This window comes from Pelobates fuscus, chromosome 5, assembly GCF_036172605.1.
Source record: "Pelobates fuscus isolate aPelFus1 chromosome 5, aPelFus1.pri, whole genome shotgun sequence".
NCBI lineage: Eukaryota > Metazoa > Chordata > Amphibia > Anura > Pelobatidae > Pelobates > Pelobates fuscus.
This window is the reverse complement of record NC_086321.1, coordinates 73,969,048-74,093,237: the sequence shown is the minus strand read 5'-3', so window position 1 is coordinate 74,093,237 and position 124,190 is coordinate 73,969,048. Positions and strand designations below refer to the sequence as shown.

Sequence of the window (124,190 nt, the reverse complement as noted above, 5' to 3'; positions counted from 1 at the left end):
TCATTGATGGTAACATAATTTGAATGTCCAATAGTATGAATGGTTGGCGGAAGTGGCATCACTGGATAATTCCGCCCGCCACCTCCATCCTCCATTACTGACAGTAGATAGCAATTTTAAATAAATAATAAATGTATAAAAATAATAATGTATAAAAATACTAATAAAAGAATACTGGTAAAAAATAATAATGTGATTGATAAATTGGTGCAAAGAGAAATGGTCATAGTGACATTATAGCAAAAAAGCTATGTGTCAGTCCCAAGACTCCTCCCAACCTGCATATGTGTCTAATATGGGACTGACACATAGCTTTTTTGCTATAATGTCACTATGACCATTTCTCTTTGCACCAATTTATCAATCACATTATTATTTTTTACCAGTATTCTTTTATTAGTATTTTTATACATTATTATTTTTATACATTTATTATTTATTTAAAATTGCTATCTACTGTCAGTAATGGAGGATGGAGGTGGCGGGCGGAATTATCCAGTGATGCCACTTCCGCCAACCATTCATACTATTGGACATTCAAATTATGTTACCATCAATGAACATCATGTAATTAAACACTATTGGTGATTGACAATGCTGTCAGCAAATGAGAACCTTTCCACCACAGATGTTTTTTTCCCAGCACATAATGTAGGATGAAACCTGTTTGGATGATTGACTAATTACACACCATGTGACTCCAAGAGGAGGACCTACAAGGGATACTGCCTGGGATAAAGAGGTGTTTGCTGCCCAAAGAGCATAAATGATCCTTTTACGGAGCCAATATTACATAGGCTCCTGTCCATGTGAGTGGTTTCAGTCATTTATTACCATCAATTGTCTATTTTGGGAAACTGTCTGCACTATATTTCTTGTTTTCTTGTTCCCTTTTATATGTACATTCAAGTTTTTCAAGACTGTCACTGTACTAAAGAGGTGAGTGAATCCCTCTACTGTTCAAAGCGCTCCACTTGTTTGGTATAACATTTATACCTTATTTTTTGTGTATTTGTCTTTTATTGTGGGTAAGGGGTATTCCACTTTTAGTGTTGAGCAGCTTTTACTTTTCGGGCACTGTAAAGTAACACTCTCTATCTCTTTTTAGAGAGAGTTTTTTTATATTGATTATGTCTATACAAGGTTAAGCTATATTTTAAACATCAGCTATTTTAGCCTCAGTTTTGCCATTCAGATTTTAACTTACTACAATTCAGAGCTTAGTGAATAACTCTGCAAGTCATACTCACATTAGCGAGAGAACAACCTAACAATATAGATAGATCTTTGTAAGTAAATTCAGAATTGCCTCTCCCAAACAGATCTAAAGTATTGCCAAAAGCAAAGGAAATTTAGGAAGGGATTTATATGATATTTGACTATGTGAGATTCCATGCCTGTGTGGAAAATGTGTGTGTACCTGTGTCTGTGTGTGTGTACATGTGTGTTGGTTTGTGTGTGTGTACATGTGAGTGTGTGCACCTGTGTGTCTGTGATCCTGATTGTGCATGTGTGTGAGTGGCAATGTGTACATCCCAGCATTCCAACGACAACACTGCACACAAATAAACCTCTGCATTCCAACGACAACACTGCACACAAATATACCTCTGCATTCCAATGCCAACACTGCACACAAATATAACCCTGCATTCCAACGCCAACACTGCACACAAATACACCTATGCATTCCAACACAGTTATATATATATAGTTTTGATCATCAAAGGATTAGTATATTAAAAAATAGTTTTGAGGTGATAGCAGTCCACTGGGTTTCTGCTATATGATAGAACCATAAGCCATTGTGTACGGGATAGAATGGAACACTGTTGCAATAAAGAAGTTTTATTTTTGTGAATTATTTAAGTTATTCACTAACATGGCAACATTTCAGCTAAAACAATCAATAAGGAAACATTTTCCAATTTAGGTGTAGTTACACCTTTGGCTATTGTAGCCTTAAAGGGAATCTCCAGTGCCAGGAAAACAATCCGTTTTCCTGGCACTGGAGGGTCCGTCTCCCTCCCACCAATCCCCAGTTACTGAAGGGGTGAAAACCCCTTCAGTCACTTACCTGAGGCAGCGGCGATGTCCCTCGCCGCTGTCTCCTCCTCCGTGCAGCTCCTCCTCTACACTGCGTCTGCCGGTGGGCGAGACTGATCCCGCCCACCGGCCGAGGAGACCTAATGCGCATGCGCGGCAATGCCGCGCATGCGCATTAGCGCTCCCCATAGTAGAGCATTGAAAAATAATTTCAATGCTTTCCTATGGGGAAATGAGCGACGCTGGAGGTCCTCACACAGCGTGAGGACGTCCAGCGACGCTCTAGCACAGGTTTCCTGTGCTATGAAGGAGGAAGTGACCTCTAGTGGCTGTCTAGTAGAAAAAAACTGCAATAATTACACTTGCAGGGTTAGGAGTAGTGGGAGTTGGCACCCAGACCACTCCAATGGGCAGAAGTGGTCTGGGTGCCTGGAGTGTCCCTTTAAATATGCAATTCAGTTGTCAATTTACTACAATTATGCGTTTTGTGATTGTGAATAAATAAATTAACAATAAATTAATCATGCACTACTAAGCCTCTTAACATTTGAAATATTGTATTAACCCCTTAAGACCGGAGGGCGTACTATTACGTCCTTTTAAAAGCGGCTCTAAACGCCGCCGGACGTAATAGTACGCCCTCCGGTTTTTAGTAACTTACCCGGTCGCTGGCGGTCCCACGCCGGCGATCGCGGTTCGGGGGACTCCCAGGGAGCCCCCCGCGGCACGTCCGCCCTCCAGGAGCCCTCCCGGCCATGTGAGAGTGAGGTCCTTGCGAGGACCTCACAATCACATGGCCGGTATAGCTGCCTGCTGCATTGCCAGCAGGGGGACCAACTGTAATGACAGTTGGTCCCCCTGCTGGCTGAAAATCAAATAAAAATGTTTTAAAACAGTGTAAAAATAAATAAATTATATACTTAGATCATATATATATATTATATATATATGATCTAAGTATATATATACACATATACACACATACACATACACCGTCTAGGTGTATTTTAATATTAATATATATATAATTATATATATATATTAATATCAAATTACACGTAGACTGATACTGATTAAATATATATATAATTATTGTTATATATATATTTATAAATAATATAAAAAAAATTAATATGTAAATACGTAAAAAAATTAAATAAAAAAAATAATTAAAAATAAAATATTAAAAAATATATAGATGTGTTTTATTTCGTTCTAACTGTATTCTGATATTAATATATATATATTTATATCAAAATACACTTATAACGAAATAATATATATCTATATACATAAATATATACGTATATATCACTATATATATACCTATATATAAATAAAAATATTAAAAAAAAAATATATATATATATACGTATATATACACATATGTATATATATACATATATTAATTCTACACATATATTTATGTAATAATTTTACATAATTAGGTATCCTAATTAATTACAATTAGCGGGACCTGCCTGACCACCCATGCCGAAAGTATAGGGAATTTAATTTGCTAGCACTATATTTAACCCTATAACTTTCCAAGACACCATAAAACCTGTACATGGGGGGTACTGTTTTACTCGGGAGACTTCGCTGAACACAAATATTAGTGTTTCAAAACAGTAAAATGTATTACAACCATGATATCGCCAGTAAAAGTGACGGTTTTTGCATTTTTCACGCACAAACAGCACTTACAGGGACGATATTATTGCTGCAATACTTTTTACTGTTTTGAAACACAAATATTTGTGTTCAGCGAAGTCTCCTGAGTACAACAGTACCCCTCATGTACAGGTTTTATGGTGTTTTCAAAAATTACAGCGTCAAATATAAGGCTTGTGTTTAATTTTTTTCACATTAAAATTCGCCAGATTGCTTACGTTGCCTTTATGACCCTATGGTAGCCCAAGAATGAAAAATACCCCTATGATGGCATACCATTTGCAATAGTAGACAACCAAAGGTATTGCAAATGGGGTATGTCCAGTCTTTTTTAGTAGCCACTTAGTCCCAAACACTGGCCAAAATTGGCGTTTTTTGCATTTTTCACACACAAACAAATACAAACGCTAACTTTGGCCAGTGTTTGTGACCAAATGGCTACTAAAAAAGACTGGACATCGCTTATTTGCAATACCTTGGGTCGTCTACTATTGCAAATGGTATGCCATTATGGGTGTAAATGTATTTCCTGGGCTACTATACAGTCTCAAAGGCAACGTAACCAATCTGGCGAATTTCAATTTCAAATGTAACACGCTATATTTGACCCTGTAACTTCCCAAAACACCATAAAACCTGTACATAGGGGGTACTGTTTTACACGTGAGACTTTGCTGAATACAAATATGTGTATTTTATTGCAGTAAAAGCAAACAGTATTATGACATTGACAGTTAAAATGTCATGAAGAACAAAAAAAATCAAAAAAATCTTATTTTCTCCCATTTTTTTCATATTAAATTATGTTTCATAGCTAAATATTTGATATTAAATGAAAGCCCTGTTTCCCCTGAATAAAATGATATATAATAAGGGGGGGTGAATTTAATATGAAAGAGGTGAATTACGGTTGGACAGACATATAGCGCAAATGCCAGGTTTTGTTTACGTTTTGTTTCGTTCACAACTTGTACATTTGGCTGCGGTGTTAAGGGGTTAAAAAAAATTACCATACAAAACAGTGACATGACCTAAACTTTGTACAGTATAAGCAACAACAGAAGATCCCAGGTCCCTAGTACTGGAGTGGAGCTTGTACACAGGCTCTGGGTCTCTGCCCACACGTGACGTCACTGGGACGGATTCGCCATATTTGGAAAGGGCTGAGCCCAAAGGAAAGCTCCAACTGTGAGAATCAGACGTGTCTGTCAAAACATCAGTAACAGGGTTTATCCACTAAACAGCGACTTGTAATGAATATAAAACAAAAAAACAAAAACAAATTCTGGGCTTAAAATATCCAAGATTTGCCGATTGTATTCTTTCAAATCATCTATATATATATATATATATATGTTTGTGTGCTTGTTAATATTTAATGAATAAATCTCATTGAATAAAAAAAACAAAAAAAAAAAACACATTTAATTAATTTCACTTTATCATACCCTTAGAGCGCCGTGTGTAATTCCCAGGTGACATTTATCCTGGATTTAGCCCATGTTTTCACCCGCCCCATGTATTGATTAGTGAAAGCCACATCCAAACTGTGGGCAAACTGCCCACAAACAACATGGCCGCCGCATGCTCCTCCACTGCGTTATTACAATAACACCTCGGCTTTTTTTTCTGCGTGAATGGGGAGTAATAAACATTTTTTTCCCCATTAAAAAAAAACAAATCAGCGTCTCCCCTGCAATCACACAGTGTACCCCTACATCATACAGTCTATAGCTGGCCGCCCCCCCGTCAGGTTGCCCCGCCCACATCTCGCGGGATCGGCCGAGGTTTCCGGTGTTGTGAATGTCTCCCCACCGTGGAACATGGCGGCCAGCACCCGCGGCCGCTCCTTCCGGCACCTCAGGATACGAGGTAAGCCCGGCCCCGCGGTGTCTTTGTAGATATGGGCCTGGAGTGAGGAGGGCTGTCCAGGGCCGGCCCGGGGGTGCTGAAGGGGGATTCTGTAACATGGAGGAGGCAGACAGCCACCTGGTTTATATACACCGGGGCCGCAGCCATCCTCGGGGGAGGGAGAGAGACACAATGCTGCCGGCTGGGGGTCCCTGTCTGCTGTCAGATCGGGCGGGTCTGGTATCAAACTGAAGGCAGCCATTTCTGAGTGCTGGCACTCCATCTGTGTGTGCACTACCTCTCCTAGCATGCTCAGGCAGCCTTCTTCTAACACTCTACACCGGGTGCCTCTTGCTGAGCATTGTGGGGAATGTAGTCCACGTCAGCTGCAGTGCCAGAGCTATCCTGGCAGTGGATGCTGTGCCCTTGGTGACTGACGGCCACCCCCTCTCACTGATTGTTGTTTATGTCCATGTTGCAGAAGAAAGACAGTCAGTAATAATAGCTTGGAGTTAGGGAATGTGTTTACCTCTAATCTGCTACTACTGTGTGTGTGACACTGCTACACACATCACTCCCAGCCTGGAAGATACAGTGACAGAGATGGATCTATCTATATTATATTTATTTTTTTTCTTGGTTTTCATTATATAAAGGTGGTCTTGTCCATTGGTATGCTTATTAATGCTGAGTAGGACTGACCTTATTTGTCAGTCTGGTAATGCCTAATTTTTGTATGACTTTAAAAAATAAATTATATGTTTTTTTTTTTATCCCATTTTCACAGCAGTGCAAAATCTGTTGGCACTTTATAAATACTGTTATTGTGTGATCTGTTGGACACGCAGAGTGTAACCTTTCTCCTGTAAGTGCAGCCAACGGTGCATTGCAGCAAATGTTTTTTTTTTTAATCGTATCCTAGAGGTTGCCAAAAAAAAGTGAATAACAATACAAAAAAAGAGCCATTGAAAGTCTTTATAGAGATGTTAAGAATTCTTTTTTTTCCTTTACTGTAGATGGGTTTGTTATTTACTTATTTTTTGAGAAGTGGTTTATTGGCAACATGAAGAAGTACAAGTGTTAAGTGCCTAAATGCAATTGCCCACATCCTTTAATAAGGAGATACAGCTTTCAAAAACATGTTTGTGGTGGAAGTGTACAAAAGGTCTTCAGATACCATAGTGCCCCCTAGTGCTATTTAAGCTTACTAGTAATCACCTGGCTAAATACATAGCTGCATAGAGCAGGTTTCATATTGTGTTCAGAGACAAACAAGTAAAGGGCCCTTTATTTATTTTTTTCCATCTAATACTTGGGTATACATTTAATAATCTGTGTCTCGCTGTATCTAGAGTTGGAGACCAACAGTGTATGCATTCCAGGCCACAATAACAACTTTAACAATAACAACCTTTTTGGAGCTAGTCAAGGTTAACAGAAAATCATTGATCATCAATAGTCCCCTTTAGATTTTAGAGTACACTATGCTTATCATTCACTGTTTATTACTTCCATTCATTTAATTGTCCGTCATATGTGAAGAAAAAAAAATCCTATGCGATCCTGAGAGGGTTACAGCTATTGTTTACTTCTCTATTAAATATAACTTGTATTGCAAACTTTCAAATCCACTGAACATGTTGAAAGTAATGTTTTAGATTAGATAGTTGGTGTGCTCTGCAGAATGTTCTTTTTATGCCCCCTCAATATATATTTGTTTTCTAAAGGCACTAAGCACCTTAAAATCACTATGTTCTAGAGAACAGCTTGCTTGTAGGTTAGCATTGTTTTTATCTGATTTAGAAAGAAAACATGACTCATGCAGTATCCTTGTGCCATGCCTCTATTGTTAATTGTTGTCTTAGCGATCCCTGTTCCTCACACTAGTAATTAATAACTTCCCACTTTAACTCTCATGTTCGTGAAATAGTATGTGGTATTGGCCTGATGAGTGGGTTTTTTTTTTTTTTTTACATCAACAGTGAAAACCTAGTTTATGAATGATAAATTGAGCATTTAGTTTAACATCTCTGATCTGCCTGATTTTTTTTTTGCAGTGTTTAGCAGTGTTGTGCTCTGTTATTACCGGAAGTGCTTATGTAACCCCATCCCATTCTTGAAAGGACTACTCATAATACCTAATCTGTGCTTAAAATCCAGGATGCTAATTCATTGTAATTTAAGAAGATGACTACTACTGATTGATCTATATCTTTTTAAGTACTGTTTAAGCAATCATATGGTACTGGATTTTTCCTTTTTTTTATTTTATGTTATTTTTTTTTTTTTTTGCAATATGGAGCTACATTGGCCCACTAGAAATGGGCATGGTGCATGTTTAAATAATTACCTTACTGGCTAATGTTCTCAGAACAGATCATAATTTGAGATCTATTTTTTTTTTTTTTTTTTAACACCCAACTTTCATATTTTACAATTCTTTGTATTGAGAGCAGTGGTATGGACTAGAATTTTGTCATAATTGACTTGTCAACTGTCAAAGCTGGCGCAGAATTTAAGCATGTGTGGGATAGGCATAAGACTATCCTAACTATAAGATAAGGCCAGGGACTAATGAAAGTATTTAGAAAATTGGGCAGACTAGATGGGTCGAATGGTTCTTATCTACCGTCACATTCTATGTTTCTAGTGTACGACCACAGAACAAAAATATACAGCCTTAAATTTAAGGATTTAATTTTTTGTCCATCATAGGAAAGACAATGGTTTAATATTGTTCCTTTTAACCCCTTAAGGACCAAACTTCTGGAATAAAAAGGAATCATGACGTGTCACACGCGTCATGTGTCCTTAAGGGGTTAAACAAAGAGGGTCATCGGGAAGGGGTCTTACATAACACCCAGATAACCAATCTTGTTTTCAACTGGCTATATATCATGTTTGTTTGATACATTAAAAAGTGCCTGTTATCTTTGTTAAAATATGCTTTGTTTTGAAGAGCAAATTAATAATTTACCTGGATGTACCCCCATCATTCTACCCTGTCTCGTGTATTGGACTTTAGTTACATCCTTTTGCACTTTGTGCATGCACTGATGACATCATGCTCACTAGAGCAGGTTGTACATTCATATATAGATTTTAGCCAGCTGAGCAGTGGAACAAAAACAGCCTATTGTACATGCAGTAACACATTTTAGTCTTAACTGTTGGGTTTCCTCTCTGCTTGTCACACTCAGGATGTTTTTAATGCAGCTTTACAAAAGCTTGTCTTTTTCTCTCAGCAATTTAGTAGCACATTTCTAGTTTACCCTGGACCTTGAACACACAAAATGATTTCATTTGAAATATAGCAAAAACTAAATTCCCAAGTAGATGAGATTTTAGAAACATTCCCTTATTTTATATGCATAGGGAATATTGTTCTGACTGGGAGGTGGATGTGTGACCTGCAATTATGCATTTTTTCATTGGTGCTATATCTTTAAAATAGCTTCCTAAAGCTGCAGATCTCTTACCTGAAGCCTTTGTAAACCCTCCCTTTCTATTTTAGCCCAGACTTTCTGTGGCTGTCCAATCAGACTTCCCAATGCAGCTTAAAGGGACACTCCAGGCACCCAGACCACTTCTGCTCATTGGAGTGGTCTGGGTGCCAACTCCCACTACCCTTAACCCTGCAAGTGTAATTATTGCAGTTTTTCATAAACTGCAATATTTACATTGCAGGGTTAACTCCACCTCTAGTGGCTGTCTATTAGACAGCCACTAGAGGTCACTTCCTGGGTTCTAGCACAGGTTTCCTGTGCTAGAGCGTCGCTGGACGTCCTCACGCTGTGTGAGGACCTCCAGCGTCGCTCAAAACCCCATAAGAAAGCATTGAAATGATTTTTCAATGCTTTCCTATGGGGAGACGTAATGCGCATGCGCGGCATTTCCGCGCATGCGCATTAGGTCTCCTCGCCCGGTGAGCGAGATTAGTCTCGCCCACCGGCCGACGTAATCACTAGGAGGAGCGTCGCGGTGGCGGAGACAGCGGCGAGGGACATCGCCGCTGTCCCAGGTAAGTGACTGAAGGGGTTTTCACCACTTCAGTAACCGGGGATTGGTGGGTGGGAGGGAGAGGGACCCTCCAGTGCCAGAAAAACGGATCGTTTTTCTGGCACTGGAGTTTCCCTTTAATTAGAAGTATTTGCAAGGTAGGTGCTCAGGGCAATTACCTGCCTCTTGGGTTTAGCTCCACTGAGAAAACTGGTAAGTAAATTAGTCTGACCGACAACTCGGGGGTGTAACCATGTTGGTTTTTAAAAGTGCCTATTTCTATTGAAATTTTAACTTTTTCTAAAATGGAAAAAAAAAAGAGGACACAGTATTTACACAAACACACTTCAATGTTTTAGTGGTCTGGAGTGTCCCTTGTGCTAAAGTTCCAATAACATGATGTCCCTTCCAGACATTTGCGTATAAACATTCACATATTGTCTATGGCCAAAACTCCCACACCATCAATCTCACAGTAGAATACCATTTTTCTAGGATGGTACACCTCGAATAGATTGTGAGATACAGCTCCTCTGCTTTAGCAGGTAGAAGAAATGATCATTGGCACTCTAAAGATTTCTGTGGCTGGTGGAAGCAAAAAACACATTGCACACAACTGGGTATTTCCCTAAATCCTGGACTGCTAGGGGTGCCGTGAGGACTGGTTTGGGAACCATTGATTTAGAGTGGGTTATTTAACCCCTTAAGGACACATGACATGTGTGACATGTCATGATTCCCTTTTATTCCAGAACTTTGGTCCTTAAGGGGTTAAGGCAAAGGGCTTGTATCTCAGAACATTTTTATGGTTTAGTTGGAATATCATGTAAGCATATCCTGCTAGTTAAATGAACTAGACGTGTATTCTTGTTAAGGGAAGAACACTGTCCATCTGGTAACACACAGCATCATTGCATTCATTCTGATTTACGTGTTTGATGTAAAGGCTGGATGGTTAACATTTGGTAACCCACATGTTGAGGGCTAATCTCCCCATTATGCCCAGCAAGCTCTTCTCGTTGGCTGTGCCACGTGAGATGAGTAATCCAGCACAGCCAGTGTTGGCTTTAAGGTTTTATTTTAAATGGATTGAAGCAGATACACTTTCTGTATAAGAGGCACTGAGTACCTTGTAATTATTTTGAAACTGTCATTTTCACCTGTAGACTCAGGTGGGAGTTCTTTATGAGCTTTGATCGCAAACCAGTTTAATGCAAGCTGTGATTACAGCCTACTGCTGAACCTATAACTGGCAGAGCTGCTTGCCAAGAAAGTTTTTCAGACCATTGGTGACGTGATTTGTATATTGCCAAACAGCTCAGTGGCGGACGTGATCATTATTACTGGCACAATTCTGGTAAAAGTCAATCCACAACGTTTTCTGTGGAGCCTTCACAGGGATGAGTCATGGCAAGTTTGTTGCCTCTTGATTTGTGTGTGTGATGAGCTCAAACAAGTATGTGTCAAATAGTTCATTTGAAGGCATGTAGTTGTTTAAAATAGTGTACATTAAGCCCTGAGCTACTAGGGAGGATTAAAAAATACTCACATCTGCAGTCTTGCAGGGTCCATGGTGTGCTTACCAGGGCTCAATTTTCACTCGCTATTTGGCGAGTGGAAAGTTTGAGCTCTTTTGTACCTGATACATACTTTTTTACATGGACACAGAATCCGCTGGATTTTAAAGAAGTAATTTAATTTACCACTGTTTAAAAAAAAAAATAAGAAAAAAAAAATTCTGATTCATAGCACTACTTATCCAGGGATCTGTAATTGGACCCATTCTCTAAATTTTGTATTAGTGCTATTGCAGAGGGTCTTGATGGTAAGGTGTGTCTTTTTGCTGATGATACGAAGATATATAACAGGGTTGATGTTCCAGGAGGGATAATCCAATGGCAATGTTTTAGGTTAACTAGAAAAATTGTCAGAGTTGTGTCAGCTGCCATTTAATATGGATAAGTGCAAGATAATGCATCTTTAATGTAAAAACCCAAGGGCAGAGTATAGAATATTTTATAGTCCTAACCTCAACGTCTGAGGAAAGGGATTTAGGGGTAATTATTTCAAGTGACAAGGGTAAGCAGACAATGTGAGAGAGCAGCAGGAAGTGCTAGCAGAATGCTTGGTTGTATAGGGAGTGAGGTATTAGCAGTAGAAAGAGGGAAGTGCTCATGCCATTGTACAGAACACTGGTGAGACCTGGTGCCATAGTGCCCTCCCATGGTAAGTAGTAATACTGTTTAAGAACAGTTTGACAACTTACATGGGATCTGCCGGGATAGGTGCTGTGTGTGTGTGTGTGGGGTGCCTGTGTGTATGTGGGGCAGCTTGGGCATGTGGGGGGGGGGGGGGGGTGCTGGTTGCATGTGGGGCACTGAGGGGTACAGTGTGGGGGGTATGCAGGTTGCATGAGGGGTACAGTGTGTGGGGGGGTGCAGGTTGCATGAGGGGTACAGTGTGTTTGTGGGGGCAGGTTGTGTGAGGGGTACAGTGTGTGTGGCGGGGGCAATTGTGCGTGTGTGTATGGGGGGAGTTATTGTGTGGGGGTGGGAGGGCAAATTCATGAATATATATGTAAATTAAAAATAATTATTTTAATATCCCCCTCACTGCTTAACTGTGCCTGGGATGGGGGACATTTCCTGGAAGCGCTGGTGGTCCAAATGCTTAACCCCTTAAGGACCACACTTCTGGAATAAAAGGGAATCATGACATGTCACACATGTCATGTGTCCTTAAGGGGTTAAAGTGAACTCTAGCAGCTTCAGGAGCTGCTAGAGTTCACTCGCGCGAGATTCAGAGCATTGCCGTGGTAACCGCAGCAACACTCCAAGCTCGCAAGAGGAGAACCCGGCGGAGCTGCAGAGCTCCAATGGGTCCTCTCTCCCTCCCGTGCCGACTGCCAGCAATACACTGCTAGCGGGCTGGAGAGGGAGATCTCTGATCACCAATTATTTATTTTTTAATTTGGCATAGATTGGTAAAATGTTTGCATGGAAAGAGTCAAAATACCCCAAGTTTAAAGGGGTTAATCCAGCCTCTAGTGGCTGTCTCGTTGACAACTGCTAGAGGCGCTTCCATGCTTCTCACTGTGAAAATCACAGTGAGAAGACACTGCCGTCCATAGGAAAGCATTGAGAAATGCTGCGGATGACGTCGGAAGAGGGAGGAGAGTCCCCAGCGCTGAGGGAGCCCGGCGCTGGAGAAAGGTGAGTGTTTAACCCCTTGAGTCTGGTGGGAGGGGGACCCTGAGGGTGGGGGGACCTATTAACACTATAGTGCCAGGAAAACGTGTTTCTATAGTGGTCCTCTAATGGTGAGAATAACGGTATATATTATGTGTGGGTACAGTATATATTTTAACAATGGCAAATTCATCAGACTCTCCCCTAGTTTGGAGAACTCGTGCCTGCTCCACCATCACAGAGAATGGTGCACAGGGGGTGAAATCATTAAACCATACCACACCAATTTAGCAATGTTTTGCCTTGCAAAGTGGCTTGCATGTATTAAAAATAGACAAAAAAGGAGAACTAAACAGAATGTTTGTCCTGTCATGGATTACCATGAATGTTGAACACAAATTAAGCCTGATAACGCAAATTTGTAATATTTCATTCTTTATTTATTTTCTTCTTTATAGGTCGGAATGACAGCGGGGAGGAGAATGTCCCCATAGATCTCAGCAGAGGTAATGAATTAAAAGCTGACGTCTGGAGCACTGTGCCAGATCTGTTACCTTGTGTGCATTTGTCATAAAATATTTTTCACCATTTTGTTCATGTTTTGAAACTGACTGGACATGCAACAGTTCCAAAATCATTTAAAAGGATAGTCTTGGATGGTATTGCCTTCTTTTAGAAACATTGTATGGTACTCTGAAAAAGAGCAAATTGTTTCCATTCCTACTTTCATTTTCCTTTCCTTATTACCTACATCATTGCATGATATGCCATTCCTCTCACAGTAGAAAAGCAAGGAAGCAGAAATATGAAATTAGTGTAATAGTACTGTACACATCCCATCAGTATATGTGACTAGCTCCACAACTCCCATAGGGGATGGGAAAATAATGTGGCTGTGGTAATTATTTAGGAAAATAAAATCACAGAATGTATGAACAAATTTCTATTTTCTTGTTTAAACCATAGCAGCATTTCGTGGTTAAACTAGCTTTGTCCCCACCTCCACATAAAAAAAAAATGCAATAAAGATACATATTTATCAAATACTTCACTGCACCCAGACCACTTCAATGAGCTGACGTTGTCTAGGTGCCTATAGTGTCCCTTTAAGGGGGCACTTCACACACCGCAACCACTGCAGCTTTTTGTAGGTATTGTGTTGCTATGAATCTATGGGTGCAAGAAGAAATTCAATGCTCACACAGCTTGAGACAACATAGTGAGGAAATATAATATCCTTGCTCACACGGCACTGAAAGCCCTGGGCTAAAGGATGATACTGCCATGCAGCCTTGAGATTAGGACCCCTTTCCTTTATTGTGTCAGTGTAACCCTGTGCAGTACAGAACAAAATGTATTTTCAGTACATTGTTTGGTTTAAAAACCTAATCTGCCTTTGACATAATTGAAAGATCTATATCTATCTATAAAATGTTTTTTTTTTTTTTTTTTTTTTTTTAGTTTTTTTCCCCTTGTCTTTGGCTTAGACAGTTCTTCTTCTGTAAGCTCAGAAATGTTTCTGTGTACACCCCCGGTTTTCATTCCTGATAATATTCCTCTAGTCTACGTGTTTAGTTCACCCATGTGTAAAACTATGTGCACATATGGCTTTGTGTTGTTTCTGACCCACCCTTTAAAAGAAACACTATAGTGCCAGGAATACAAGCATGTTTTCCTAACATTTTATGGCTGGTGTGGCAGTTTAGGTCAATGGCCACCTTCTTTGTGGTGTGTAAAGGTGTGTTTAACTCACCTTTTCTCCCATGTGACAGTGGTCTCGACTCACCAGTCCCCTTCTGGTCCCATCTTGATAATCAGTCTTGTCAGATCAGATGATTTTGGCAAATTCAATGCTTACCCATGGGAATGCATTGGGAGGCTATTGCACATGCATGGCAGAACACTGCACTGCACTGCATCTCCTCATATTAATGCATTGAATGGGGAACAGTCAGCGCCTCCATGCAGACATCATACATAGATGATGAAAATTGAAGTAAGCAATAGTGACTGCTGTACGTAAATGACATTTGAAACATATACTGCAGTATTTGCTGTGCCATTTAGAGGTACAGTGTAACATGCTGACCCTTTATTTTTTATTTTTTTAGATGCAATGCATGATACTCCAGTATGTGTTTTAATCTGGACATGTGGTGCCAAGTGTTTTGTCCATATGATTTATTTACACTTTATACCTGTGTGACATTGAGTCATACTTACAGTTGGTTTATGCAATTATTCAACCCCATTGAAAATTAGCTTTATAGTCAACATTTATAGACTTTTAGCTGTTTGCAATGAACAAATCAAACAAAAGCAATTGAAATAACTCAAGACCAAAAATGCTTCATGTGGTTTCCCCATATTCAACTGAAAATGCAACTTATAATTCTCCAGTCTCAAAATTATTCAGTGCCCTGAATAAAATTCCTCACAACATCACAAATATGCAAACCAGGTGTTGTCTTAAGCACACCTGATGCAACTAGTAAGGGCTTCATTAGTTGCACCAGGTGTGCTTAAGCTGGAAAACTTGAAATATTTGAACTGGCCAGGAGTTTGTTGAGTGTCATATTTGACTGCATGTTAGAAATATGGCAGTCAAAAGAATGGTCCCCTTCACAAACAAGGAACAAGATTCAAAAAGGTACTGAATGTTTCTAGAGACACCTTTTGGAAGGATAGTTCGAAAGGTCATAGTTGAAGGAACAGTGGTTAGACTACCTGGATGAGATAGAAAAAGGAAGCTATCAATGGAGGAGCGCTTGCATTTAATTTGTGCTAAGATTCTTTAGGAATGCTAGGCATCTTATTTGCAGCAGATCATAACTGTAAATGGGTGCTCCAGTAAGTTCTTAAGATGCTTGCCATGAAGAGATTGAATAAGTTTGAGACTGGAGAAGCCAATATAAGTTGCATTTTCAGTTAAATTTGGGGAAACCACTTGAAGCATTCATTGTGTTGAGCTATTTCAATTGCTTTTGTTTGATGCAAACAGCTGAAAGTCTGTACATTTTGAGAAGTTTTATTTTTAATGGGGGTTGGATAATTTTGAAAACTGTATATTTAGTGGATAACTGTGTCTCTTTAACATATATCTGATTGAGAATATAGGCATTTCTTAATATTTAAAAAAAAAAAAGTTTTGATGACCCATTTAGATTCACATGATAGCAAAAAAATAACGTAATTACAGCTTTATAACACGAGCGCTCTAATAGCATTTCATATTACTCCTGCATAAAATAATGCTGAATATAAACATTTCTTTAGCAGATTGTGATTGTAGAATGCATCCTGTTTAGTGTTATGCATACTGAATCATCCAAGTGGAAAGTATTTATGGACTTCCTAGAAAGAAGCCCTGAGAATGTGGATGGCATCTTTTGAGTTTATCCAGTGCTTCTTGGGTGACAAAACATTAATCCTATGGCTAAGTAGTTAAACATTTTTCCTGTGAGTGGATAGAAATATATTTTTTATATGTATGCACTGAATGTCGTTCATTACCTATTTTAAGCGTCTCTAAACGCCGCCGGGCGTAATTGTACGCCCTCCGTTTTTTTTCTTACTTACCCGGTCGCCGGCGATCGCTGTTGGGGGGACACCCAGGGAGCCCCTCCGCGGCACATCCATCCTCCTGGGGGGCTTTCCGGCCATGTGAGAGTGAGATGCTTGCGAGGACCTCACAATCACATGGCCGGGTTAGCTGGCTCAAGCATTGCCAGCAGGGGGACTAACTGTAATGACAGTCCCCCTGCTGGCTGAAATCAAAAAAAAAAAAAAAAGTTAATCAGTGTAAAAAAAATTATATACTTGGATTATATATATATATATATATATATATATATATATATATATATATATATATATATACACTGTCTAGGTGTATTTTACTATTAATATATATAATTAATATATATATTAATATCAAATTACACGTAGACTGATACTGATTAAATATATATATAATTATTTTTATATTTATATATACTGTAAAAAAAATATGTAAATACGTAAAAAATAAAAGTAAAAAAATAATTAAAAATAAATAATAAAAAATATGTTGTTTCGTTCTAACTGTATTGTGATATTAATATATATTTATATCAAAATACACGTAGAACGAAATAATATATATATCTATATACATAAATATATATGTATATATCACTATATATATATACCTATATATAAATAAAAATATAAAAAAATATATTTATATATGTGTATGTATATGTGTATATATATATATATATATATATATATATGTGTGTGTGTGTATATATATATATGTATATATTCTACACATATATTTATGTAATATTTTTACATAATTAGGTATCCTAATTAATTACAATTAGTGGGACCTGCCTGACAACCCATGCCGAAAGTATAGGGAATTTAATTTGCCAGCACTATATTTAACCCTATAACTTTCCAAGACACCATAAAACCTGTACATGGGGGGTACTGTTTTACTCGGGAGACTTCGCTGAACACAAATATTAGTGTTTCAAAACAGTAAAATGTTACAATTTATATTTAGGCACTTGTGATCCAGTAAGAACATGCTGTGACAAATATTCACACATGAAATTGAAATTCACACATACACAATGTTTAATTTAAAAAAAAAAAAAAAATTGTATACATATTGTACAAATGTGGGCTCATTAAGCTCATGTCTGTCTAACACATTACAATTCCTAGTAACTTGTTTTCTTTTGGAGAGAAAATTAAGATACGCGTTTCTACATTTGTTAATTGTATACTTGCAATGTGTTTCATGCATTTCCCATTAAAATGGCCTCTCATTAAGCTGTAGTTGTTCTGGTGACTATAGTGTCCCTTTAAGGATTAAAATAGCTCCCTTCAGGCATTTTTTTCAGAGAAAAAGCAGTGTTTACATTGCCCCTAGGGACATCTCCAAGTTGCCACTCCTTATATGGCCACTGGAGGGACTTCCTGGCTCAGGGCTGCACAGTAAGCAGCCCTGCCGTTCAGCGTCCCCACGCTCTGCATGGGGATGCTGAATTTTCCTACCTTTCCCTCACATTTCCTTCATTTTCATGAATTTGCCCTGCCCACTTGCAGAGTTCTAATGTCCTTGGGTGCTGTTCCTAAAGGCTGTGACCGGCATGAATCTTGTCCTTGGTATTAATGACATTGCCAGGAAAATATACATTCTATTCACCTTTTCAAATAAAGAATATATGTTACCAATATGAGGTTATTTGCTACATCATATAATAAGTCTCTTAATGGACGCTCTAACCTCCCTCAATTCCACTAGAGATGTTGGAGTAGATTTCACTTTGTGTCTCTTTCGTTTTTCACAAGGCTCTTTTTAAGTCCTCTACTGCTTGGAATTTGAACTTCTTTTTGTGTGGCTATCCTGATCAAATGTCCATTAAGTACCGCTCTGTGGGCATACCAAACCGTGGAAGGGGAACCTCTGGAGTGGTATTGATACTGATGTATACCTGCAGTATCTTAGTTAACTCCTCAACCACTAGCCTATCTCCAGGAACTATTAAGGGAAAAAAACTATGTCAGCGTAACCATGAAATTTTATTAATGTCCATCTGTTGTACTAGCGGAACTGTTTTATGGGAGGTAAGCAATGTGTCAGGGGATAAGTCCTATGTGGGGCTGAATGAAAAGTATAGTCCGTTGCGTCTGGATGCTGTGCACTCCATATATCTACGAAGGGCACAGAGTCAATTATCTCTGTAGTAGCTTGTCCTGCCCTCATGCCTCATGAGATCTGCTGACCCCCTGGGCAAGACTCCTGTCAGCTGCTGAGCATGAAACCATGCTACAGTACCCTACAACTATCAGTAGACTCTTCTTAAGGGATTTTACCACCTCTAATTTACCACCTCTAAAAGTCCCTCCCAGAAGTACCTGTAAGCCGTGTTGGGAGCATTTGGTTAACCAGGTGAAGTTCTCTATTGCCCAACGTACCTGATGAGCATATGTACCTCCCATCCGTATCCAACTGAGAGCCTGTAACCTGTAATCTACATCTGCTGTGGAAGAGAATCTCTATTGCACTTGCGAAATGATCTGGAGGTGTAAGCCCTGTTAAAGTTGTGATCTTTAAATGTTATGTTCGTGGAATTGTCTTAGAGAGGCTACTCAATAAAGGCAATATCTGCCCTTGATCTCTTCCACTCACAGAACAAGTCCCATTTAAAAAAAAAAAAAAAAAAAAAATCTTTATTTTTGCCTCCGACGTGTGGTTTGCATAGCAAAAAAAAAACATAACTATATAGCTCATTACACACATATAGGAATTGTAGTTGTAAGAGGTACATAAGTCGTGCTGTGGGCTTTCATGTAGAAGCATAGTCGTGTCTCTGTCATTAGGAGGTAAACCGTAATACTAGAAGGCTCCTTAAGATGTGACTGTCGCTAGATAATGGGAAAAAAAACCAAAACAGGTCTCTGGAGGCTGTGGATGGTGCTTTTAACGACTTGGGTACCCGGAATACTCCGTCTATCTCTATTGTTCTGGCCTGTTGTGGTGTCAACAAGGCTTCCAGCAGGCGTCTGACAAGGTGTGGTAGCTCCACTTCAGGGACGGTGTCCAAGATCCCCTGATTTTGAGATTATTTCAGCGGTGTGTGTCTTCCTGGGCCGCAAAACGGCACTCATGCATTGTTTTGTTTGCTGTAGGTCGTGGACTGCAATTTGCATCGTGCCTGTGGTGGAAGCCGTTTCCAGAGCCCCAAACCAGCCCATCAGGCCCTGTATATCCTTGCGTATGGTAGCCATGAGGTTCCCTTGCATGTCCGCTAGGAGCTCCTTCAGTACTGCGGTTGTCACCGGAGCAGAGTCCGGATTCGGCCGTGGTGTCAGCGGTGTGACTGCCGGTGCGGATAAGTAGCCCTCATCCGCCTCATTGGACATAATCGGAGAAGTCCAAGCAGTCTCCCATGAGGGACGCCATGTTGCGCCCAAGAGCACGGTTTGCCTGCCGCCACATGTCCCCGATGTTTATCCGGCTTCAATTTTTTGTTTTTCTTCCCCATGAGGTCCAAACAAGCTTGGGGATACACTGCAGCCCAAAAGTACCGGTAGGAGAAGGCAGTATTATGTTGGTTCGGGCCTCGTTTTCAGGAGCTCAGAAATCATGCGACAGTTTGCTGTGGCAGTCAGGCTCAAGTGCCATTTTTTAAAGTGTACAGGTCTGTGGGATGCTGGATTTGTGCATTATGATTAGTGGAAACATTATTTTGTGTGTGTGGATATTTTATCAGAACTGTGAAAAGAGCGCTTATGTTTTGGTTTTTTTTTTTTCTGCACCTTACATTCACATCCTTGAGAGAGAAGGTCCATAATTGTCTGAGGGCATATGGCTCTATTTGAGTGGGCATTCACTGCCTAGAAGTACCCTTCTTCACATACTGCTCCACACCTTCTTTAACCATAGGGAAATATTTTGCTAGATACTTCCTAGCCCAAGATAATGATTAGTACCCTGTCTGTTGTCACTGCACTGTCACACAATCATATTCGTGGATCCCCGCTGAAGAATCATCACTTCAGGCCGGTTGGGTGGAAGCCTTTGGATCTCCTCTTGTGAACCATTTGCTCAGCAAGTGCGTAAACTCTCAAGTGAGCCCAGCAGAGGCACCTCTATAGTCAGTGTGGAATTTCCAGGGTTCACCAAAAGTTAGATGTCTCCTGACGACTGAAGAACTGTGGTCTTCCCACTCCTGAAGACTAGCGGCTTAAAGGGATGCCCATGCCCCCAGACAAACGGCACATTGTGGGCACATGGGGCGTTAACTACCGGCCTCCAGGTCTTGCACTTCTGTAGAGTGGAGGGAGACAGATTCTAGTAGATATGCCTTTTTATATTTGTTCACAGGCCTCCGGCAACTGTGAATGATCGCCTCTGCCGTATTGCAGTTGTGGAACCCGGCTATGACGTCCCGGGGCACTTGGCCTTTTGCTCCCCTGGTTCTCAGGGCTCTGTGCGCCTGTTCTATTCATTTTCTCCTCCGGGATGTCTGGTAGCAGTAGGTGGAACAACTCGAGGATCAGAGAACATGAGAGAGCCCTCTCCCTCACTCTGGGAGCCCCTGGATTAGAATTTTGTGTCTTCGAAACAGGTAGGACAGGTCATCCAACAGCATCTCCACAAGGTGCAGTCGGCTTTGTAGATCGTGGGAAGAATCCGCCATTTTGTTATGAACCTGCACATCCCTTTCTACGCAGATCTCCAATTCAGCTGTGTGGATTCTTAAAGCTCGTATTTCAACCTGAAGCCTTGGTGCTTTTTTTCCTATTTCCTTGGCAATGAATGCCTTGTCCAAACGCATTTTCTGTAGGATTCACGTTGTGTACGCACTGCATGGAGGAGTCAAACGCTGTATCCTTGTGTTTCTCTGCAGCATTGTGAGGCTACCATGTCTTTGAGTTTAGCTCCACTGAACTAAACAAGCAGCAAGTAATAGGACTGGTTGTTTGACAAAAACATTTAAAATGAAAAATGAACACACACAGTGCTTCAGTAAGTTGATATACTTTAGGGGTCCAGAGTGTCCCTTTAACCATATCAATAGATTAGCAATGACAAATGGCTTAAAAGGAGTGCTTTCCTCATACGGCTTAATCTGAACACTTAGTGGAGATTGGTTTAGTTAGTGTACCCTTGGAACCAAACAAACAAGAAGTCCTTTAAAATATCCATTTACTGCAGTGATCCAGGAAGTTGTTTATCCATGAAGTCACACGGTGACTGGAATAACTTAAGAACTCCGTCATGTATATCCTGCGAAACCACACTCGCATTCCCTTCTCATCACAAGATAGCTCTTAGCTCCATTTCACAGGCACTAATCCCCAGCATACAGCACACAGCACATTTAATTTACACTGTTTTCCTGGTAGATGTGGTTACACGGTGAATAGCTAGACCGCAGCTGACCGGGACATAGAACCACTAATGCACAGCTGATATGTCCTATCCAATAAAACATGACTCAGATCCTCAGGGTACAACAAATACAGTTCATCCCGGACACAGTTTACTAGTTTTATAAATCAAGAATGGAAACTTGACACAAAAGCATATGTTTTGTGAACAATAAAGTTAGTTTTTTTTGTTTCTTTATATTTTAATTACACAGACCATTTCAAAATCTGTAGACATACATTTATGTTGTAGATAGAAATCCAGTGAAATGAGTTTTAGGAATAAGTGGTGAGCTTTAAGAGACCTGACAATTGTCACATTCATTTGCATTTTTAAATATCAGACAAATTATTGGCCAAATTATTCCCACGTTCCTGTTTTGGTCATAAAAACAGCAAGATTTTTTAAACTGTACCTGTCATAACCACTTACTTTCCGTGTGCCTATCACTGCTGCCCCTTGCATGTATGGATTGGTATGTCCCTTAATAATTTGTTTGCAGACAGTAGCAGTAATCGACTGAGAGCAGTCATGTGATGCTCTCAGCCTATCACAGCATCCCATTGTTGCTGGAAATAACAAAGGGTTATCCTGTTGGGAAGTGGCGGGGATGCACGTGGATTTCTAGTTCACCGTATATCCACATTTTAACAGTGAATCGGGAGACAAGCCATCATAACTCTTCAAAGAGAGAGACTTAAAGGATTACTATAGTGTCAGGAAATACAACCCTTAGGTCCCCCCTCTGCTGACGCTGATGGGGTTAAAACACCTTCAGTTACTTTAATCCAGCGCCATCTCAATGCTTTCCTATGGACGTTCTGCACGCTGAATGCGATTTTCGCATCCAGTGTCGCAGAAGCGCCTCTAACGGCTGTCAGGAAGACAGCCACTAGAGGCTGGATTAACCTTGCAATGTAAACATAGCCGTTTCTCTGAAACGGCTATGTTTACATCTGAAGGGTTAAAACCTTTGGTACCTGGCACCCAGACCACTTCATTCAGCTGAAGTGGTCTGGGTGACTATGGTGACCCTTTAAATGTGTTTAAAAAAAAAAAAAAAAAAAAAATACAAAAAAAAATCCCGGGAATGTTATTGATGGGAATACTGACAATATGAAACCAACCGTGGATGCTATCTGGCGGCAATGCGTCAAACCGTTTGCCAGTGGATGCAGTTTAAACCTGGTGTAAGCTGGTGTAGTATGGTCCAATATCTTAGACAGCTAGGACCTTGCCTGATACTGTAAGGTTTGTGTGAAACTGTTCATGTCTGTTTATATGTGCTTCCGGGCACTCCTTCCACCATGACCTCTAGAGCAGGATTTCCCAATAAGTAGAGCCCCAGATGTTGTAACTACAACTCCCTTGATGCTTTGCATGTCTCTAAAATGCCTTTAGAATGATGGGAAGCTGTAGTTGTAAAACATCAGAGGATCTACATTTTGGGTACCCCTGCTCTAGAGCACTGTAGTGTTTAAGGTGCTTATATTTTTCCTTTAACAATTGACTTCTATAAAGGGACGTAGTAGTTACAGTACTTATAGTATACCTTAATTTGTTTTGGTTGTTAGACATAGTTGCGAAGTATAGTTATTTTGTTGCTGCCTGTGTTTGTCTTTCTATAAATGTATGGCCTAATATCCATAGGAACTGCATTAAGCTACCACAGTTGAGAAAAATCTCTTTAATAATCAAGGAAACTGCATTAAAAGATAGTCCTACCTGGTAGTAATTGCCTACCTAATAAGGTGCTCGCTGAATGTACTTGCCACTACCTGCTTATATTAACTTAAGATGGAATTACCACACAATTGGCTTTACAAAATACAAAAATTCTTCTTTAATGTCTGGGTTTACATTTTGTTTGGTTGTCGACTCATGCCTTTTTTTTTTTTTTGGTTAAATAGCTTTCTCATGATGTGCATTATTTTTAAACACAGAGGCTAGTTTGCAGGTGTCTTTTAAGATTTGCATTAACTGGTAACAAATTTCTAAGAATTGCTTTGTCACTCATGGTGATGTTTGACTTTGTTTTTCCGTACTGAGAGTTTCCAGATACACTGTTAAGCATTTTGTGGCTTATATAAAAGCCACTGTTGACTAAGTGTTGCATGGCAAAACACGATATTCTTTTAGTTAATGTTTAGTTTTTATTAAAGCTTTTCAGAGGCAAAAACAAGATGTTCTTTTACTCCTTAAGGACCAGTGGCAGTCTGCACCGTCATAACAATCTGCTCTTTAAGTTTTCTGTACCAGAATGGAAAGCCCCACTTAAATATGCTGTGTGGAGAAATCACATCTTGTACAGCACTGCGCAATATGTTGGTGCTTTATAAATAATTATCAAAGTAATCTCATTCTGATAGGTCTATAGGAACAAGACTGGGATTACACCAAAGTGTACCATTTTCTCCTTTAGGTGTTAAACAGATTTATGCAAATAATAATTTAGAGTGATATACGCACTTTAAAAGGTTGCTTCATGCAGCACGACAACTTCAGTGATTTGAAGTGGTTGTGGTGCGTGGGGTTTGTGTGTTCAGCCTTTCGTTAGGGAAAGTTGCACATGCATCGTTTAACTCCTTTGCTGTCAGAGGTGTAAATTCACCTGTGGCAGCACCATTGGGCTGTCATTAGAGAGCCCACAACTAGACATCTGGGCTGGCAAATGTCAATTCTGTGCAACTTTCATTACACAGAATGTGTCTGTCATTGGCTGATCCTCTCAGCCATTGAATGGTGACAAACGCAGCTTCCGACAAAAGCATTGCTATAAATGCCATTACGGGGTAACTGGCCTAGGGTACTCTTGGTGTCAGCTTCCAATATAGTTTAGGACAGTATATGATAAGTCTCTGTAAATTTAAAGCCATGCTAGAATTATGGGTATTCAACTTACAATAATCTCCTGGGAGCGCAGTTTGACTCACTGGTCTCTGTAGTAATAAGAAATGTAAAGATCAAACTGATCCTGGACTGCTTATCTGCAGTCATTCCAGTGGAATGTCTCTGCTGTTAGGTGGGTTATGTGTTTACCCAGAACACATTGATTGCATTCACATTAGTCATTGAATGCCCATTCCTCTCCAGGGCACAGTAGACCTAGAGGTATGTGTGTGTGTGTGTGTGTGTGTGTGTGTATATATATATATATATATATATGTATGTGTGTGTGTGTGTGTGTGTGTGTATATATATATATATATATATATATATATATATATATAATATATATGTGTGTGTGTAATTTTTTTTTTTTTTTTTTTTTTTTCCTTATGTAATATTTGGATGCTTTGGTGTTTTTAGAACCATTTGTTATTTTAGAAGTAAAATGTTTTTAATGCAGCCCTTTATGTAACCATAATAATTTGGAAGTTTTATCTAATCGGTACTCTGTGTAAAAAGGCACTGGGGCTACCCAGAGTTACAACACTTTTGACAGTTGAAATGACACTCATGTACAGCCAAATCTTTTGATATGCTTGTTTGAGCAGGGCCCTCATCTACCTATTGTCACTGTGTATGGGTAATTGTCTCAATTATTGTAAATCCCCCCCATCCCTCCTCTTTCATAATATTGTAAATCGCTGCGGCATTAGTTGACACTATATAAATATTAATAATAATATGCCATTATATACATTCTACTTGCATGACATCATACAAACATTTTAACTGATAATGCGAAAGTGAAACTCCTTCATTGCTACTTTGTAAGTTGAGCTGTCAACCTTTTCTGCCAAGGAGTTCCCTTAAAAATGCATATGGTGTTTGGTCCTTTAACTTACATATGCACTTATTTTTTTAAGGGAACTTTACAAGAACCTTTACCTCTTTCGCTGAAATTGTCCAGTTGTCCCCAAAGATCAGACTTCAGATTATCACAATTGCTCTTACCTCCAGGCTACTTCCTTTAAAGTGACTTAACGGACAAACCTGTGTGTACGCGTGGTCTGTTTATTCCTCAATACTTGTCCTAAAACCCAGAATTTTGTGGAGTTTTTGTATGCACAATGCACATTTAATATCCTGTTTGCATATGTTATTTGCCTTGTTTCAATAAAAGAAGTTTGAATGGAATCTTCCTCTTTCTTTCTGTCCTTTAAGTGCAATTTTTTTTTTTTTTTTTTTTAATGGTTTTGTGTTTGAGGCAAGGTGTCTGTTTCCAGTGGGAGAGTCACCTTGCTATATAACCAATAAGTCATGCATACATAGCTAATACAACAGTTGTAATGATTTTATATTGAACTGTTTTTCCTTGAATAGAAATGGTAAGCTTGGTGAAAGAAGGGGAGGGAGTGTGAATACTTCTTATGCATTTAAAGATGATGAGACTACTGTTCATACCATGAGTAACAGACATGCCTGCAAAGGGAAGGGCTTCACATCTTTATATCACACTTGAAGAGCTACAATATGACTTATAACTAAGGAATGCAAGTGCTGTTTTGGGGATAGTTTTATCTTTTTCTACAGATATATTATCCTTGTCAGCTCTAATTAGCATTGATGCAGCATACATTTTTTTTTCTGTGTGTATGTATAAATACATGTGAGTGTGTGTGTGTGTGTGTGTGTGTGTGTATATATGTATATATTTGGACGACGGATGCACCAAAGGCAGGATATATCTATATTCTATTCAGGGGTGAGTGCCTAAATTACTACTGTTTATTTATATATAGATATATATATATATATATCCTTGCACTCCTACTCACATTTTTTCTGACTTGGTGCTCGATTGCACTAAATATGTAGAACAAAAAAAAATCAGTATTCCCAGGTAGTTTACACACAACTCCTTTTCTTGAAAAAGTGTAAAAATGTCAACGTTTCAGTTCCATATAGGAACTTTCATCAGGACGCACGCACGCACGCCAAAATACAGTATTACAGTATGCAATGATACCTTTTTTATTGGACTAATATACTTCAGACAAGCTTTTGAGAGTTTTTCTCTCTTCCTCAGGTCTCACCCCAAACTAAATTTGTATTTTAAAATAACTCGCTGTTTAGTTGATATATACCAATATAATACATGCATATATTTTTAATGCATGTATTTATTGTACATGAATACATTTTCCATGCATGTATTCATCTGGGAGTAGATGTTAAAAGAGCTTGCAAATGCTGCAGTCACTTCTCAACGTAAGGGCCAATCAGAGGTTTCTCATTCAGAAGCCTCTGAATCTGTGAGCACATTTAATCTGAGATCTGTGAAACTACTGGTCTGGAGATCCGAGGCTGGTCTGAGGTCTGTAGGGGAGGAGGCAGGTGTGCTCACGTAGATCCTGCCTGTCACTTCCATTACCTCAGGGGGGTGATCCTTGGTCTATTTATTAAACTGCTTACTTTTAGAAATTAGCACTCTCTTATAAAATGTGGTAAATATAGGATATTCCCAAGTGCTTTATAGGTGTGGAGTTGTCCTTTAACCCCTTAAGGACACATGACATGTCATGATTCCCTTTTATTCCAGAAGTTTGGTCCTTAAGGGGTTAAAGCAGCTGTTAAAGGGACACTATAGTCACCTGAACAACTTAAGCTTAATGAAGCAGTTTTGGTGTATAGAACATGCCCCTGCAGCCTCAATGCTCAATCCTCTGCCATTTAGGAGTTAAATCCCTTTGTTTATGAACCCTAGTCACACCTCCCTGCATGTGACTTGCACAGCCTTCACTAAACACTTCCTGTAAAAAGAGCCCTCTTTAGGCTTTCTTTATTGCAAGATAAGATTTTCTTATCCCCTGCTATGTTAATAGCTTGCTAGACCATACAAGAGCCTCCTGTATGTGATTACAGTTCAATTTAGAGATTGAGATACAATTATTTAAGGTAAATTACATCTGTTTGAAAGTGAAACCAGTTTTTTTTTTTTCATGCAGGCTCTGTCAATCATAGCCAGGGGAGGTGTGGCTAGGGCTGCATAAACAGAAACAAAGTGATTTAACTCCTAAATGACAGTGAATTGAGCAGTGAAATTGCAGGGGAATGTTCTATGCACTAAAACTGCTTTATTTAGCTAAAGTAATTTAGGTGACTATAGTGTTCCTTTAACGTCCTGGGTCTTTGTATATTTGCAAAAACCCTTAATGGGGAAATCACCGCTTGGGGTGAAGTGGTGACTTACACTTGCCTAATGCTGTCCTTTGCAGGACTTCCCATCTTCGGTCTTCAGCTCCTGGGACTTAATCTGCTAGGAGCTGCATCAGTGGTGTACTGTCGCACATGTGCAAGAGTACAACATTGATGTCTTTGAAGGAACCTGTAGATATTGTCTCAGGCTGAGCAAGACTAATGCCTGATTGCAAAGCTTTCCTCGAGTGTTTCCATACCCCTGTCTAACATCACTCAATGGTCCAATCAAATTCTTCTTATAGAGAAGCATTTGTTTAGACCATTTTTTTTACAGGCTTAGCGCATGCACGTGTTCTGAGTCATGGAGGGATTGGAACATGGTTGAAGGAGCGGATGAAACAAAAACAGAGGAATATTGAGAAATGCAGGGAGGGTATAAATAAGGGTGGGTGAAGGGGAGATACAGACTTCCCCTTGCAAGCGTTTTCCTAATTGGGTGATGTAACTCCCCGGCATCGGAGGGGAAGGAAGGTCAGGGTGGATGGACTCTGGGCAGGACTAGGGTAGCATTGGGGGGGGGAGAGGCATCCGCATGCTATGCGTGTTAGTGTCAGACACCGATTTTGCCAATAACACCATTGCTTGGAAAACTCTTTAAGCATAGTTACCCACTTTTTTGCAATTGTTTGGATATACAGCTTAGTAGACAATTGTTTTTTGCTCTCTGTACACCATGTGAATAAAGTTTGTGTGAGTTCCTGTGACAGCTACTCTGAAGTAGCTGTCACCAGGGGTGTATTTACCACAAGGCATTTGCCTAGGGCGGCAAAAACCGCTGCCCCAAGTGCCCAGGTAAATGCCTTGTTTGTCTTGTGTACTGGGGGGCCCAAGAGCTGGCTGCCACCTTAGGGCCCCCCTAGGTGTTAAAGTACTAATATTGTAGCCGGGCGATGAGGGAGATATGCCCTTTTAGATTAAGAAAAATATTAATAATTGGTGAGTGTGTGTGTGTGTTTCAAATTTAGATGAGGGAGTGCCAAAATTTGTCGTGCCTAGGGCAGCACAAATCCAGAATACACCACTGGCTGTCACAGCTACTTGTTTGCAGCAACATCCCAAGAAATGCACTTAAAAATTGTCCATCCGGCAGGCCAGTCTTCTGAAAAACAATTCAAACTAAGCCTTAGAAATCCTGCAACAGTCCCAGGTGTGGGGATGCAGAACTGCACTACAGTTTCTGCATGGAGTTCGATTAGTTTATGAACAACTTCACTGATAATAGAATACATGTATCATGTGAGGCAGCCCTGTTTGACATTCTTCCATCTACTGCTCAAAAATATTCAAATTTTTTTGCAGCAGCCATAAAGTTAATTTCACGGACAAACTTCAGTCCTCTACGAACAAAGATACCGGCAGAAAAAATATTCCAGACTTGGTCTCCTGATATAGAATGATAAACATAATAGAACAAACCTAGAATTTTTTTTAAAATTTACCAACAGGTCTCTTCAACGTTTGCATGGAGTGAGGGAGTGGCTGCCCATCTCCTTGCCGTAATGCTTCTCACTTGTACACAGGAAAAGTCTGGCTCACCGCTTTGATGGGAGAGGGGCGGTGATTTTATTTTTGTTCTTTTTACTGAAATATTCTTTCAGATGTTTGTTAAACCTATACAAATCTGTACAATGTTAATGTTCATCCCTTGTAACATCTTGTTTGTGTTTGCTTTTCAACAAAAACATTTAAATCAAAAGGGGATAAAAATCCCTTGCGTGTTTTTTTTTTTTTGCTAAATGTGTTTTGTTTCTAGGCTAGATTGTAACGTTCTATATTTATTTTGTTTTCTCCAGAACCAAGTGACAACTTGAGAGAAATTCTTCAAAATGTGGCCAAACTTAATGGAGTCTCCAACATGAGAAAGCTGGGCCATTTGAACAATTTTATTAAGGTAATCCTATCTTAGTGTAAGTCTACATACACAGGTTTTCAAGGGCTATGACAAGTCTGGCAAAACACCAGTTGTAATTTTTTTTTTTTTTTTAAACTTAAACATTGCATTTTATTTGTGGTATAGATCTTGCGTCAATGAAATGTCTTGTGAAATGTAGCCGCAAGTGTTGTATAGTTATCAGCAAACACAATGCTAGTGATTACTTGCTTGACAAAAATTTAACCTTATGCGTTCTTTGACAGGCATAGGAATGTGAAAATCTATACAAGCAATTTTGAGCACTTTGTGATTTATTTGTGTATTACACTCCTATCTGCACTGTATTACATAACCATTGCAAAAAGAATTGTCAGAAACTGTTGATGATAAAGAAGACATCAGATGTACAGCCAAAGCATGCCCTTTTGTAGCATTTGGATAATGGGTCCTACAGATTGCTTCCCTTGCCGGATGTTTTGGTAATGCATGTTGTGATCAGGTTAACACAGCAATGTTTTCACTTCCTCCTTTGCTCTGTCAATTTCATCCAAATTCTGCATGCTCCATGTGGTGTTTCTTTCTTCTCTGCACAGCCTGATTCACAATCTCTTTTGTAAACTAGCAACAGCCAGGTTATAGCTGCTCTTAATTTATTGCGCTGTTCACTCATCCTATGTGAGTGAAATTGTTGGTGGAGATTGAACTACTTATTCCATAAAACTTGGTTGGATAGGACTTTTTGGTAAGATCTAACACTATAGACCTGAATTGGAGGCAGCTGCTAACTAAAGCATCTTCCTGGTCCTGGAAGACCACCGCCTCTCTCAGCTCTGAAGCTGCTATAACATTGATGGAAAATATCGGTTTTAATTCTTATAGTGGTTTTGTCTGATTTTTAATGCAGTAATTGAAAGGGTGAATTTTACTTCTTGACTTACCTTGTAAAAACCGATCTAGCTAAAACAAACAATTAATTTGTTAGATTTTGGCATCAACGTCTTACAGAATTATTCCGCCTTAATTCTTTTCTCAACCAGTATTGTTGCTTCACCCTATTCAGCTATCTGATGAAAGGACTCTTCAACCTGGCATATATTGTAAGCTCTTTTGAGCAGCATCAACCTGTTTCTGTAACATTTCAAATAATCATCTGTGCAACATAAAAAAGCCGTCTCAACCCAATAGGGTCTTTATCAAGGATCTTGAGGTGTGCCAAGCATATACGTAATATTTTTATATATATCGTATATGCTTGGCACATATATGTGTGTGTATATATATACAGTTGTAAGAAAAAGTATGTGAACCCTTTGGAATGATATGGGTTTCTGAACAAAAAAGAACAGCTAGTAGCCAGGGACAACCAGCGTAGGTGTGTGTCTGGGGAATCCTAAGAAGGGGGTAACCCTTACATACATTCTGGACTAGGAACAGAAAAGAGGGAGACCCTGGGGGAGAAGAGGACACATATCCTCCCTCCACAGGGTCAACCAAAGTAGGAAACCCCAACCTTATGGTAGTGCTAAAACTTTACTTTTAATAGTATTGAATAAAAAAGCAAATACAAACACAAAAAATATATAAATAAAATAAAAATGGAAAAAAGGGGGTGCAGACACTGTAACTTAGGGTGTAGATAGCAGATATATATAATTCAACCCACTAAAACCACCTAGTGATACAGAAACTATTGCGGCATAGAGCTCACTAAACCTGTTCTAAAGTATACCATGAAGATGGGCAGCCTAATAGGGCTAAAAACAGGACATGGAGGTGAAGAGAGATGTGGATATAGTGACCACATAGATCAAAAAACTTCATTCAGAACTTCTATACACAGAAGAAGGAGAGGCAATAGTAACACTGGGGATACTATTGAATAAAGTAGCAGGTAATAATGTTGCAATGTCTAAAGTGTAACAAAAAATGTAACACAAGTAGCAACCAACACTGCTGATGCAAAAAGCTAATAGAAGCTGGTAAGTGTAGCCAGCAGAATAACTTGGGCAGTAGTGCAAAAAAAACCCAATGCAGAGGACTCCTAAACCATAACGGAGAAAATTCTCCCCCCCCCCCCCCCCCCCCTTCTCCTTCCCTCCTTGTGCGTTCTCTCCTGTTAACACTCCGAATTGCTAGTATATTTCAAAACCCCTATATGTATAGTGGGGCTTTAATTTTGCCTATAAACTACTGGTTATCAAACATTGAGCTCTTAGATAACACAGTCTCCAAGGCGTTATATTTTGCCTCTAAATAACTTGCTAAGTATTCTTCAGTGATGTTACACTAGGGCTTAATACCCATTAGGTCTTAGTACTCGAGGGGTTAATATTGATCTGCATACCCTGTCAATCTCTAGTGACACGCACTCAAAGGGGGCGGAATTAGTTTGAACGCCGGTTTTGGCGCGAACAAGTCCTACACGCCCATTCAATCTTTCGTCAGCTTGATGCATATAAAAGAGCCGTGTAACGAAAGGACCACTGATTTGCCTCTGACGAAGGCGCATTTAGAAGCGCCGAAACGCGCGTCAGGCAGGATAGGGGCTGCAGCCTTCTGTATGATTTAGACAGCGGTTGTTTTACATAGAGCTAGCAATTCGGAGTGTTAACAGGAGAGAAGGCACAAGGAGGGGAGGAGAAGGGGAATTTTCTCTGTTATGGTTTTGGAGTCCTCTGCATTGGATTTTTTTTTTTTTTTGCACTACTGCACAAGTTATTCTGCTGGCTACACTTACCAGCTTCCATTAGCTTTTTGCATCAGCAGTGTTGGTTGCTACTTGTGTTACATTTTTACATTGCAACATTATTACCTGCTACTTTATTTAATAGTATCCCCAGTGTTAAGTTGCTCAACAGGGACTCACTGGTTCCCTTCCCTCTCCTTCCTCTACGTATAGAAGGTCTGTAGGAAGTTTTTTGATCTATGTGGTCACTATATCCACATCTCTCTTCACCTCCATGTCCTGTTTTTAGCCCTATTAGGCTGCCCATCTTCATGGTATACTTCAGAACAGGTTTAGTGAGCTCTATGCCGCAATAGTTTCTGTATCACTAGGTGGTTTTAGTGGGTTGAATTATATATATCTGCTATCTACACCCTAAGTTAGTGTCTGCACCCCCTTTTTTCCATTTTTATTTTATTTATATATTTTTTGTGTTTGTATTTGCTTTTTTATTCAATACTATTAAAAGTAAAGTTTTAGCACTACCATAAGGTTGGAGTTTCCTACTTTGGTTGACCCTGTGGAGGGAGGATATGGGTTTCTGCACAAATTGGTCATAAAATGTGATCTGATCATCATCTAAGTCACAATAATAGACAATCACAGTCTGCTTAAACCAATAACACACAAACAATGAAATGTTGCCATGTTTTTATTGAACACACCATGTAAACATTCACAGTGCAGGTGGAAAAAGTATGTATATAACATGGGCTGCATTCACGGTCTTTCCAAGTAAAGATTCTTTATTCCATCAAGATTATAAGAAGATCAACGTTTTTTATTTTACATTATTATAATTTTTTATTTTGTTTTATAACCCATACACTGCAATTTAAAAAACAAAACAAAGTTTACTTTTAACAGTTTATATTAAATGAGTGTCTAGCAGGCAGTCTAGCCAGCCTGTTTTTTTTTTTTTTTTTTTTTTTTTTTCTTTTCTGTGGGTTTCCTTGTAATAGCGCACCATCTTGCTAGTATAGATAATTTTTTTTTTTTTTTTTTTTTTTTTACTATGAATGGGACACACTATTGCTTCAGTTTCCAAGAAAGCCACCACCTCCCAGTGTAATTTAATTTGGTCTTCCTGTTTGTTTTATTAGTGGTAATGTGTTAAGATACTGGTCTACACTGAGATCATGTTTAGTCACTGAAAGGTTTCAATGCAACACAGTTCCACTTATCTCCTTATCTCCTTGCACTGAGGCATTTTGTCTACACCTGTTTAAATTGCCGATTAATAGTTAGTGAGGTAATAGGCTGACTCCTAAGCTATGTGAATATGTAATGTTTTAAGCAAGAATGCGAATTTGGGAGATAAGGGTTGCTGCTGAAAATTTATACTGTTGGTTGTTAAGTGTATTAACGGAGTTATCAATCTTTCAAATAGGGCATTTGCCTTCTATTGAATACTGGACACTGTAACAATTGTAGTAAGCATCTGAACAGTTTTAGTTTATATTGGTAACTGTAAGCATCTGAACAGTTTTTTAGTTTATATTGGTTTTGGTTTATAGATCACGTTTGTCAATGCTCAGTTCTCTTCCATTTAGGAGTTTATTAACCCTGTTTATTAACCCTTTAAGGACTCAACTTCTGGAATAAAAGGGAATCATGACAGAATATTTCCGTTATGTGTCCTTAAGGGGTTAATGTAGTGGTTCTGGGGCTTAGAGCCTGTCTATGCAGGCTGACATTAATAGACATTAACACAACCTTTTCTGAGAATTTATGCCTACGGCCACATCTAATAGCTGTCACACAGACAAGGTTTCCTGCTGAGGTCCTGCAATTTTTGTTGGAATAACTTTCAGTATCTTTATGCCTTAAAAATGTGAGATATACAAGTCTGCATTATCAATGAAAATGTTGTCCTGTCTGGGTGCTGGTAATTGGCTGAGCGTGTTAGAGTTGGGTTAGCACAGTGGTTTCAGCCTATCCGTGCTCTCCAACTTGTTCTGGTGCAAAGAACCTGTCCTTGCAGTCTAAGGAATGCAAATGCTGCTTTTTCTGAGAAACTGCAGTGCTTGCATTGCATTTAAAGGCTCTCTCCAGTGGCTGTTATTCTGACTTCCACTAGAGACGCTTCCTATAGCTCTGCACGAAGAGTCCAAATGTCTCCCATAGAGATGCATTGAGTCAACAGAATGGAGATGGCTGTGCGTGCACACTGACACTTCTCAGTCTAAATTCTGAAACTGTCAGGAAATGTCAGCTTCTATCTAAAGCAGGCTTCCCCAAACTCCGGCCCTCCAGATGTTGCTAAACCACAACTCCCATGATTCTCAGCCTATCTATTTCATTCATAGAATAATGTGAGTTGTAGTTCAGCAACATCTGGAGGGCCAGAGTTTGAGGAAGCCTGATCTAAAGGGTAAAAATAAATTGATGGAGAGTAATGATCTTTCAAGTCATTTTAGCATGGATGCCCCCAGAGAGGTAAGGGTTTGAGGTGATGTCAGTTGCTTTAACTCTCCTGTATACACAAACATTGCTGCTAAGGTTATGTACTTCTGGAAAACTATGAGCTGCAACAATGCGAGTTTCTGAGACTTATTCCATGTAACTGAACAATACGTTTTACCTAATATAACACATTCTTGACTTCAAAACGTTGCCCTCTTCTGATATATATATCTCATTATTTTTTTAATTCTTTATTTTTTTTCACGCATAAGAATACAAAGAATAATGCTGTGCCACAACAATCGTATTGATGAATATAAGAAAACAATTGGCATAATACAATGGCTATCTTTATGTTGCTTGGCACTTGGATGATGCTGCAAAAATTTATGGTATAATATACAGATCAGCAAATAAATTCTAGACGTGCTTACTAGATGATTCAACTATGCTGTTACACAGATTTGGTAATGCCACTGGGTACTAAAACAAAGTGTAAAGAGCAAGAAATTTCAAAGAGCAAGAGAAATATACTGTTAACAAACTGAAAATAAAGAGCTTTGAGGTGGTTAAAGAGAGCTTGAAGGAGTATGAGAGGATACAGCCAGACACCTTCAAACCACGCCGCATGTGGGCCACATTAGAGCAGTCACTTCGATGGTGGGTACAACCTCCCCACTTGCCCCACTCCCCCCTCCCATCAGACGCAGTAGACAGTGTTGCACTCCATGTGATTTCCACAAAGTTAGCTATAGTTGACAGTTTCTCTTACCGCCCTTAGCCCAGGCTGTTGTTGGACCCAGTGCCACATGTCCATTGACCTCACCTTTCCCACCAGCAGGATCATAGGCTTGCGTGGACCTTGAGTGATGGAGAGCTCCTCGGGTGCAGGGACGGTGGGGCGGATGTTTCTCCATGGTGGCCCTAAGTGCAAAAGGGTCCCAGCACCCAGGCTACTTCAATTAGCTGAAGTGGTCTGGGTGCCTACATTGTCCCTTTAATGAAAGATAATGAAATAGTGTTTTGCTCAAGTGTTTACAGAATCAAATTCTAGTTTCTCTGAGATGTTAGGTCAGTAGTTGTTTAACACCGATCGTTTAGCCTCTTCCGCAATTATTGTTGTATTCCAATTCAATAATTCTGATGAGAATGCTCTGTTCAGCTGCTGCTTACATCCCTTGGCACATGCCTTGCCTGGATCCTTTCCATGTAATGCTATATTTAATAACACAATCTTACTTGTTAATTTATGCTTTGAACATAAAGACCATTATTTTGGCATGGATTCTGGATAATACTTCTGCACTTGTATTTCTAATTTCTCTCCTAAAGAGTAGTAATGTTGTCGACTTAGAAGTAAACCTTCTCAAACCTGAAGTGGTTTATGCAATTGAACACTGTATAATCAAGTGATGCAAAATCATTGAATATTGGAGTATTCTTTCAATTCTCATTTATTGCATGAACAGTAATTTGGAAAGACACATTTCGGAGACTTAAGCAAATACAAAGCCTTTCTGACACAGATTGTGGTTGTGAATATTATTGGTGTTATTGGAGTTAAAGAGGGAATGAAATAAATAGCAAATCCTGCTAGATCCTTTTCCACAGTTTCCTTCAGATGTCAAAGGCTTACTGATTAACATTACTTAGGCAGGAAAATGTGATTGTGTGTGTGTACCCAGTGCAAAGTCGGTGGCGGGTAAGGTCAAAGATCCCAGTGACTTCTTTTCTGTTAGTCTCATTTACCCGCTGATTTCCTTTAATGACCAATGCTCTATTGCAGATACTAATATGCTGGCAGATTAAGAGTTAATATTCTCTTCATCGTTCAATAAATGATTCCTTTCTGAAAGTGACAAGTTTTGCGATAACTGATGCCCACACAAGACTTGTTCATATGCAGTGCCGCATGCGGTGAGAAGTTGTTAATGATTTACCCTTGCAGTAATATCCTGATCACATGATTTTGATCTTTTTCTTGGTATCAGATGTGACCAGACATTTATGTTTGCTAGCAAAAAGGAAAACGACACCTTGAACTAGATCTTGCAAAAAGAATAAAACATCTGCATCCCAATTTTGTGTGGAAAACAGCAGATTTTATTTTTTTATTTTTTTCTCAACTTGTTATTTCTAGATCAGAAGTTATTTCTAGTTCAAATTCCGTTCCAATGACCCACACACACCGGTTATCCTCTTTATAAATGTTAACAAGTTTGTTTCGGCAGTGGAACAATTGCTTCTGTTGATGTACTGTGCATATCATTCATACTTTTAGAAGGAAGTCGTCAAGTGCTTAGTCACAAGATTTTGGAAACACTTTTAGTGAAAGCGAAAATCTTATCATGAAAAATGTTTTCATAGATTTGAATGTGTGTGAGTGACATGATGCCTAGTGCTTTGAAAATTGTATGTGATATAACTATTTTCTAAGTGAACCTGTAGGCTGCATGTGTCAATGTTAAAAGGACTTTAAAATGATACTATAGTGTAAAGAATAGTTATATATTTTCTTAAAACTGCTATAAATAACTTTGAAGGGTTATGGGACCCAGGACAGTGCACCCAGAACTCTTCATTGAGCTGAAGTCGTCTGGGTGCATATAATGTCCTTTTAAGGACGCATGACGGAAAACTTCCACCTTGCTGGCCTTTTACTTCTGGAGCTGTGTCCTTAAGGGGTTTAATGGGTTAAATAATTTGTTTCTGTTTATGTAGTACTAGCCTCACCTCCCCTGGCTGGGACTCCCACAACCAGCATAAAAACATGGTTTCATTTTCAATCAGCTCTTACAGCACTTTTATCTCTGTTGATTGAACTTTAACCACACACATGCGGTTTTTGTAGACTATCAGCGGGCTATTAAAAGAGAAAGAGCTAAGAAAATATAAATTAAACACTATGCAATAAATTAAGCTAAACTATACAGACTGTTTTTCATGAAGTATGCAGGTAGGCTGTGTGAATTTCTTCCACAGAAGGTGTGTAGCTAGGGCTGGATAAACAGTGATTTAACTCCTAAATGGCAGAGAATAGAGTGGTGAGCATGATCTGTACACCACAACCACCTCATAAAGCTAAAGTTGTTTTGCCACTTAGTGTTGGTTATTAAATGTAATTGCTAACAAAATGTAGGTTTGTTGTGTGCACTTTGGTCTCTGTTGTGAGATATCTCCATACACTCCCACAAGACCTTACATGCAGTTTGAGAGAATGCAGCTGCCAAGACCTTGCTCTTTGGTTGAGAGCATCAGCTGATGCTTTTAGGTAATGAGTGCTGCCCTACAGTTGTGCTCAAAAGTTTGCATACCCTTGGAGAATTGGTAAATGATGTACCATTTTTAAAGAAGACATGAGTGAGCAGGCAAAACACATTTCTTTTAATTTATATAGGATTCATATTCAACTGTAGTTTATAAAAGAATGGCACAATCATAAAACATGGCAACAAAGAGGAAAAAAAATGACCCCTCTTCAAAGGTTTGCATACCCTTAGTTCTTAATATTGTGTATTGCCCCCCTTGAGCATCAATGACAGTGTCGTCTATGAGGCCCCTAATTCTTGCAGGAGGTATAGCTGCCCATTCATCTTGGCATTGTGCCTCCAGGTCATGCAAAGTCATCTTGCATGAACCATATGTTTGAAATCTCCCCAGAGTGGCTCGATTGTATTAATGTCAGAAGACTGTGATAAGTGGATGTATACAGAAATTGGGATACAGCTGGATACTAAAATACCTAAGGTGAACAGTACATAGTGATGTATAGGAACATGTGTGATGACTGCAACTACTGATTGCACTCACAGGATAGATCGAGAAGCGCCTTGAAGTCTAAATGGGCTGCAGTTTTCCACTCTCCTCCTTGGACTGGAATTGATCGCTCTGCTGGAGCAGGAACTTCACAGGACGGAGTCAATATACAATTAAAAGTTATCTTTTTATTTATACAATGAAAAGTCTTGTATAAGAAAATATTGTAAAATCAAATAAACATAGGTAAGGTATCTAATTGGTTTTGTCCATTCAAGATGGACATCCTCAGATAAAAATAATAATAAACAGCAATGGATTAAACAAAGCATGCATAATCCCAACCACCCCAGTCCCATTTTAAATAGTACCAGTTCTTAATATTGATTGGAGAATCATCTGTGCATAAATTGGATCTGCTACCAACCTGATCTGTTATTTAGGAGCAAACCTCTTCTCATAGGTCCTCGCCAGTCTTCTTTTCAGGTATTCACAGTCGCTGGTTTTAATTTTCCGCCGACTTTCCAGGTCTGTTATGTTTGCGTTCGACTTTGAAAAGTTCATGAACGCCGCTTGCGTCCTAGCTCAATGACACCATGCGTTCCAAATCAGCCGGAACTGCTAAAAAGCAGTCCAGCATTATGGAACATGAGGATCTTAGAATATTGAAACATAAAAACAGCACAATAGCTATTCATTATAAAGATATGTGTCTATTAGACATATTGAATATAATGAAATACACAATGGGAAATCAATTCCTCACTAGTAGAAGCCACGCCATAAGTATAAAATATATATAGAATGAAGTGATGCAAATATTTTATAAAAATGTTAATAAAAAAAAAAATATATATATATATATATATATATGACACCATGGTGTGCACAGCTGTGCTGCTGTTATGTTCTTGTCTGGACCACATAGTCACATACCTCTTCAAACCGTTATCCCGAACTGGTAAGAAACGAGGAGCCCCCACCACAACAAGAGAGCAAGCGCTTCCTGCACATTATGCAGCAACACTCTGAAATGATCCCAGCAGATGCTCTCCACTGTTCTCAATATCATCATATATTTGAAGACCGTCAGAATCAGTGGTCCATGAGCAGACCTCTCCTTGGTCTAATTCTGCTCAATGAGAGAAGTATTTCTCGGACTACCAGAGCAGCATTGTTAGTAGCCAGGCCCCCCCCCACCCCCGTCTGAGAAGCAACAAGCCATGCATCTATGCTTTGAGAATTTGATGGTGGAGGGCATTGAAAGGAACTTGCTCACAAAAAGAATCAAGACCGGTTCACACAGAATCTTTCTGCCTTCAGACGAGAAGTGAACGACTCTGCAGAGACTGCACTGAAAGGGTGAAACAGGTTCTGCAAGGATGTTTTTGTAATAAATAATTTCCTCTTTTACCGAGGGAAAGAAACAAACATTTTTCACTTTTGGAAGCAGTTAATGTGCACATTACCTAGGTAAAGTGAGGAAAACTCTTGATTCCGCACTTTAACTGAGCAAATCAGTTAATCTGCAGATTAACTGATTTCTCACTTTAACATATATAATGTATAAATATGTATATATGAAAAAATTGAAATATAAGCAAAAAAATACTAGATTTGAGATCCAATATATAATCAAGAAAACAAAACGTATAAATAATTAGAGAAAAAAAAAAGTATATGTATGTAAAAAGAAAGAAAATAACTTCCTATATGTATATACTGTGGTTGGATGGGATTTTTTTTATAAAGTCTTTTGACAGTCAAGGATCTTACAAACTTCTTTAGATCAATAAACAGAGTAATTATCTGCTTTCTGGGCTGGGGAAAATTTGAGTCCCCGTTCCCTTTCTAGTACTCGTATTTCTATATCTGTAAGAGGTATATGGGATAAGTTTGAATATACCTTTGTTTCGTTTGTTTAATTGTAGGATCTCTCTCCTGTGGGGATTTATCATATCTTCCTCGTCTCTCATTCTTTTCAGAGAAGACTGTTTGCAGAGGGGAAACAAATACAAATGCAGAAATTTGAAGCCATATTTAATTAATGGGGAAAAACCCAAACCCATCAAAGGGCTTGAGGAATATTTTAAAATAAAGGCTGTTAATGATACCAAAAAATGGTGGGAAATAGCCCTTCTTTTATATAGTTTTCTAGAAAGGCTAATACCTAGAGGCTTAAGAATTTAAATGGTTTGCTCCCAGTTATGCCAACATATACATGAGAAGGTGGGAAGACCTTTTTGTGTGATGCGGGCATAACTGGTCGGTGAGCCTGGTCCCATGGCGGATATATATTGATGACGTCATCATCACGTAGAATGGATCTCGTGAGTCATTTTATAGGTTTGTACAATACCTCAATCAAAATCCATTTAATTTAAAGCTTACACCAGACTTGGATAAATATACCATCAACTTTTTGGATTTAAGCCTGTTTTGTGAAGAGGACAGGGTGAAATCCAAATGTTATTTCAAAAAACAAAAAACAAAAAAAAACTGATTTGTAACAGTTACGTCCACAGGAAGAGTTGCCACCATAAACCATAGCTGAAAAGTATTGCAAGGAGTCAACTGTCTAGAGTAGGACGTTATTGTTCCAATATACAAGATTTTAAAATTTAGGCAGGACATGTGAGCTACAAATTTTTTTTTAAAAAAAGGTATAACACTATTGAAAAAGAGATTAGGAGAATGTTTCTGTTTCTCTGGGGGAAAAAACAAATGATCAAAGGTGTTGATTTTGTCTCTTTGATTTTACCATTTGACTAATGCCGCCAATACACAATTTGTAAAGCCTTTTTTGTGTGTTTATTTTTAGTGACTTAGTAGAATAAACAGTTTAACACCCTTCTCTTTGTTTCCTGTGCTGGTAGTTCTTTATGTTATACCACAAATGTTATGTGGGGGTATTATCTAAATACGGTATATATAATGTGTTTGGTTGTTTGCAATGATTTACAGGAAAAGTAGCACTAGTTCTTTTAAATATTTAAATAAAAAAACAAGAATATAATTCTTGTATGTGGTGTGTGTACATATGTTTCAAGGGAGAAGATTGTTAAATCTGGCAGCGTGCAGTGCGTGCTGACTGCAGGAGTAAATTTTGTACAAAATTGATATTTTGCAGTCCGGAACAGAGTTCTGGGTTGCCAAAGTCACATGTGCAGGGGTTTAAGTTGCCCCCTGCACACTTGTGCCAATATCTCTGAATAATCTATTTCTCTTTAAAACATAAGACTAAGTATGGATTAGGACTGTAGCTTTAGGAATACAGATATGTATACCTAACTCTACAGTTTTCTTTTAAGTGGCGATTACCATCTTGGATGGCAGCAATTATTTTTTCCCCCCCAAGGTAGTTATGCAATTCCTAAACGCACCCATAAAGCAGAGCTTAATAATCACAGAACTTGCAAAAGTAGCATTTGTTAGCTTTTAGTATTATATTTACTTTTGCCAAAGCCCAGTTAATAAATAGCCACTAAAAACTTGCAGTGTGACGCCAGGTTACGATCTTTGGTTCAATTTTTTTTTTTTTTTTGCAGATGCATGACTTGGACTTTATTTACATTTTTATTTTTTTAAACTTGATATAAAAAAAAAGCATTTTTTTCCCTACTGTGTGATCGTAAAGGCTTCTTCAATGTGTAGCCTTAAAGTCAGTGCAAAGACTCTTGACCATTTCAAGAGGTTAAAGGGACACCAGTGTCAGGAAAACAAAGCGTTTTTTCCTGACACTATTGTACCTTGAGGGTGCCCCCACCCTCAGGGTCCCCCTCCCGTGGTGCTGAAGGTTAAAAACCACTTCAGTAGCTCACCTAATACCAGCGCCGGGCTCCCTTACCTCTCCTCCCCCGCCGACGTCGGCATCCAGGTCAGACGTCACAGGAGCCGAGTGTGTGTGTGTGTGCGCGCGCATTCAAAGTGTCCATAGGAAAGCATTTTTCAATGGTTTCCTATGGACGCTCTGAGTTATTGAGACATAATATGCCTCAATCATTGCAGATGCGCCTCTAGTGGCTGTCCGGAAGACAGCCACTAGAGGCTGGCTTAACCCCAAATGTAAACATAGCAGTTTGTCTGAAACTGCTATGTTTGCATCTGAAGGGTTAAAACCTGAGGGACCTGGCACCCAGACCACTTCATTGAGCTGAAGTGGTCTGGGTGACTATATTGTCCCTTTAAAGATATTGACATTTCTTTACACAGTCCAATTCAAAGTTTTCAATCATCTTTTTAGAATTCAGTTTTTTCTTGGCATGCGTACATAGACCAGCAAATACAAGGCTCAACATTTTAAATTGTACACAGTTAGACAGAACTAAAAGTTACTGATCGCTGCAAGCTTGACAAGTACATGGTACACTCACCATGGAGGCGTTACTACTATTCAGGCCTGAATTTTCATAAGCTATTGGGCAAGTGGAAATATGGCGCCCTCTATACAATATATAGTCACGTGTTTACATTCCTGTAAGGACTGATTCCGTGAGGACTGATCCGTGTGCACAGGACCGGTCTAGAATTGAACATCAACGGAGCGGTAACCATCTATCCACCAACTAATACTCTGCATCACTAAATGTTTATTGTGAACCTTAGAAATAAGTTTCACCATTTTATACTGTAAGAGTTCTTCTTATGGGGTTTTTTTCGTATGGGAAATAAAATATTGTAACTATATTACGCTATGTCAGTATCTTCTTTATTGAAGGTTGGATACATATAAAGACAAAGTTTACTGGTACAACTATCAAATCCCTACGGACATTTGAAAGCACCCACATTAAGACTGGAATTGGAACTCTTCTGTTTTATATATTTTTACAGTTGATCCCTATGTGTAATATAGGGGTATATTAACTAAGCGCTGATACTGTTCTTTATTTTAGAATGTAATAATATTGTATTAAAATGTATTATGATGTTTTGAAATGTGTAAATATGGATTTCTGTTATTTTGAAAATCCACCATTAATTTCTTTGCTGCTCAACTTTCTTAAAATGTTACATGTAAGGTAATATAGGGCATGTACTAAAACAAAAGGAAATGCATTTATTGACACCTGGGCTAAAGGAACACTCAAAGCACCATAAAAACGGCAGCATACTCGCAGTGAGTATAAAAAAAATGTAAAACCTTTTTTGACTTCTTACATGGGGTGCGATAAGCATCGCTTCACGCCTACACTAGTGCCCGAAACTTGGAGATTCATAAGCAGGTACTTCTGCTCTCCTGAATTGCACCCTGCTCTGCACTCCATCTGTAGTAAAGGCTGGCAGCAGCACCCAGCAAGCCCCAGTAAAGAAGTCAAACTGTTTAAAAGTTTCTTACTTTTAGAAGCTATATTTTTTGGTTTTGTTTGAAGTGTAAACATGGATATCCTTTTGTTGGTCAAGTTAACATTAGGACTCCAGAGTCTTTGGTTTTATATAAATAAGTATGGAACTTATTTGAAAATGAAATATGATGACCAGGTGCTCATATTTTTTTTTTCCTGAATATGGTAATATGAATAAAAGACCAGCCACAGGCTTATCCGAACAGGGAATTCTCTTGATATCTACAGGCTTAATCTGACAGGTTCACCACTCAAGAGCACCAAAACTGCCATTGAATAATTTTGCTTTCAAGCCATGGTAACCAAACTGTATTAGTTTCTGACCCTATATGATTTTTAAACCTAGGAAAACATTTCTAGAGAAACTGTCGTGTTTAAGTCTGCCTACCAGTGGGAAGTGCACTTCCTTCATTGTATTGGACTTTTACGCTCCATAAAGCGGAAGTTGTTTTGGTGCTTATAGTGTCCCTTTAAATTCTATTTATCGTTTTGTTTGTACCCAATATGATTTATATTGTCTATCTTAACGTTTACCAGCCGCAGAACTCATTCGTATCTAATCAATTCTATGCATGAGTGTACTTGGTCATTTCTGTAGTAAAAAGGCGACAGTTTTACATTTGCCCATCAGTCTTTAACGGGTCCTTTGCTACATCTGATGTAGCAGATTTAGTATAGCATTTTCAAAGTATTGTAGTCTGTTTGTTTAGCAGTGACAAATGTATTTTTCTCTTTTATCCTTAAAGTGAATCTGATGTGTTTTTTTGTTCAGTATAATCTATACATAATTGTGTTTATGCCTTCCTAGTTTCAATATCCGGAAGCTTACTGAATTGTATTTGTTTACTTTGATTTATGCCGATGTTGGCCAGCAGTCAAGTTCAATATGTCTACGTGTAGTTTTATATTTTTTAATTTTCCTTTTTTGGGTAGGGGAGGATCAGAAAGTCTGGCTGTACAATAAGATACATATTGTTTATCTTGTCATTCATTTAACATTTTGTGAAAACAAGCTCTCCCCCTGAAGCCAGGTTTATTAATTTTGTTTTGATCGATATACACTTTAGTTGGTTTATTCAACATGCAGAATGAGTATAAGGGTGCATCTCTGGCAATCTGCATTTGTCCACAAGTTTTGTGTTAATAGAGCGATTACAAACCTAAAAATTGACTACTATTTAAGACAAAACAAGTTGTAAATCCCTGACAGCAAGATATGAATGAGATTTGAGTGAGCCATTCCTGATTGATGATAAACATGTATTTTTCCCCTCTCTTTACAGCTTCTGTGCAAAGTTGGCCACAATGAAGACAAATTAGGTTTTACGTATGAAGACATAATTATATGGTAAGAGCATCAGTCTGTTCGGGGGTGTGAGATCAGCATTTTCTATAACATTTTAGACATTATTTTACACACGTGCTTTTATTTATTTATTTTTTAATATTTTTCTTTCTTTCCTAGTCAAGTGCTTGTTTTTGTCTTTTTACAGCAGGGCGATAACAGGGCCCTCTTATAAGTCGCAGGATCAGAATTTAATTTGTGGTCAGTTATTTAGTAGAAGTAGCTGGCTTTGTTATGCTCATCTCTATAATCAAGAATGTATTGTTATGGGTGTTAATTCTCCACAGACTTTTAGTTTACCCTAATTCCTGATTGACATATCTTAATTGAAATATTGTTGCTTTTAAAAAAAAAAATTAAAAAAAAAAAATGACAAAAGTGGTCCATAAATGGATACTCCAAATACCATGAGCACTTCATTGATTTGAAATGGTCATGGTGCTTGGAGTCTTTGTGCAGGCTTTCTCCCCTTTGCTGCCGGTTGTTTAACACCACATCCGTCGCCCGAGTTAGCCAGCCCGGAACAAGAGTTTTAAGGTAGCTAATACCAATGTTGTGCAAGTTTCTATTCACAGAAGATCATTCATTTGCTGAAAGTGGTCAGCTGACGCTCTCAGCCAAAGAATGAACATGGAGACCAGTTTTTGTTTAGTGCTGCTCTGCAGAAGCCGGAGCCATTACAGCCACTATCAGCCTGTAGGAGAGGACTGTGCGCCTGGAAGGACCCAGCTAAGGGGCTGCCTGCTGCCCTGCCGGCGAATGGCGCCAGTGTACACCTACTCTCTTAAAGCTTTTTTTTTTGTGCTGTTTATATTTTGCGGTAATTATCAGATTACACTTTCTACAAAGCAATATTGAAGTGTTAACATTCGACTGCTTTTCTCACCCAGCTATTTTCAGCAAAAATCTAAACGACATTCCTTGGTTTTCCTCATTTGGTGTTCAACCTAAGACAGGGCTGTCAAACTTGAACATTACATGAAGCCGAGGAGAAAGCAAACTGAATCCAATTTTTCCTTGGGCTGGACAGTTAATGTGAATCCTGAGCACTAGCCGAGGCTGCCAAGCTGGAGGCTTAGTAATGTCAGTTCCACGATGTTAATGAACCTTGGGTGGGGGGGGAAACAAATATAGTTTACTTAGTGCATTGAAAGGTTTATTCACAAAACGGGGAGTTGTGGTGAGTTAACACATTCATCTACTCAAAATAGCTTAATGGAAGGGAGGAATTAAAGTTTAGCTTGGTTAGTGTGGGGATGTTAAACTCTTGTTTTTTTTAATGTTTCTTTAAGTTGTATTAAATATAGTTTTCAATAAAAAGAAACAAGTTGGGCACGGTATATCCATTAATTACTTTTTCCCTCTTTACTCCAGTTTGCGATTAGCTTTGTTGAATGAAGCAAAAGAAGTGCGAGCGGCTGGACTCAGAGCCTTTCGTTACCTTATCCGAGATTCCAGTATTTTACAGAAGGTGCTAAAGTTGAAAGTAGATTACTTAATAGCAAGGTAAAAACATTTGTACGTAATGAATTTTGTAGTCTGTATTATTTGTCTTGGCACGTTTTCCTAATACTATATGGTTTTCTTTTTCACTGCCGTTCTTGTGGGCTGTGTAATCTGTTCATAGAAAACGCAGTCTGCAGTAGCTGTAGTGTTAAAGCAAAACTCCAGTGCCAGGAAAACGATCCTCTCCCTCCCACCCCCCCCCCCCATTCCCGGTTACTGAAGGGGTGAAAACCCCTTCAGTCACTTACCTGAGGCAGCAACGATGTCCCTCGTTGCTGTCTCCTCCTCCATGCCGCTCCTCCTACTGTCTCCGTCGGCCGATGGGCGAGACTGATCCCGCCCATCGGCCGAGGAGACCTAATGCGCATGCGCAGCAATGCCACGCATGCGCCTAGTGCTCCCCATAGGAAAGCATTGAAAAAGATTTTCAATGCTTTCCTATGAGGAAATGAGCGACGCTGGAGGTCCTCACACAGCGTGAGGACATCCAGCGATGCTCTAGCACAGATAATCTGTGCTATGAAGGAGAAAGTGACCTCTAGTGGCTGTCTAGTAGACAGCCACTAGAGGTGGAGTTAACCCTGCAAGGTAATTATTGCAGTTTATAAAAAAACTGCAATAATTACACTTGCAGGGTTAAGAGTAGTGGGAGTTGGCACCCAGACCACTCCAATGAGCAGAAGTGGTCTGGGTGCCTGTAGTGTCCCTTTAAATGTTTTTGGGGGGTTTTGCCTGCCCATGGTTAACAGTCCAACGCATATATAGCAGTCTTATTTGGAATCTGGGCATTTTTAGCAGGAGTCTTTTGATTTGACCGATTATTGAAGAATTTCTGGCTGAAACCATTTTTCTAGAGACGCAATGCCGTGTAGCGCCATCCACTCCCCAATGTATACTACTTTTGCTGCCTATTTTAAATGCAATAATGTTTAATTGTTGTTTTATTTGGACACAGATGCATAGACATACAACAAAGTAATGAAGTAGAAAGGACTCAAGCACTTCGACTAGTCCGAAAGGTATAGTAAATCCTTGTTTCTTTCTATTGTTTCATAATGTATTTCTCAAATAAAGATTTTTTTTTTTTTAATAGATGGTTATTCATATATTTTAGACTTGTTCAATTAGATAAAAAGGTATTTTCCCTGTATGTGTTTTCAGAAGTCTGTTTGCCTCTTACATTGTATATTGGCCTTCTCATTGTTCCACACCTCCTCAGTTGTGCCTTTTTGGGGGTTGTGTTCTTTGCCTTTTCTACATAAAACGTATGGAACTATATTTTGTTGTAGTGGTGTAGAGCCCTGAATTATAATCATGTGAGAAAGTGGACATTCTTATTCTTGCTTCATTTTTGAGCATTCTGTGAGATAGTCTACATCTTTCTTTTCACTGCATATCTTTATTATCTGATTTTTGTCAACTCCCCTCTCTCACCCCTTTCACCCCTTTCACCTCCTGTCCATCATTTCTTTCTTTCTCTCTCATGCACGCTTTGTCTTTCTCTCATCCCACACTGCTTTATCCTGACATGGAATACTTGGCATTGCCTTTCATTAAGGGTCACAAAAACAACTTTAGCTTAATGAAGCAGTCTTTGTGTATATCGTGCCTCAGAAGTTTTAGTGCTCAGTTCTCTGCCATTTAGGAGTTAAATCACTATTGTTTCTGTTTATGCATTATCTGTAACTGACACAGCCTGCTTGAAAAAAATGTTTTCACTTTCAATCAGATGTAACTTACTTTAAAAGTTTTTATATTCTTATCTGTTAATTGAACTTTAATTACATACAGGAGGCTTATTAAAACCTTAAGGATGGCGGGCGTTCTATGCCGTCATTTTTGGGGTGGTTTTAGACGCCGGAGGGCAGCATAGAACGTCCCCGCCGTACTTCATACTTACCGGATCCCACGCCGGCAGTTACGATCCTGGGGACTGCCTAGGAGCTCACGATCACATGGCCAGAATAGCCGGCTTGTGCAGGGAGGACTGGCTGAGCTCTCAGAGCCTGTACAAAAGTTTAAAAAAGTTAGTAACAGTTGTAAAATAGTTTTTAAATTAAATAAAAGTATTTTGATTATATATATATATATATATGGCTTGGCACTCTACTTCCTGAGAGAAAAGGAATCTATTGCCTGGGTGCTGGATCTCTGGCGTCCAATATATAAGAAGATTAGAAAAACGAGATGCACTCACAGGTCTTCATATACGTGAAAAAAATGTGCTTTATTAATCCATTAGGTGTATGCAAAAATCGACCGATGTTTCGACCCTACCGGGTCTTTTTCAAGATCATTTTGAAAAAGACCCGGCAGGGTCGAAACATCGGTCGATTTTTGCATACACCTAATGGATTAATAAAGCACATTTTTTTCACGTATATGAAGACCTGTGAGTGCATCTCGTTTTTCTAATATATATATATATATATATATATATATATATAATCTCCAAAGTAGGCAGGAGCACTCACTTGTTAAAAGTCCAAAGTTTATTAGAACATATTATAAAAACAATTGTTTCAGTCCTGCATAGATGACTTTCATCAGGATCAAAGACAAATATAATAAAAACATTCATTACTTATATATACAGAGATATCAATGTAATTGACAGACCCCAAGGTGAAAGCAGTGTGAAACCGGCGTTTTGCCGTTCCCAGTGCGCATGTGCGAATAGGCTCCGCCTCCATGATGACGTAATTGCGTATTGAGGCAGATGCGCCTCCAGATACAGGAATATTGGGCCCCGCAGGCACACTAGATGAACAGACTGCCTCCAATTTATCTACTGTCACTAATCAGTCCAATGGACGACATCAGTGAAGTGAGCATGGCATGAACGTCCGGCAACTGGGATCCGCTAGGCCCTTCCCCTGCCTCCGAGTTGAAGGTGTTCGTGTTAAGAAGCCTGAAGAGCTCTGCCTTCCTGGCAGTAGCCGGGAATGGAATACCAAGTTTACGGAATTCTGCCGTGAGACGCAGGATAGACCAAGACCTCCGAGAAGATGGACTAGCCGCATCTGTACCTTGGGCAGGGGAGCCGGACATAGCTGGAGTGCAGGGAAGAGTGACACTTCGTTAGGTGAAATATATATATATATATATATCATCATCATAACCAGGTACTGGCAGGCTAGCTCATGCCAAGTGGTGAAAAATTATACTAGCAGGACGTGACAGGTGAGACCCTGCCAAATACCAAGCGGCTTGAGAGGCTCTAACTAGGAGTTGGCCCGAGGGACTTTCGAGGCCACTGAACGTTGTGGCCTCTCGGTGAATAATTAAAGCAGAATATAAATTGGGAGTGACAATTGATGCCCTCTCTATGCAACCAAGCGAGGCGAATAACTATGTATTGGACTGATGGGCATATACCTCAGTATGAGGATAAGGCAGAAGGCCAGAAATGTAACACATGTGGCCGACCTATATCCCTGATAGCCAGTACTAACTTCTAAAGGGAGGTAAGATATAGGGATTCCAGATATCGTACCTGCGCTGGTTAGAATCAGAACAAAGATTCACAGCTGAATAAATGGGAGGAAGGGTAGGAGAGGATACGTAATGAAACGTAATACAGTATCTGAGTATATGAGATAGGTACGTATAAGCATATATGGGCCAGATCGTGGACCCGAGTAACATGGAAAACCTACCCCAATCCTAGAAGCGAGGGGAATAGATTTAGTAATGGAAGCTCCAACGAATGAAAGGCCCCTAGGAATTAGCCTGTCTGGTCGGATACACATCTAAAAATTTACAATTTAGAGAAATTGTCAGACACAGGAACAATTCCTTGATAAATAGTTCAGTAGCACACATGTGGAAAGAACATAGAGTATGTAAAATGTGAGCCAAACAGCAAGATAGATATGCCAGAATTAAAGGGACACTCCAGGCACCCAGACCACTTCTGCCCATTGGAGTGGTCTGGGTGCCAACTCCCACTACTCCTAACCCTGCAAGTGCAATTATTGCAGTTTTCTGTTAACTCCACCTCTAGTGGCTGTCTACTAGACAGCCACTAGAGGGAACTTCCTGGATTCTAGCAAAGATTTCCTTTGCTAGAGCGTCGCTGGACGTCCTCACGCTGGCCGACAGAGACAGTAGGAGGAGACAGCGACAAGGGACATCGTCTCTGCCTCAGGTAAGTGACTGAAGGGGTTTTCACCCCTTCAGTAACCGGGGATTGGTGGGAGGGAGAGGGACTCTCCAGTGCCAGGAAAACGGATTGTTTTCATTGCACTGGAGATTCCCTTTAATAATGCATTTTATCAAATTAGAATAGCAACCATAACCAGAAGGGGTCACTGGAACACACAATAACAAGTTGGCCTGCTTAAAGTACCATATATACTCGAGTATAAGTCTAGTTTTTCCGCACATTTTTTGTGCTGGAAAAACCCCCACTCGACTTATACTTGAGTCAATGTCTGTATTATGGCAACTTACATTGCCATAATACAGACTAGGACCGCCGGGCTCATTACAAGCCCGGCGGTCCTGTTGGGGGTTGACAGGAAGCGTTTACTTACCTTTCCTGCAGCTCCATTCTCCTGCATTCTGGTCAGCTCCCCTGTAAATCTCGCAAGAGCCGCGGAGTCAGAGCGTTCCCACAGGTTACCGTGGCAACGCTCCGCGCGGCACGCAGACCGCGAGACTTACAGGGGAGCTGACCGGAACGCAGGAGAAGGGAGCTGACAGGAGTTGCAGGAAAGATAAGTAAACGCTTCCTGCCAGCTCCCCTCCTGCACAGTACACACCACTGGACCACCAGGGACAAATTTTTTTTTAAATAATACAAAAATAATAATAAAATAAAATGGAAAAATGTAATAAAAAAATATTAAAATAAAAAATAATTCTAATCTTAAAATAAAAAAAATTGAATATTTAAATTAAAATTTTTTAAATAAAAATGCCCTCCTCCCACACACTACACACACACACTCATACAAACACACACTCTGCATTCACACAAACACACAGTGTATATAATGCAGAGTGTGTGTTTGTATGAGTGTGTGTGTATATAATGCAGAGTGTGTGTTTGTATGAGTGTGTGTGTGTATATAATTATAAAAATCACAGAATTTCATAGCCCCAAGTTTTACCCTCGACTTATCCACGAGGCATAGCATATTTCACAATTGTTGGTCACAAAACTGCACTCGACTTATACATGAGATCGACTTATACACGAGTATATACGGTAAGTAATGAAATTGGATATATAAGGCACACGGGAAGAATCGTGCGAACGGTCTATTTGTAGAAAAAGCCGTTCGCCAGGTTCAGCTGCAATACACGCTGACGGTACGTATAACATGTCGCACGAGTGATCGTACAAACAAGTAACCGTCCGCATAAAAGGAGCCGAACAGAGCCGGGTGCTATTGTTCGTGCGCATGAACGAAACGAATGCCCATGTCACGGCCAAAATAGCGTTCAAATTATTTTTTGGCATTTTTCACACACAAACAAATATGAACGCTAAGTTTGCCCAGTGTTTGTGACTAAGTAGCTACTAAAAAAGACTGGACATACCCAATTTGTAATACCTTGGGTTGTCTACTTTTGCAAATCATGGGGGTAATTTTCATTCCTGGGCTACCATTTGGTCTCAAAGGCAATGCGTATAAACTGAAAAATTTAATGTGCAGTGTTTGACCCTGTAACTTTCCAAAACACTGTAAAACCTGTACATTGGGAGTACGGTTTTACTCATGAGACATCGCTGAAAACAAATGTGTACATTATTACAGTAACCGCTAACAGTATTATGACATTCACAGTTAAAATGCCATGCAGAACTAAAAAAAAAAAATTCTTAATTTCTCAATTTTTTTTTTAATATTTTATTCATTTTAAATTATGTTTAATATACAAATATTTGATGTGACATGAAAGCCTTGTTTCTCCGGAACAAAATTATATATGATAAGTGTGCGTGCATGTAATATTCAAGGCTTTGTTTAAGTTTTGTTTTAATAACAACATGTACAACTACCTACGTACTTAAGGGTTTAACAGAGCAGGAGATCAAACATTATAAATTAAGCATAACTTGCAAAAAGGTAGTGTTAACATTAGATGACTCTTTACAGGAAATGTTTAGGAAGGCTGTGCAACTCACATGCAGGGAGGTGTTACTAGGGTTACATACATTTAGCATATATATGGCAATGAATGGAACAGAAAGACTGTAGGGACAACTGTATATTAACTATACACCAAAACTGCTTAATTCAAAAAAGTTGTTTTCATGACTAAAGTGTCCCTTAAAATAAGTTAGACTCCACTTGATATGGAAGCAGTACAGTTTTTTTTTGGGGGGGGGAGGGAGGAGGGGTTCGTAAACTTTGCTTGTGATTCATACTAGTTTGGTGTCAAACTGCAGTGCATCTAGACTCCAGTTCATATGTATGCCCCAAAAAAGAACTTGCTTTGGTTGCAAAGCTACAGTCATCTGTTGTCTGTATAAACATTCTTTCTGTAACTCTGTCATGCTGTATGCTTTTGCATGCCCTCCGTTGAACTCTGCTCTTGATCCAATAGATCATGCAAATTCTTAGGGAGGTCTGAATAGCAGTGCTAGTTTCACAGTCCTTTTGACTAAAGTAACATGTTATAAATTGGACTTCGAATTAAAGTGACGAGTCTTTATATTATATATACTTCTGTTTAAGGCCTGCAGTTTCATGATGTCCAAATCTCTTCTGTACCATTGCTTTTATGAGTGTCTTGTCATGCTGTTGGCTCTGAAGGGATTAATTTCGTATCACACTACTTTAGATTCCTTTCATAAAGGTCTAATAAATACTTTGCATTGATCCTACAACAGAATAACACACGGTGATGCCTCATCAGTTATGTAGTGTTTGGTTTTTTTAACCTGTACTTTTCAAGACAACTCTACTGGGCTCACTGCACCAAAATATTGGTTTAACAAAAAGGTATTTTATGGGATGGTATGTTTAAACTTGTATATCATATCCTTAAAGGGACAATCTAGGTACTGAAACCACTTTATCTCATTGAAGTGGTTTTAGTATCTGTAATCCTCCGATGCAGTCTCTCCATAATCATAATCATAATCAATTCATTCCAAGGTTTAATGCTGAAAGAGGTTCCCATGCAGCAGATAGGGCCGGACCTCTCGGGCTAATGAGGAAACTGCAGTAGGCAGGTGATTGGCTGATTGTGTCTGCTCACTGCTCTTAGCCTATCACCGGCACCATTTGCTGGTATGAATTGGCTGTAAGAGGCTGCAGACCATCATTTAAAGGACCACTATAGTCACCTAAATTACTTTAGCTAAAAAAAGCAGTTTTAGTGTATAGATCATTCCCTTGCAATTTCACTGCTCAATTCACTGCCATTTAGGAGTTAAATCACTTTGTTTCTGTTTATGCAGCCCTAGCCACACCTCCCTGGCTATGATTGACAGAGCCTGCATGAAATAAAAAAACTTTTCACTTTCACTTTTCACTTTCAAACAGATGTAATTTACCTTAAATAATTGTATCTCAATCTCTAGATTGAACTTTAATCACATACAGGAGGCTCTTGCAGGGTCTAGCAAGCTATTAACATAGCAGGGGATAAAATCTTAATTAAACAGAACTTGAAATAAAGAAAGCCTAAATAGGGCTCTTTTTACAGGAAGTGTTTATGGAAGGCTGTGCAAGTCACATGCAGAGAGGTGTGATTAGGTTTCATAAACAAAGGGATTTAACTCCTAAATGGCAGAGGATTGAGCAGTGAGGCTGCAGGGGCATGTTCTATACACCAAAACTGCTTCATTAAGCTAAAGTTGTTCAGGTGACTATAGTGTCCCTTTAAGCTTTCAAAAACTATTTAACATTGAACGGAGGGAACACTGCCAGCGGACACCAGGTACTAAAACCACTTCAATTAAATCGTTACAGCGAGCATTTATTTGAAATTTCATGGTCATGAGCCCTGCAACATTAATATTTCATTTTCTTTATGTTCAATATTATCAGATGGTGTTCTGTTTGCCTTCTGTGAGGATTATTTTACCAATTCTCTGTTGCTTACACTTGATGAGTGCGAACATTCTATATGTAATTTTTTTCTTTTTTTTTTCTTCTTCAGATGATTACTGTGAATGCTTCCTTGTTCCCTAGCTCTATAACAAATTCCTTGATAGCAGTTGGAAATGACGGCCTTCAAGAGAGAGACCGGATGGTTCGAGCCTGCATAGCCATTATCTGTGAACTAGGTTAGCAGATCAATGATTTTTAATGTAACTTTACTTTTCTAGCATTCAGGTGTAGAGCCTAGTGACACTTGGGTAACTTATTCATCTGTTTCTTTTTATAATAACACAAACTATTGTGTGCTATGTCTACAAATTGTTCTTGGTTCCTAGCATTAATGTTCAGCTCCTCCTCTCCACAAAAATGTCATTTAGATGTTTAAAGCTATTCTTTGAACTCTGTGATGTGACATCACTTCCTATGGCTTTCGATAGTTCCTTTTAGTGAAGTGCACAAACGTGTTTCAACCTGCCGTCTTTTGTCAGTGTTCACCTTCTCAGTAGGAGAGGATTGCAATGAGAGCAAGCTGAAACAATGTTGCTTGGACCCATGGGAATCAATATTGTGAAATGTTTAAAGGACCACTCCAAGCTCCATAATCACTAAATCTGTCTTTAGTTGTATATGCTCAATCAAATTTCTTTCAGAGATGGACAGTCGCCCACAAACAAGTCTTCATATATCAATGCAGATCTAGTTTGCCTCGTGATCTCTTTGTCTTATATGTTTCTGAGTTATAAATATACTTGTGGAATTTTTTTTTATTTTGCACACCGCTCAGAAACTGATAAGCTCACTTGAACTTTATCTTTAAACATTTTTTGTTAAATAATGTATTCCCTCCTCCCTGCCTACAAAAAGGCCATACCTCCAAGTTATCCCAAATTCTTTTGTCCCGGTATCGGGACGGACAAGTTGCTCAGACAAGGCTGGTGAGGCTTACGGGATGACGCCTGGGGGAACAGGACCCGAAAGCTCCCTGGGATGTTGAGCTGAGTGGCGCCCTTCCACATCGTGTTACGGAGTGTAAGTGGAAGGAAGGTACCGGCTATTGCTAGTAGGTCCCAGGTGGCCCTCCAATCCCGATGCAGGCCGTGCACCTGTGCAAATCCGTGTAAAGCACTCCCAGATGGCCTTACGTTCCACTGAGGTTCCAACTGCGCTACTGCACATGCGTGGCGTGGAACTTCTAATTGTAGGTGCAAATTTCTAAATGTGCATGACCCTGCTCTCACCAAGAGTGGTTGTAAGTTAAATTAGAGGGGCAAAGGTTTAAAAATATCAGGAAGTATTACTTTACTGAGAGGATAGTGGATGCATGGAATAGCCTTCCAGCTGAAGTGGTAGAGGTTAACACAGTAAAGGAGTTTAAGCATGCGTGTGATAGACATAAGGCTATTCCAACTAAGATAAGGCCACGGACTAATGAAATTATTTAGAAAATTGGGCAAACTAGATGGGCCGAATGGTTCTTATCTGCCGTCACAGGCTATGTTTCTATGTAAGCAGTGGTACACAGTGTCACCAGCCCTCCCACACGGTAGTGAGGTTTTTGAGGTGAGATACATTAAGCCTCTACTTCAAAAATACTCATGTGAATCATTACTGGTTTGGGTATTTTAATAATGGTTTTTATGTTCTTTCCAGAATATGTCCAGCCCTACATCTCCTGAAAAAACAGATAAGGAGAAAATGCCAGCGCACAAAAAGGCTACATGCAAAGCCAAACATTTGTGCTGTAGTGAATGTGCAGTCCCTCTTCTAGGGTAAGAAAAAACTGCAACCAGTGTTCTGCTGAACTCCTGGAAAAATCTAAACAACAAGAGATGCACTTGTTTTTTAAGTTGGATCCAAGACAACTTATCACAGACATTTGAATCCTTTAAGGTCACTGTGAAGAAAGATAGCGGGGCTGTTAAACGTAAAGAAAAAAACGTAAAAAGGCTGAAGTCCTCATCACAATCAGACCTCTCTTTGGGAGAATGTTCCAGCTCTTCTTTATCAGAAGTCTCTAGCCTAGACTCCAGTATGGGCGAAGGCTTTCCGGCAGAGGAATTAAAGTTTATTAAGGAAGTGTCTGCTGTGGTTCAGGACGTGGAACCTTCAAGTAAGGTGAAAGGCTTCCCCTTACATTCCAGAATTCTGGAGTTGCTTCAGAGAGCATGGAAAAACCCTGAGAGACAGGCTTTTATATCCAAGAATTTTACACAGATCATCAGGTTACAGGTAGATGGGAAGATCTCCCTAAAGTGGATATACAGGTGGCACAGTTGTCCAAGAAAACTACTATTCCAATAGAAGTTTCGGGTCTGAAAGAACCTATGGACAAGCGTGCAGAGACTTCATGTAGAAGGTCATACCAGGCTGCAGGCTACCAATGCAAAGTGGCTATTGCAGGGGCAGCAGGGGTGAAAGCTCAACATCTTTGGCTCCTACCCTTAGAAGATTTTGTTATGGATAACACAAATAAAGACCTATCACTTTTATTTAACCTTATGCTGTTATCAAACAATTTCTAGCTGTGAATGACTGGGGAGATGTTAAAGCTGTCAGCCCGCATCATGGCAGGACATTATGGCTGGGAACATGGACGGCAGACATGGCTTCTAAAGCGGTTTTGTGTGAACTGCCCTTAAATTTATTTGGTTCTCCACTGGAGGAGATCATTAAACAGATGACACACCAAAAAAGCTCTTCCACAAGTTCATAGAATATCTGGAGGCAACAGATACAGGAAATTTTCAAATCATAGGTCAGAGGCCTTTTCGTAGCCAAGACAAATACAGGAAATTTTGTAGACCCTTCAGAGATGTCAAGTGAGAATCCTCCAACAAACAAAAAAAAACTGAGATATTGACGGCAGAAGAGTAGGGGGTCAACTCAGATTCTTCGTTCAACAATGGGAAGAAACCACTTCAGATTAGTGGATATTGAAGACCATAGCAGAGGGTTACAGGATAACCTTTCCCAAAACTCCTGGCCCGGAATTTCTGGAATCAACTTACCAGTCAAGAGAAAAATAAGATTCTCTTCTATCAGCAGCTCTGACCCTGTTAAAAAAGGCAGTTCTAGAAAGGGTGCCAAAACGACAAAAGTTCCAGGGAGTGTACTCTCGCCTTTTCCTAGTCCAAAAGCCAGACAAAACATTCTGGACCTGAAAAGAGTCAATGCCTGTATACCTTACCAACGGTTTTGTACAGAAAACATTTTATCCGGAACCCACATCCTGCAACAAGGATATTTCAGGGCGAAAATGGATTTCAGAGATGCTTATGTCCATGTGCCGATGTCAGAGACTTCAAGGAGATTTCTCAGGTTTGCAGTCAAATCTGGAAAGAGGAAGCTTCTAGATTCAAGGCACTGCCTTTCAGCCTATCATCAGCCCCACGTGTCCTCACAAAACTCCTTGACTGAGAGGCATCGCAATCATCCCTTACCTGGACGACTGACTCCTAAAGGCAGATTCAGAAGAACACCTATGCAGGAACCTGCAAGTAACCATTAATTTCTTACAAAACCATGGATGGATAATAAATTACAAGAAATTTGAAATGTGTCCTTTTACAAACCTACAGTTTCTAGGTCTGTGGGTGGATTCAAGTCTCCCTTCCATTTCCCTAACTGTAGAGAAATGAAAAAGAATCAGGAAGGAAATTGCTATTTTCCATAAAAAAGGCTTCTGCTTCATAAGAAAGGCTATGAGCGTGTTAGGCCTTCTTACCTCTACCATTCCGGCTGTGAAAAGGTGTGAAATCCGACCCCTTCAGGGGAACATCCTTTCCAGGTGGTCGTAAAGGGAGAAAGATTTGGATTCGGAAATCAGTCTTTCATCAAGGGTAAAAAAAACAGCTGAGTTGGTGGAAGTTCCTTAAGGGGTTAAAAGCTGTTTTTCCGAAACGTCCTCCAAGGCTCTCTTCTTTTCCGACATGGGATTTGTCGGTTGTTCTCAAGGCAATATGCAGTCCTCCTTTTGAGCCATTGGATGCTATACCGTTAAAGATTTATGACGGTAACCTCAGCTGGCAGAGTTGGAGAATTACAAGCACTGCCATCTTCCTCTGAATTTACTGTTTTTCACCAGGACAAAGTGGTTTTGCTTCTAAAATCCTCTTTTTTTTAATCTAAAGTTCTCTCCAGTAGAAACTTTAATCAGCCTGTCATTCTACCTTCCTTCTGCCAAACTCAATCTTCTGACACTGAGAAGAAAGGGCACTGCCTGGATATTATGGGAGTGTTCAAAGCATATCTATTCCGATCAGCTACTCATAGAAAAGCTGATCATTTGTTTATCAATTTGCAAGGTGCTTTTAAAGGTAAAGAGGCTTCTGGACCAACTATTGCTAGATGGCTTATTGAAGCTATCAAACTGGCTTGTAAGGTCAGTAATCTCTCTCTCCTGTTTCCGGTTAAGTCTCACTCTACCAGAGCGATGGCAACCTCATGTGCTGAGCGATCTTTGGCATCTCCGGAAGATATATCTAAAGCTGCAACTTGGTCTTCCCTTCATACTTTCATAAAACATTCCAGGCTGGATATATTCTCTTCCTCTGAAGCTGCTTTTGGGTAAAAGGTGCTCCAGGCGGTGGCCTATTGATTTCTCACCCATTGCTTTTGTTAAGTGATCTTGCTATATCCCACTTGTGGCAGTACTGCCACTTGCGACAGGAAAAACAGTAATTTTACTTACTGTAAATTCTATTTTCCTTTGGTATAGTGGCAGTACTGCATGTTTCTCTTCCATTGGAGAATAAATTAATTTTGCAGTTGATTGGTCTCCGTATGGTTATTTATATTACTGGGGATAACTTCGAGGTATGGCCTGTTTGAAGGCAGGAAGGAGGGGATTAATTTAATTATTTTAATTGCAGAGCTTCTTGTCCACTTAAGGCATTTGATGATTCTGTCTCTATTCACAGCACTTCAAAACCCAGAAGTGGTGGCACTCAGAGGTGGACTGAGTACTATCCTTAAAAATGTGATTGATTGCCAATTAAGCCGGATAAATGAGGCACTTATCACTACAATCTTGCACCTACTTAATCATCCAAAAACCCGACAGTATGTGCGAGCTGATGTGGAATTAGAGGTAACCATGGTTTCTTTCTTACAAATTGTTTGTTTTTTTTACTTTTTTTTTTTTTTTCTCATTTGTGGTGGGTATTTGTTATGTTCTGCCATTCTTGATACAATCTTTCAAAGCAAGAGCAGTGTTTCCACTGAAAATAAACTTTTATCTTGTTCCAAACATTTACAGAGGGCATGTCTTTTGCAAACTCTGTTTATGGCATGATAGCTTACAATTATTCTGTAAAAATGTGATTGCCATCTCTCCAACACCAGATATAGAGTGCTTCCTCTATTATCCATTTTAAAGGCTTGCAATACAAAGTAGTATTCCTAGCACTATAGTAACTTATCGTGCCGCTTGCACGCCACCTGTCCTCCTACAGAGCAGAAACCCTACTGTCACTTGCCTGAATCCAGCGCTGATGTTCATTGTGTGCTCTTCTTTTGAGGGGGAGGGTAGGAGTTTGTTTTAAAAAAATGTTTAAAAAATGTGTGGGTATTTATATGGCTTAACATTCCAAGTTCTTTACTACAAATCAGGCCATGTGTTACTCATATCTACAAGCCTGGCGTGTTCATGGTATACAGGTGGTCCTCGTTTTGCGACCTACCTGTTTTACGACGGCTTGCACTTATGACCAGCTCTCTCGGGGTGGTATGTGCGAGCCGTCGTGGGAGATAGAAAAATGCCCTACTCTTCTGTGTTCTTCTATGTTTGGATATATTTCCCCTAACGCAACAGAGAAGGGAATCGCTCTAATCTATGTTTGGGAAAATTTCCCGAGCATAGATTAGAGGGATTCCCTGCTCTTGGGAGTTCTTCTATGCTCGAGGAAATTTCCCCGAACATAGAAGAACGCAGCAGAGCAGGGAATCCCTTAACTCCTCACTTACTGAACAATTTGTTTTACGACTGGGTCGTAGGAACAGAACCCGGTCGGTAAGTGAGGAGTAATTGTATTCACCAGGGGTCTTGCCAGGCCTAAATGATCACTCTCCAATTCACTACTGTGCAAAAAAATGCTATAAAGAAAGATTTCAAAAATAGAAATGTTAATATTAAAGCAAACCAATATTTAGCATCAACTCTTCTAGCTACACTCGCACAAAGTCAGGGATTTTGTAAGCGTATTACTAGGTACACACCATTCTCACTTGAAGCTAGTGAATAGGTTGAGAGTGTCTACTAAAGCACTCAGCTAATCAGCCTGGCTTCTATGTGATTCCCTCAGACCTTTCCAGAAATCGGGGCCAAAGCGAACTGTGAAATGAGAAAAATTGAAATGAAATACACACCTCTTTGTCCATCTTCATTACCTGTTAATCATTGTTGTAAACTCTTTTGCACCTTGTCAATCAGAAGAGGAGAAATTAAACAATGTTTATGTGTCCTCCTGTTTGCAATGTTTGCCCTGGCTTTGCCTTGTCGGAACTGGATAATGATGCAATTCCCTAGATCTTTAAAGGGACACTATATCGTCACCACAGCAATTAAAGCTTAGTTGTTCTGGTGAGTATAACCATTGCCTTCAGGCATTTTCATGCAAGCACTGCCTTTTCAGAGAAAAGGCGGTGTTTACATTGCACCTAGGGACACCTCCAAGTGACCACTCCTCAGATGGCCACTGGAGATGCTTCATAGGGCAGTGCTGCGCAGTAGGTATGAAAAAGTGCTGATTGGCCAAAACGGCGTTTGGCAATTCTGATATCATCAAGGAGGCGGGGCGGGGGCCAGTGCAGGCAGACCCATGTGGCGCTGGAAATAAGTAGTTTTAATTCATTTTAAAGGGGGGAGAGGGGGTTGGGGGCAAGCCACCTAACAGGTGGGTTTGACACTATAGGGTCAGGAATAAATGTTTGTGTTCCTGACCCTATAGTGTTTCTTTAATATGCATTCAGCAGAAAATGGCACATCTCATTAAGAAGGTTAACCAACAAAGCTATAGGTGATTTTGTTTTATTCAATTGTGTAAATTTTAGAGTAGTGAAAGGCTTAAAGGTTTAGTAATTGATGCATCAAGAATACTTATTTTTAAAAATGATTTTTAGGACTATTTTGGGAAAGATTCAATTTTTTTAAATTAGCCCACTTAAGGAAATTATATTCTCTTTACATAAGTGTTTAATTGTATATATTTAATCATATGTTCTTTTGTACTTTTAATATAGCAAATCCTCGCGCCATACACAGATTTTCACTACAGACATAATCCAGACACTGCAGAAGGCCAGCTCAAGTAAGTGATATGACCAATTTTTATTATCTTTATTTTAAAGTGTTTGCTGTCACTAAGCACAAGGATGTAAATATTGCAAGCCATGTAGCAATAGTTTTTATGGTTATGTACCTGGCATTCACAATTATTTATTTTTTAAAGGATACTTGGTGGTTATTGTTTAAGGAGTCAATGGGTATTGTCTTTGTTTTTGTTTTTTTGTTTTTTTGTCCAAGCATTTTAAAGAGGTTTGACCAAAAACCTTGGCACACAGATACCCACTCTGCCATACTGTATTGTGGACTTTAACTTCTTTATTTCCCATACAAATATTTGTATGTGAGCACGCAGTGTGCTGTAATTGGCATATAAGGGTTTTACAGCGTCAAATCACTGCAATGAGAGCAATACATGAGTGAAGCATTATAGGTAATTTTATATATTTAAGCTCTTCAGAGTGCTATTTCAAGGTTAATAATACAATAAATTGTGCTAAATTGTAAACTGTCCCTTTATTCTGATTTGTAATTCACAGAATTAAAGAGAACATCATGACAGGTTCACTTTAACATGATGCACTTTGTGATGCTGACATGCTTGCTACGTTGCCTGTAATCCCAGCCTCTAAGTAGTGTGATCCCAGCAGCGTCTGCTAGCAACTTGCTATAGCAAACACAACACATGCGCTATCATTGCTATGCCTGGAGTGCAAAAAGACGTTCAGTGTCAGGTCTCGTCTCCCTGTCAGTCAATACTCTGTCTATTGGCAAAGAATTCACTGACAGTGGAAGGAGATAGACCTATTTTCAAATAGATCTTCATCCTAATCTATACATTCTCAAGCAAAGAGAATAAGTTGTATGTGTTGTAACAGGTTCCCTTAAAGTAATGCATACACTTTTTTTATTTTAATTTTATTTTTTTAGAGAGGATAGAGAAGCACGATTCCAAGCAAGCAAACTGGGGATTGTAGCAGCATTCCGATCGTGGGCAGGTAAAGGATAATTTTATTCAAATTCATTTTTTTCTGAAGATCTGGAAGGTGCTCCATTTTTTTGCAAATGCAGTCAACATGATTTTAGAAGAAATTTGTCCTCTTTAGACCTGAGGGTGTTTCACTTTAATTATGCTCCCCTGACCTGCTCCTTTCTTTTCACCTCCGAATCATAACCTTTTCTCACAGTTTGTTTTTGGTCGATATTCCCTTCTCTTGAGCAGTGAGGGCCAACCTTAAGCCACTCCTGTGCTCCTTCACAAACTGTGTGATAAAGCTACCGTAGATCAGCTTTAAATGCAAGTGGTGCTTACATGAAAATGTTTACAACAAAACCAGATCACGAAGGGGCTCCTGTGAATCAGTGCAAGGGTAAGAGAGTACATTTTCTATCCTGTACCTGGGTAGAGGTTAGGTTCTCTGCTGCCTACCGTTGTACACCTTTAACTGTTAGTAACAGGGCTAATTAATGGGGAGGCTTATTTCTTCCCAAGTAAATTAAACACTATTCCATTAAAATAAATAAACCTATACAGCACAAACTAGTCATAGTTGCACTTAATTCTGAACTGCTCAGTACTAGGCAACATTTCATATATGATTAGGTATTATAAACATAAAAAGTCACAGTGCATTCAAAGTGAAAGTAATAAAAAAAAAAAATCGCAAAGGTGCGTCTGTCAAATCAGAATTCCTCCCAGTTATGACCTACACCTTTCTCAGCACTTTTTTAATATAGTATGTCAGTTCATCTCAGATTTTCATTCAGATAAGAACAGAATATTGCAAACTACCTTATCTATATGACTTCTATAATCCTCCTTAAAGGAACACTATAGTCACCAAAAACAACTTAGATTAATGAAGCAGCTTTAGTGTATAGATCGTGCCCCTGCAGGCTCACTGCTCAATTCTGTCATTTAGAAGCTAAATCACTTTTGTGTTTGTTTATGCAGCCCTAGACACACCTACTCTCGTTGCTACTTACACTGGCCGCTTGAAAAAAAAATCCTTAAAAGGAATGGAATATATCAGCTATGACGAAAGGTTAACAAATGTAAACCTCTTTAGTTTAAGAAAACGTCACCTGAGAGGGGATATAACATTATACAAATACATTCGGAGCCAATACAAACCAGACTTTACATAGGACATGAGGTCATGCGTTTAGACTGGAAGAAAGATTATTTTGTCTAAGGCAAAGGAAAGTTGTTGTTTTTTTTTTGTTTTTTTTACTGTAAGAACAATAAGGATGTGGAATTCTATGCCTGAAGAAGTGGTTTTATCAGAGTCCATACAGATGTTCAAACAGCAACTAGATGCATACTTGCAAAAACAGAATATTCAAGGATATAATTTTTCAATGTAGGGTAATAGCTGCTTGATCCAAGAATAAATCTGACTGCTATTCTGGGGTCAAGAAGGAATTTTTTTCCTATTTTGTTGTAAAATTGGAAGTGCTTCAAACGTTTTTTTTTTGCCTTCTTTTGGATCAACAGCAAAATACAAATGTGATGAAGGCTGAACTCGATGGACACAAGTCTCTTTTCAGCTATGTAACTATGTAAGAAATAAAATAAAATTCTAAATAAAACAGAATTTACAATAAAGGAAGTGTAAACATTAGTTGACTCTTTACAGGAAGTGTTTAGGAAGGCTGTGCATGTCACATGCACGGAGGTGTGTCTAGGGCTGCATAAAAAAATGATTTAACAACTAAATGGCAGAGAATTGAGCAGTGAGACTGCATGGGCATGATCTGTACACCTAAACTGCTTAATTAAGCTAAAGGTGTTTTGGTGACTATAGTGTCCCTTTAATACACAGCTATAATTTATAAGAACATTGCAACAATATTTTATTTATTGTATTTATAAAATATTTTACCAGGAAAGATACATTGAGATTTCTCTCGTTTTCAAGTATGTCCTGGGTCCACAAAACATTACATTGATACATAGGGTACAATAAAATACAAAAACAATATTAATACACAATATATACAAAATTTAACATCGACCAGGTTAAAAATATATAATCAACCATGACAGGTGCCTTCTGTTTTTAGATATGTAGAGGGGTATCTCTTAAAGGATTTTAGGCCTGGGGAAGATTTGAAAGTGTGCGGGAGGTCGTTCCATAATTGTGGTGCTTTGTGGGAAAAGGAGGATCGAGCCGCTTTCTTTTTGTATTGAGGTAGACTAAAGTGCTGGTACTTGATCGAAGATTATAGGAGGTGGGAACAGCCGGGGAGAACATTCTGCTTCGGTAGGGTGGGAGCCTCCCAAAAAAGCTCTTAAACACAAGGCTGTAAAGATGAAGGGTGCATCTGGATTCCAGCGCAGCCAGTTTAGTTATTTTAGCATGTCACAATGGTGGGTCATTTACAGGTGGGTAGTTACAGGTGATGGTGGGTAGTTACAGGTGATTTTTGAAAAATTAGAATATCGTGCAAAAGTTCATTAAATACAGTAATGCAACATAAAAGGGGAAACTAATATATGAGATAGACGCATTACATGCAAAGCAAGATCATTCCAGCCGTGATTTGTCATAAGTGTGATGATTATGGCTTACAGCTCATGAAAACCCCAAATGCTTCTTTGGGATATCCATGCTACATCAAGTATGTAGTTAAAGGGACACTATAGTCACAAGAACAACTACAGCCTAATGTAGTGGTTCTGGTGTCTTCAGGCTGTCCCTGCAGGCCTTTTAATGTAAACAGTGCCTTTTCAGCAAAAAGGCAGTGCTGCACATTCCTGCATGGAGGCGCTGAAAATTCCTCAGAGATGCATTGATTCAGTGCATCTCTATGAGGAGTTGCTGATTGGCACAGTGTTTTGCTGAGCATTAGCCTCCCAACGCTTTCCTATGGGAAAACATTGGATTGACTGAGATCATTAGGAGACCCGGGTGTCGCTGGAAAAAGGTAAGTAAACTATCTTTTTCACGGAGGGCAAAGGGTGCCAGGGTACTAAATGGTGTTTTACACCTATAGTGTCAGGGATATACATTTATATTCCTGACACTATAGTGTTCCTTTAAGCATAATTTGTATAACAATAGAGATATCACCATGAATATCTTAAGGCAATAAGTGTTAACCATTGATTTCATTTTATGTATGCTCACTTTTTAATAAGTATATGCATTTCTGATATCTACAGGTATTATTAGCCTATGCAAGCCTGGTAACTCTGGGATCCAATCGATAATAGGGGTACTTTGTATACCAAACATGGAAATACGGGTAGGTTGAAAACAAAAATATCTATATGTATGTTTAGATGGATAGAGAGATAACTGTGTTTATTAGTGGAAAATAATGTCACTTAGTTGTCTTGAAAACATGCTAAACCAGCAGATCAGTGTTCTAGTTGTTTCAGGGATCTTATAAATATCAGGCAGTCCAGAATTCTTGGTTTTGCAGTAAAGTTGAACAGCCACATGTATAAGTTTTACTACTGACAAGTTTGTCACTTTGGCTCTTAGCACTGCTTCTAACCAATATTTTATTTTATGGATTGCAGGATAAAACTTACCAGGAAAGGTTAAGGGATCTTAACATGTATAGCTTGGAGTAAAGACGAGACTGGGGATATGAGAGAAACATTTAAATACATAAAGGGAATACACACTGTAAAGGAGGAGACTATATTTAAAAGAAGAAAAGCTACCACAACAAGATGACATTCTTAAATTAGAGGGTCAAAGGGTTAAAATTATCAGGAAGTATTAGTTTACCAGCTGAAGTGATAGAGGTTAACACAGTGAGGGAGTTTAAGCATGCATGGGATAGTCATAAGGCCAGGGACTAATGAGACTATTAAGACAATTGGGCAGACTAGGTGGGCCAAACGGTTCTTATCTGCCGTCACATTATATGTTTCTATGTGGATATATATCTCTCCACATTCATATAAATAAAACCAGGGGGCTGCACTCACCTGAACATGCATAAACGGGGTGCTGCTGGGGGCCAAATTATACAATACACAAGATCCAGCACACTCTCTTATTCACTAAACAGCAACTTCAATGTTGATAGATTTTATCAGTTTTTTTTTTTTTGTTTTTTTGTTTTTTAAAAATAATCACATTTTATGATCATACATTGCATAAGACTGCCACAACATCAATGTACCCCATTCTTGGCAGTTACTACTCTAACAGCCTAATGTCTGCTCTTATGAGATTAACCCACTTGCTTGGGGAAAAAAAGTTGCTGTTTAGTGGATGAGTGCGCTGGATCTTGTGTATTGCATAAATTGGCCCCCAGCAGCACCCGTTCAGGTGAATGCAGCCCCCTGGTGTTTTTATATATATATATATATATTTAGGAGTCTAGCCATCTCCTAGGTTTTGCACCCCTCCCTGTCACAGGTGCCTCATCCCAGGGCCTATTTAGCCTTGTACTGCAGAGAACCCCAGATGGAATTTTTCCCCCAAGTAAGTGGGTTAATCTCATAAGAGCAGACATTAGGATGTTAGAGTAGGACCTGCCAAAGATGGGGTACATTGACGTTGTGGCAGGCTAATGCAATGTATGATTATATAGTGTAACTAAACCCCCATTATTTTTGCCTAGATTAGGTGTTTAAAAAAAAAAAAAAAAAGAAAAATCATATCTGTCAACATTGAAGTTGCTGTTTAGTGGATAAGTGAGTGTTCTGGATCTTGTGTAATATATATATTATATTATACATTACACCAGATCCAGCGCACTCACTCATCCACTAAACAGCAACTTCAATGTTGACAGATGTTATTTGTTTTTTATGATATATATTGCATGAATATTTAAAGCATCCCTTCTCATTCATCATGGATCACATTCATGTGTATGGCTCATTGTAGTAAAAAAAAATAGTTGTTTATAAAATGTTTGATTTGTGGAAAAACATTTGTATCATAAGACCTTGTTAATGTTTATTCTTTGATTATTCAGACAAAGGGATGATTGGAATACACATTTTATGGTGTGAAAGTTTGAGCTTTATAAACAAATATAGCAGTCAGAAGACCTGTTTCACATAATTTACCTTTACTTGAAACAAAATACCCAATTTGCTATGGGCAGCATTTAGCTTGTGTTAATTCCAAGAGAAACCTTTATCCATCGTTATTTTATCCTTCAATGATACAGTATGCATATTTGGTATTATCATCTGTGCATTAGAACAATAATATATGTTCGCTCAGAGTGCAGCAGAATATAATTTCAGTTAAATGTATTCTAAATTCATATATTTAACTGTATCGCATGCATTCTTGTTGCAGAAAAATGGCAAATGTAGCCACGGATTTATTCTGCTGCGGGACTCGAAATTTCTACTAACCATTGGCTATTGAAAATTCAGCTCTGGTGTATAACATTTAAACGCTGGCTAGTGTGCTTATTAGACATGGGTGCAGAACTCTTTCCTTTGTTTATGACCGATACTCTTTTTATTTATTTTCTGTTAAACTACCTTAAGGAACTATAATAATGGCAGAAATTACATGCCAAAAAAAATCATTTTGTGTGTGTGTGTGTGTGTATGTATTAGTACCCAATGTTTATTGATATTGGTCTTTTTTTTTTTTTGCAGAGAGGCCTGCTTGAGGTACTGTATGAAATTTTTCGCCTCCCGATTCCTGTTGTTACAAAGGACTTCATAGATGCCCTTCTAAGTGTAGGTAGGTGGTTCATATTGAAAGGTGTGGGTTCTTTTTAAAAGTAAAACTTCCATTTGTTATTTTTTCTTTTATCCCACAATTTGCTGAAAGAGGTTTTTAAACACACTGTTGACTAATACCTAAAAAGGATATGTAACAATACTTGGCACTCTGTTTCAGAGATTAAGGGAAATCTCATTCATCTTTCCTCTACAATCCCAGCCATACTTACATTTAAAACAAAATGTCCATTCTCATTAGCAATCTAACTTTTTTTTTTTTTAAATAAAATTAAAATTGTGCTAAAAATGATTGAATATGGGGAATACAAGGAATTCTGTGCTATAGCATACACATGGATATTGATACAACAGAATAATCGCATTCCCACTTAATTGATAAGAAACAACTGACAGAAGCTATCATTCTTCATGCAACTAAATTATTCTTTTAGAACCCAGTCGATTTCAGGAATGTTGGAGACTTTCAGACGGGTTTGTAGCAGCAGAGGCTAAAACTATTCTTCCACACAGAGCACGCTCAAGGTAATCTACAGGAAATTGACCATTAAGATCAATTCACATTTCTAGTTTTCTAATTTAATTTGCGTATGAACTGTGAGGTTGAGCTTGGTGCAGTAGCTGAGAAATCTTGTAGATTCAAAAGTAGTGGCAAAAAATAATTGCAGAAACATCTAAAATATGATTATATTGCTTAGTTTTGGGGTGTTCAACATTCCACTCAACACTTTTTTTTTTTTTTTTTTTTTTTAAATGAAAATATTTCCAACATGTAACACAGTTCTGCTTGGATTTCATGGGTTTGCACAAGTTAATCTTGCCCAATCCTTGTTCTTTCTCCATTTAAAACAAGCATATAAGAATCACTGAAAACAATTGAATTTCTGCATTGATTACCGACTGTGCCCTAGCTGACATTTGTATCAAACCCATCCTTCACTTACTGAATGCATTTAATAGTTTAAATTGGAAGCCATAGGCAAAGTTACTGCTTTAATGCATTAAACATTTTGTCCTCATTCTAAAAGGTTTGGAATCTATGATCACCAGGTTTTTATTAGCTTAAGAAGAGTAATGAAATCTTCCCTTAGCTAAAAAACATGACCATGACAACTGCCCTAACCTCTGCCTACTTATTAAGCCATCTTGTTTTAGCGATTTTGTGTTATTTATTTATTTTTGGGAGGTAGTGGGGATTAAAGTTTTTTTTTTTTTTTTTAATATATATATATAAAAGTAAAGTGTATTTATGAAATGTGACAAAAAATAAAAATAAATTTTAACGGTTTATCACTTGTTTTTCCAGACCTGATCTTATGGACAACTACATGGCATTGGTACTGTCTGCGTTCATTTCAAATGGCCTGTTGGAGGTAATTTTGGGAGATATGAGTAAAGTTGGCAAACTTTGAACCGCGTTCCTAAAGCATTATTTATTGGGAGTTTGACAGCAGGGCTTAATTTTTGTGTTTGGCCTTTTGCCAGGGTCTGGTTGAGGTGATTACAAGCAGCGATGATGATGTTTCTGTTAGAGCTACCATCATTCTTGGGGAGCTATTGCACATGGTAAGTTTGTAAACTAAAAATATGGATTAACTAACTAACTTTGCTATTAGGTTCTGCGAAACCGCAATGTTTCAATTTTTGCCTAAAATACATTTATGGTGGTTTTCTACTTCATTTTTGAAGATCCTCACATTTTGCACCATCACACACAGAGAATGATGGCACCAAAAGCCAGTAATGCTCTCTGAGAAGCATTATATTGTCAGAGCACTGTTTGTCACCAAAAAGTCTAATGGGGCAAAAGCCATTTAAAAAAAAAAAAAAAAAAAAAAAAATATGGCACATTTTAGAGTGTTCCTTTAAAAGCTACTACCAAAATAATGTTCTGCATATTCAAAGTTGGTAGAGTGTGGCCACTGCAACCAGTCTTCTTCACTGATTGTATTGTGCCTGTTTGGTCCTAGAAGTCCTGATAAATTCAATCTGATGGTTTGTTCATTGATTGCAACTTCTTTCCTTCCACATATCATTTTAAAATCACACCTTGCCAGCTCTATTTCTCAGTTTCTCATCACATCATATGCCAATTCATTTGTAGTCGTACCAAGAGTATGATACATTTTTTTTTTTTTTTTTTAAAAAGACCCCTTCTTTTGAGAGTGCCAGTATTGTAAATGTTTAACACTGAACCATGCCTGAATGAGACTTTTAATTCCTTTTCATTTGTTTTCCACCACAGGCAAACACAATCCTTCCTCATTCACATAGTCACCACTTGCACTGCTTACCAACGCTAATGAACATGGCAGCGTCTTTTGATATCCCAATTGAGAAAAGGCTGTAAGTAGTTTTTCTTTTCTACTGGAGATTTAGGCCTTGTGATGTTACCCCCTTAGATAGGTACTTTTGTGAGCAGCTTCTTCCTTTTAGCCACCCATAATAGTCAAACCAATTAAAGATGTCCTTTCTTTCAGACGGGCCAGTGCTGCTCTAAGTTGTTTGAAACGCTTCCACGAAATGAAAAAACGTGGCCCAAAGCCTTATAGTCTGTATTTGGATCACATTGTACAGAAAGCGATCACCACACATCAAAAGAAGGATCCACATGTACGCATTCAGAAAGATATCTTCATACTAAAGGTGAGCTTGAATAATGGGGTGTACTCCTATTCCTTGCAACCTAAAATAGGCACTTTTTATGAATAAATATCACAAAAGTCGGTATTGGTCATGGTATCCAATATAGGCCTCAATTTAATATTTTTGGGTAATCTTACCGTATAAAATATTGAAGTATCAAACTATCATGTATACAAGAATGTCTCTATAAAAATATTATTATACATAATATTAAAACATTTTACAAATATTAAGTACTGTATATACTAGAGTAGAAGTCGAGGGCCCTAATTTTACCCCCAAAAACTGGGAAAACTTATTGACTCGAGTATAAGACTAGGGTGGGAAATGCAGCAGCTACTGGTAAATTTCTAAATAAAATTAGATCCCCCAAAAATTATATTAATTGAATATTTATTTACAGTGTGTGTATATAATGAATGCAGAGTGTGTGTGTGTGTGTGTGTGTGTGTGTGTGTGTTTGTGTAGTGTGTGTGTATATAATGAATGCAGAGTGTGTTTGTGTAGTGTGTAATGCAGTGTGTGTGTATGAATGCAGAGTGTGTGTGTGTGTGTATGAATGCAGAGTGTGTAACCTTGGTGGGGGGTTGGGCATTTAAAAAAAATATATATTATGATTTTATTATTAAAACAATTTTTTTATTTTTTTTATATGATACATTTTTTATTAAAATATTATTTATATTTGTATTTCCTAGTGGTCCAGTGGATGGGCTGTGCAGGAGGGGGGCTGGGAGCAAGCTGTTACTTACCTTTACAGCCGCTCTGTTAAGCTCCCTTCTCCTCCATACCGGTCAGCTCCACTGTAAGTCTCGCGAGAGCCGCAGCCGTCAGAGCATTGCCACGGGTTACTGTGGCAACGCTTCGCGCGGCACGTAGACCGCAAGACTTACAGTGGAGCTGACCGGAACGGAGGAGAATGGAGCTGAACGGAGCGGCTGTAAAGGTATGTAACAGCTTGCTCCCAGCCCCCAACAGGACCGCCGGGCTTCTAATGAGCCCGGCGGTCCTGGTCCTGGTTTATATTATGGCAATGTAAGTTGCCATAATACAGACATTGACTCGAGTATAAGTCGAGTGGGGCTTTTTCAGCCTCGACTTATACTAGAGTATATACAGTAATTTGAAAAGCTTATCCAAAAATGTCAAATCAAGGCCATATGTTTTATTTCTATTTTATATATGCTCATAAGGCACACTTCACAGTGAATTGTTTCTCTTGTGGGTTTTATTGGGTATCTTGGGTAGGTCTTCACTGACATTCCGCCTCCAGCAAATTCTGTAACACCCAGGAAGTAGCTGTGTGCTGTTGGTCTGCCCATAGATTCTGATGAAATCAAGGAGAACGTGTGCCTTTGGGCCCTGTACCGACACAGTGGCTTATATTTAGCCAAATAAAAGAAATTCTGAATAAACAGATCATTTCATTTCATTTCGTGGCGGGAACAGACAGTTGTAAGCTCACTACAATCTGCCAGCCTGGAAGTAATATCCAGTAGAGGAGGAGTATAGGCATTTAGGTTTAAGGGGCAGGCATCATTTTGAGACAAGTGTCTCATTTGAAAGCTATAGCTTTGAATGAGAACATTGTCACACTCTGCAGGCTGCAAAAAGCAGGTGCATTTTTTGTTAGTTTTTTTTTCTTTTTTTTTTTTATATTTACCTGCTTTTTCCTTCTTGTACTTTCAACAACCTCTCCTGCCTAGGAATGCTGTGCAGGTGCATTGGGCTTGCCTAACACTTTCCAACATCCTGAAAGGGGGGGGAAGAGGGAGTTTGATCAATCTGATCATGCAGAGCAGGCTATGGTGTCTGCTTTCTCTCTCCTTCTGCTGCACAATGACGCCCTGTTTCTGTCATTGATGGACTGGTCTGAAACTGGGATGGATGGATGGGAGGGGGAGGGCTGAAGAAACTCCCTTAGCTGACAGGCGTGCTAGGAAATGCAATCTGACCACGTTTATTACCTACTTTTCAAAGGTTTTCTTGCTTTATTTTGTTTTTCATATTTGTTGGTTGCTTGCTTGTTTAAGATAGTCTTGTGATGCATGATACTTTAAAGAACGCTTGTGTAATGCTATTTTGTTTGATAAAGGATTCAGAAGAAGCTTTAGTGACAAACCTAAGAGACAGTCAAGTATTGAATCATAAAGAAAACCTGAAGTGGAACTGGAGTCTCATTGGGACCATCTTAAAGGTGAGTGGAGTGTATCCATATTGAATCTTATTACACGGCTTGCCAAATTAGCTTTGAGTCTAGGAGCCAGCTAAAAAATTAGGAACCAAGCTTTCTTTTTAAACTGACACTCCCCCCCCCCCCCCCCTTTTGCCCCCTCAGAATGGGTTAAAACTCACCTTATTTCCGGCTATCCACGGGTCTACTAGCGCTGGCCCTGCCCCCAAACACCATTTTGGATAATCAGCACCTCCTCATAGAGATGCATTGAATCAATGCATCTCTGAGGAAAATTCTGTGTCCCATGCAGAGCGTGGGGACGCTGAACGGCAGGGCTACTTACTGTGCAGCCCTGAGCCAGCATGCCCCTCCAGTGGCCATCTAAGGCCATTCTCTGAAAATGCAGGGTTTGCATAAAAATGCCTGAAGAGAGCTATTATACTCACCAGAACAACTACATTAAGTTGTAGTTGTTCTGGTAACTATAGTGTCCCTTTAATTAAAGTAGCTTTTCCTGCTTATTTTTTTTATTTTTTTATAATCTAAAACATTTGTCAAAATTCTGCGTTTTCAGCCTGTTCAATGTTTTTAAACGTTCTTCCTGCTCTCATGTTTTTTTTTCCCCCAGTGGCCAAATGTGAACTTGAGGAATTGTAAAGATGAGCAACTGCACAGGTGCGTTTTTTTTTTTTTTTATTATTTTTTTTTGGTTTTTTTTTAAATCATTATATGTATAGATCAGTTGTTCCCAGCCCAGTCCTCGTGGAACCCCATACCAGTCCAGGATTCAGGGATTACCCAGTTGTAAGGTGTTTTTAGAAAAAAAAGAAGAAAAAAAAACACCTTGGACACAACAGAGTGATCCCTAAATCCTGGACTGGTAGGGGTTCCATGAGGACTGGTTTGGAAACCACTGGTATAGATAAAAGGACATTCCAAACTGGACATGTGTTGATTTTTGTTTTGTCCTGCATTGTAAATGGCAAGTTGTTTTTTTATTTGGTTGTAATTGAAGGTTGCTTTAGTTTACATGTTGACACGCATTCAATGAATTCAGCACCTAGACCAGTATGTTTATATTTATAGCAGCTAAAGAATGTTAATCTGTAGGCAACTTTAAAATACTCTGGCACCTCTTAAACATAAAAGAAAAAGCATAATGCCAAGCTGATCTCCTATCGGCCATTTTTTTCTTTATTTTTGTTACTTTCAAATACTTGTTGCTTAAGTACACAGCAGTTCCCTTTCTCTATTTTGTTTTTTGTTTATAGTGCCTACAAAACAAGGGACAATGAGTTAATTTTGGGGAAAGTATAATCAGCCACATTTGATGTTTTAAATCTTTTTCTAACCATGTCTGCTTGATTCAGGTTTATTCGGCGACTCCTGTATTTTTACAAGCCCAGCAGCAAACTCTATGCCAATTTGGATCTAGACTACAACAAGGCAAAGCAACTTACTGTAGTGGGATGCCACTTCACTGAATTTTTATTGGACTCTGAAGAGGTATGTTGAATGCTTTGTTTATTTATTTTTATTGCACACTTGTTACTGTTTAGCACAAAAGCATGATTTCTGAATTTAAGATAAATGCAGACAAAATTTTGAATAAAATCAGTGTTTCATGAATCATGGTCAAGCTGATTAAAAGTGAATTGTTTCACACGTTGTGTTTAGAACTCTGCAGTAGAAGAGCTAATCTGATTTGCCAGGAATTGATAATTTTTTCTATAAGACTCCGCAATCTTATTTAAAGGGAAACTCCAGTGCCAGAAAAACGATCCGTTTTTCTGGCACTGGAGGGTCCCTCTCCCTCCCACCCCCCAATCCCCGGTTACTGAAGGGGTGAAAACCCCTTCAGTCACTTACCTGGGACAGTGGCGATGTCCCTCGCCGCTGTCTCCGCCTCCGCGACGCTCCTCCTTGTGATTACGTCGGCCGGTGGGCGAGACTAATCTCGCCCACCGGCCGAGGAGACCTAATGCGCATGCGCGGAAATGCCGCGCATGCACATTACATCTCCCAATAGGAAAGCATTGAAAAATCATTTCAATGCTTTCCTATGGGGTTTTGAGCGACGCTGGAGGTCCTCACACAGCGTGTGCTAGAAACTAGGAAGTTCCCTCTAGTGGCTGTCTAATAGACAGCCACTAGGGGAGGACTTAACCCTGCAAGGTAATTATTGCAGTTTAAAAAAAACTGCAATAATTACACTTGCAGGGTTAAGGGTAGTGGGAGTTGGCACCCAGACCACTCCAATGGGCAGAAGTGGTCTGGGTGTCTGGAGTGTCCCTTTAATGTTTTGGGATTTTTCACCTCTGCAAAGAAGCCTTGAATTATCTGCAGAGACTCTCTGGTGATTGCAGTGTGTATTACAGACGGATAGTGCTGCAGTTTGGACACAGTTAGCATTTATTCTGTGTAATCCCACAAACATGTTTACAAATCTTATTGTGCTCTTTGGTTGGGTGCATATGTAGCACAGCAACTTACATTAATTTGATTGGGATGTATAAATATATCAAATATTCTAAACACACCATATAGCAATAGATCTAATTTAAATATGAATGCTCAACCCAGAGATGCAGGAAAATAGTCGGTTAATTTACTTGCCTAGCCTGTGAGTTATTGGGTGAATTTGCATGAAAAGCAACCACACACAATATTAGCAGAATTTGAGACAATTAACTTTGTCACTTTTTCACTCACTGTCTGGTGAAAACATATTGGGTTATTTTGTTTTATAAAGTTGTTGTTTCCCTTTAACGTGTCTAATATGTTAAAGGGAAAATGAATTCCTTGTATTTCACTATGCATTTTTCTATAACATCTGCTGTTTCGTATTAGGATGGACAGACTTACCTAGAGGATCTTGTTAAGGACATTGTGCAGTGGCTTAGCTCGTCATCTGGAATGAAACCAGAACGTGGCCTTCAGAACAATGGCTTACTTAACACGCTCAGCCAGCACTACTTTCTTTTTATTGGCACCCTGTCCTGTCATCCACATGGGGTCAAGATGCTTGAGAAATGTAATGTGTTCCAGTGGTGAGTAATATGTTCTAGCACTTCTTGTTTTGTTAAAGAATTTCTGTCAATGTGTAGCCATTGAAGGCTCTCAGCTGATCACTCTCACCCAAGGAAAAGGATTGCCCGGAGTGTCTCTTTAAGTGACCTTTTAACCTTTTTTTTTTTTTTTTTTCCCTCCTCCCCAAGCGATTAGTCATTTGCTCTTATCACCGTTACTTCCATTAGTAAAACATGTATATGTCAGGTAGTTGTTGTGTTTATAACATTTTTAATAGTAACAAACTTATCTTCCAGTCTTCTAAATCTCTGCTCGCTAAAAAACCAAGACCACTTGTTAAAATTGGCGGTGTCCAGTTTGGATTACAGTCGTGATGGACTTGCCAGAGTGATCCTGTCCAAAACTTTGACTGCATCTGCTGATGTAAGTTTCATGTAACTATATATAATTAAAAAAATAAACACTTTTTTTTCCTTTTCCCCCATTGTTCTGGACATTTTGAAAAACTTTTATTTCTTTATTTATTTTTTCTTCTAAAAAAGTACAAAGACATGTACATCAATAATTATCTCCTGAAAGAGTTTAGATTGTAGGCTCTAATTGTATTAGTTACAAAGTTCTAAAGTATATGCTTCCATGACTGTTAAAAAAAAAAAAAAAAAAAAATTATAATAAAAATTACAACTTGGGGTACAATGTGTTTTTTTTTTTTTCTATGTAACTTTTTTTTTTTTATGTATACCATTTTACTGCATTAAATTCTGACATTAAATGAAGCTTATTACAATTATCTATTTTTTTTCTTTTCTTACTCAGAGCTGCCGGTTATATGCTACAAAGCACCTGCGCGTTCTTCTTAGAGCTAATGTAGAGTTTTTCAGTAACTGGGGAATAGAGCTTTTGGTGACTCAGCTGCATGATAAAAGCAAAGCGATTTCCACTGAAGCCCTGGACATCTTGGATGAGGCCTGTGAAGACAAGGTGAGCTGTGTTTTTGGATAGATAAACGATAGTTACGCTCTGTAGAATCAGCAGACCTCCATAAAATGTTCCATATTCTTGTGCGCTCACTTTTTTGGGTCATTAGAATGCAGTGAGTGGTAGATGGAGGATCTGGAGAAAAAATAATTTGGCTTTCTTAAATTCTGCCTTAGGACTATTTATGCAGGGTAACACAAGTAAACCAGATTGAGAATATGACCCTTCTTGTGTTACATTTGTGACTGAATTTAGAAACAAAACTCTGATTTAAACACCATCTTTCTGTTTGTGTTTATTTTATCTGTCCTTTTAAGGCTAATCTTCATGCTCTCATCCAAATGAAACCAGCTCTTTCTCATCTCGGGGACAAGGGCTTACTTCTTCTACTTAGGTAAACCTGATAAATTTGGACTGTTTTCTTGTTTTACTGAGATCTTTGCTCATACAATACATGCTCTTACACACAGTTTTTTTACATTCACAGGTTTTTGTCCATTCCAAAAGGATTTTCGTACCTGAATGAAAGAGGTTATGTAACAAAGCAGCTTGACAAATGGCAGAAGGTATCCACCTTTTAGTTTGATCTTATCATTTCTCCACTTAATTCCATTTCTAAATTCAGCAGGCTGCCAGTCCTAACCTCCTCCTATATCTATCTATCTTTTTTTTTTCTCTTTTTACTTTTTTTTTGATTGCCTATGTTTAGCTTTATTACTAAATTGTGGCTTCATATGCTTACAACCTGTAGACCTGTGTCAAAGGTCAGTGATCCCCACTATATTTTCACATTATATACATGTATTTCTCAGGCGTTGTTGCTTTTACCTCTATTATTCTTTTAGTTCGGTAGAAATGGAGTACAAGTTAATTTCCTACAAGATTTCTTCCGTGTTTAATACATATAGTTTCAAAATAGTGTACAAGTTCCCTCTTCACTACATATACTACTTCAAAACACATTTTATATTTCTTGTTTGTTTAGGAATACAATTTGAAATATGTGGATTTAATTGAAGAACAACTTAATGAAGCTCTCACTACATACCGCAAACCTGTCGATGGTGATAACTATGTTCGCCGAAGCAACCAAAGGTAACAATTCTCTTCACCTGTAGTTAGCAGGCTGTTTTTAATATACCCAGCAGACATTGCTTACCTTTTCTTTCTTATTTTTGGCAGAGTACTACGTCCATATGTGTATCTACCAGTTCACCTGTATGGGCAGCTGGTGCATCACAAAACTGGATGTCATCTTTTGGAGGTTCAGGTGAGATCTATGTGAAGGGAAGGCAAGACCATACCAATCTGTCTGTTTTTAGAGATAATAGACATGCAGTTTTATTTTGTTCACATTCAGTAACAGGCTTTGAGGGCCTTGTAAGAGTGCTTACAATTACATGTTTTACAATTATGTAAATTCAAGTATCCCCACAAGTGCTTTGTGTTTTTTACACTGACTTTAGTTAGATGCTTGTTGACTGCAAGTGCAGATAGTTAGGTTAGCAGTGTATCTCTCTAATAGTGCACAGATGCTAGCTGAATGCAAATTGTAACACTTTTGCAGCATCTCATAATTATTATTATTTTTTTTTTAACTTCTCTCTTAACTTGGGCTTTTTAATTGCATGAATCTGTGTTGTTTGCCTACTTGTTGTTTTAACATCTGCATCCCAGCTGCAATTTAACTGGCATATTTTATTTTCCCCCCCCATTTTTAGAATATTGTCCCAGATCTGAGTTACACTGTTCGATCACCTACATTAGACAAATGGGAAGGAATCAAGCAACTGAAAGCAGCTCTTTGGTCACTGGTAATAAAAATTCCATTCTTCTAAATAAACTTTTAAGTTTTGTTTTTCGGAAATGTTAAATATATAGCAATAAAAATATAAATGTGCATAGGTGTTTATAAATATTTATTACTTTAAATTTATTTTGCTAATTGGTTGTTCTCTAAACGTTCCGATTTAGGTTTTTTATTCTCCATCTTTTCATTGCATGATTTTAGGCTTCACTAAGCCCACGTAATTAGCTATAATTTCAAACATACCTTGATCGACACATACCTAATTGACCGATCGTTTCTAATCATTCGATGTTGCATGGATAACTTGATTATAACAACTTGATTTTTTCCATTCATTTTGAGTACAGCCTTCTAATACAGATTACGTTTTGTTTTGTCATGTTTATTTTTTTCCAGGGAAATATTGGGTCTTCGAACTGGGGCCTTAATTTACTTCAAGAGGAAAATGTTATCCCAGATATAATCGCACTTGCCCAGCATTGTGAAGTGCTCTCAATACGAGGGTAAATAACTGTAAATTGGTGTACTGTATTATTTATTTAATTGGAGCAAAACAGTTTTCAATATGCCGGACTGTATTTTATTAGTGGATTGCTTTCTCATTTTTATTCATTCATTTATTTTGTGACATGTGTTTGAGTATGTGCTAGGTGACTTTCAAAGTTTTCAAATGTACAGACTTTTTATTTAGAAATGTTTTTTTGTTAAATTTAGGACATGTGCCTATGTTCTTGGATTGCTGGCCAAAACAAAGCAAGGATGTGATATCTTGAAGCACTATAACTGGGATTCAGTGAGACACAGTCGCAGACATCCATGGCCTGTAGTCCCTGATGACATGGAGCAGCTTTGTAATGAATTACCTTCCGTCCCAAGCACACTTAGTCTAAACTCTGAATCCACTAGCTCTCGGCATAACAGTGAAAGTGAATCAGCACCTCCAAGTAAGACATATATGTAAAACATTACCAGCCTCTTCTTGCTGCATTTTTTATTGTTGAGATATGTGAATGTATTTTGTTGAGAACTCGCTGACATTTTATTTAGCTGCTAATACGCTGCACTCCCTTAGGTCCTAAAGTGTAATTGTCAAGGTACACATCTTTAATAGTAAATTCAATTTCATCTATACATAGTGCCAGCAGATTTGCCGACAAATGTGCTGATTGGAGGTGGGAAAAAACCTTTTTTAAAAATAGGTAGGTTCCTGACCCACTAATCCGTTAGATATAGAGGTCTGTGCTGAAGATCTTCATGCCCTCCTACAAGCGGTGAGACTGCGTTCTAGCATTGCAACCACAGTGCTTGCAATGGTTACTCCCTAGCCAGCACTTCTAGCACTGACTAGAGCTGCGTATAGGAAGAGAGACTGATCATATTCCCTCAAGTGCCAATGCATTTGCAATGAAGCCAGTGCGATGGCCTCCTTACAGTTAGTGTGTCTAAACAGGGCAATCAGGTCAAGATTCAGGTAGCCGTAAAGTGGATGTTAAAATCAAAGCTACACCCACAGAGCTGCGAGTATCATGGCCATGGACTGAAGGGAAGTAATGTTCATATCTAAATGTATAAGGAGAAAATAGAAAATGGTCCAGGCACTCCAAAATACAAAAAAGGCATATTTATTGAACCCACTGCAACTCACAACTCTTCAAAGCTTGACAAAGACCGTGTAGGTCGAAGCGTTGTGAGTTGCAGTGGGTTAAATAAATTTGGAAAATGGAAAGAGGAAAAAAAAAAAAATCAGCGCTAGATTGCCACACAAGAAAATAATAGTAAGGCTGCAATCCTTAAAAGGGAGTCCCCTATAATCCCCTAATGGTAAGAAATGATGCAAGGTGGAACAAAAAAAGGTTGCGCCTAAAATATACAGTAAAACATATAAGGGTGTATATAATAAATAATATAAAATAGTACAATTTAATATTAATATAAATGGATAATTGGCAATAGTCCAAAACACTTATCATAAGTCCATAATGGTAGATGCCATGTATAAGGACAGGGATCCTGAGGCGTAAAATGGGGTGTGTCTTCACAAAGGTGTCCTTGAAATCCAGTGAAGTATTCAATAAATTTGCCTTTTTTTTGTATTTTGGAGTGCCTGGACCGTTTTCTATTTTCTCCTTATCAAGTGATTGGTCCCTTGTACCGGAACTGGCCTGGTTGCACCCGGATACATATTACTTGGGATTGAGTGCAGTTCCCCACCCTTATTTTTTGGTCATATCTAAATGTACAACTCATTTGAATTTAAGTGATTGAGCATACATCATCTATAATGCAATAAGTCATTAGCGACACTTTAAGTAGTATCATTACAACATGTGAATTTACTTCTCCACAATGTACACGGTACATTCTCAGTGGATTTTTATTTACATAGTAGTACATGGAGTAGATCATACCCAAAGTCTCTTCATCCATGGCTTATCCACGGATATATAATCCTGCTTTTTAAGGATGCCAGACTCTATTAGCCTGCACAGAAGCCTTTTGTCAAAGTTATTGTCAATATATTGATTTTATTGTTACTTCTTAAATATTGTTGTGCATTGTCTACATATGACATTTATTGCTTTAAATTCGTTTTTTTCCTTTGTTTAAGTGTGCATTTCCCCTGGTGATTGTGCCATGGAACCTTCAAGTGCCCAGTAAATTGTAGGCCTGGCTGCTAGCATAGCACTTAAAATGTTGGGTCCTGCACATACACACAACTATAGCTGCTAGTATTACAAAATGTTATCTACTGGGGATATTAGATGTTTTTTTTTTTTTTTTCCTCCATTGGTTTTTACATTTGTTGCTTTTGATTGTGTCTGTGTATGTCTGCAAAGTTCCTATTAGTTACTGAAATCGAAAAAACAATGCTTCAGTACAGTGTAATTGTGTAACTATGTAAATTATTTAATACAGGAATGTATTTATAAATATATCTCTACATGTGTGCAAATCATTTTTATAGATTATACCTAGATATCATACAACATCAGTGCATATTCCTATGCTTTCTAGAAATATTCTGTCCACTCACGATTGCTTCCAGATAAAGGAGTAAAGTAATAAAATAGGAAAACATTTGAGCAATTTTAAAAAGCAGATTGTGTCAGAATAGAATTTCTTGGCTGTGAATAATTAATATGGTTTTATTTTATTTTTTTAGGTATGTATATTATAGAGGATGATCGGTATGGTACTTCTTCCCCAAACTTCCTTTTCACGGAAGAATCTGAGCAAACGTTTCTTGATAAACCTTTAAAGGATAAGGATCGCAGCCCTTTCATGCTGCTAGCGCAAAGCAAGTTTGTCAAAAATCGATTTTTAAATTCGTTAACTTTGCCCAGTAAAAAGCCTCGGAGCAGCAGTAGTAGTGATCCTAAAACACGTGAACGTATAGGTGAAAACAAGGGGGGGTTGAGACGAAACCGAACACTAACAGAACCCACTTCTAATACAGACTTTAACTCCATGGACAGTTTCAGTTCAGTCTTCAAAGTTCCAAAAATTAACACACTGCGCTTAGAAACCTCATTTGTCAGCAAACAAACAGATGACACAGGGAGTACACCTAGTTTTACAGAAAATGATTTGAAGCTTCCAAAATGTTTTGGAAATGATATCCACAGGGACCATGCAAGCAGAGAAAAATTAATAGCAGACGGGACGATTACCACTCATTTCAAAAGCCGCAGTTTAAGTTTTAACACCGACACCACAACCAGTGGTATTAGCTCAATGAGCTCAAGTCCTTCCAGAGAGACAGTGGGAATAGACACTGCAAACCTCGATACAGACTGTGGGAGCTTGAGCACAGTAGTAAGCACCAAAACTGTCAAAACTAACCCGTCCATACTGCATCCGAATCATCTGCCTCTTTCAAAATCAAACTCTGTATCTTTGGTACCTCCAGGGTTGTCACATACACTTCCACGCAGAGCGCAGTCCCTCAAGGCACCTTCTATTGCTGCAATAAAAAGTTTAGCCGATTATCATTTTAGCTACACAAGCTCACGAGATGCGTTTGGCTATGCCACACTGAAACGACTGCAGCAGCAACGTATGCATCCTTCACTGTCACATTCTGAAGCCCTTGCATCACCTGCCAAAGATGTTCTCTTCACGGATACAATAACCATGAAGACAGGAAGCTTGGACTCCCGACTAACCTCAAGCAGGTATGCCTACTTTATGACGTGTTAAAAAAATTATGACATTCTCTGTAGGATTTCTTTTGCATCTGAGATGTATATTAACATAAGTGCTTATGAAAATGTTTTGCTCAAATTCAAGTGGAGCATCTTTTTTTTTGCACACATGTTAAGCAACTGAAAGTTAGTTACCTATGGCTTTTTTCTTCTGTCCTGTGAGTTCATGAGCATTTACTTATGGCCATGTTCTGAGCGTCATGAGGTGATGAACACGGAACTACTTTTATACCCTCCTCCTGTGTATTATTAACCCCCCAAAAATGATAGAAAATACATAAAGGAAATCAACACCGTAAAGAAGAAAAACTACCACAATAAGAGGACATAGTTTTATATTAGAGGGGCAAATGTTTAAAAAATATCAGGAAGTATTACTTTACTGAGAGGGTAGTGGATGCATGGGATATCATTCCAGCTGAAGTGGTAGAGGTTAACACAGTATAGGAGTTTAAGCATGCGTGGGATAGGCATAAGGCTATCCTAGCCATAAGATAAGGCCAGGGACTAATGAAAGTATTTAGAAAATTGGGCAGACTAGATGGGCCGAGTGGTTCTTATCTGCCGTCACATCCTATGGTTCTATGTTGCTCCTTCATTTGTGGCAAGAAGAATGCTAGCGAAAATTATGAGTATTAATTTAATTCCATCTTGTCTCTTGCTCATGACAGGTTCATGAAAGCATTAAGTTATGCATCGCTAGACAAAGAAGATTTATTAAGTCCTATTAATCATAATACACTTCAACGCTCCTCTTCTGTACGTTCCATGGTGTCAAATGCAGCCTATGGCAGTTCTGATGACTACATTGGTCTAGCTCTTCCTGTGGATATAAATGATATGTTCCAGGTAAGTGCAGGTCGTGGATTCTTTGCAGCACCTTAGTTACTAGGTATTCGGTTTGCCCCGAGAGATGCAGTTATCTGTTATGTAATGAGTTGTCTGTGTTTAGAATTTTAATATAAAATTACCTTTCAGAATTGTGGGCCTTAATATGTCACAGCCCCTTCCTGCTAAATACCATTATTTTGTGGCTCGCAGTGGTTACTCCATACAAACAATAAACATAGTAAAAAAAAAAACACATGTTAAAAGGCCTGAACTTGTGGAGGCCTGAATTTGTGGGAGGAGTAAGTCCCCTACTTAAACTCTCAGCCCCTACTCACCTCTGCCTTTCAGCTGATTGTTTTGTCCCCATAGCAACAAGCACTTCCTGTCCAGCTTCCCTCCAGAATTTTTTCCTGTTTCCAGCAGTCAGACGTCCTGACCAGTCCTCTGTCCGTTTGAGGCCTTCCACTCGGTTCCCGGTCAAGGTACCCGGTTTCCGGTCACGAGACCGGCACGTTCACGTAAGTTAGGCGTAGGAAATAGCGCCCCGCTATTTCCCGCCGTTCGGGCCTAAAAACGTAGGGGTAGGCTCCCTCTATCATATTCGTACAAATACACGCTTTTTTAACCGATTTCAGTGTTCACGCCAAAACAGACGAACGCTCGGCACTTTATCACTGCTTTTACATATTCGTACGGAAACTTAATACCTAATCTATTATTATTTATATACACAGTAATATTATTACGGGCATTCTCTTATTTCCGTTTGGTCACCCAGGACCAATCTATTTCGTACGATTAAAACACAAACACCTTGCTCTAAATCCATATTCGGCTAGTTCTTATTCAAATAGGCTACAGTATGCACTAAGTTCTATTTCACGAATTCTACTTTTCTTTACGTATATTCCCTGTTCGGTCATATTGCTACTGATACCTTTTTTTGTCAGTTTGGGGATATAATTAGCTTGTTTAAAAATCTGCCTTGTGATTTTCTTTCTATGTTAACCAGTTAATTTGTTTTACTACTTTTTAAAATATCCACGTCTATCATAAACGTACAGTTTCTATACACTGTGGCAGGATGGCCAGGCTCTTCACAAACTTCAAATGCAACAGTCAGGATAAAATAGTACTGCAGTTTATTGTCACTTTCCACAATATATACAAGGTTGTGCTCTCCCACAAAATAAAACAAAAAGAAAATAAATCCTACTCCAACTTGGAGACTTACTAAACAGTATTACTAACTATCCAACTGGCCAGCTAATCTAGTTCCCAGTTTTAAACAAAATGAAATACAGCACTTTAAGCAGGTTTCACACAGTACCTTTGTCTCAGGCTTAACTGCCCCCTCTCTCCCAGCTGTTAGACTCTCTGTCTTCAGAGGCTAACCTTTTAAAACCCTAGTGCTGGTTAATTACATTCACCTGGTATATAACATTCAAGGGGTGACTCCCACCAATTAACCCCATCATGCTGGGAATAGAGAGCACTCCAATCTATTACTAAACATAGAAAGCCTCTCTGACCTTGCCACAACACATATTTACCTATTAAACACTTCATTTTGTCACATATACTAATAAATACTGTTTATAAACACAATATCCGGCACATAAACGTCTGTACTATTCATTTTCCATATAATCACGCTGTCACATATTTTTGGCTTTACAGACTGCATCGGTTCTCGCTTTTTCTGCGCTAAAGTTGTTTATTTCAAGGTCTTTTATTACAGGAACAGGTATTGTATTTTATCACTTTGCATTATAAAGCCATAGGCCTAAAATGTTTACATATTGGGTTTTATTACTTACCTCCACACCTGTCGTTAACTATGGAATTTTTCTTCGGTTAACCCTTAGCTCCAGTATTATTCTAGGCTTCCCCCGGTTCTACACAGTTAAACCGTTTCGCATAACGTAATTTCTTTATGTCAAACCAAGGTATAGTTCACAACTCGTTTGTTACTACACCTCATATAAAACCTATCACGGTCTCAAGTTCATTACTACTTTTCCACAGGCTTACGCCCACGGTACGTTAATTCTTTACTATTATTTCTACTCAGACATACGATCATACAGCCATCAGGCTCCGGTAAACACCAAAACCTGACCCGGTACTCAGCCATACCTTCAGGTACTTACGTCTATACCCAAATACGTCCAATCGTCACCCCAAGGCCTCATCCAGCCTTCTCACAAATATCTATTTCAGCCCAGTCACACACGTAAACCTTCCAGATCCCTCAATGCAGGATCTCACGTTGCGCCCCTAACAAACAACCTACTCCCAATTCAAATCATACGCCACCACGATACGCATAAATACGTCAACATCTGTCTTAAAGCCTCAGGACTCTTCCTCAAGGACAGCATAAGACGAGACTTACCACACTTATTACCACCAGAAGGTTCCAGATACCATTCGCAAGAAGTCAAGGTTAGTATCTACACAACATTCCAGTTCTCTCACCTTATCCTTAAATATACAATCGAACTGGCTACAGGGTCTAGGCTAATGCCTTAGCGCACCCTATCAGAAATCCCGTCCCAACGAGGCCTTCCATCCCCCCCCACCTCAACACGGAGGTACGGCCCCACGCCCAAATCATAGTTACAAGCCTCGCATGCCCTACTACAGGGCGCTAGTCAGGGCCTCACCTGTCACGGCCACACGTTTTGATTTCTCTCTACTGTCACCGAGAGGCCAACATCCCGCCACCACGTCTGTGGCAACTACGTCATAAGCCAAATCATAGGTAGAGCCTCTCACCGCCACTTGGCATTAGCAGGGCCTCACCTATCCAAACATTCAACAGTTAAGTTTTTCGCTTTGGCATCTAGCATTACAGTCCAGTTCTTCCATTTACACCACCCCACATACCCCGCCTACTTACCTTACGCCCCTTCTAATATATCTTTCACATAATCATTCCTTTTAGAATGTCCCAAGAACCTATTCCAACCAAAGAATTGACAGAAGAAACTCCATTCACGCCTACCAGACCCGGGTCTCCAGGCGAATCACTCACTCTTTCAACCCCCACGTCCTTGAGAGCATGGACTATTCCCAAAATTACGGCCGAGCTTAGGCTCAGGGGAATCCCCTTTCCGGCCACAGCTAGGAAGGCTGAACTTTATAGGCTACTTACTCACCAAGCCCCCGAGCCCAGGCCAGGGACTAGCTCTCAAGGACAACCACCAAGCAACAGCACGGCCACCCAGGATACCCTGGCAGAGATCTTGGCCAATCTACAGACCCTCAATAGCGGGCTATCTAAGGTGGAAAGCGCCATCTCCTCCCCAGGTACTACCACGGTAGTCCCAGTCGCTTTCAAGGCTGTACCTACTATACCAACATGCCCTCCTATACTCCCCCCTCCAGCACCGGGCACAGCCATTACACCATTTGAGTCACCAGCACACTCCGTCCCTGACTCTATCAGGAAAGATATCCTAGACGGGAAGGATGTGTGTCTGGTGTCCTTGCTCATAGCCTCACAGGATGTACTTGAGAACAAGGCATTCAATTACGGTGATATCTCTGTGGTGCTCAAGACAAGGGATCCCAGGCTTAATCATCTGGTGGATTATCTCACCACAGGGTTCACTAAAGGGTTTCTCACGGGTATTGTAGCCATTCCCCCAGGTACACTAGAATGCCCTAATCTCCAGTCAGCACGTTTAGACCCAGTCTCCATAGACACTCTCATTGCCTCTGAAATCACCAATGGTTTCATGATCGGCCCCTTCACCTCTTCACCATTCTCCTCCTGGCGCACTAACCCCATTGGTATTGCTATTCACAAATATTTCAAAAAAAAAAAACAAAAAAAAAAAAAAAACGTCTAATTATTGATTTATCGGCACCGCACTCCTCTTTTGTTCCAAGCATAAACGCACTCATTCCAGCAGACGAATTCTCACTTCAGTACATAACCATCGACGACGCCATACAGTCCATCATATCATCTGGTAATCGACCCTGGCTTAGCAAAACGGACATCACAAACGTTTAAATTACTACCCATGCACCCCTCACTCTGGCACTTACACGGTGTTAAATGGCGAGGGAAATATTACTTCTCTACACGACTCACTTTCGGTTCTCGAAGCAGCCCCAAACTGTTCGACATTTTCGCAGAGTCACTATGCTGGCTGCTTCTGAACGTCACCAGGTGTCACTCCGTTATCCACTACCTCGATGACTTTTTACTAATAGAGCCAGGGTCACCTTCACCCACAGCAATCAGAAGCACTACTGCACTATTTTCCACACTTGGAGTCCCTTTGTCCACAGCCAAAACTATAGGCCCCACAACTAAATTGACCTTTCTGGGGATAGAACTGGACTCGGTTAACCTCAGAGCTAGCCTCCCCCACGACAAACTGTCACGTTTGAGAGGGGAGATGACTTGTTCCTGCGGAATGATGTTTGCACTAGAAAATAACTTCAGTCCCTTCTCGGATCCCTGAACTTTGCAATGCGCATCATTCCGCAGGGAAGGTCTTTCATATCCAGACTCCTTTGCCTGCTGCACGGAGTTCCGGACTCTGGCACAGTTTCTTTGGACCCCCACGCCAAGGCTGACTTAGCTATGTGGGGGAAGTTTTTGAAGGACTGGAATGGAATCTCCATGTTTATTCCCCCTCTCTCCACCTCTTCACCCATCATCCACACAGACGCAGCAGCCAATACCGGTTTTGCAGCCATTTTTGGGAACCACTGGTTCAGGGGCCATTGGCCCACTGATTCGGATGCCTTGCCAGGATTCAGAGAGACCTCAGCACTATTTGAAATTTATCCCATTGTGGCGGCCGCACACACCTGGGGTCATCTCTGGTCTGGCAAGGCAGTCAAATGCTACTCTGATAACTCGGCAGCTTGCGAAATCGTGAACAAAGGGCGATCATCTTCCCTGACCATCATGCGGCTGATTCGCAAGCTGACCTGGTTGGCAGCATCCGGCCAGTTTCACTTAGTTTGTTTTCACATCCCGGGTATTCACAACACGGCCGCTGACGCTCTTTCTCGTTCTCAATTTCAGGCATTTTCTCAGGCACTCCCAACGGCTCACCTACAACCATCCAGGACACCACGGTTCCACGATCTAATCCTGGATTAAGCACACTCTTGAACCACGCTAGAGCACTCACTCACCAAGCATTATCACCAAACACGGCTATCACTTACAATAGGGCTCTTAATATATTTAATAAATTCACAGCAGAGTTCGGTTTACAAGGTGACTTCTCTATTCAAACCATGGTGGCTTTTGCCTCTTTTTTCCACCTACACCTTAAACTATCTCACAACACCATTAAACTATATCTCACGGGGGTCCAGCACCACAGCCTCACCTTTTTTTCCTAACAACACACCTTTCCTGTCTTCATACCCCGTCAAAAAGGTTTTGAAAGGAATATCAAAGGTTTCACCTCCACTCTCTACCATTAGATTACCTATAGATGGGCCTATCTTCAGGTCACTTAGCAATCTCCTTGACACAGCCCCATTCGACATCGGCACAAATACGGTGATCAAATCTGCTTTATATCTCGCTTTCTACGGTTTTCTCAGACCTAGAGAGTTCACCGTAATTTGTCAAGGAGATACGAAGCTAAGACTTAAAATATCGCACCTCACTAAGATCACTACCAACTTTCGATCCCTACAACTAAAACCAACCGGTCACTACACCCTACTATAATTCCTCTCTTCCCTACTGATAATGCCTGTTGTCCGGTAAAAGTACTAGACCACCTACGGTCAACTCTGCACGGTCACCTACTGGACTCTCCGCTCTTAACACTACAAGGGCACCCGTTAACCACAGCAAAATTGATGGTTCATATCAGAATTCTGTTATCTAAGCTCGGACACAACCCGATTGCATTCTCTAGGCACTCCTTCCGTATAGGAGCAGCCTCTAGCACTAACACACCGGTCCATATCATCAAGAGACTGGGGCGGTGGAAATCCTCCATATATACTGCATATATTCCACAGCCGGAGAAAGAGCTTCGCCAAGCTTTCAGCAACTTGGTTTTGTAAAAAATGCAATAAAGTGTGTATTTCTTGAATTTATCTTTTTGCCCTCTTTTATTTACAGGCCCACTCGTACGTTGGTTTCGGCACACCACAACCAACTTTGCTCACAGTTACTATCCATTACGTATTTAAATTCCGAGCACAAGTTAAAAGGCCTGAACTTGTGGAGGCCTGAATTTGTGGGAGGAGTAAGTCCCCTACTTAAACTCTCAGCCCCTACTCACCTCTGCCTTTCAGCTGATTGTTCCCACCCACCTACACCCTGTTATAATTATTCTCCTTGGTGGGCCCTCTTTTATTTACAGGCCCACTCGTACGTTGGTTTCGGCACACCACAACCAACTTTGCTCACAGTTACTATCCATTACGTATTTAAATTCCGAGCACAAATATATATATATATATATATATATATATATATATATATATATATATATATATATATATATACACACACCCTCAAGTGAGCACACAAAGGCAATACTTATATATGGGCGGAGATGAGGACATTCTGTACAGGTCTACAATAGATAAAAACAGAGCAAACCGTGTTTTCTGTATATTAGTAGAACTGATGAAAGTGCAGATAATTTAGCTCACAAATAGTTTTATCTCCGAGGCGCTTATTCAGGCTTGGACTCCAACTTGGCCAGGGACAACAGGAATCTTCCAGATGAAAAATATATTGTATTGTGTAAACCAATATAAAAAAAAACCTAATACAATAAGAACTAACAGCATATTCAGCAGTGAAAAGCAAGCTTGAGTAAGACTTGCAAACAAAATAACCACTTATTAGTCCATAAAACAAGTACCAAGAGCAGTATTGGTTGCAGACGGTAAGTTTTCACATCTTCCTGTTTAATTATCCCGCTCAGATTTTCCAATCGAAACATTTGAGGATGTCGAGTCACTTCCGGAAGAGACTCAATACGTAATTTTCTGCCCACTGAGATTAGCAGCATATCTGGTGCAATTTCAGTTGTCATTTCTGCGCAGTGCTGGATCCGATGTTGTGTGGGATGACCGAACGCACAGTGGCCTCCATCATAGTTTTGGGCAATGTGCCCAATGCTTAGTATCAAAATGGTTATTATATGTTAGAAGTGCCAACATACTTTATCTTTTAATTTTTTATTTATTTTTTATAGTTGGTATTCCAATCCAGTTCAAACATGTGGGTAATGTCTGGATTCTTTTCAGGCCGTCAAGTTCTTTCATATTAAAGAAACACTACAGCATTAGAAATACAAACAACATATATTCCTAGATCACTATTTATTTGTGTGTTCCCCTCTTTACCGTGTGAGGGGGTAAAAAGAGAGATAAGATGAGATTTATTTGCATTGTGTCCCTTTGTGATGAAGTGGTCTGGATGTGTGGTTGTGTATAAGATAACTACTTTTGGAGTTGTTTACTAAGCTCTCATTTTTGAGAGGATTTCAGAAAGTTGTTGTTGTTTTTTTTGTGTGTGCATTTTTTTTTTTTTTTTGAAGATTTGCAATTTGTTTGAAAATGTTGTATCATTTAACTTTTGCATAAGGCCATAATCAGAAAAAAAGTTATCTATGGATTCTAGCCCTTCAGGAATCATCAAAATGTGCCTCAACTTACATCATATAGTCCCAAAATGGGACTAGGAATTTCTAGGAAATCCTGCACGTTGGGTTTTTTGCATTAAAAAAAAAAAAGTTATAAGTCCAAAACGAAATGTCCTGCTCTTTAAAAACAGACTGGCTGTATAGAGTGCTAAATAAGCAGAACATTTCACATTGAAATAGTCTTTAGTGCAATCCCAATAGTCTTAGAACAATTTATTTTTCTTTGCTTTACAGGTAAAAGATACTCCTTATTTTCAGAAGTCTATACCTCCATGTGAAGAACGCGTAGCAAACTTCTTTGCACCAGAAGTACCAGGTAAAGTGTTAAACTATGACTATAAAGGCACTCTCTTTTCCTTGTTGATTACGATCACAATATTCTTTTTCCTTTTTTCAAAGCCTGGGTACTACCACTGTGGGACGATCTTTATACAGTAAAAAGCAAGAAAGTGGGCACTTACAGGACTTTTAAATATAATGAATAACTTTTAGTCTCTGAATAACATCACACCATGTGATGTTATTCACAGAATAAGTTATTCACCTGTGATTTAAAGTCATGTGAGTGCCCCCTTTCTTTTCTCTCTTCCTTCCTCTCTCTCCCCTTTTGGCCCCCTCTACCCCTTTTACAATCTGCCGCCCTCTACCCCTCTGCCGCCCTCTACCCCTCTTTTACACTCTTTCCCCCTCTCACCCCCTCTCACCCTCTTTCCCCCTCTTTCCCCCTCTCACCCTCTTTCCCCCTCTCACCCTCTGTCTCCCACTCTCACCCTCTGTCTCCCACTCTCACCCTCTGTCTCCCACTCTCACCCTCTGTCTCCCACTCTCACCCTCTGTCTCCCACTCTCACCCTCTGTCTCCCACTCTCACCCTCTGTCTCCCACTCTCACCCTCTGTCTCCCACTCTCGCCCTCTGTCTCCCACTCTCGCCCTCTGTCTCCCACTCTCGCCCTCTGTCTCCCTTCTCTCTCCCTCTGTCTCCCTTCTCTCTCTCCGCCCTCTGTCTCCCTTCTCTCTCTCCGCCCTCTGTCTCCCTTCTCTCTCTCCGCCCTCTGTCTCCCTTCTCTCTCTCCGCCCTCTGTCTCCGCCCTCTGTCTCCTCTCTCTCTCTCTCCGCCCTCTGTCTCCCTTCTCTCTCTCTCTCCGCCCTCTGTCTCCCTTCTCTCTCTCTCCGCCCTCTGTCTCCCTTCTCTCTCTCTCTCTCTCCGCCCTCTGTCTCCCTTCTCTCTCTCTCTCTCTCCGCCCTCTGTCTCCCTTCTCTCTCTCTCTCTCTCCGCCCTCTGTCTCCCTTCTCTCTCTCTCTCTCTCTCTCTCCGCCCTCTGTCTCCCTTCTCTCTCTCTCTCCGCCCTCTGTCTCCCTTCTCTCTCTCTCTCTCCGCCCTCTGTCTCCCTTCTCTCTCTCTGTCTCCCTTCTCTCTCTCTCTCTCCGCCCTCTGTCTCCCTTCTCTCTCTCTCTCTCTCTCTCTCTCTCTCCGCCCTCTGTCTCCCTTCTCTCTCTCTCTCTCTCTCTCCGCCCTCTGTCTCCCTTCTCTCTCTCTCTGCCCTCTGTCTCCCTCTCTCTCTCTGCCCTCTGTGTCTCTCTCTCTCTCTCTGCCCTCTGTCTCCCTTCTCTCTCTCTCTCTGCCCTCTGTCTCCCTTCTCTCTCTCTCTCTCCGCCCTCTGTCTCCCTTCTCTCTCTCTCTGCCCTCTGTCTCCCTTCTCTCTCTCTCTCTGCCCTCTGTCTCCCTTCTCTCTCTCTCTCTCTCTCTGCCCTCTGTCTCCCTTCTCTCTCTCTCTGCCCTCTGTCTCCCTTCTCCCGCCCTCTCTCTCTCTGCCCTCTGTGTCTCTCTCTCTCTCTGCCCTCTGTGTCTCTCTCTCTCCGCCCTCTGTCTCCCTTCTCTCTCTCTCTCTCTCCGCCCTCTGTCTCCCTTCTCTCTCTCTCTCTCCGCCCTCTGTCTCCCTTCTCTCTCTCTCTCTCCGCCCTCTGTCTCCCTTCTCTCTCTCTCTCTCTCTCCGCCCTCTGTCTCCCTTCTCTCTCTCTCTCTCCGCCCTCTGTCTCCCTTCTCTCTCTCCTCCCTCTGTCTCCCTTCTCTCTCTCCTCCCTCTGTCTCCCTTCTCTCTCTCTCTCTCTCTCCGCCCTCTGTCTCCCTTCTCTCTCTCTCTCCGCCCTCTGTCTCCCTTCTCTCTCTCTCTCTCTCTCTCCGCCCTCTGTCTCCCTTCTCTCTCTCTCTCCGCCCTCTGTCTCCCTTCTCTCTCTCTCTCTCTCTCTCCGCCCTCTGTCTCCCTTCTCTCTCTCTCTCCGCCCTCTGTCTCCCTTCTCTCTCTCTCTCTCCGCCCTCTGTCTCCCTTCTCTCTCTCTCTCTCCGCCCTCTGTCTCCCTTCTCTCTCTCTCTCTCCGCCCTCTGTCTCCCTTCTCTCTCTCTCTCTCCGCCCTCTGTCTCCCTTCTCTCTCTCTCTCTCCGCCCTCTGTCTCCCTTCTCTCTCTCTCTCTCCGCCCTCTGTCTCCCTTCTCTCTCTCTCTCTCCGCCCTCTGTCTCCCTTCTCTCTCTCTCTCTCCGCCCTCTGTCTCCCTTCTCTCTCTCTCTCCGCCCTCTGTCTCCCTTCTCTCTCTCTCTCTCCGCCCTCTGTCTCCCTTCTCTCTCTCTCTCCGCCCTCTGTCTCCCTTCTCTCTCTCTCTCTCTCTCCGCCCTCTGTCTCCCTTCTCTCTCTCTCTCTCTCTCCGCCCTCTGTCTCCCTTCTCTCTCTCTCTCTCTCTCTCCGCCCTCTGTCTCCCTTCTCTCTCTCTCTCTCTCCCTCCGCCCTCTGTCTCCTCTCTCTCTCTCTCTGCCCTCTGTCTCCCTTCTCCCGCCCTCTCTCTCTCTGCCCTCTGTGTCTCTCTCTCTCTCTGCCCTCTGTCTCCCTTCTCTCTCTCTCTCTCTCTCTCCGCCCTCTGTCTCCCTTCTCTCTCTCTCTCCGCCCTCTGTCTCCCTTCTCTCTCTCTCTCTCTCCGCCCTCTGTCTCCCTTCTCTCTCTCCGCCCTCTGTCTCCCTTCTCTCTCTCCGCCCTCTGTCTCCCTTCTCTCTCTCCGCCCTCTGTCTCCCTTCTCTCTCTCCGCCCTCTGTCTCCCTTCTCTCTCTCCGCCCTCTGTCTCCCTTCTCTCTCTCTCCGCCCTCTGTCTCCCTTCTCTCTCTCCGCCCTCTGTCTCCCTTCTCTCTCTCTCCGCCCTCTGTCTCCCCTCTCTCTCTCTCTCTCCGCCCTCTGTCTCCCTTCTCTCTCTCTCTCTACGCCCTCTGTCTCCCTTCTCTCTCTCTCTCTCTCTACGCCCTCTGTCTCCCTTCTCTCTCTCTCTCTCTACGCCCTCTGTCTCCCTTCTCTCTCTCTCTCTGCCCTCTGTCTCCCTTCTCTCTCTCTCTACGCCCTCTGTCTCCCTTCTCTCTCTCTCTCTCTCTGCCCTCTGTCTCCCTTCTCTCTCTCTCTCCGCCCTCTGTCTCCCTTCTCTCTCTCTCTCTCTCTCTCCGCCCTCTGTCTCCCTTCTCTCTCTCTCTCTCTCTCTCCGCCCTCTGTCTCCCTTCTCTCTCTCTCTCTCTCCGCCCTCTGTCTCCCTTCTCTCTCTCTCTCCGCCCTCTGTCTCCCTTCTCTCTCTCTCCGCCCTCTGTCTCCCTTCTCTCTCTCTCCGCCCTCTGCCTCCCTTCTTTCTCTCTCTCCGCCCTCTGTCTCCCTTCTCACCCTCTCTCAACTTCCCTCTCCCTGTTACTCCCCCTCTCAAAGCTGCTGACATCTTTGCTAAATGTATTTAGTTTAAGTAACTTCTTTTCTTACCTTGTCAAGCTGTCCCAGGATCTGGTGTTAAAAGTCCTTTCCAGGCATTGCGACAGCAATTCAGCATTACTGAAATCATGAACTCAAGTCGCTCAGATGCTTCCCAGTTCCTTGAAAATACAGAAGACACCGGTTTGCAGGAACATACAGATGATAACTGCCTCTATTGTGTTGGCTTGCAAATATTGGGATACAATCATAGTAATCAATTAAATGAGTTTGGTCGTTTAGGTAAGTAGCTGTAATGTTGATTTGTATTTTTTTTATTATACCCAATTCTTTTAAAAGACTATTCACACGACTTACTGTTTGTATAAGTTAACAAGCTCTGAATGTCCCGTGTGATAGGACTAAACGCTTTCTGGGATTATCATGGTTATACTACCTGCAGGCTGACCTAATAAGTCACACAAAGAAATGATAGGCGCTCACCACAGTGTTTGAAAAAAATATACAGGCAGCAGTAAACAATTCAAGGATTCCCAGACCTTGTGAATAGATAAAATATAGGAAAAAAACATAGTAAACTGCGCCCAGTGTATATGTACAGAATGTTATACTTACATAGGTCTTCAAGTAATTGTACACAATTGACCTAAAAAATAAATAAAGAGAAAAGACAATATAATAGTGCAGCACAGTATATAAAGTGTATATGTGGTAGGTAATCTTGAGTCACTTCCACTCACATTTTTTTGGGCTAACCTAGAGCTCTGCTGTATTGCGCATGGACGGAATAAGTCACACGGTGGCATAGGTATGTAATTACAAGGAAAAATCTTTCACTAGACATTTTAGTAAATCCAATATAGTATAACTGGAGCAATCTATAAACAAATTAACTTGCATCATCCTGTTACACTCTACTAATCTCAGAACATGTGTTTTAGAAGTGTTGTGATTTGACAGTGCAGACTGGCTGTTTTTGGGGGGGGGGGGAGGCTGACAAATGGATTGTCCATATAGATAAATAGTGGAAGTGCACTCAACCCTTCGTCGAGGAATCCAGGGTGCTCCAATGGACAAGTCCCAGTACCAAAATTTACCAAATGTAAAATTGTTAAATATAGAAAATAATCCAGGCACTCCCAACGAATTCCAAAATGTAGGCAATTTTATTTAGAACCAGGAGCTACACAGCAACGTTTCGACCCCTTGACAAAGGCCCTAAGGGGTCGAAACGTTGCTGTGTAGCTCCTGGTTCGAAATAAAATTGCCTACATTTTGGAATTCGTTGGGAGTGCCTGGATTATTTTCTATATTTAACAAATGGATTGTCCATGTCACTGCAAAAACAAAATCTGAGTGCAATCAGAGCAACTAATTACTGCTAATTAGTGCTTGTGAAATACTTCAGACATAAAGTACACTTAAAATATTTTATAAATAAATCTTTTCATTGCCTGAACATTACAGAAGAAGTGTATGATCTGATTATTTTAAAGAGTATAATCCATACAGATAAAGGAGCAGTGTTATCACCAACTTTGCTTTTAACTAAAACTCTCGTGTGTGTGTGTGTGTGTGTGTGTGTGTGTGTGTGTGTGTGTGTGTGCGCGCCTATAATACACACACACACACACACACGAGGTTTAGTTAAAATCAAAGTTGGTGATAACACTGCTGCTTTATCTGTATGGATTATACACACACACGGCAAAAAATGATGGGGGTTTAGTTACAGTATATGATCATACATTGCATAAGCCTGCCAACTACGTCAAAGTACCCCATATTCGGCAGGTCCTATCCTAATAGCAGCCTAATGCTTGCTCTTATGAGATTAATCCACTTACTTACCAGGCCAACTCCTTGGTTTTGCACCCCTCCCTGTTACAGGTGCCTCATTCCAGGACCCTATTTAGCCTTGACTTGCAGAGAGTCCCAGTAAGGAAGTATTTCCCAAGTAAGTGGATTAATCTCAGTGTTATCACATCATTTTTTGCCTAGGTGAGGTGTTTTTAAATAAAACTATTACAATCTCTAAGATTTAAAAAGCATTGTTTAGTTAATAAGAGAGTGCGCTGTATTCTGTATTTTGTATATTTTGGCCCCAGCAGCACCCTATAATGTATGCATGTTTAGGTGAGTGCAGCCCTCTTGGTTTCTTTTATATATATATATATATATATATATATATATATATATATATATATATATATATATATATATATATATATATATATATATATACATACACACACTTAACTAAAGTGTCATTAATGGAACCAATCAGTTTGTCATTGCATCTACATATTCCTTTTGTTTTAATCACCATTTAAGTTTAATTACCAACATGTAAATGATTATTTATTCTAAAGCAGAGGGTGGCAAAATATCAGACTACACTATTTTCACAATTGGCTACTTATTGAACTTGATGGTGATTTCCACTAACGTTAATGGTATTTCCAGATAGAAACATAGAATGTGACGGCAGATAAGAACCATTCGGCCCATCTAGTCTGCCCAGTTTATCTAAATACTTTCATTAGTCCCTGGCCTTCTCTTATAGTTAGGATAGCCTTATGCCTATCCCACGCATGCTTAACCCCTTAAGGACCAAACTTCTGGAATAAAAGGGAATCATGACATGCCACACATGTCATGTGTCCTTAAGGGGTTAAACTCCTTTAACGTGTTAACCTCTACCACTTCAGCTGGAAGGCTATTCCATGCATCCACTACCCTCTCAGTAAAGTAATACTTCCTGATATTATTTGTAAACCTTTGTCCCTCTAATTTAAGACTATGTCCTCTTGTTGTGGTAGCCACCCTCTATTACTTTATTTTTTTAAATTTGGTGTTTCCATACATCTTAAGTTTTATTTTATTCTTCATCCAGGTATCTTCCCTTCACATTTCATTTTGCTCATTTTAGCCTTTGTTACCCCTTTTTTTCCTCCAGACTTTCCTGACATTCCATATTCTGATTGGTGCGCGCATACCATCCCCAATCACTTAGAGGTGGTATCTAACACTTCAAAGTTTTCTGGGATATCAGGGTGTAGTGATGCTGCTTCACAGGGTTCCACGAGCAGTACCAAAAGTACAGACTTAGTTTTAGGTAAGTGTTGCTGTTTCCAGACCAGAAGCAGTGTATTTTATCAGGATTGTAAATTAAAACGGACCATCTGTTATGCTTTGATTTTCTTTTCTGTTTTTTGTAGGTGGAAAGTCAATTCCTGAAGATACGCCAATGTGCCGAATATTGCTGAGAAAAGAGGTCCTAAGACTGGTCATTAATTTAAGTAGCTCAGTAGGAACAAAAGGTCATGAAACTGGGCTTTTAACGTAAGAAATGTTTTAAGTTTGTTTTTTTTATAGATATATATGTAAATAAAATATTGTATAGTTTGTAATATATATATATATTCTCATAATTAGTAAGTGTTGCATAGTTAGGATGAACAAGACAATAATTGTTTACTCTGAATTAAAGCAATCTCTCATCTCTTGTCATTGTATATTGGCACAGCAAACAAAGAAAAATAGGAGTCGTGCCCATCCAGTATAAATGTGCACACCCAGGTGCTACCACAATTTATTTGAGGACACCATACAGACAGCAAACGTTTAAGGCACAAGCCCTTTCTCAATGCTTGGCATTCTTTGCAGCATTTTCTGTCTGTACGGTGTCCTCAAATAAATTGTGGTAGCACCTAGGTGTGCACATTTATACTGAATGCGCAGGGCTCCTTTTTTTTCTTTGCTGTTATTACACTGGTGGAAGTACAGTGTAGGAGCTTCTGCAGCACAGGTTTAATTTATTTTATTATTCAATTTGCGCTTTTATAGGCATGTACTTTGCCTCTACCTCATCGTATGCATGTATATTGGGACAGTTTTCAGTCATCACATGGTGACAACATATTAAATAGTTCTTGTTTGTTGGAGTATTTTAAAATATTCCAATCCAAGAAGGAAAAACACTTCTCGAATTTTCCCCTCCCCTTTCACATTACCTTATACATGCCCCAGTTTAATTTCTGAACACAAATGGAGCTTAACGTATAGAAAGCCCTCGTCAACTGCTGCAGGTATAATAGTTTTTCCCTCCCGATTAGAGGCAGTGCACAACAAAGGCAGGCAGACACCTAAATTTAAAATTTAAGCTTCTCCTAATACTAATCACCTCTAAGATATGAAACTGTAATCTACTTAAATGTCCACAGTATCCTGCCTTTGGCAGAATAAGATAGGCACCCATGTTTTTATGTTTTTCCTGGGCGAGTGGAGTCGGCTGAGGCCAAGGATGGCTCTGCTCCAGGGGATAACTGAGGTTTCTAAACGGGCCTGGCTTTTTTTGCCTCTTTATATGCCAGGTGGAGCATATGCCAGGCGTCTGCGTTCTATTTCTTATCATTTACCCTAAACGTTGTGATGGTGCTCTTTTTGCAAATACTGTGAGGTGCTGGCACTGGAATGCACGCACAGTTTGCGATGTTTTCCACTGGGAGATCATGGCGCGCATTTTTCTTGCACAATTCGTTCGCTATATTCAAAACTTACTAGGACCAAACCTTACTAGGATTCCTGTTTGCAGGGTGCTGTCAATTCTATTGCAGTGTGCTCTCACCAGCCCTCCAACACACTCAAAAGTTAAGACTTTTTGCTTTTATCTTATGGTCTCTTGTTGACAATTAGCCCTTGGTTAGTTTAGCCATTTATTTATATTTTTCCTTCCCCTCTCTCTTCAAAGAATTCCCTTTTATGATCTTCCAGTTGAACAGGGGACTATTTAAGTGCCAACTTGATTATTTGCTCAAACAGATGACAGAAGGCCTTACCAAAGAACGGAAACACTATAAGTGAAATAAGATATTATTCTATAGAAGCAGATCTTCCTATAGAGATTTTTCATAGGCCCATGTCAAGAAGCTAGAGATAATTCTCTGGAAAAGTAAAGTATCAAAGATTTATGCCAGGATGGTACAAGATGGATTCATACATTTCATTTAACAGTGGAGAAGATGCCACCAAATACAACTGTGTTCTTTCGATTGTGAAAAGAGCCTACCGATTAGAACCAAGAGAATTTCCTGCAAGAAGATTCCTTTGTTCTGCAGTCGCTTTTTCTAGAATTGCTTTAGTTTTATATACAGACATCCGGACTATGCTAAAGAAAATTGTCGTAAAAGAACTACCTCTTACAAAACTATGGTGACTTATTCAAGGCTCTTTTTATTCCAGAAGCCAAACGGTTCTTTTAGGTCAATCAGTTCATCGTCAAGAAAAAATTCTGTATGGAGTTTATTCTCTAAGCAACTTACCTAATTTGAGAAGGGTCCTGGTTAAGTTCTCTTGACCTCCAAGATGCATATTTGCATATTCCTGTTGCAGAAGAAAGCAAACACTTCACAAATTTTGCATCAGAAGGGAAGAACTTCTCAATTATCCGTTCAAGGCTCTTCATTGTGGTCTCTCCTCAGCTCTGCAAATGTTTACCAAGTTTCTGGTAGTCATCCCTGCAGCCCTAAGAAAGGATGTATTGATATTGACCTATATTTTAAGGGCTGGCTGTTCATTGCTTTCCTAGAGGAACAGTTTCTAATAGACTTTATATTTTAAGGGCTGGCTGTTCATTGCTTTCCTAGAGGAACAGTTTCTAATAGACTTAAGAACAGCCTAGAAATGGCTAAGCATTCTAAATACAGAGAAATTGGAATTGTTTCCCACGCGTTCTATTCAGTTTTTGGGTCTAGTCGTAGACTCTGTCTAGATGAAGATTTTCCTTCCAGTAGAGTTGACAATGAAAATCTTCAGATCCAATATGGAGTTGCAAAGAAAGAAGATTTGCTTCATAAGGGAACTAATGAGATTTTTAGGCATTTTTACAGCTGCCATTCCAGTAGTAAGCTGGGCAAGGATGAAGTCTTTACAGAGAAACATTTAAGCAGCATGGTAAATTGAACCTTCCTCTCTAGACCAATTAATGAAAGTTTGGCCATCAACCTTAAAAAGTTTCTACTAGTGGCCGACTTCTCGATTCCTGACAAGAAGGTCTTTATTACCAATGAATTTCCTTTTAGTCACCACAGATGCTTCAATATTTGGTTGAGGATCCCATCTGGGAAAACAGGTGGCAAAGGACAATGCATGACTCAGGATACGTGTATATCATCAAATTACAGGGAACTCAAAGTGATTTGGTTGGCTCTTCTGCACTTTAGGTCACATCTCCAAGGACATCCTGTTCAGATAGGGTCAGTCAATTCTACAGCTATAGCATATTTGAGCAGACAGTGAGGGACTCGTTCTCACTCCCTGCTAAAGTTGTGCTCCAATATAATGCTCTGGTCAGAGCTCCATTTGCTCTCCCTGTCTGCAATACACACAAAAGTAATAAATACTCAGATACTCTAAACAGACACATTTGGAAGTAGGAAGAGTGGTCTCACTCACATTCAGACATTTCAGGAAATTGTAGTGAGATTTACAAATCCTGATACCAATCTAAAAAACTGACTTCCATCAGCACATCGGACAACACAGATATTCTTGATGCCCTTGCAATTTCGAGGGATTTTCAATTGGCTTGCATTTTTCCCACAGTTGTGTTTATTCCAATAATTTACAAAAGAACATACTGGTCCAAGCTAGAATTATTGCAGTTCTCCCCTTCTGGCCCAGAAAAGGCTGGTTTTCAATTCTATTGAAACTGTCACTGATATACAACCGGAATCTTCCGATGTCCGTTGAAATCATGGAACACATCTTGGTTCTTCTGCAGACCTTCATGTTCACAACATAGTATCTGAGCGCCAGATCCTAAGTTCCAAAGGTGTAAGTCCAGCAGTTATCAACATTCTTGTTGCTGCCAAAAATATTCAACAAGCAAAGTGTACTCTAGAATTCTGAATAAGAAAAATTCCCCCTGGTTCCGGGAAGATCCACTTTCAGCTTCAATTCCAAATGTTTTGAAATTCCTTCGATTTGGATTTGTGAAAGGTTTACGTCCAGCATTTCTAAAGTTCCAGATGTCTGTCAGATTCTACATTATCAGAGACTTGGCGACTGAACGTTTGATCTCCAGATTCTTAAGAGCAGTATCCAGACGTCTTCCTACCATCAGAGAATTGGTATCTACATGGGATCTTAATTTGTTCTTTTCAGCAGTATGTGAAGTTCTATTTGACCTGTTTGAAGACTGCAATGTTAACATTCTTACATGGAAAACTATTTTTGTTAGCTGTGACATATGCTTAGAGACTGGGAGAACTTCAAGCCTTAGCATCTTCTCCACCATATCTGTTTTTTCCTCATGGAAAAAGTTCAATTCTAGCCTAGAAATCGTCCAATGTCCCTCTCCCTCTTTACTTAAAGGATAATTCTATGAGGGCTATTGCTTCCTCATGGGCATTCAAGGCTTCATCTACTCTTTCTCACATTTGCAAAGTAGCTACTTAGTAGTAACTTCACATTTTCTCCAATCACTATACATTAGATATACAGGCCTCTAAAGATACTGTTTTAGGTGCATGGTGCTATAGGCTGTGGTAAATTGTCTTACCACACTTAGGGGATTGCTTGTCTATCCCAGTTGATGTGCACTGCCAATAATCTTATAATTAGAGACAGTGCACGTTTATCCCTCCCTGTTTATTAAAATATGTTTTGGCACCCGCGGAGGTACCAAGAGACCTCATAGCAGCAAGATCAGCAATTATGTCCTGATCCAGAATCACTGGCGGCATTGAGTTTGAAAGCAGCTCGATTGCGATTTATGCAGACTTACCGTTTACGGTGTTATTGGAGAAAAGGAAGCTGGCCCTGATCGTCAAAAGGCTGCGAGACGCAAACGTTAAATATTGCTGGGGTATGGACAGCACGCTGGAGGTTCCGGGAGACAACGCGATGACTACCCTGGACTCATCTGGAGACCCAGATACGTTCCTTTGGGGGCTGAACCTGCCTCAGTGAAATCAAAGAGACACTAAGCAAGTGGGAACAGGCAGGCAAACTGCCCCTAAAACCAAGGCGCAGAGACTCTACCAGCTGACAACAGGGGACTCTAACCCACGCAGAAGAACAGAGATAAAACGCCTGGCTCCGGCATAACACACTCTCACCCAAGTTACACACAACCTCTAGATAGCACCCACCTCACCTAAACAAGGCTCACAGCATGTACACATAGCCTCTAAATAGCACCAACCTCATCTACACAAGGTCCACAGCACGCAAACGAGCCCCACCATGCTGCCACAGACTTAGATAAGCCTGCACAAAATAAACAGAGGTTATCACCACATGAAACATTACTAAACAAAGCTGTTAAATATTGTACCCTGCTGTTACCCTTAGTACCCCACATCCAAATGTATGTTCTTGAAATTGTCATGTTAATATGTCATACAATGGAAAAGTGTTTGTTGTATAAAACTCCAGTAAAATACAAATTAAAAAAAAAAAAAATATATATATATATATATATATATATATATATATATGTTTTGGCAATCAATTGTTTTTTGTATTTTCTGGGGCATTTAGGTTCAAACATTTAGCATTCAAACCTTAGAGCAGAGGAGTATTAGGAAGGGCCTAAGTGTCTGCCGTTTCCTGTCACTGCCTCTAATCCTAAGGAAAAAAAGATTTACTTTTTTTTTGTGTGAAAACTGTTCCACTGGAAAGTGTCTTGTATTCCTACATTAAAGGACTTCTCATCTAGCATAAAATGCCTGTCTATTCCTGTTTAGAAACTGAGTGAATTTGTGTGACTTTTTTCTGTTTTATTTTTGTTTCATTAAAGATTGCAAAATTAAATCAGTTTTCATGACCGCATTTGAGGCATCACCTGTAACTGATGCTGTCAGCTCTGTTTATTTCATAGTGGTGTAAATCTAATCAGACAGCCAGGGTGAAATAATCCTTCAAGGAATGAAGTCTAAAATAGGCAACCTAGCCAGCAGATATTTAATTTGAGATTGTGTCTAATCCCGATTCACAATAGAATAAAGCTTCAAGAAACATGACAAACCCAAGCAATTTATTACATATTTAGTAAAGGTAAAAAAGTCACAAATCTATAAACCGTTTTGTGAAGTAGATGATAATTAGATAAAATGGTTTGTGGCATGCAATCTTGTTTGTAACTAGTTCAGGAACCACTGATATAGATTTTATGCAGGTCTTACACTACTTGGTATTTTGTTTGTTTTCTAAATGGTGCTTGTAACACATTTAATGTGTACCTTTTCTTTTAAAGAGAATACAACTTTATTCCTACAGTGTGCAAACCAAATTGTGGAAAAATGTGTGTCAGCATCTATGAAAAATTATACCACTAGTAGTTAATTTGTCCCTTCACCAGTATTCTCTCAGCTTATTAACAAAAATATATATATATATATATATATATACATTCTTGGAGGTCTGAAATGATACTCGTGCACTGAGAATTGTGGGATTCTGATCATTGCAGACTTGCATTCTAAGGCACAGTGCACTCCATGTGGAGGAAGATAATTTTCAGGCAAATAGATCTTTTATTCTACAAACTCTTACATGTGCCATCACAACATATAGGCTTATTATATTCATACCTAATTGTGAAAGATTTCTGCAGGTTCAGGTTCATTTTAAAGACTGTGTTGCCAGCGATATGTAATTAAAATATTCTGTATTAATTCTGAGAAAATTATTCATTTTTGCAATCTGTTTTAATTTCTGTTCTTAAATTAATTTCACCCTCTACTTAAAGGATTAAAGAAAAGTTTCCCCAGGCATTTGATGACATCTGCCTGTATTCTGAGGTTTCCCACTTGCTTTCTCATTGCACATTTCGACTTCCTTCTCGGCGGTTCATTCAGGAGCTCTTTCAGGATGTGCAGTTTCAGCTTGTAAGTATAGGCAGATGCACAACAGACTGACAATTGTATGTCTAGTGTTACCAGTAGCTATATTGACACTAAAACAGAATTTTCCTTTGGACTGCTTGTGATTAATCACACCTTTTCCATATTTCCTGCTTACAGTTGATTAGTGTTTATTGTTGCGGGGACATGGAGGGGTACACACCTTCTAGATGTAGAATATGCTTAGACAATTGGGCAGACTAGATAAGCCGAATGGTTCTTATCTGCCATCACATTCTATGTTTCTAACTCCCTTTGTTCTGAAACACTCACATGTATGCACACTCCCTAACTGTAACATCCTAAACCCACAGTAATGACACTAGACTGTGGCACAGGGGTAGAGAGATAAATGTAGATATATTATAGATATAAAATATGGATGTATTGATATATACAAACACATGCTCCAGGGATGTGATTTTTCCATTCAGTGACCCAACTACTAGACTAATTTGCCGGTGAAGATGTTTTTGCCTTGTTACAGCTGTTGCATGTTCTATGTGCTGATAACACCACTCTAGATTATATTGCTGTTTATAATGAGCTTGTAATGCTTTGAGGAAATGTAGTTTGCAACAATAATAGTTTTTGTCCGTTGGCATTCTTGCTTGTGAGCATTGTCTTACAGCTACCTGTTCTGACTTTTCCTGTAGATGCACGAAGAAGCTGAAACTCTCCTTGCCGTTCCTCCAAAGCATCCTATAATTGACACTGAAGGAGAATCCTGACCTCAGAATTCAAAGATGGACTAATAAAGAACAGATGTTGTCTGACCCACAGATGGCAAACAGAGGAGCAGATCCTGTCATTCTGTTCAGTGCAAACTGCTATATGCACAGTGACTGGGAAGCCACCTTTTTGTTTGTTTTTAAAAAAAAAATAATAATTTAACAGTGAATTACCTATGTACCGGAGCTTTCTTTCGGTTAAGGCAGACGTACAGACAATCCTCCCATTAAATACCTATGTATGCAAGAGCCAAGCACTGAAACACCTGTATAGTTTGTATGTAAATAATAACTCCTAAATATTGAGGACATTTTGAAGAGACATTGATTCAACTTTCTGTTATTGATGCGCAGCGTAATGCCTTGTACATGAACTATTTGTTACAAAGCGGTATTTTCTTGCATGACCCTTCCAGTCGATGAACACCTGCCAAGATTGATGGGCACCTCAGGGAGAAAGGACCCTATGATGGATTTCAAAACACTACTTGGACAATTAATGTTGACTCGAAAGCGACCCCTCAGTAACTTCATATAACATGCTGCATCAACTTTAGTTTGATTTAACCCAATAACTGCTGGTGGGACAAGGTGGGACACTCCTGGTTTAACCTAAGTATCAGATCAGGTGAATAATGCACTGCTTATCTCTCTGGCATAGAGAGGGTAACTGTTCAGTACTCATTGCATTTCTATAGCTCTATGTATTCCCGAAACACAACTTCGTCTTTGCTAAATGATAAATCCACTATGAGTTGAAACAAATATCGTTCCCCTTTCAGCTTTAAATGAGGCTAGTGCTTGTATTATGGTAATTTCAGTTATTCCCACTGATTGGCAGAACACAACCGGTCTGTTATATTACTTGCGGACTTTATAGCAACACTGACCTCCATAATGTTTTCTAGTATAAAGCCGTATTTCTCGTAGGGATCAAATTACAAAGGAATTTTGCACATTCCAAGAAGAGGGGAAAAAAGACAATCTATTGTATCAATTCAATATTAATTTTATTTATCATATTGTAATATGATAACTTATGTAATTTTGTTATTATGAACATACTAAACAGCCCGGTAAATGTTTTAGCACCAAGACACATTGTCTGTTGCTGCATCTTCACACCCCCACCTTTTTTTTTTTTTTTCCATTGTTTTTCTTTTTCTGTTTTTTTTTGGTTGGGTGGGCGGGGTGTTTTTTTTAAGAACCAGTATTCATTTGAGTAGTTTGCACAAAGCAGAATCCTATAATGTAGATCAGTACTGTCCAACTTTTCAATGAGATGAGTTTTTGCATGCAGATTCTTGTGGGTCAGATCTTTTTAAAACGATGTAATATAATATAACATATGGAATGTTGAGGCAAGCAATCTGGGTTTGAAGGCATGTTGCTGGACAGCCGCGACGCAGATGTTCAAAGGAAGATTATCGCAATGATGCAGGCACTTTTTTTGTGTGTGTGTGTGTAATTGTATTGTATTTTGTCAATTTTACATATCTATCTGAAATTGGATCTTTCAGAATTAGCCCACCTTGCTGCAAGAGTCCTTTAATATGTTGCAGTGCAATTTTGTTGAAGATCTTGTGCAGAAAAAAGGTGAAGATATGCAAATATGTATATAAATAGCATGGAAAATTCACTACATATGCTTGTATGTAATTCACATTTATTTTGTTGAATGGTTAGAATGTGTGAGTCTGTGTGTGTGATAGGTGTGTATACATATCTATCGCTTTTCCAGCTGGACTGTTAGAACCAGTGCAGATATTTACACCCTGACATGAGCTAATAAGCGTTTGAGTCTTGCAAACCCTCCTTGTTTCTCTTTTTTCCTCATTCCTTTCCTGTGTGTTATGCAGAATGCTTCCCTAAGATGACCGTATGTAAAACACAATTAAATTGTGTACAAATACACACATTGATTCGATTTTATGAAATTCCTTTTCTGTGCATTGCATCAAATACTGCATATATATGTACATTGTATAGGCGGGTGAATGGCAGCCGGCTTTGTGCTAAAATGGATTACTCAAACAACTCCCTTCCCCGCATAGCATAATGTGCATTGTAACCAAACAGGAAACAGGCAATCATTGTTTTATCCCTTACAACAAAAGTTTTAGCTAGTAACGTTTGTTCTGGCATACTCTGTTGAATAGAAACATGCAATGATATTAATTGAATGTTATACTTAGTTGTGGGACGGGTTTATTGTTATATAGGGTATGCTTATTTTCTACTTCAATGCAGCCATATTCCTATTTATACAGCCCATGCAAATGCCCTGCTCTTTTCAGTGTGTTTTTATGATTCATAGTCGCCCACACCCGCTAATTTGCTTGTTTTAGACCTTTATAAATCAAGATCCAAGCTCTAACTTGACACTGGAAATCCTTTTTATTTATTTTTCCTTCTTTACTTCACCTATTGTCATAAAGTGTTCTTATTCTCCTTTACTAGTAATTTTCCTTTTCAAGACCTTATATGGTACTAATATTTCCTGTGATTTACATGTTGATAATGTATGGCTAATTTCCAATCATCTTTTTGCACTTTTATTACCATTGTTGCTTATTTCAAAACCCTTTTTATTCTGTTTTACGTTGTGATTTAAATGGGAACTATCACATCCAGGATTTTTAGAGGTTTCCTTATCCTATATATTTAACAATTATCTATTTGAGGTGTGGAAAAAAACTGGGCATCTCCTCTTTGCTCCCTGTCAATCCGTGTTAAGATCTGTACTTAAGATGCCAGTTGGCATACAGAAAACGTGAAGAGAAGTTGAGAAATTTAGCAATATTTTCATTTCTTCTTCTGAAATGGCCCTGTGTGTGCCTGGCCTAAACTGGATTGTAATGTCAGTTATAAAGTAGTTCATATATTAATATGATATTTATAGAGCGCCGTCAAATTCCGCAGCGCTTTACAATGGGTGGACGAACAGACATGTAGTTGTAACCAGACAAGTTGGACACACAGGAACAGAGGGGTTGAGGGCCCTGCTCAATGAGCTTACATGCTAGAGGGAGTGGGGTAAAATTACACAAAAGGTAAGGATAGTATTAGACTAGTGACAGTTACAGAAGAGGAATCAGTTGGGAGCTATTAACAGTTTAATTGATACGCTTTTATGAAGAAGTGGGTTTTTAACGATTTTTTGAAGGAGTGGAGACTGGGTGAGCATCTAACGGAGGAGGGAAGCGAGTTCCACAGGAACGGTGCAGCCCTCGAGAAATCTTGAAGGCAAGCATCAGCGGTGGGAGTACGGACAGAAGATAGACGTAAGTCTTCAGCAGATCGTAAGGGCCTAGACGGGGAGGATAGATAGGTGGGAGCAGCATTATGTAGAGATTTGAAAGCAAGAACCAGAATTTTAAATTGTGCTCTATATGTTATAGGAAGCCAATTTAGGGACTGACAGAAGGGTGAGGCATGGGAGGTGTGGGCGGACAGGAAGATGAGCCTCGCCGCCGCATTCATTACGTTTATATATCTAAGAACATCAAATGAAAAACAGGTTTACACATGTTAAGTGTGTTTTACTCAAATTTGTTATTGCCAGAAAAGTGACCTTTCCTAGAAAAAAAATAAAATAAAAATCTCAAGCAAAGCTCCTGCCCAAACCAGGAGAACTGAAGCAACAACAGCCAGAACTAGGACTTAAAGCTCAGGTTCAGCAGCCAGAACCACCGGGCTCGAATGAAAACCACCATCAGCAAAGTACAACCGAAAGACAAGCTACATCTCCTGTTGTGGGGTTATTATGAAGTTAAATCCCAGTTTAGATCCATTCTTATTTGCTAGAGCCTGGCTTTTAAAATAATACAGAAACTATTTTTAGTGAACATTTTGATTGATTAATATTTGATAACAAAGGTGAGGGATATTCCTGTGAATTTGCTAATTTTGGAAAAAATATGTGCTTATTTAGAGACTCTGGGAGAAAAAGTGAAACAAAAGAAAAGAACTGCAATGAGTACAACGCCTCTATTGAATTTGTCAAAAACAGAAACTTGCAGAAGAGAATAAAAAAAGGGAACTGGAGAAAAAAAAATTTGTGTGGAAAATAAAATAAAGAGAAGAAAGATGCAAAAGTAAATCCAGATTGAACTCCTTAAATAGACATGAGAAGATAAGATTATTAGTGATAGGTAAAATTCCTATGTATCAGTGAGTATGGCAGCTTGGGTAATAACATTTCCACCATTATGGCATTCCATTTTCAAAAGTAGACAAAGTATTCCAAATGGCATAATCTGAGATCTTTGGTCTAGCCATTTTAACAGAAATGTAAGGCCCGTGTAGAGATTTTTTTTTTATTTTTGTCTTTTTACACAGATGAATTGCATTTTCACAGCAAATGTCACAATCCTGATATTAGTTGGTGCAATAAAACCTCAGTATTTTGATTTAACACAGTCTTCTGAATATTACAGTACCCACATGTACCATTTTCCATTTTTTTATTTTTTTATTTCACTGGAATAGAACTGTACCCCCAAATACGTTGATCTGAAGGCACAGGCAGGAATGAAAAGAGAATAACAGGAGGGGGGACAGTGGACACCCCTGACGGGTTCCATTTCGAATGGAGAAGGGGGCGGACAATGCTCCATTCACCCGTATCCGAGCCGTCGGGCTCGTGTACAGGGAGAGACCGCTCCTCGTTATGTAGTGTGCTAAGACCCTGTAGGAGGTTTGGCAAAAGGATATCACGGAACGTCCGCAGGTAAGCCAGTGGGAGGCCATCTGGGCCCCTGTGCTCTGTGGGCTTTGGAGACTTTTAATGCCGCTGCTAATTCGTCTATCGTGAGGGGTCGTTCTAAGTCCTCTACCATCTCGGGGGTCAGTTGCCGTACTATGTGTTGGTCCAGGTACTCGGCTATTCGGTTGCGGCGTTGGGCCTGTGCGGCGCCCGGTGCAGGCTGAGGGATGTTATACAAGTCGGTGTAAAAGTCCACAAAGGCACGTTGGATACCGTCAGGTAAGCTGGTTCCGGTTCCGTCTCTCGTTTTGAGTGTGTGTATGTGGTTGGACCTACGTCTGTCCCGGAGTTGTCGGGCTAAGAGCCTGTCGCTTTTATTAGAGTACTCAAAGAAGTGTCGGGCCGACTTCCTCAGAGTGCGCAAGAGTCCCTTAGCTAAAATGTCCCTTCTCCGCCTCCTAAGCTCCGTCAGTTGGTGGAACTCATCGTCCCTCAGGTTTTGTTTGTGTGCCTGTTCTAAGGTGGCGATTTGTGCGTGTATGTTTGTCAATTGTTGTGCGAGCTCCTTTTTGCGCTGCGAGCATATTTTAATGTAGTGGCCCCTAATGACGCATTTATGCGCCTCCCAGACGGTGAGGGGGGGGTGTCTGGCTAGCTCTCTATCCGCCAGGTCAAGCAGTAGGGTTTCATTCAACTTCCATTGCCGTTCCGCGGGTTTATGTAGGGGGCACTGGATGCGTACAGAAACAGGGGCGTGGTCAGAGTCCGTTATAAGCCCTATGTGGGCTCGCTGGAGCAATGGCAGGGCCTCCTGTGGCATTAGGATATAGTCAATTCGGCTGTAGCGCTGATGGACAGCCGAATAGAAGGTGTAGTCTCTGGTGTCCGGGTGCGCCACCCTCCAGCAGTCAGCCAAGCCACAGCGAGCCAGCGCCCTCCCTGTCGAGCGTATGCAGTGGCCTGGTATCGAGGTTTCACCTCTGGATGTATCTAACCTAGCGTCCAGGGGCATGTTGAGATCCCCCGCCACTATCAGGAGGCCGTCCCTGAATTTGTTTAGTGAGGCAAGTGTTTTAGCTAGGAAGACGTGTTGGCGTCTGTTAGGTGTGTACAAGCAGGCAAAAGTGTATATGGACTGTGCGATTGTTCCCTTAATAAAGATGTACCTACCCCCTGGGTCTGTCTTCTAAGCAGACAAATGGGACCGTGCTGGAGAGTAGGATTGCTACCCCAGCTTTTTTCCCGTCTGGGTGATTGGCATAAAATCCTGTGGGGTATCGGGCATTTCTAACAGTCGGGGCGTCCGCGCCATGGAAGTGGGGTTTCCTGTAGAAACGCCACAGAGGCACGTTCAGTCCACAGTGTGCGGAGTAGTTGGGACCTCTTTTCTGGGATATTGAGGCCTCGCACATTGTTGGACCATAGGGTCAGTGGCGTCGGCCTATAGTTGGAACCCATCGCTGGCGGTGTGTAGTGTGAGGTGTGTGTGCAGGTGGATGTGCGTAGATAATAGGGGGAGGGAAGGAGGGGTAGGGTTAGTCCGAAGTCTAGGAAGGGGGAAAGTCTGTGCGAGAATAGGGCAACTTTGACTCGTCTCGGGTTTTGTCGCCTACTGGTGTCAAGTCCCTAAGGGGGGAGTCACCTCAGTGGCCTCAGAGTATATGTACAAGTGAGTCCGTGGGGTATGTGGCCCCTCTGGTCTGGGTCGTCTGTAAATATCGTGGCGAGCTCTTCCCTTGGCTCCCAGCTCACCAGTCGCGTCGGGCGGTAATTCTGTCCGAGCAAGCACCCGACCCCGGGAACCCCACCCACACCAGTCGTCCCCCCCTCTGCCGCCCATGGGCGAGCTACCAAGAGGACAAGGGCCCCCGAGTCTACGTCAGTGTGCTACTATGTCTAAACATTCCGTACATTGCCTAAGCCAGGGGTAGGCAACCTTCGGCTCTACAGATGTTTTGGACTACATCTCCCATAATGCTTTTACAGCCATATTGCTGGCAAAGCATCAAGGGAGATGTAGTCCACAACATCTGTAGAGCCGAAGGTTGCCTACCCCTGGCCTAAGCAAACATTAACAAACATATTAAAACCATATAACATGTACAGTAAACAATTGTGGAGCGTGGGTCCCCAACCCCACCACCCCCATGTGCTCCCCGTATCCCCACCCCAGCGACACCCCCCCATCACTGAGACTCCCTGCATGTGTCCAGGTTATCAAACAGGCCCAACCGGCTAAGTCTTTGGTATTAAATCTTCTCGGCGGGCCGCCAAGAGAAAAAGAAAAAAAAAAACACTTTTGCTTGGTGGTAGACCGCCGGATCCCACCCTCACTCCACCCCCCACCCAAAGTTAGCTAGTGATCCCGGGCCGTGGCAGCTGAGCTAGTCTTAGCGTGGCATGTTCAGGCAAAGTCTATCCCATGGGGGGTACCCCCAATGGATGTGAGGCTGCGGCTAGGCCACCCCTTGCTAGTGTGGGCCATAACCCCGGGTTGCAGGTGTGGGTCAGGGGGTAGAGTACATACCAAGATGTGCCGCGGCTTCTATCGGACCAGTGGAGGGTTGTGTCCATGCAAGGCATCTAACTCCCACAGGTGCTTCCATGGGATGGTGGCCAGGCCACCGGAGTCGTCTTGTGGTTTCGTCCTGCAGCGGCTGGGAGGTCACCGACGTGGGGGGAGAACAGCGGTCGGGGCAGCAGGGAGGGTGATTAGTGGCCTGTAGAGTAGGGCTCCATTATTCTTCGTGGCTGTCCGGGCCGCCCCGCCGAAACCCGCTGCCTGTGAGGCCCGTGCCCGACCTGTCGTTAGCGGACCGTGGATGCTGTGGTTGTCGCTCCAGGACCCAGGTGGGGACTGCCACTGCGGGTAGGCCCGTGGCTCTTAAGAAGCGCGGTACGTCCGCGGGCCAGCGGATGATGTGCCAGGTAGTGCCAACCTTCGCCTGCAGGCTGAAGGGGAAGCCCCATTTGTAGGGGATCCTTCGTTCTCTGAGGATGGCAGTTAGCGGGCGTAGCGCCCTCCAGCGTGAGCGCGGAGAGGTCTTGATAGAGCGATACCTGTCCGTCACTGAAAGCGATGTGCTGTTGATTTCGCGCCGCTCTCATGATGTCGTCTTTTAAGGCGTAGGAGAGCAGGCAGCAGATTACATCTCTCGGTGGTCCCTCAGTGGGCATAGGTCTCAGCGCTCTGTGGGCTCGTTCGATGCCATACTCTGCCGGGGCTCTGTCCCCCAGAATATGGGTGAACAGGTCAGTTAGGAGAGCGGGTAGCGTTTCGTCTGCGTTTTCGGGTAGGCCCCTTATGCGGATGTTATTTCTCCGCCCGCGGTTGTCCAGATCTTCAAGCTGTCTCCTCAGGTCTAGGAGGACATTGCCCTGTCTGGAAGTGGCTGTGTCTGTGGCTTGTTGGTGCTGTACAGTCTGGGCTCTGTCTGCTTCCAGGGCCTCAACCCGGTGTTCAAGTGCTGTCAGGTCTCTCCTCACCTCCATCACTTCCTCCCTGATTGCAGTCCTGATTTCAGCTAGCATGTCGGCCTTGTCCGCCCTGGACAGCATATTAGCAGTGATCTGGGCCACATCTGCAGCAATTTGGGATAGGGATTCCCCTCTTTGCGAGCCCTGCATCTGGCTGTCTGAGCTGCAGGCTCCTGGCGATGCCGGCGCCATTTTGGCTGCGGCCGGCGCGGACCGCATGTCTCGCGGCGTGTAGACATAGCCGTCCATGGGGCCCGAGGTGCGACCCGGGGAGGCGGCTTGTGAGGGACCTGGCGTGTGGGGTCTCCGGGATTTACCCATCTCGGCTCGGTAAGTGCTCGTTGATGGGTGCAAGTGTGAGCTGGGGCCGCGGAGCAGGCTCGAGATGCGACCTACTCCATTCCCGTCCAGGCCACGCCATGAGTGAGTGATCTGACACCCCACCCTGCCCTACATACAGCTCACATGGACACCCAGCAATGGATCCGCAAGAGACGACACCGCCTGCCCGAGCTCCCCGGCCGCTTCCAGGGACTGCTCCCACCCGCTGACCTGTCCCGTCTACACGCAACCAGAGTACAGCTTTCGTCGGAGAACGCTTCGGCTTTTGCCACCCGGAAGAACATCTATTATTGTTCTAACGTTCTCTTCCCCCCCTTGAAGTATTAAGGAGATTCATGAGGTTTGGGTTTATAGGGGGCAGAGGGGAGGGTGTCTCCAAACATTACTATTTGTGACTTTGTGGTCAACATGGCACATGTCAGAATTTTGCACATAAATGCCAGTTAATGCTTGCCAATTGCAAAAGCATATATTCTTGAGCTTTAATTCTGGGATAAATAGAACGATATGGTTATTTTCTTGCATTACAATGTACACTGATCAACCACAACAATAAAATCAGCTGTCTACCACCTTTTGCTGATATAACAGCTCTGATGTGTGAGGGCATGGACCTCTCAGCGAGTCTTGTAGTTTCTGGCACCAAGACATTAGCAGCATATCCTTTAATTACTGAAAGTTGCAAGGTGGTATATCCATGTACTGGATTTGCTGTCCCAGCGCATCCCACAGATGCTCAATAGGATTGGGATCTTGGAATTTTGGAGGCCAAGGCAACACTTTAAACCTTTTATCATATTTCTTTAAAGCATTCGTAAACAATTCTTGCAGTGAGGCAGGGTGCATTATCTTGCTGAAAGAGATCACTGCCATCACCGAACACCACTGCCATGAAGGGGTGGGTTTATGTGGTTTTCCTCTCTAGATCTCTAGATGGGTGGTACGTGTCAGTGTAACACCCACATGAATGCCAGGACCTAAGGTTTCCATATAGAACATTGCTTGGAACATAACACTGTCTCTGCCAGCCTCCCTTCTTCCCATAGTGCATCCTCCTGCCATCTCTTCCCCAGGTAAATGACGCACCCAGCCATACACCTGATTTAAAAGAAAATGTGATTACTCGGACTAGACAACCATCTCCTATTGCTCCATGGCCCAGTTCTGACACTCACATCCCCATTGAATGTGTTTTCGGCGGTGGACAGAGGTCATCATGGGCACTCAGGATGGTTTGCAGCAATGCTGGCCCATAATGTGAGGATATTCATGGGATAGTAAAATATTAAAATATTTTATTTAAAAAAAAATCTAATTTTTTTTTATTAATATCAAAAATTTATCGAATGACACTTTAATTCCTCTAATTAAAGCTAAGAATTACCCACTTATTTTAATTAGTTATTTAGTAAATATTAAATTTCACACAAATAATCAGAACCTATTATAAAAATATAACTTATTGTGACATAATAATAAGCATGCGTAAAAATGACATAAACAATACAATAATAATATGAAGATAATATGACAATGCAAGAATGAATCCAATAATCATAATATTAGCAGTCTGTTCTAGAATTTACCAACCAGTAGAGGGCAACAACACCCAGCAAGTGGTGCACATCAATACAATAGTACAGGCATAGGCAACCTTAGGCACTCCAGATGTTTTGAAATACAACACCCATTATGCTTTGCCAGCATTATGAGTGTAAGAGCATTATGGGGGATGTAGTCCGCAACATCTGGAGTGCTGAAGGTTGCATTTCGCTGCAATAGTACATACAGTTAGGTCCATAAATATTGGGACATCGACACAATTCTAATCTTTTTGGCTCTATACACCACCACAATGGATTTGAAATGAAATGAACAAGATGTGCTTTAACTGCAGACCTTGTGGATTTTCGGGAGGAAATAGAATATTGCGATTTTACACGCAATATTCTATTTCCTCCTGAAAATCCACAAGGATCTAAGTAATCCTCCGGGACGTCCCATCATTAGTGGGATTGATTCCTTATCTTCCAGGTTATCCGAATACGTTGATTTTTTTCTTCAACCTTATGTGCTAATGACTCCATCATATATTAAGGATACCAGACATATATTATACGATCTTCAAAAAATAGAGTGGAAACCCTCTTATATTATGGCCACTGTGGACGTCTCTTCCTTATATACTAGTATCCCCCATTGCAAGGGGTTAAAAGCTATAAAAGAGATTTTGGTCTCGAAACAGTTATTAAACATACATCAGATAGATTTTCTGATCGACTGTATTAATTTTGTACTAACTAAGAACTATTTTTGGTTCAACTCCACTTTCTTTTTGCAGCTATGTGGCGTCGCCATGGGGACTAGATTCGCCCCGAGCTTTGCCAACCTGTACGTGTCCCATTGGGAGGCCAACACCATCACGATAGATGGAGCGGCTGGGGGCGGTCTGGTCCTATGGCGACGCTACATAGATGACATCCTAATTATATGGGAAGGTCCTACAGAGGAACTGGTATCCTTTATAAACAACATCAATGCCAATGATTACAACTTACACTTCACATCAGTTATACATGCCACATCTATCAATTTTCTAGATCTTACCCTTTATGTTGAAGGAGAACAACTGAAAAGCAAAACCTTTTTCAAAAGCACAGATTGTAACACAGCTATCAATAAGTCTAGTTCACATCATGGCCCTTGGCTTACAAATGTGCCTAAGGGCCAAATGATGCGTCTAAGACGTAACTGTACAGACCTATCTACATTCGAAGAACAAAACCAGATTATCAAAAAAAGATATTATGAAAAAGGATACGATCTAGATAAAATGAATCAGGATGAGGAAGAAATAAAAAGTTTAGAGAGACAATCCTTATTGGAAAATCAAGACAATCCACAAAAAAACAAAAAGAAAAATCACATTAACAATAAATTTGAATATGCATTTATCACCAGATTTAATTCTCAGGCTAAAAGAATGGAAAAAATCCTGAAAAAACATTGGCACATACTGAGGAAAGACGACATATTAGGAAAGATAATCCCTGAAAAACCTACGGTAATATATAAAAAAGCAGAAAATCTAAAAAATCAGTTAGCACCGAGTTTATTAAATACAAAAAAAAGCCAATACTCATTTATTTGATTTAAAAGGTTTTTACAGTTGCGGAAAATGTTCCACTTGTAAATTTCAAAAAAGAACAACACACGATTTTATAGGCATTTATACAAATAAAAAGTATGAGATCAAGAAGTTTATTCAGTGTTCATCCACGTTTGCCATCTACCTTCTACAATGTGGTTGTGGTGCACAATATATAGGAAGAACTACACGAAAATTACATACTAGATTAGCTGAACATTTTTACAATATCCGCACCAATAAAACTGAACACAGTGTTCCAAAACACTGCAACACATGTCCGGCCTATTCATGGGAGAATTTTACAGCAATCGGGATAGATAAAGCCGAGAAAAATTGGAGGGGAGGAAATAGATCCATATTATTAAACAAAAAAGAAGCACAATGGATTTATAATTTAGGTACCCTCAAAAAAGGCCTTAATATGGATATAGACCTCACAGGATTAATCTGATTTTTCAGGGTTCTCTCTTTTTTCCTTCGCTCAATTTTTTCCTTTCTCCCCCCCCCCCCCCCCCCCCCCCCCCTCCCCCCCCTTGTTTATCGGTCTTTTTTGGTCTCTGTTCACTATATATCTTTTTTCTTTATATATTACTTGCATATTTTTATGTATAAGTTGTATATTATTGTCAATAGACCATATGTTTATGCCCTTTATGATTTCTAATTCTTGTTTCTTAAGTCCACAGAAGTCTTTTTGGGAGTAACAATAATCTCATTGGAGTGTTATACATTATAATTTTTTACACTGTCTTTTTTACACTGTCTTGTTTTATAATACAATGTATTCATGATATACAGATGGAAAAAGTGTCCCAATATAACTGGATATATATATATATATATACATTTAGATTTTCATTAGATTTAGATTTTTATATCTTAATTTTAATTTTCATTTTTATTTATATTTATTTTTATCTTTAATTCTATAGTTAATTTTATGTGTTGAAGTATGTACCCTTTCATTTTGGGTCACTTTAAATCTACTATGTAGTAGTCTGTTGTCCGAGGGGTTCTTTTATCGCTTATGCGTTCCAGTATGAAACGCATTGAAGCTTTTTCTTGATCGCAAAACTGGAACAGGAAGTGACGCCGGATATACTCAGTGCGTTCCCAGCTGAAACGCACATGAAGACGGAAATACACAGGTGCATCACATCTCGGCAATTCCGGCGGCAGATTTAAATGGCGACCCCTGGAACGGAACAACCACAATCCCTGAGGAAGTCACCTAGACGAAACGCGTCGGATTATACCATTTGGGGACTTACTTTGATGCTGTTGATACCACCCTAGTGTGGTTTTTATGCTGTTTTACTTGGATCCTTTTGTAAGTGCATTTGTACATTAAATTTTTTTGATATAATTTTCTGTCTGCACTATCATTTGGTTTCTTTTATTCCAAGTTCATAGAAAAGTCTGCTATTCCATATATGCTGCAAATCCTGCCTGACTGAGGATGATGGGCCTGTTTAACATTGAAATCTTGTGAGTTCCAAACAATCATCTTGCGTGTCACAATATTTTGGTTCTGTAATGCACTATATGTGATGTATTTATTTTATACAGATATCGCTTACTTCATCATTATAAGGTTGTATATATATTTTTATATCTGCACCTTAGAAGTGTTCATTTTACACTTTGCATCCCTACTTTCTTTTTGTTTTATATTATTGTATTGGTGTTTATAGAGGGCACACTGTTTAGTAGGTTTGCTGTTCCCAGCGGTTTTTTAGTGGTTGGGTATCTTTTTGCCTTGTCATTGTCCTATGCACAATGTTTCTTGCATCTTGTATCTTCTTCAATAAATGTGGACTACGAGGCTGTGAGTGTATTGCGTAGCAGAAAAGTTTTCGATATTACATAGCTGGATACTTTCCGGACAGACCTCGTATGTATAATTTAATTTATGAATTAATTTTGTAATTGTATATTCCCGATTATTCTCTTCTCTGTCCCATATTCATCTATGTCTTATGTGCGAGCTGGATAACTCGTTCAATGGAACGCAAGTTATGGAATGCATGGAACGCAATAGACGGATGTGGACATGACACAACTCAGGTATGAGGCACACACGACAGCTGAAAAAAAAGCGAGGCTTAACATGGCTACAAATGGATTATGAATAACACATCTGGTGGCATGAAGCAGATTGACTCACGGCAATCCATGGGAGCGCGGAGGAGTTTCAATAATCTGGACAAGGACATGGTGAATATTACACCACTTCAAATGCAGACAGAGATACAAATGGCCCTGAGGAACTCTGAATAGTCAGACGACACACGTAGGGCGTTATTCTACATGACTTTTTTTGACAATCTTTATTTATATAAGCAGAGATGAAATGGATTTACACATTGAACACAATGATACCGGATGGCCTAGATATTTTATATATATATATTTTTTATATCTACATATTTGTTTTCTACATATTTTTATATTTTTATATTTCCAATTTTCACCTCTGCTAATTTTTGTCCATTCCACCATCTCTTACCATTTTTTACCTACTTATTTTTTTACCTATTATTTATTATTATTTTCCACTATTTTTTGTATTTTTTGCATTTTTCTCTTTTTTGCAGTTTGTATTACTTTTGCCTTTTTATTAAATTTTTTTTAACTTTGGGCACTTTTTACGAATTCCAGGACCGATAACATAAATTAGTTTATTTGTGTTGACAGTGCATGTCCACTGTCACTTTAAGACCTGTCACGTTAAGAACTTCTGCATGGTCACCTTATGTTAAAAATGTGCAATACCCTTGTTGATACCCTTAAGATATATCCCTCTATTTTTATGAATGTGTTTTAAATTTCACTAAGAGGGAGACACCTCACAAGTCCATTTTGACTGTTCAATGTATGATGAAAAAGATTTTTAAAAAAACAAGTAACATTTCCTCTTTTCTTCTTTCTTCTTTCTTTCTTTTCTTATTTCCCTCTTTACTCTCTGTGGATAGAATAGACATGGAGGGTATATAAATAGCTTGATCTCTATAATCTTTTCAGATGTGTTTTTACTGCACTCCGTAGGGGAAGTCACATTTTAAATTATGTGTGTTATTTTTTACAATTTTTTTTTTTTACTGTCATATTCAAGTCAATTAAAATATTACAGATAGGAAAATCCCTTGTGCATAGATTTTATTGATACATTTTTGCGCAATATAAAAACTGCTTAACCAAATACAATGGTTTGATATATGCTGTGTGGATTTACAAGGGAACCTGTAAGAAACAGCGATTATATGGGAATGGACTTTAAATACCCTTTCCCAAGATGGCCACTGTCCTGAGGAAGCCGGGGATCCGGTGAAACGAGTTGACATCACAGAAGGGGGAGGAGACAATAGCGGCTCGGGAAGGCACGCTGGAACTCAGCAATTGAAGCTACATTTCAGCTCCCACGAACATCCAACGAAGCCAGAGTCTCCCACAACCCGTTTAACCCCTTAAGGACACATGACATGTGTGACATGTCACGATTCCCTTTTATTCCAGAAGTTTGGTCCTTAAGGGGTTAACCAAAGATGGGCAGTGAGTAACGGCGTATGCCGTGCCTTACTCACAACTTTTTCTTGTAAGAGGCAGCTTTTATAGTGTATATATGTGTTTACTGTCTTTAAACCTCCTGTTATTTCATGTTATTTTTAATTTGTATATTTGCAATAAATCTTTGAACTGTTAGAGCCTAAATCTTTCAGTAAAAGTATTTCCTTAACCCTAGGAACTCTGGGTATATTTGTGGAAATACTTTTATTACTGCATTGGGGTTTTACAACCTACACTATCATGTATTTCTTGTGTTTTGTATATATTTTTCCTCTATTTGTGCTGAGAGGAAGCCAACTGGAGGATAAAGTGTATTAAGTATTGCTCTTTAATACCACCTCACTATTTGCATTTATATTGGGCTTATCACCTAAACAGCCACTTTACTGACAATTACTGCTCCACTCTTTTTTCTTGTTACTTATTCTTGTATTAAATATGTGTGTTTGAGGGTACCACATTCAGAGTGTGTCAGCAGCAGTGAATTACAATCGTATCTAAAATAGCAATTTAATTTCCTAAAAAAAGAGCGCTCCAAAAACTACCATTTTTTTTTCTGCATTTATATTATAATTTTTTATTGAAGAAGAAGTACAGAAAAGGAAATAAACAATGCTGCAAATACAATTGTGCTATACACCGGGCAATTGCATGTCAGAAACGCCAAACAGTATTCTAAGCTTCCATACATCAAACCTGTCACTAGACATCACATTTAAAAAAAAAAAAAACCCTAGCGTTGGGCTCTTCAATTATAACGCTTTAAGGTTGTACTGCTGGTGAAAGGTGCTACCTAGAGTGGTTTAGGGATGTATGCTCGTAAGGTTTGACAGTCTAACCTACAGTGAAGAGGTAGGCTAGCGGGTAGTCAGCATATTGATGTGGCTTGTCTATAAGAATTTCTGTGTCTATGTAGGGATCTTTTCTCCCTTGTGGACTACGAGGCTATGAGTGTATTGCGTAGCAGAAAAGTTAGAGGAGAAGAAAAGAGGAAAAAAAAAAGAGGGGTGGTAAATTATAATCCGTGCAGGAACTTTGTTTTTAAAGAAACAGTATCAACGAAAAGAAAAGTCTTGCTTGTCAGGATAGGAACCTGACAGGGAGGCTTGACATGCTACAAATGGATTATGAATAATATGTGTGGCGGCGCGCAGCAAATTGGCTTACGGCAATCCACATGAGCCCTGAAGAGGTTTAAAAACCGGACATGGATGGGATAATTGTCACACCACTTCAACTGCAGACCGAGATGCAAGTAGCCCTGAGTAAGTTTCAGCAGTCAGATAAACCTCATAGGACATTATTCTGCATGACTCTATTTTATTCTGTTTCATTTATTCTGATTATATTTTCCCATTTACATGACTCCTGCATATTTCGAGGAGACACACAAAAAAAATCAACATTACTCTTTATGATCTTATAAGTTTATTAAATGTATATTTCACGATAAATAGCACAGACAATATCACCTTATGTCTGTTTGTTATTTTATGTGTTTGCGGATACTTTGTTTTGTATTGGATTTTGAAGACCCAGAGGAGTCAATCAATGTTATTCACCTGTTGTGGCTGATCATTGTATACACTAATATATATACATATATATAAGTGTATATTAAAGAGCATTATATTCCATCTATACATTGTGGTAGCAGAAATGCTAGCAAATGTATGGATTTTAATTTAAAGCTCTTTAAAAATATGGTCCAACCCCTGCCTATCAATAAAATCCTCAAGATTAGACACATGTTCCAGTGGCTCACAGGATCTAATGCTATAGATTGAGTGACATGTGGTCCTCTTGCGCCCTGTAGGCACTCTGATCGGTCTGCGGCTATGCAGCCCCATATGCAGCAAACTGCAAAGCACTGAGTGTGATTGTGCGGGTGTTGGCTTAGTGTGATTGTGCGGGTGTTGGCTTAGTGTGATTGTGTTGGTTGGCTGGGTGTGACATGTTGGGTGGAGTTGGTGTTACTCCTCCAACAGGGGCTCGCTGGGGGAGTATCGGATGCATTGCTGCCAGTGTGCTGGAAGTGAATCTAGCATGTTATCATCAGCACTGGGGATTGCCATGCTTAGGGAAGTGACCCCAAGTTGGACCAGTCACTCCACATTCACACTCTGCCTGCCATACACACAATTACACACCGCCAATTCCACTTAAATATATACATGAAGCAATCTTTTTTTTCTTCTTAATTTTTTTTGTACTTATCAACTCAAGTCACTGTGTGTTTGCTGTGGAGTGATTACATACACGCTGTTGTTCTTATGATTGTTCATCTGCCTGCCCACCAACACCTGTGCAATATGATAATAATGTTTTTCTTTTGGCTTAATATTAAAAATGTTGTCTCCATGCGGGAAAAGGTCTGATAGGAATTACCACATAGAAAAAATAAGATATATTTTATGC

General features: G+C 39.9%; 1 protein-coding gene across 2 annotated transcripts; it reads left to right on the top strand.

The window, feature by feature from the left end:
• Positions 1 to 5,508: 5,508 nt before the first annotated feature.
• Positions 5,509 to 106,690, top strand: RICTOR (RPTOR independent companion of MTOR complex 2). 2 transcript variants are annotated; one of them, XM_063453994.1, is made up of 38 exons: positions 5,509 to 5,592; positions 13,217 to 13,264; positions 29,634 to 29,731; positions 45,229 to 45,293; positions 46,665 to 46,796; positions 47,752 to 47,815; positions 54,921 to 55,047; positions 59,782 to 59,951; positions 62,102 to 62,169; positions 63,075 to 63,142; positions 66,313 to 66,395; positions 68,737 to 68,824; positions 69,258 to 69,348; positions 70,130 to 70,196; positions 70,309 to 70,389; positions 71,069 to 71,169; positions 71,304 to 71,469; positions 73,565 to 73,666; positions 74,274 to 74,320; positions 75,016 to 75,151; positions 76,496 to 76,695; positions 76,972 to 77,098; positions 77,492 to 77,656; positions 77,971 to 78,047; positions 78,141 to 78,219; positions 78,639 to 78,748; positions 78,836 to 78,923; positions 79,375 to 79,467; positions 79,860 to 79,966; positions 80,178 to 80,407; positions 82,627 to 83,638; positions 84,340 to 84,517; positions 92,395 to 92,476; positions 95,946 to 96,167; positions 98,845 to 99,003; positions 99,107 to 99,230; positions 105,643 to 105,781; positions 106,453 to 106,690. In XM_063453994.1, exons 1-38 carry the CDS (start codon positions 5,544 to 5,546, stop codon positions 106,525 to 106,527), a joined length of 5,118 nt encoding a protein of 1,705 aa, XP_063310064.1. In that variant the 5' UTR covers positions 5,509 to 5,543; the 3' UTR covers positions 106,528 to 106,690. The 2 variants fall into 2 exon arrangements, with proteins under 2 accessions (XP_063310064.1, XP_063310065.1); XM_063453995.1 differs by lacking the exon at positions 98,845 to 99,003.
• The last annotated feature ends 17,500 nt before the right edge of the window (positions 106,691 to 124,190 follow it).

Coding starts and splice junctions, on each gene's coding strand:
- RICTOR (XM_063453994.1), top strand. CDS start 5,544: ATGGCGGCCAGCACCCGCGGCCGCTCCTTCCGGCACCTCAGGATACGA. Junction 70,390..71,068: donor TTGGGGAGCTATTGCACATG/GTAAGTTTGTAA, acceptor TTTCCACCACAG/GCAAACACAATCCTTCCTCA. Junction 76,696..76,971: donor AAATGTAATGTGTTCCAGTG/GTGAGTAATATG, acceptor CTTATCTTCCAG/TCTTCTAAATCTCTGCTCGC.